General features: G+C 39.8%; 1 protein-coding gene across 4 annotated transcripts; it reads right to left on the reverse strand.

Annotated features, from left to right (window-relative positions):
- Positions 1 to 7,945: 7,945 nt before the first annotated feature.
- fgf13a (fibroblast growth factor 13a) lies at positions 7,946 to 101,407 on the reverse strand. Of its 4 annotated transcripts, none has more exons than XM_069170877.1 (7): positions 101,167 to 101,407; positions 99,172 to 99,334; positions 56,344 to 56,511; positions 30,198 to 30,308; positions 24,705 to 24,808; positions 14,094 to 14,292; positions 7,946 to 9,943 (listed from the first exon to the last, which is right to left on the reverse strand). In XM_069170877.1, exons 2-7 carry the CDS (start codon positions 99,218 to 99,220, stop codon positions 9,807 to 9,809), a joined length of 768 nt encoding a protein of 255 aa, XP_069026978.1. In that variant the 5' UTR covers positions 99,221 to 99,334; positions 101,167 to 101,407; the 3' UTR covers positions 7,946 to 9,806. The 4 variants fall into 4 exon arrangements, with proteins under 4 accessions (XP_069026978.1, XP_069026977.1, XP_069026980.1 ...); XM_069170876.1 differs by lacking the exon at positions 101,167 to 101,407 and adding an exon at positions 99,631 to 99,792; XM_069170879.1 differs by lacking the exons at positions 56,344 to 56,511; positions 101,167 to 101,407 and adding an exon at positions 99,631 to 99,792.
- Between the last annotated feature and the right edge of the window lie 10,809 nt (positions 101,408 to 112,216).

The following is a 112,216-nucleotide window of genomic DNA, read 5'->3' on the forward strand; positions in this document are numbered from 1 at the left end:
TTCTGATCCTGTTGTCCTATGTAAGACTCACAGCCATACAGACCAAAACTCAGTGTACCAAGAAATGTTTGTTATCTCCAAGTAAAAATCACAGTAAATACTGAAAATGTAGGGCACAAAATCTCATGAAATCACACACCACAGGAAGAAGCAGTAATGAAAAGAATAAAATGCTGCTGGTCTCATCTGTACTGCACCTCATGTTGTGATGGAACTTATTACTTACAATAAGCAGAGTTCATTGGGAACAAAGCCTAGTTGTTTATCTTTTTTTTTTTTTTTTTTTTTTTTTTACAAAATAACAGGTTTTATTTACTGAACTTAGCTACATTTCAGATTTCATTTCAGTGGAGAATATAGTGTATGTCTCATTTCTACAAAACACACTTCCACACACAATGTATTTCACCAGAAAATGACAACACTGATTGATTTTAAGGGGGTTCAAACAACCAATGTTTATGTAGGTGACCTCTAGTGGCTGTAGCAATTATGACAGGAGAAAAGTAGGAAGTGTCATGATGTAGTGTATAGAATAAAAAAGTTCGTGTAAGATCGAGGTCATGAGTGGTTGGATGAATCAAACAGTAGACTTTCATCCAGGAGACTGCTGTTTGTATCTTAAAACAGAAACAGAAGTCAACACTAACTTATTTTAACTTATGTATGTAATCTCACGTTCAATTGGTCAACTACATAATTAAGCTTATATCTGGTACATAACAAATTTATTTTAACCCAAACATAGCTGAGTAGTTTTGGTGGCTAAACCTAACCAAACTGAGATTCTTTCACAATGTTAACCCCGTGTTTGTTGTTACTATGACGACGAAGGTCCAACACACCTGTCTGCAGTATTCTCCAGTGGTCACATATATAATTTTGGTAAATGAGTTGGTAAACCGATTTTGTTGTTTCGGTATGGGAATGTGTTATAATATCACATAAGCGAGTTGCAATGTTAATTGGTTGCACAAAAAAGTTAATCTATCATCTCTGATAATAAACATCAGGCTTTGGTGTGGTGCCTATGTTTTAAGGAGGAGGTTTTTACCTGATAACATTTTCCACTGACATTTAATTAACCTTGAGGGAGAAATGCTTTTTCAATGTGCCAAAGATAGAAACTGTCTCCATACTTTAACCTCAGTAGACCTAAAGACAGAACAATAACAAGGAAATATTGTAATTTATTGTAATTTTGTTCATTTTGTGCAAAATATCTTCGGGCCTTTGCTGATCACATGTTTGTCACATGTAACAGTGGGAAGATCACAAAGATTACTCGTAAACTAGCGTTTCTCTAATGTCCTAATGTGGCTGGTCCCCTCTTTTATATGTTCCATTTCTGGTTTTGTCTTTTAACTTCTGGTTGCTGTTGCTGGTTAAGATATATTCAAGTCAAAAGTCTCTGCCCTGATCACTTTATACAGCCTACTAATAATTTATTGAAGCTAAAAACACACCTCCACATTATTGAGGAGTTCTGACATCACATCCACCAGAGGCAATCCATTAATTTACTTTTAACAACGAGCTGATCCAAGGCGATGCAGGAGCTGATGTTTGTCAGACTGTTGTAGAAAATGTCCCTCATTTTCTTTGAGTTCGGAGAGTACTTCACACTGTGCACTTTACTATAAAACTGGACAGATATTTACTGAAATGCAGGCGCAAGGTATACATACATATATATTGCAAGCAAAACATGTCAGCCTATACAATACAACCATACTTCCTGTAGACAGAAATTTAAGAAACAAAGTTCTGAGCTGTTGCTGATGTTGCTAAAATAAATACAGTCCAAAGTGTAGTACATATGGCAGTCATTTTCTGTTTGTGACAGACTTTTGTTGTCCTGTCTTATGCTGTATAGATGCTATCAAGGTATAATATTTTCAGCTTTTAAGAACAAGGGACTTAAATGTCACAATGTCAGATAGCCCCAGGTGTATCCACAGAGGTCATTTGTTGGATGAAACATGCAAGGCTTGATATTAAAGTTACTGCCACATCCCATGTGTATACCTCCACCTCCCCTCTCAAGTGAGAGCTTCCCCATAAAACAATAGCACTTTATCTGTTTTTTTTTTTTTAATCCCCTCGGCCACATATATTATTTGTTAGGGTGTGAATACATAACAAAAACTATAACAAGACAAGCCACGATACTAACAGAAAACATTAATTGTTTCCTCCTCGCATTATCCATAATTCTCATCCAAATCTGCCCTTCCATGTTATTAACTGGGGATTATTTATTAAAGTAATGCGTTGTTCCCTTTGTCTGGGTTATAATAATGTTAATCTGCCATTCCTGTCTGCAGCTGGAATTTTTCATTGCTCATTGGTTATCCTTTTTGGGCTTTTGTGATGCTGCATCAACCAATTATTTTTCTCCACTCAGTCTAATTACTCACTATTTATTCATGTAATCTTTGACATAATGATGGGTCTTGCTCAAAACTGACAGTGAGTATATGATCCCAGATAAAATATCCAGGAGGTCCAAATGTACCGCAGGCTTGTGAGAGATGAATAAATACGTCATTAAAGGATTTTACAAAAGTTGCTGAAACTGGACAAAGGGCTTTCATGTAATTTGTAATACCGCATGTTCTAAATCTGTTATGTAATGCTGATTAAAATACAGTGTTATGCTGTAACTAAAAGCTTCCATGATGAAGCAATTTCAGTGTCTAGCCAGACGCCCTTGAACGTGCAAATGGTTTGAAATAAAAATCTGCAGTTGCGATTTCCTCTCTTGAGAACTGATGCCTCAACGAAACAGGAATGCTCCAGCAATTTAAGTCTTTAGGTAAAAGTCAACCTCCCTACAGCATTGTTCTATAAATGCATAATAATTAATCTGCATAAAATATGACCTAATGCCACTCTGTCTCTCTGCAGCTGTGTTAGCCTTTAATCCACTGTCGACAAACATAGATAGATGGATAGATGGATGGATGAATGGATGGACGGACGGACGGACAGACAGACAGTGTAGGTGAGTAACTAGTTACATGTAAGGGAGTTCAGTCATTGAATTACAAAATAAATGTAATCAGTTACAGTTACTATGGCAAATATGTGATTAAGTTACAGTTTCCAGTCAAAATGTTGGCGATTACAAAGTGGTTACATCCACATTATTGCTGCTTTGCATCTTTTTGCCGTGCAGGAATCATTTCTGTCTATATCTAGACAGGCTCCTTGCATTTGGCAGTATGAGCTCAAATTTATAGCCCTGTTTGTGATCTTGTGTTTGAATTCGCACCACCTCTCACCTGCCAAACAAATCAATGGGCATCTCTCTCACCAACCACACCAAGGCAGTTGGACATGTCTGCAAATAAGATGAAGAAATATTTTTTGTCCAAAACTATCGATACTTCTATCATCGCTCATCATGGAGTGAACCTGAATGTCAACTTGATTTTAGTTACTTTTAATAAAAGTTTGACAGTAGTCAGTGTTCAGTACTGGTGTGAGGTTTACACTGGCTAGTTAAAACTTTTTTTAAGACTTGTTCAGCTTGATTACCCAGTTTAAAACGTTTGTTAGAAAAAATATCTAAAAGTAATAGATATAAAAGTTATATTAATTTGATGAACTAATTAGAATAGCTACATTTATTTGAATTCTTTACCTATCACACTTCAGTAGTAAATGGAAACACATTTCTAACGGGAGGAAAACACACAAGGGAACAGACTTTGACACAACACCTGTTGTTTTCTCAATAGAACAACAAGTCCACCACCTAGCAATAGCTTATCTAAACCACACTTAGAGGTTGCTGTAAATAACACAGGTCGAGCCACTACCTCTGATAAACAATCCGCATTACATTACATTACATTACATTTCATTTAGCTGACGCTTTTATCCAAAGCGACTTACAATAAAATCACATAAAATCAAACTACAGCCTAAGGAATAAGCAGGAGGCTCCACTCCAACTTTACTGTACCTCTAATGGTGGAAGCAGTGAAGTTTGATGCTATTTGTGGTGGATGTTATCACTGTGCATTCTGGGCAATGTGTCTTACCCATCTTTTCTGCCTGTCCCTGGTGCTCTGATGCACTGGTAGCACTGATAAGCAGAGGTGTGAGACACTTTCTGCTCAGGATAATCTGCTGAGAATGAAGCTGCTGCTTTCTCTGTGCCAAGTAGAGGGGAGGATGATGGAAGAGAGGTTGTTAGAGGGACAAATGGCAGCCAACTCTGTTTGGATTCCCTGCTCTCGGAGGGCAATGGGGTGTTGAGGAAGAGAGAGACCTTGTCCAGCTCATACAGGGTTAGCAGCAGTGCATTTCATTCAATTTAATCAGTTTCTTGACCTGACATTTTTTTCAGGTCGTTGACGATTGGGAGGATGTTTGTCAGCTCGTGTCTCTGCCTGCAACCACCTGATCGATTTATTGTTTGGATTTTGTTTTGTTTTTCACGTGTAAGCTCAGGCATGTGTGCCAGCTCTGTGCACCGCTTTTATACAGTAACTAAACTTAAGTGTCACTCATCTCTGCTGTTTCTTGCCCAGGAGGTCTTATGCATGACTTGGTTTCTGAGCACTAACTGACTGGTTTATTTATCTCGCTGTTTAAGCCTTTCCATCCAATTTCTTTTTCTTCTCTATGCATCCCCGCTCCAAGCTGGTTTAATCTTGGTTTGTGTCTGAGGTTTAGGGCCATATAGCTTAGCATAGTCTGTTAGCTTCAATTTCTCTCCTCAGTGTTTTTTTTTAGCACAGTCTATTTTCAGGGACTGGGACCTGTGAAAAATTTGAATAAAGCTTTAAATAGACCACTTATGGACAACACATAATTTCCATCTAACGCCTTCCATTTGCAAAAAACATGTCACTGCATGGAGTAAATGAATCCTAAACTGTCCACGGCAAACAGATGAATAAGGAGATTGAGAAAGAGCAGAGGAAGAGAAGTAAATGAGAGCAGCAGCTGCCCCTCGTGGGAGGTTCCTGCGCCAGCCAGTCGATTAAATTCAGTTGTCTTTGTAGTCTTCCAAAGGTTAAAAAAGCATCAATATTTCTGGGAGGCTGCACTTAACTCAGTTTCCTTGACATTAAATTGTGTGATAAATGCAAAGCAGCAAATCATCAGGCCTTGTTTCATAATTAGAGTAATTTCATGCATCAACTTCTTGACTGGCAGGTGGAAAATAGTTTTCTGTACAACACATCTCTTGTGACAACACAGAAAGAGAAGGAGGAATCTCCAGTGGGCGGAGGGAAACTTTAATCCTGATGGATTATTACAAAATATGATCAATATGTGAACCTGAAATGGATTTTTAGTTTCAGCTATGACTGGTAGCTCTAATGATTGATACATTCCCTCTGCACACTAAGAAAAGCAAAGCCATGAAGGTGTTGCAAATTGTTATTCATGACTCTAACAATGTTAGTAAAAATGTCTTAATGGTTTGTCAGTTGTAGCTTTATATTTTATTGCTGATATGTAAAATCTTCATGAATAATTTAGTAAACATTGTTTCAGTCAATAATAGCCAGCGGTATCAAAAGAAAAAATTAAGTTGTGACACTAAGCATTAAATTTTCCACACAAGGCAAATTATAGCAACATTCGATGTCATTTCTGTGCGGGTGCAGGATATTGCACTAAAAATTAAAACAAAGCAACTGCCCAATTGTGAAGGAGATGACAAAGACAGACAGAAGTAGAGACCGGGTGAGAGAGGAAGAGAAAAAAAGCCAGTCAGCCTGTGCTGGCAGTGATAAAGGGTAATGAGTTATAGCATTCACAGGTACACAGTGCTCACATATATCACAGCTCCGTCAGCTCACTCTGAATCGTGACAAAATATTTCATCCCGATCTCACTCAAAATCTCAAATCCTTTCACACTGGAGTAACGATGGCTTTGCTTTGCTTGTGTGTGCGTGTGAGTGTGTGTGCTATTCGGGTGTGTGTATATGTGCATTAGACGCAGCCAGGAATTGCACTTTTTTTTTTTCAAGGGGGGGCTTCATGAAGACTCATTAGTCCGACCAAGTGAAGAGCAGAATAAGTGATTGGTCAGTGAGCGAGAGAAAGGGATACCACAGAGGAAAAGGGGCTTCTCCTCACATCACCATTTCTGAACAAGGCTGGCAGCCTCCATTAATGAATTGGACTGCCCCATGCTGATGAATAGAGTCTAGAGATGGGCAGGAGGAAATGAAGGGAGTAGGGGGATGTCAAACTACATGAACGATTAAGAAGCTCATATCAGGCCCGTGTTACAGAGGCCTATTAGTCCTCTTGTCTCTGCTGGCGATGGGCGTAATGAGGTAGTCTCCAAAGACCAGATTGATTCCTACTCTAACACTCACACTCCAAGGATAAAGAGCAGGCTTACTGTACAGTTGCACAATAGGCTGTAATAACCAGTATAAGTCTCCTTTACTCTTGGACTATTGTACAATGACATGACTCAAACTTTTACCTTGTAAGTGTAAGGACTTTTTTAAGTTCATTTTACTAAGATCTGAGTTTTTTTTGCCTTTCGTGAAATTCAAATTCAGACATAATGTCCATCCGGTGTTTGTGTCAGTGCAGTTTAAATCTGATGTTTCTTTTTGTTTTCTTTCTCATGGTTCTTATTGGTGTCCAAAGGTTTAAATTTTAATTGCGCATTAGTGGGACTCGTGAGAGAAGATACAAATTTTGCAGGCTTTTGCTTTTTTGATGTCACTTTGTCAAACAAGCCTGAGCTACATAGTGCAAAAACTATTACTTACTTACTTTTATAGCACTACATTTTCACGTGTACTGTCCAAACATGCAATCCTGAAGTGTTTTATAATGCTGTAAGATAAACACTTTTACATACAGATAGAACTAATTTCACAAAATGTACTTTATTTAGAAATTCCTAAATCCAAGATGATTTTTTTTTTTTTAAAGAACAAAACCAATAAACTTGGCTTAATCTTCTTTTCTGAGCTCCATTTTCATCCAAGACCTATTAAAGACACATCACACTGCTGCACTGGGTGAAAAATGTCTTCATTATGAAACATATGGGCACTATATTTATTTAGAGACAGCTCGACAGACTAATATCATGAAATTGATTTAGTAAACCTTCAATATTCTTGCATTATCCATTGCACTATACTGCTCTCTCTCGCTACAACAGTCAGTTGAGGGTTTTTTTTCTTGTTTTTTACATCACATTTTGACACCCTTTCCCCCAGTGATTCCTGACATGCAGTGCGGGAGACAATCAGAGCAGAGTGATCATGGACATAACCCCTCATTAAAGAAAGTGCCTCCTTCCAAGTTGACAGAGAGGTGAAGGGAGAGGGCTGACCTTATTAACAAAGCTTGGTAGGTTAACATAGTGTCATGCCATCACTCAGATTATTCTTTCCTAGCTTGTGTTACCAATGACGGACCTGCCAGGTAATTACTGACAAAGTGCCACGTCCTCTCTGCACGTACTGTTATGAAAGCTGAAGGGTTCTAATTTTAATCATAAAGCAGAATTGTTTTTTTTTTCGTTCTTACTTAATCATGTAAGTACCTTGTAAGACCTTGTACAGCTTGCAGTTGCCTTCACTACGAAGGAACCTGAGGCTATTGTCTTGTGTTTTGGCTCAAACATGATTCCCGGAAGAAAAGATTTGAATCATTTTTTAACCAAAGCCGATATCGTCTAAATGACACATTGGTGGCCACAGATTGGAGGATGCCGGGAAAGAGTATGTTTTCAGGAGTTTCTCATGGGTGAAGGCATTTCAAGTTACAATGCAGCATCGATGAGTCCCAATTCAGCAATTGTTGCAGATCATGGCAGCTAAAATTTAAGTCAAACTAACAATCCTCCAGTGTTCTTTATAAATGCGATGGCTGTTCTGTTCGGTGGAGTAAAGAGGTAAGTGATTGGACAAAGAAGAAAGTTTGACACATTTTAAAAGTATATCTTAATATAAACATTTTATTCAGTGCATTTTTGTGTATACAACAAATAATAAACAACTGGAAGTTATCAGACAGCCACAATGTCTGCCTGTATATGTTGTTTTATCAGATTTAGCCTGGTAGTTTGGAACACATGATCCAACATGGGTTAATACACATAGCCTACATCATGCAGCTCTAGACCAGAATTTCCCTGCTTTCTCCCATGCAACAGATAGGTTCACCTAATACAAACCACCTCCAGAGGAAACCAAGAAAAGAAAGTCTCCCAGAAGCATGTACCAGAAAGAAGTTATGTAGCTGAAGGGAAGAGTACATAGCCCACAAAAAGGGTCCTTTGTGTACATATCTGTGTTTGTACATGCCCTGTGCAAGAAAGGGAAGATGTTCATTTTTGTATGTTTTTGTCATTTTTTTGTTTTCACTTTTACAAATATGACGTGTCCTATAAAATGTTAAGCCACCTAAAAGTCCACAGTATTCTTTTTTAAATATAGAAAATATTGTCACCACAATAAGTTACTCAAACACATAACAAGCATCCTGGGAAAGGGCTTTCACCATTTTCTTATGGTGAACTGTATCAGACAAGAGAAGTCGACAAAAAAGGATGGCTTGGGGGAGGTGGGGAGTCAAAGAATGACACAAGCACAGAGGGAGGAAACAGATCACGAGGACCAGAGCTAGAGACATTGTGACACAGCGGTAACAGAAGGGAATGGGGACACATAAGTCGTTTCATACCTCGGTCATCGAGCGTATAAGCAAAAAGCACGACATCAAGCACGCTGCCAACTTCAAAATGTTTTAAAATCACTTCCTTTGTCCATTGTTCTTTATTTTCCCACAAAATCTTTGCTTTCTTTCATCAAAAATGTACAATAAAAAAAAAATCCAGCTTTGCCTTAATATTGGCTTGGTTTTCAGCGGCTTAAAGGGACACTCTTTTGTTCTGTCTTTGGTTGGCTGGAAACCTTTTCAGTAATGAACAAAAATACAAATACTGAACAATGGCAAGGGAAGAGAACAAGAGGGGGGCAAAAACAAAACCAGTAATCAAATAAAAATCTCTCAGCTAATTCAGAAAATTAGCAAAAACCAAGGTGCAGCTGTGGCATCTCTGAAATGAAAAAAAAAAAAAAAAAACTGCAAGAGAGCCACATTGTCCCTTATATTTCAGGTCAGTTGAACATAGGCTTCATTTTCCCATGCTAGAGAGCTCAGTCTCTGAGCGTGTGCACTAGGATGCAGGAGAGCTACCATCTGGCTGGCCACAGTCCCAGTAGCACTAGACTGTGCCACACCAGGGAGTTTATAGGCTTTGTATTCACAGAAGCATGGATGAGAGAGATCAGGGCTTGTACTGTACCACTGCAGCTTCGTAGACCAGCACCGTTACTAGCTGCCCTGAACACCTGCATGTCTAACTTCCTGTCCCTTTCTGACATATGCACGAGTGCTTGGTGTCTGCATGACCTAAGAAAAGTTATTGTCCATAGGAAATTAAGTAAGAACAAAATAAGATAAAGATGAGCTAACTGGTATGCATTCATCATCAAAATAGAGTGACCAAGGTAATAAATAAATCTCAAGCCCAAAACAAAATATTTAATTTGTTTCTTTAAGTCGAGAATGATCTATGTGCTGTTTAGTTTCCTACTATCGATGCTGTTTTGGTGACGATTGACCAGGATGATACCTAACTGCTTTTTAATGATGGCGTCTGGGTGTTGATGTGTGGTTTGTTATAGTAGCTAGTCCTGAACCGCTGATCGGAGAAACAAGTCTGCTTGGATTCACGCTCTGCTAGAGGTAAGGTTTCGTGGTTCGGCCCCTGGCCTGGGTTTGGCTACCGGGCTACGTCGACTCATTCTGGCTCACGGCTTTGCCTCCGTTGAGGACAGCTGAGGCACTCCGACTCTTGGTGGGTGTGCCACTGCCAGAGCGGGAGAACTCTGTCAAGTCGTGAAGAGATGGCTCTCTGTACATTGCCACTGTGGAAACACAAGAGAAGTGCAAATCAGACAGAGTGAATTTTATAGATAGTAAACAGCCAATAACAGAAAACAAATAGCATGCAAAAGCTGTGAAGAGCATGAAGTTAAAGATTAAGGAATATTAGGGTTGTTCACAGTTATCATCAGGAAAGGCCAGTTGATACACATTTCAAAGTTTCATAAATACTTCTCAAAAGAATCCTCCACGAAGCTGCAGAGCACTCTAAAAAAATAAAACTACTAATGCCCACAAAGCAGGAGAAGGCTATAAGGAGATAGAAAGTTTTTTTTAGAAAGCCGCTTCCTCATGTCGTAATTATAAAAAAATACCAGTTAACAGGAGATCAAGTTAAAGTTCGAAAGACCAAGAAAACTTTCTAAGAGAACTGCTCGTTGGTTTGGGCCTCTAATCAACCAGTTTCAGTTATGGCTGGAATTAAAATATTCTCCATGTTTCAGCCTGCAAACGTTTTTTTATCCACATTGGAGCATCAGCAATATAACATTTACGAATTACCTTATTCATTTGTTCATTTAATAAACTTAATTGACAATGCGGCTGCCCTTCGCAGCCTAACCATAAGACTGCACATTATAATGACTGAATTGCTCCTCAAAGTGTGACAAGGTTGTTCGACTACTTTTTTGTTGCCATTTGCAGGTACACTCATGTTTTCTCAAGTGAGAAGATGATTTATTCGTTTGTAAGTTTAGTTTTTGTGTTTTTCTACAGAGTAAATGCAAGTTTATTTAACATTTTGTAAAATAATCTCATAAATCTCATGGACGACTGCTGATAGTGTAATTGTCCAAATAACTACTGTATAGTCCCCTGAAAACTGCTGAATCAAGACATCACAGTAGACTAACACGGTGCTGAAGAAAAAGAAAAAAAACATTCACAGCATTGGCATTATAAATTCAAGAGTTGCTAATGTTTTAGCTTTGCTGTGTATGCAGCATCGGCTCAATCTGCATCTCAGCAGACGCCTTTTCAGAAGAAATATCAGAAATCTGAGGTTCACAGTTTTTGGTTTCAGGATGTTGTCAACATCCTTCTGCCTAGAATGCTATTTGATGTTCACTCCTAAGGGAGTTGGTGGCTGAAACAGCAAACCCAGTCCTGCAGACACTTCACTTAGCCCAGCATTTTTTTGGTACAGCAGCAGTCCAGAGACAATCTTTGTGTACACACATCAATCATTGGCAGGATTTTGCTGGGAAACTGCTGATGATTGATACCGGTCTTGTTTGTGACAGTATTGTGTGAATATAATGGGAGGCAATTGACCTCAGGATTATAGCATCACCTCAAAACCATTGCTGCTTTTCATTTTTAAACATAAATCCCCGACAACTGACAATTTTTTCCATTTCCCCACACAAATCACCCTATGTTTCAGTGACAGACGCCACTTGGCAGATACTCTCCAGATAAAGGCAGATCTTTGTCTCTTCTATCAGGTCTTTCTGGGAGAATTTTAAGAGGATTTTCCAGTTTGGGTTTGAATGACGTGAGCTGAACTTGCTTCATCCAGAGAAAGACAGAATGAGCGGCTGTGGGCTGAGCCTCACAGACTGGAACCAGAGGAGTAGTGAGTAATGCCTGGAAGAGATGCCATCGCCAATGCAGAGACAGCTTCTTAATTGGTGCCCTGTAACACTGCTGCCTCTGAATCTTTATGAGCTGCTGGAACAAATTCTCCTCTATTTCTTTCTCTCTCTCTTTCCCATGCAAAGCTCTTTTTGAATCACGACATACATCCAGGATGTATGTTTGTTGGTGTTTTAAAGTAAAGTATGTGTTTGATATGTTTCTCTCTATTTGGATTTGCTACTGGACCTTAATATTATATTTCTCCTTTTACATGAAAAGCACAAAAAGCAGCTATGGGCTTTGCATTTTGGTATCTGTTAGAATTATCGCCTTATCCAGCCTATATATATCCTTGTAATTCACTTCTTCTCTTTCTCAGTATTTCTCTCAGCATGAAGTAAGGCAATCATTTTCTAGCTATTGCTCTTAAGTGTGTTTGAGACCCCTTGGATGGCCTGTCAAATGAAAGTGAAAACCTATTACAGTGATCCCAGAGGGCAGATATGGATTCCTAATAAGATGCTGGCTTGAGAAGCTCCAATCAAAGATGCAGGAAGGGGCAGCAATACTTTGGCAAATAGAGGCAATGACAAATGTAACTCCAAGCTGTAACATTTAGCAGGATTACTGAAGGAGACCCCTCATGTTTTACCAAGATTCTTGCACACAATTTGATAACATCAACATCTACATCTGCCTTTGGTGTAAAAAATGAAGAATCTGGCCAGGAATATTTAATCTTTTAAATAAAGCTTTGTCGCTTTATTTCCATCTCAAATTAAAAAGAAAGCATTTGAATGATCTATTCTGACCTTCTCTGTAGAGAAGCACTTTAATACAGCCTTAACACAACGTTGTATTATAATACAGTATACTGGACTGATAATTATAGACATATAGTATCATCATTTGAAGTAAGAATATTAAAACGCAATTATATTTTTATTTAAGTCATCAGCAGTAAAGGAACCAGTAAGAAGAATACATTCTCTGGCCTCTTTTTGATATTACTGTAAAACGAGGCGTCAAAATGTTGGAATCATCTTTTAATATAATTGCATTCCAGTACAACACCATGCCCCACTATGACCTCAATAATAAACACAGTTATTACTTTTCTGACAATGGCACCCCAAATTGAAAATTTCCAACCTCTTTAAAAATAAAATTCATGGCAGAGCTGTTGTAATAAATTGCACTAGATTATACAGGTGTGTTTGATAAAGTAGCCAGTGAGTGTTTGTCAGTATAATGGTTAGATTGAGTTTACTTAAGTAGAAGGCATGTTAATGTGCATGCTCAATAAAAGAAGTAGAAACTATATATAGAGCCAAATGACAGATCCAAACTCTACTCAACAATCAACTGCCCTCTTTTCCGTATTGTTTGAGTATTTTGCTGTGCAAGCCTTTCATTTCTTACTGAGACAAAAAAAAAGAAAAAAACCTGAGTGCTCTTTCTTTTGTCACACCGAAGAGAAAACAGACTCTCTCACTCGTCTCTGTTGAGAGGTAAATCTGTGTCTTGTTGAAGATGAAAGGACTGTGGCCTTTTCAGCAGACAACAGAACCATCTCTCCCCCTCCCTGTTTCCTCTGTTCCCCACAGCCCCACCACCACACACTCAGCCTGGATGGGTGGGGTTCCCCATGACTTTACTAATGGAAAAATAAAATCCTGGGTGCCACTGTTCAAAGCATTAAAGCATATTGTTCCTGCAGCTTTTAGTTACTGACAATGGCTTGACCTCATTCTGCATGTCTGCAGAGGAGTGTGACCAACTCAATGAAGCTACTGAATAGGCACATGCCAACGTCTCTGAGAATGCACAATGTCAGAGAGTCATGTAGAGAGGAGCTCATTTAGTCTTTAGTAAAATAATACTCACATTGGACCTTAAGTATAAAGAAAATTGGGAAATTTAATCAGTTGAGTGGTTCTCTGGTCTCTAATTGAGAAAAACAACGCCTTTGCCAACAAACACCTGAACAGTCAAGAGAAGTTGCTCAATCAATTCTGTAGTTACTTCCTCTCAGATGCTGAGCCTTGCACTGCTTTTGATCAGCCAATATGTTCTGTTAAAACTGCATGATTAATCATTAAACAGTTTGATAAGCCCACCATACAAACAAACACGCACACACACAAACACACACACACACACACACACACACACACACACACACACACACACACACACACACACACACACACACACACACACACACACACACACACACACACACACACACACACACACAATGTTGCCATTTCTGTCATTTTACATGTGAACAACTGAGAGCAACAGAATGAATGTCTTCCAGGAAAGACTGCACTGAAAATGTGCACCACTATTCCCATTTTCAAATGATATCACGTCAGTGCCCCTTGAATGACGTGTGACTGTTTCACACCTTTCAGTGCAGCCATTGAGAGCAGCTATGAACAAATGGGTGGATAACACATTACACAAACTAATTCGCGAACCAAACTATAACACAAACCTTCATACTCAACAGTAAATTGTGAAAGAGGATCTGAGCAGGCCTACCTTTTAGAGGTTTGGGAAGGAAGTGGGCTGCTGGCTTGTTCTTCTTGACATGATTCCCCTTCATGATTTCTCCTTCCTTGTTCAGACCGAGGTACCAGCCCCTGCCCGACTGTTGCTGCCGGTATATCATGGAGGAGTATGTTACATAGTAGTTCTCGAACACCGACTCCTTGAATTTGCACTCTGGTGTAAAGTGTTCCTGGGGAGACAAGATAAGCAGAAACGATGTATTGAAGTTGTTGGACAGTACTTCCGAAGTTCTCAAGAGTCTTTGACATACTGTTACGAACATTAGCAGCTGAAATGCAATAGTTTATTACTGGAGAGTGCAAATTAGTAACGGTACATTGCGCTGCACGTCCAACACTCACTCAGGCACAAAAAGAGTGGAGGAACTATCTCAAGGCTCAAGCCCCTGCTTTAAAATTTTGGTCTCTTGATAATCTAATTCTATTCATTCCATTTACCGTAGTGAATAATGTAGCACTTCATAGCATAGATAACAGTGATATGACAGATATAGAGGAGCATTAATAAAACATACAGGCAAAATGAGCAGTATATTCTCATTTGGTCCCAGCTCTTAATTATGTATGGGCAGCTCATTATCATTCAGAGTTTTGTCCTTTGCATTTTAGACTTTGTTGGACAAAATAATTTATTACTGCCAGTTGACTTTTATTTATTAAAGTAATGACCTTTTATACTGCAAAAATTATTAAAATGTTTTCACAGAGTGACTTTAATAGAATAATATGCAATCTGCGAGTACTTGCATAATGCATGCAAGGTGTTACTTCCTTTCCTCTTTTGCTAATGTACTGGTTGTGGAGAGACTCCTTAGAGACATGCAAAATTCATCTTCTGGACTCCATATTGTGCAAGAGTTCACTCGCCCTTTCTTTTTAGAATCCAGCCCTTCTATGGGATTTCACCATTAATGCCAGATCAGTGTGGCTGAGGTTTATTTCCCCTGTGGCAAGATTTTGTGTGTGGGGATGCATGGGTGTATATGTGTATATGTGTGTGTGTGTGTGTGTGTGTGTGTGTGTGTGTGTGTGTGTGTGTGTGTGTGTGTGTGTGTGTGTGTGTGTGTGTGTGTGTGTGTGTGTGTGCGTGCGTGCGTGCGTTTGTCTAATTTGTAGAGCTGCGTGGGCGGTGAACCAACAAAACAGAGTCGAATAAGTTAGAAGACAATTCCTCCTGAGAGAGACCGAGGGACAGCGTGTTAGACAAGTGCACGAGGAAACTAAAAACAAGTGCAGCTAGTCAGCAGTAAATTGTTCCTGCCTTAATTTTTTTCTTTTTAGGACACTTTCACATGAAAATGCATTTATTCAAACACTACCTTAATGCACAGTTAAACACAGTTCGAATAGCCGGTGAGTGAACGTATGGATGCTTCTTTCAGACCAAAGCAGGTCTGGCACGGCGCAGTCCTAATGCAATTAAAAAACATCACACTGGTGAGAGTGATGCCGTGTTCCCAGGGCCAAAGACCCACTGTGAGATCATGACAAACAACATGTCACTACCAGACGGGGAGTCATCTATAACAGCCTCTCTCAGCCTAAGTGTTTTTTTTTTTTTTAACACTTTAGCAGCGTCACTCTTTAAGTGCCGCAGTAACAGGACTTCAAAAGACAGACTGACGTTCATGTCTGATGATGAGGTGCTTTACTCTTCTGCTGAAGCTTCTGTATATAATGCAGCTGAAACATACAAAAGCTGTACAGTAACTGTAACTGTAATGGTTGTAAAACATTCACTTGTTGAACCTGTTAAAAGAGCCCTACCCCATAGTGCTTTGCCTTTTGTCACACCAGGCCTCAGAGCCCACTTGAGAAACAAAACCTACACCTACCTCCAGTAGCTGACAACCACACTCATTCAACATGCCCTTCTCACTGATCTAGCCTTAACAGACCACATCACTCTCTGACAAGCATAGATGAGGTGACAGGAAGCTTGTGACATATCACCTCAATAGGGTACATCCTGTTGGCTCAGCTCAAGTTTGAATAAATGCTAAGCCCATCAGGAGGGCTGGGGAGCCAGCTTGGAGCATACTGTGTTATGGTTCTTATTTTAGACGAGATAGTTTTTAACCCATAGAGACGACAAAGCTAAGAGATTGGTCATGTAAAATGATAACAGGCCCTCTTCTTTGTCTCAAAGCATCTGTGCATACAGACATACATTACTGTCATACTCATATCTCCATCCCTCTCACTCAGATGCTGCAACGAAACAGCGGTAATTCTACAGCAGAGACAATAACACGGTTCCTGAATGGCTTCACACTTTTGTTCAAAGCCAAGTTGGAACCTGGGAGTGGTGGGAGTCTTTACATACTGCATTTATTGATGTATTGCAAATGTTCCTTGTGAATATAGAGGCTGCAAACAGATTCACAGTCCATGCTTTGTTCTGTAAATTCAACATTAACAGGACAAAAGATGTCCATTCCTTCCTGTGTTGAAACCTGTTAGTCTACTGGGCAGTCAGCCTGTCCATTTAACACGATGATCAAGGCTGTTGTGACATCTGCTCACCTTTTTGCCAGGAAATATAGATAGTACTTCTACTTGTATGCAAGATACCTTATCTTAAACAACTATCAGACTGCCATCAAATCACATTTTTATAGGCGTAAACAATATTAATGGCTGTTTGGTCTTTCCTCTATTAAAACAAAAATATATATATTTTTACCACTACGTTCACGTCGTTTCAAACACCTTGCTTTTTTGTTTAATGCTAGAATATTGAGATGTTTAATGATCTTACAGCCTGGTGCTCCTAAGGGCATCAGTCAGGGCGTAAGATATTTAGTCCTATGTTAGATAAGGGATAAGATTAGGGTATAGGGCATTTTTAAAGGGGAATGCAAATCCTTAAGCCAAATGAAGTAGATGTCCATTACAAACCATTACACAAATACTTTTGTTATTTTACTTCTAGATCTTGGGGAGGATGTAACAACATTTTCCAGTCTGCTTCCTCCTCTTCTCTAAACTGTTAACAGCTCCAGAGTAGGACCAGTGCACGAAGACCCCGCGTTTTTGATCAGCGCATTCAGTTTGTTTGTATAACCAGCTCTGATGCTTATGCCCCACCAGATTTCAGCAATATTGCATTCACAACAACAAGAGTGGTAAAATATTTGCAGTGCCGGGCAGCACATGCAGTATTAAAGTACCTAAGCAGCCTCAAAAAATACAGGTGGCCTTGGCCCCTTTGGCAACTTAGCATGGACCTTTTAAGGTAGAGTTTTTTGTTATTCGTGTCCCTCAAGTTTTGCCATGATTAAAATCGAGGACCTGTGATCTGTAACTTGTTGATTAGTTGTAAATTAATGCACAGCAGTATTCCTCTTCTGTGTATTAGAAGGCTAATCTTGCCTTCAACAATTTAGTGTCAATCCTTTCACCTGACCATTGAAGGTATCTTAACTGTCTATCTTCTATCTCAATTTAGAGGTCAAATTTTGTTTCAAATTTTTTTTGTCTTCATTGCTTTCTCAATCCTTCTCACACATCATTTCTTGATTGTTCAAGTCCTCAGTGTATTCGGTCTGTCTTGCTACTGTATCTGACTCTCTTGTTAGGCCTGATTAGCAGCAGCCGTCTTAGAAAGACTGGGCAGCACCCATCTGAGTTATGCACGAGCTGCAGTTGGAAGCAAAACAACAGGCTGCTCTCAAGCCAGGAGTTCTGTTCTACCTCTCATAATGAGCTTATGTGGATTTGGCTGGTTATGCTTGTCCTGGAGAAGAATAAGAGTCTATTGATAAACGGATGCATTCAGATAGATACAGGCACAGTTGGAGCCAAGATGGAGGAGAGGCTGCTGGCTGTCAAGGCAGTATTGGAGTGGGTTTCTGACAACAGGCTCGCTCAGACTGACACAAGGAGGGGCCAGAATGGCTGGGGATCCCCATTTCTATTCTAACCGGGCTGTGATAGACAGAAACACTCAGATTCTTTTGAATGGGCTCCAGTAGCATCCTCTTCAGTCAATCTATTGTCCACTGAAACCAATCTCCCAGCAAAAAAACTCTCACATCACTTTAATCATGACTCCAGTGCCAGATGGAGCAAGGGGAAATCACTTTAGAAGTAAAGCAGGACACTATCTGCATAGAAATAATATCCGTCTTGTCATCTCCCTCCCCCCCCCCAAGTCTCTGTGGTGGTTTGGCTAAATGGACTTTTAATGATCCCATTACACTACTTGGGCTTTTCCTTGAAATATGCAACTATGACAAGTCCTTGTCCAAATGATACACAGCTGGCAACCTCATTTGCAAAAAGTCCAGGCAAGCAGTTTTGTAAAACAAAAAAACGTACAGAATTTGTAGTGTATGTCATGGTTTTAGGCACTGTGTCCCAATAGAACCAATTAGGCTTAAGGAAAGTGAGCTGCATAATTACCCCCATTGTATAAGTCTGTTAGCTGTTTCTTGCCCTCTGTAGCTATGAGAAAATGTGCTTAATTGTTATGTTGCTGGTGGCTCTGTACAGCATTCTCTGCATTTAACAGGAATGAAATGGGCAAAATTCAGTCCAGTCCGATATATATTTCCTTTCTAAAGCATCAGTGTCGGGGCGAGTTGTGTTTTCATTTAACTTTATAGACCTCTCTGTCCTAGCATGCTCTTTGAGCTGCGACCTGGTAGACAGAAGCAAGAAAGAGAGCAGGATGACAGAAAGCTTGAAAGCTTTACGGTCCTCTATTCATGTTTTATACCAGTTTCACTTTTTAACCTAAGACAGAGTCAACAGTGACATCTGTTTTTAACTCCTCCTGACAAATAATTACACTTATCAAACTGTATGGTTTGTTGGTATTTACTGGGGGGCTTTATATGTGTGTGTATAAGGGTACAGAGGCAGTAATTCCACTATGTAGATTTCATCAAATTTAAACAGATATCATTACTGTTACTGAACAGGACATCAGGGTTTAGCTTCAATGAGTCGCAGCTTTATAAGTAATTACAAGCGTCAAACTTTGCCTCAGAAATTTTTGCATCCTTTCCTCTCATCTCTCTTCTCTTGACAATTTCTGTAGCGTCAGGAATGCAAGTCTAATTTAGGCACAGTATGTTTACTGCAATGCAAATTAGCTTATTCAAATGTATGTAAAACATATTCACCATTAATAGTCACATTTCCATGAAACTTATAATTCAGATTATAAGCTGTTTAAAGGCTCAAACTGAATAAAAATGCTTCCTGTGAACACTTCATTCAGAATAAGCAGGCAATTTTAATCGTTTGTAAAGTGGCAGTTTAAACTTTTTCATGAACCGATCAAAAGAAAAATAGTAGGCTTCCATGTAAATAATTGAACTATTTACTTTCTGACTGCGTTCTTTTTGCACATGCCCTCCATCTTGATGTAAATGCAGATGGATGTTTCTCCCTCCACTACCAAAAATGGCACCTTCCAAGCTAGGAGTTTGTGATAAATAACTAAACATTACTGGATACCAGGCATGTGTTGTTATCAAGCTTTAGCTTAAGAGCAACACGGTAATGGCAACTAATGTGCTGAACAGGCAATAGATGTCCACTTTATTTTTTTCCCTGTTTTTTTTCCTCTAACGCTCGCCCTACTCTGTGTTTGATTGGCAAGTATTTATTGCCTTGGTCAATTCAAATCAAAGGCAGACTAGGGGTGCATCTTCCCAGAATGCAGGTGGGGGAAAAAGGCGATACAATACGTGATGTATTCAACACAGCTGTTCTGATTAAATGCATTGATGCATTTCAACATAAAACTATATTAGATCACATCCCATGTAAATATTTGACCTATGATCTTCAATCTGAATGAAAAAATTAGTGAATGTAACTGCAGCTACTGTGGCACCTTCCAACAATATCCATTCTTGCATCCAGAAATTTTTCATACACAAATTCATTCAAGTCTGTATTTTATCTCATGCTTATCTCAAAGAGAGACAGAGAACGGTCACATGTTTTACAACAAGGGGGAATCCCAGCTGAAGTTATGGTGGTGTTGCCCGAGCTCTTTACGATCTAACAACTGCCTATAGGAAGGAGACATTCAAAGACTGGTGACGTGTTGAGCGGACAGTGGTGAAGGATGTTTCCTTGCTATTTGTAATCGCTGTGAATGTAAAACACATTGACACACATGCACAAGCATACACTGCCCATGTGGACGACCTTTTGCACGCACACACAATTATACAATTCAACAGTGGTAAAACTGTAACATGAATGTTCCATTAGTAAAGCGGTCATGTCAAGAAAACACTATCAATTATGATGCACTCTCAAACAGTATTCTGTTGGCTTCAGGGGAGTAATTACAGCCCAGTAATGTTTTCCTGATCCAATCAGCAGGAGAGGAAATACATATAATGGATGTGATCTCCTCTGTAAAGATATTGGCCGTATTTTTTTCAAGCCAAGCCAAATCAACGCTGTGCACTGCCCCATGCGTATTCAGCTGCCATATCAAAATTGAAATGACACCAATTATGCCAATACAATCAAGGCTGAGCGCTGTTCTAATTTCTTTGCAGCGACATCGAGGCTTGCGAGACTCAAACAAACTAATGCTGTGGCTAGGCAGTGAAAACAAATCTTACTAAATCCGGCTTTTCAGTGCCCCAGTCTTTTCAATAGAGGGGAAGTGGATTTAAAAACATCTTTTCCCTTTAGCTAAAGATGAAGTACACCCATAGTGTACTCAGTTGTTTGGGAATAAATTGGAGAGTTTTAATCTAGTGGAAAAGACCCTTGCAAATACCAAACATAAATAAGCACACCCACACAGGGTACACATTCAATCCAGAAGCACATACACACACAGCACAAAGTAGTTAATGACACAGCTCAGTGGAGTGAAACCTTACAGCAGTGGTTATTTACCAAAGGCTTTGTGCTTGCTAAATAGCTGAAAAGGCATGGGTGTGAGCCAACTACATGTCTAACAGGAGGGTATCAAAACAGAAATACATCATGTACAAGGACAACGATATAAAGCCTTCTTCGATACCTGTCTGTCTGTAAGTTTATTTATGTTTATCCTACAAACATACAGCAAACAGCATGTAATTGTTATATTCTGAACAATAAAATGTGCTCTTTCACAACCTCTGCAAGGATTCAGTGATGTGATTAAAGCCATATTTTAAAGTTAGAATCTAAATGTAAACCTTGACTAGAAATGAGACGGAAATACTTGAAGTGAATTGGGATGAAGTGGATATAATGTACATCCACCTAGCAGCCATTTTTTCATCATTGGCATTCTGTTGTCTTCTAAAAAGCATTAATCAAATAACCTTTATTTTAATTTTAAACATTTCGCAAATTTAAAGCATATCCAGAAGGACTTATAAATGACTGAGAATGTTGTGCGTTTAATGCTTATACAGAATCTCATTCACGGAATACACGACCATTGTCAGGATCTAACTGGCACAAAATTTTAGGTAAAAGAGCCTGTAAACCTCAATGCAAGCCTGATAGATATCTTCACCCCGAGAGCCCTGAACTCTCCATTTTACACACTCACACAGCAGTCTAGACGAGACTCAACTGGAGCCTCGGTGACTCACACTAATTCAAATATGACCTGCCAGGAAATTAATAACACCACTTCAAAGGCACCTCATGAGATATGTGCACACCATTTAACTCAGGACGTAAAAACAGAACTCACATCTGAAAACATACCAAAAAATTTGAATGATTTTTTTTCTCCAAATCAAGAGTATTGAGTTGGCAAGATTATTTTAGATTATATTGACGACACTTTTTTCTTGATAAAGGTTGCTTGTGCAATTCTGATGCAAAACGTGCTTCACTACTGTTGTAAAAGTAGAAAGGCAGACATGGAAATAGAGAATAGTAAAGTAAAATATATACTAATTGGTTCTTCCTCTCCCACACATTGATGGGGAGAGATGAATATATTTTCACTGGTGCATTCTGCATCACCCACACATGTGCACTTTCTCACTCCTCATTTCTCTCACACTCTATTCTTTTCTTGGTTTATGTTTTCTGCTCTTAAACACACAGAACACCCAGTTATATAGAAATAAATGCACATACACTAAAAGCCTGAATGCTATCAAAGGTAATATGTTTGTAGGTAATTTGTGTCAGATGTAAATTGATCCTGCATGTAAATCCTATGAATCCTCTTTATTATGTTACATTCTCTCACCAGTCGCTCGTATATATTCATGCATGCTCTTACGCACACACATGTAGAGTAATGGGAAAAATCTATATCCTAGCAGCAGCGCTCCCTTCCCCACCGAGAATACGTCATCTGTTGTCTCTCCACTGTTGATTGGGATTCTCCCCCCAATGGTGACCTGTGATTGGCTGGTTTAATGTGGCTTGAAGGCAGCACTACCATTGCAGCAATTCCAGCAAGACAGCCTCCAATAGGAAGCCAGCTTCACATTCAGTTTAATTCCCTCTCTAATTTAGCTGAAATAGAAATCTCTAAAGCCCATCCCCCCAACTGCATTCTTCCAATTTAACACACCAACATGATGTACTCTATTCCACATGAGGGCTGGGATTTAAAGCAGCATGGATGGTATACTGTATGCAGGCAGCAATAGGCTTTTTGCAGCTTTTCTCTTCTCTATATGACAAAAATGTAACACATTTTTACATCACCAAGACACAAGAGAATAAAATCCAAATTCAGTTCTTAAAAAAAAATACGTCTGGTAGTGTTTGGTTTTAATGATTGTAGTCTAAATTGTGATTTTAGTTCTTTTTGAATAATGGTTCCCGTTTTTGTTCGTAAAATACACCCCCCGCAAGAAATTACATTATAAATACATATATATATATATATATATATATATATATATATATATATAGGTAAAGGTTTTGTTGTGACGCTCTGAATCACTAAACATGGGAATATTCTCTGTCTCATTTGTAGATAGAATGGGCCTTTGCTGTGGTCATAAAGGGACTCACAGTATAATAAGATATCATCTGCATAGCAGTGAAAAAAAGGCAAGCATCAAAATAAAGGACACATCCTTCGGACAGACCACAAGACAGAGTTGTACATGAAAATGCATCCTTAACAGCAGAAGCTGAAAAACTGGATAAGAATGATTCGCTCACAGATATCCAAACACAAAGTCACTTCATTTGTAATAGGAGTGTGAAACGTTATCCCAAGAATCCAGTAGTACCAACCTTGATTATTCCCCTGCGTCGCCGCATTCAGATTTTATTAAAGACTCAAAGCAGAATTGTTTCAGAAAAGTGCAACAGATGGTAGCAAGACAGAACCTTATGAAGAATATTCTGCTCATCTTGGGTAGTTTTTTCCCCCGTAAATCTTAGGCAGTGAAAGAGTGTTTAGAAATAGGACAATACTTGTACTACTGCTTCTGTCTGCTTGTAAAGCCTTTGCCAGAGTGATCCATCTTTATGAAATGAATCCTACAACTAGCTTCATATATTTAATTACTGACAGACTTCAAACTCAAATAATAAAGAATCCCTCACTGGGAGCTGAGGAATGGTGGTTAGCCATGACAAATAGGCGCGTAAATGTGTGTGTGTGGGAAGGGGTTGAATGAGTATGTTTTATTTCAATTATTCCAGTATATTCCCCTCAGGCATGTTTAGCTGGGATGACACCCATGGATATGTTGTCACACAATTGCTAGCGCTCATTAGAATGTAATTATTGTCAGAGCATACAACATCTGCAGAGGGCTGCACTGATTATGTTGTCATTCTTTTGGTCCTTCAGAACTATACATATTTCTGTGTATGTGAGAGTAAAATCACGGCTGAGAGAGATGCCAGCTCACTAGTTTTTTCTTCTTCCTGCATCACATTACTGCTTGAGTACATAATAGATCATTATTCAGCAGAAGCTGCAGATTAAAAAGTCACAGGATCATTAGGTTTATTTAGCTGTCTCAGAGCTCGTTGCTATCAATCAGGAGACCTTTACCAAACAGAACAATCTTTAGTAATTTGACTATAAAGACAGTCTGTCAACAGTGAATGTGTGTGTGGTTACACGCCCACTGGGTGAACATCCAACCAGCCTGTCAGTCTTCTCAGTGACGCCTGCCACACAATGCAGTGGTGGCATTTGGGAAGAAGACAAACAGGGTTGGGCCAGAAACTGAATTATTCACAACCTTGCACATTTAATCCAAGATGAGGAGCCAGCTGCCACAATCAGATATGTCACTGCTTAGCCTGCTTACACAATCCTTGAACTTTTCATTGACATAGAATTATATCAGAAAATGATGTTGTTCTTTCATCAGGCTTAGGATGATGTGTCTGAGTGGGCATGTTGAGAGTGATATTCCCATTTCCACAAATAATTGAAAAAAGAAAAACACTTTGAAACTTTAAGCAAAGTCAATGCTGGCCCTGTTAAAGTATCCTTCTTCTCTCTCACCTTCTTCGACCTGCTCACGTCATGTAAATCAGACCAAACGTTCTCTCTGTAGACAGATGGACTAAAAGGTCAGTCTCTCAGATAGATGCCAGGATGTTATCCGAGACACACATTCACACTATCACTCACACTTAATGTAAGTGAGATACTTACCGATGTGTACAGGTAGCCCTCACTGTTCATAGCCAGATAGAGTTTGGTCTGCACCCCCTGGATAGCCACCACTCGCAGCCCCACTGGAATAAGGTTGAACACGGCTAGAAAGAGACAGGATGACACAAACAAAGGATCAACAAAAAACACACTTTCATCTCTATTTATGCATCTATCCCATCTTTTTCACTAAATAAATAAAGCAATGAATTAAACGCAGAATGTCTGCAATATTATAAATTGTAGTGTAGTAAACTCTGCCTGGTTATTAACCATGGAGTATTCACCATCAAGGGCTTGAAATAGTTGTTATTCGTGTCCCCTATTTTTCTCTGGACAGAGGAATGACTTGTCAAAACCTAACCACAAATAGAGGCCCAACATAAGGTCACAGAGCCACTATCTCAAGAGGGTCTTTACAACAACAAAAAAAAGAGAAAAAAAAAAACAGTGCACAAAATTATAAAGATGACAGAAAACAAAGTATTGAAATAATAAAGCAACTCACATATTCTTTATTCATATACATAAGCGGAAATCATAGGCTGTTTAAAGTTAAACTTGTGTATTTTAACCACAATATATAAAATTGTAAAATGCAAATGCAGATGCAAGATATCTAGTGGCAAAATGTTTAATTGAATCACTGAGAAACCTTCAGATAAAATAACTTTTGTACCAAACAAAGCCCCTCTATGCTCATTGTTTTGGCTGTGTCGCTGCAGTGTTGTTTTGCTGCACCTATTTTCACACACAAAAACAAAGCGCTCGCACTTCTCTGTACAATACATGCATTAGACTTCATGCTAAAACACACACACACACACACACACATACAAAAATTTGTCTGTGTCCAGCGGGCTGAATGCTAGTTGTGAGCCTGAGAGAGCCAGCGGCAGCCCAGCTGGTCAGTGAGGTACAGTTCTACCTAATTAGTGTCAGCCTGTACTGTATGTCTGTGTGTGGGTTTATGTGTGTGTTTCATAATTTTCTGGCACTGATCCCACAGGCTGAACAGAGGGAAGCACGTGAACGTCCACCTGAGAGTCTGTGTGCATGCTTCTGTTCCCAAAAAAGGAAACTTCTCGCCTATTGTACTGACTATTGTTGGACATACTCCCAAACATTGATGCCGTCTCCACTGCTGTGGATTTTTGTATACCCTTTTGGTAATTACATCAATTACCAAATACAGTAAAACATGCCCACAAGAGAATCATAACATCCCTGTTAAGTTTCCCTCTTAAATGTAAAGATGGTACACATTGTACTGGATTTAGACACATGTGAGGAGAGAAATTAAACTTCTTCCATCCTTATATCAGTTAAGCTGTGAGTCAGTGAGTGTTCCCTTACTATAGATCCTCTTGTCAGCCACTTAGTAGATCCCTATCTACAGACTGCTTTGAGAGAAGTGCACTATAGAGGCTTTTTGACGGGCTATTTCATTTGCCCTCATCGCCTCAGAACTGCAGCCTTCCTTCTCTCCGGGCTTTCATTGTAAACAACAGCCAAAGGAATGTATAATATATTTACTTGTAGACAAACCTTGCCAGCATATTCTTGGTTCAGCGGAAAGGCATTTAAGTCCCAGAACTATTCGCTCTCTGGCTGGCTGTTCCTCCTTTCTCTTTGCCTCCTCTCTTTGATTCCATCTATCTCAGTCTTCATTTCTGTTTTGTTTTTTTTCGAATGCCATGTAAAAGAGCTTTCACAATATACAATCTTGTCTGTTCTCATGTTCCCAGTCATGTCTGAAATAATAAAATATATTATAAAGCAAACAATTAAACAAAAAACAGTAATGGTTTTGGAGATATGAAAAATCTCTTATATGGTGTATTTGCTAGCCCTTTAAAAATAACAGGAGCATTTTATGGTGACTTGGCTGATCACATAAATATGCAGTGCTTAAGTGTAGTCTCTAGTATATTACGCAATAGCAAGAGTTCTCAATTTTTTTCCCTCTCACTATTCTTTTCATTTATTCATTATATAATCAGACCTCCTGTTAATTTCTCTTGAAACTGACTTCTATTACTGATACCGATCCTTGCTTTGCATGGTGGATGGTCTTCCGTGCGCCCTAAATTCTCAGTGACATTCTCAGGTGTAGTACTGTTGAGTTACACTGTCAACTCACTGCAGCTCATACTAAAAGTTCCACCACCGCTGAAACACATAGTTAGTTACAGCCAAACAATATTGCAGCTATCAAAAGAAGTCTCCCGAGGGAAAGTCACAGCATTCGATCTTGAAGCTTTGAAAATGACAGATCGGGGTATCTTTTCTGGGAGAATATCTTTGGCGATGCCGGCTTTGAACACGTGAGGCTGCCAGTAGAATGTATATCTCAAATAGATAGTGCCTACTATTTAAAACCTCAGTATCTGCAGTATATTGTAAAATAATCTTGTGCATTTATTAAGCATGCCAAGTTTGTATTCAATGACTGTCATCCCTGGGCAGAGAAACTATGACTGAGTCATACCTGCTGCACTGAGGTGCACTAAGATCAACACAAACATAGGTTATAGTTAGTGTATCGAAGTAATTACTGAAATAGCTCACAGCAAATCCCCTCCAAATTTTCTCTACAAATGATTGAAAGGTCTGAAGCCACAGACACAGGAGACCAAGAGAAAGCAAGTTGTTGTTTTGACTAAAGACTACACCAGGAGAACTTTTTCTACTTTTAAAAACACTCGAACACTGCAGTGCGGAGGCGCAACAATTTCTTGCAAGAAATTCAGGTTACAGGTTACAGATGGCACTATCAGCAAACTTTCTGCACAGCCATTTTACAGATTGATCCATCTTGGTTTTACTGTAACTAGAGCTATAGGGGATGTGAGGACGTTTTTTTTCATAAGAAATCTCTCCTTACTGCTCTGGCAAACCAACACGATTTGCATTGCATTTGTATTCAAATAGAAATTAAACACATTTGGATCTGTGTACACACGCTTTGCATCTTTTATTCTTTGAATGTAGCATAGTTTAGATTTGATGTCCCTTTCTCTGCAACATCTTGCTACGTGAGCAGTTCTTGTCTTTATAATTGCACCCCACTCACTGTGCGTCACTCAACTGAGTTTTCTCCCTTGATACTCCCACCATGATGCACATATACACATCTGCACTCCACTTCATTTCAGAAGGATTACCAGCCAGAGCACTGATGGGAGATTTTCAAGAGGGGAAACTCAATTATTTCCTGTCTCCCTAGAAACACCTGAGCACACTGAAGAGGATGACAGGGCTGCCACCCACTTGCAGACCTTTCCTGGTGCACAGAGACTCATGGAATAAGAAGGGTGAAGAGGCCATGGGGACTGTTTTCATGATTGTCTCAGTTCCACCTACAAACAGCCGGGGATTCATAACCAGTTCAATGTGACAATAAAACCCGAGACTTCCCAATAATAGCTGCTCACATCTCTAACGTTTGTCCTAGTTACTCATTCTGGGATGAGCATGCCTGCTGTTAGAGCAGCCTGAATATGACGATAACGTATAGGAGCATAAAAATAAGCTGTTGTGATGAGGCACTTTTGTTATCTGACTTGTGTTGAGCTGCAGTGACTCTGCAGAGTGTAATTTAAAGAAAAATAAGCTGAATTAAGTAAATGCTCTAAAAACACAAAATGTGATTTGATAGCATAGTTTCACATCAGGTGGCTTTTTTTTTTTTTTTTTTTGCCTACTACTGTAGTCCACAGTATCTACAATCCTACTAACAATAAGGTGTTCCATTTTAACATTACATTTTGAGTCTATTTATGAAGACAAGGGCTGAAAGCACAACATCTAGGACAAGACTGAGAATGGACTGCATTTTGAACACTGAAGCAGTACCCTGCCTCTTTCAAAGAAAAGGATTTCGAGTTGCTTCAGAGTTCTCATTTTTTTTCTTTACCCAGTGGGTTTGTGATGCAACACAAGAAAATAGCTGATACTGTATAAAATAGGAGAGAAATCTCTAGGATTTCTGAGACTTGTATTTGTTATTTCTGACATTGTTTCCTATTCTTATAGAAATGTCACAAAAATATCAAACTTCTTCTTTAACATGGCCAAATGGCTAAAGTCACTCTTCTAAGCAAGCTGCAGTAGCAAAGATCAAATCCTCACCTTTATATATATGTTTGTGTGTGTACGCATTTGAGAAGGTCCTCTCCCACCATCACAAGACACCAGTAGCTCCAAGAGGACTGCGCTCTCCATCACCATGGAGACAAGCGCACCCAGCGCCTAACAACGCTATTTTTGGAGCAGTGCAAAGAGCTTGACTCTATCTCCTTTTCCTATTCAGCAGCACTCTTTAATTTTCTCCTCGAAAACTATTTTGGTGCCAATGCGGGCCAGTTGTTATGCAAGTAAATAGAAAAGGGAGACCATACAGACATGATGGGTTCGGTGGTCAGTGTGTGAAGTAATGTATGGTGTGTGTGTGTGTGTGTGTGTGTGTGTGTGTGTGTGTGTGTGTGTGTGTGTGTGTGTGTGCGTGCGTGCACATGTGCACATGTTTGTAAAAGATGTTGAGATGTCATTTCAATATGTTTGCTTCAACTTTGGCACTTGTATGTACTCTGTTGTATTTCACTTTGCTATTAATTTATTTAAGAGATTCCCCATAAATTAGGAGGTGTTGTTCTGCTTCAACATGCACAGAGCTTCTATTTATTCGTACGACACACACCATCACTACCAAGGGACTTAATGAATACGTAGGTACTAATTCAAAAGTGTTTACATCCGCTTAGTGATGGGATTACACACTCAGTATTACATCAAAGATGTTTCAGTATACCATGCAGAAATTATTCCTCAACCGTATTATTTTGGACTGAGGACAAAGTGATTTTCACTTTGGTCATTAACCACTGTACTGTTGTAATCTCTAAAAAACATGTAGTGCTCATTGCACTAATTATAAGGTGGTCCATTTCCGCTGTATTTTTACCCGACAAGTGTCTGTGCTGTTACTCTTCCATTGATCTCTGCTTTAATCTATTGGAAAACAAAGAGCTGGTGGGTGTTGTGGTAATGATAGGGATGCATCAATACATAGTATAAGAAGAAACTGGCTCTCACCAGAGAGGCAGTGTGTAGGAGAGTAAAAAGCCAGTCGTGATCTGTGTTCAGGCTGCTATAAAATTACTTTGATTAAATCAAATCAAACAGCTACTCAGTGCTGCACCACTTAAATGCACTGACATAGACTGACTTTTTGTTTTTCTTTGGACTATGAATCATTAAACCACTGGAGCAATAATAAAAACAAGCTTAACTGTTTATCTTAAACTGGTTCTAGGGGCACGGGTTTGATGTTGAAGTTGATATAATGTGGACACTGTTAGATAATATATAACTGGAACATGGAGCTGACGTTCACAAGGCAATAGGTTTCCCCTGACCAACAGTGCAGCAGGCCAGTGGATGTATAATTAAAAGAAGTCAGTGGAATCAAAATATTGGAGTGAAACTTACTGAAACCATTGTCCTCCTCCTTTGTTCCGTCAATGGTTCCATCTGCCTGCAGCTGCAGGTGGAAACCTTGTCGACTGTACAGCTTCGTCACAATCCCCTTCAGCTGGGGCTCTGTGGAAGCGGAGGGGAAAAAGAGACAGGAAACACAAGAGTGAAACAACAGACCCAAGACTGCAAGTTGATGTCATGAGTAGACTTCTAATGGGACATTGTAAAGCCTGAGTTGGACTGCTTGCCATCAATTTAGAAGTAACTGAAGCCACAAAAATCAATTTTAGTCAAAGGACAGTGAGGCTGAGTGGACCATAGGTCAGACAAAAAGGATTACAACAGCTAATTATGATGTGCTAAGACACTTGCCAGTCAAGCAAATACAATCCAAAAACATGTCAGAAGACATAAATTGACCTTTTTAGATTTCACCATGTTGTGAAATGAAAAAGAGACATTTTATTCCAATTTTGTGTTGCTAGATAAATCTAGAGATGAAATATGTCAACCCTCAGACAAGCTACAGTTTAAAACATAGTTTTACATGGCCTTCGTCATGGTGGTTGCCACTTAATAGAATGAAAATGGCAGGAAGTACAGTTTGATCAGTGCTGCTGCGTTCACAATTAATGAACACGGACAAACTGCTTCCGTCTTCTCTCTACAGTGGAGCAGAGGGGAGAAAAATGGTAACCCCTGTGGCATGACAACATATGAATAAGACCACAGATGGATAAGAGCAAATAGTATAAACATTTAAAAACGGCCCATGAATGCATGTGCTGGCTCACTGGTCTAAGATGGCTAAGGAAATGTTTTGCATGTCACCCCTCTTTTACTCTGGCTTGCTTACCGTCACTTTCTACGGGAATAACAAATTATATTTAAACAAAAATAAAAAATATCCTTTAAAAAGAACCTAAATAAATACTCATGGAATCTGACTTTAAATACACACAAAAATAATAGGGAATTTCATTTAAAAGGTAAAGAAGACTGATATGTAGGTGCAAATGAAATAAATATTGCAATGTACAGTGTATAGTCGTGAAGAAGGAGCAGAATATTGAGTGATGAAAATAATAGCTTTTGGAATTAAAAATTGGAAAGAGCTGGACTATTGTGTGTAACAATAATTAAAAAAAACAACTTCAAAGTCTAAAAGACAATAGTTTGAAGTGTTAGTGCTGGTTAGCTGATCTGTGTGACATCAATGTCTGATAAGAGCTAAGTGCTCTCTATTCTCTGGTTACTGTCCCAGGTGGTGTGTCCTTTACTGTGGTTAACCACACCTTTCATCTATCCTTTCATCTGACTTACCTTTCAGCCCTGCCTGTACTAGCCTTAAGGTTACTTTTGCAGCACAGAAAGTTTATTCAGCCTGTACACTGGGGATATTGTGATGGTTTTGTTGGTAAACTGTCATGATGCAGTTTAGACACCGAGACAAAAAATTTGTAGCCTGAAGATCGGTCAACATCAGAACTACAGCTGCACAAGCATCAGCATGTAATGTCAGCAAAACATGTACTCACAACATTACATGACAATACACCAAACAACATACACAGAAAATACAGTAATGTGCTCCCTAAAGTTGCCAGTTCTTTGTTGGATGAGGCACCAAGTCACACTCAGACAACGCCTTCTTGGCACTTATTGCTTCCTCCACAGGATAGAAATGGATATTGGAAGTGAGAAGGGAGCAAAAACTGTAGGATAGTTTTACTGTTACATAAGCACACGCCCTAACCTCCAGGTGCATCATATACATAGTTATAAAACAGCTTGAGAATGAATGAAGTGAAAGAACACAGAGCTAAATATTGTAAGGCTACGCAGCAATCATGCCCACGAACATCAAACTACTGACACTAAACTTGGGAATTTAGTGAGATGGGATCAGATTAGATCACTTTTGCACTGGATTTGTAAGGGAGTGGGTGCTTTAGGCACACTTTAGTCACTGAAATTGTCTGCCTGACACCACACCGGACTTTGGCTCATGTCTGAGGTTACGGTAACACACAATTCTTATTGACAGTGCACTTACAATATGACTTTTTTTTTTTTTTTCCTTTTTAAAAAAAAAATTAGGTACCTTTTATTTCATCTTATCTGCGAGTGTTTTTTTCAGCTGGATAAATTTCAGTTACAAAGAACTTGGCATTATTATGCGGGAAATATAATTTTGGAGCTAATTGTGAGATCTGCTTAAAAATTTAAATAAGAGTTAGGAGCTGCTTTTTATAAATCTGTGTGCCAGCCTGTGTCTGTTCTATTTGAGGCTGATTATGAAACTAAATTCTTATGTCCAGGACACCAAATACTAATAGTGGGTATTTTGCAATTTTGGAGAGTGATTACACATAAATCTTGCATCACTTTTGGTGAAGGGATTATCCAGTTCAATTTGAACATTGAGCCATGACTTGCGAGTCTTAAGTAATTCACTTAATAAGGCTGTTTGTCTATCTAGTCCAGTGTGGATTGAATAAGTAGACAGAGAAGGATTAAGCATCAATCTAATATATCCCTCAGCATAATCTGAGATGCCAAAGGTGACTTCTCTGAATAAACTTGAGAAGTTCCCGTCAACTTCTACAGAGTCATTCATCTTTCAGAGAAATTGAGCAGTTCTGACTAAATGCTGTCTTATTTAGATGCTTTTTGTATGTAAAGGCATCCTATAAGAACTATTATACTAAGAGAATAATAGCCTGATGACATCGCACAACAGACCTGGTCGTCTCCTCCGCCTCTTCTTGGAACCAAAGAGTTTGACCCGTGAGAAAACGTTCAGTCGACTGGGTTTTTCACAGCTTCCTTTGGTTTTACTGGGGCTGCTAACGCAGCGGCAGGCATTCGACTTCTCCCGCTCCCTCGCCTGCCTTTTCTGTCTTATGAGGGAGCTGGCAATCGCTGCCGCCATAGCCAGTTTGGCAGCACTCTGGAAAAAACTTCCAGAGAAGAGTGAATATAATCACCCCCTTTGAATCCAGAAAATGTGATTCTGAAGGGAATTGTCCAGGAGCAGCGGTGACAATCTGAGGCAACTACAACGATGCGTTAAATAAAGAATTTGCAAAGAGCACTTAATAGTAGAAAGGAATAGTCCCAGCAGTGCGGTAAAAAAAACAGTTAGATAACGTCCAAATGAATCATTTTGTCATGAATTTAGGCGTTATTTAGGAATTGTCCGTTGTATCTCCGAGAAAAAAGTGAAAATTAATACAAAATAAAAACCACACGTTCCACCAGAGCCTGCACAAAGACTTTCACCAAAGCACGTTGCATGTTCCTCCAACTGTATCATTTTCTCGGTATCACAACAAATACGCACAATCCCAGTTGCTGTAAGCGGTTTTGCATCATCCCACTAAACTACCTGACCGCACGCATGGTGATCGGGTAGGCAGACAGTCACGAAAGAAGCTCAATGCAGTGCCATAGGATTGAAACACCTGTTTGCGGGCGCCGGGAGAGTGTTTGCAATGCTCTTGATCTATTTTCCCTAATCTCTTACTGAAGCTGCTGCTGTCACAAAGAGACTTAAACCGCGTTTTAGAAATGCCACGCGGAGGATGAACACGAATCACAACGTAGATTTCAGTTGTTTGTCTCTCTTTTGTTTAAGCGAAGCAACGCGAGGTAAAAGCAAGAGGCGCCCCATTCTGGATCAGCATCCGAGCCCAGTTTGAACACAAACTCTGCTGTGCTGCTGAGAGCATCCCACCTACAACCTGGAGAATGAGCGGTGGGGAGGAGGGAGAGGACGGGGAGTCTAACTAGTGAGACACAAACCCAGTCAATGTGCACAGTTAGAAAACGAATATCTCCATACAAGCTGTCATATGGGATAATTCATATTAAGTATATCAAGAGAAAGGGACGTGGGGGCGGGTAGGTGCATGGCAAAAAGTCTGAATACCAAGGTTTTTGATATTTCATTTAACAGACTGGACAGAGTGTCCAACCTTAGACTAAATCTCATGGGTTAAAAACACAAATAAATACATGTTAATTAGGCAACAGTATTTACACATATTTAAGCTGTTAACTAATTTCATTGCCCACTTTAATGTGCAAATGACTGTGAGGAATAATATAGAGGGTTGTCACTGGAGACGTCAGCAGTGATGTTACTGCGTGATGAATAATAGAATAATAAAACAAGATCCAAACAGGCTGATGCCGGTGGATTTTACCCAGAGAGAGAATATGGAGAGAAATCTCCATATTATTATTATAACACATTTTAAGACAAAAATGAATAAAACCCCAGTTTTTCCACCTTTAATACGTCTGTCCCATTTCAACGTGTATGATTAGACGCTACGAAAAAAAACTGACATTATGAAAAGTTCACATTTTAAAAAGTGCTACTGCTATTTTAGCAGCTATAGACTCCAGACCAAAGGTTAAGATCTGACACCGTAATTTCCAAGCCTCACTGCCCGCCCCATCACTCCATCGCTTTTACTCAGACTGAGCACATTTATAGACTAACCAATGCTGCCATCTACAGTCCTCAACCAAAATTGTCGCAGATGTTAAATCTCCCCCCCTTCCCATAATTATAATAGACACGAGTAATACACCTGAGGATGATGCATTTTTTGCTAATTACACATGATGCGTCATTTAGTTAGGTCTGAGATCCAATACAGCTAATGTAGCAAATATCATAAGTACAGCAAATAGTGAAGAACAAAACTAAAATTTTTAATTAAAATACAACTCCCCTATACTTGTTCAAATTAAATACATTCAGAAATCAATCACACAATGGGTCAAAAGTCCAGAGCAAATCAATTAAGTTATATTTATAGTAAAGCCATTTTAACAAATAAAGCCATCTCCACTTCAGCACCATGGACAGCAACAAGACGATTAACTACTGCAGAGTACCAATAAATTAAACCACTACTGAGTGAAATAAAACATCACAACAGCCTATACTATAAATGCCCAAACCATTTTACTACAAGAGAAGCTTTGTCTCAATAAAACTGAAACATAATCTGAAACACAAACAAAACAAGTGCATCGTAAATTTAGAGACAATAACAAGAACAGCAGCCTACCTGAGACACATTTTCTTAAGGGGAAAGTCATGTTTTCTCTACAGCGAAGCCAAAGCAGTGATTTGGATACTTGCGGCAGTCCTCGGGTGGTGAAGTGAAGGCGAGTAGACTACATTCAGCAAAGTTCAAACCATTGTCAGACAACTGTAAGAGGCGTAGTGGAGGAGAAAGCATTGAGGCGTGGCCATCAACAGGAAGATCATTGTAGGACATTAGCGACATGCCATTATGACTTATGCTCATTAAACATTCATTTAGAGGTCTTGTTGATCCGGCAAACACGGGCGTGTGTTCAATGTATTGCTGAGCTAGGCGGTGGGGAGGGTGAAAGGGGTGGGGGGTGGGGGCAGATTGGAGAAAAGTGAGTGAAAATGCAGGCCGAGATTGTACTTCCGTCTTCGGACAGTGAAGACTTTGCTCTCATATTTCAAAAAATGATGTAAAATGATCCGATAATGCGTTGACTAAACCGGTTATACAGGCCTGTCCACTTTCGACTGAAAATTATCGATGAGCTATAAACTGAGACAACACGATGCATTAGACAGTGTTTTTTTTGTTGTTGTTGTTTAAAAAAAAAAAAAGAGAGTAAATTCTCTTTTCTTTGGCAGTTTTCTCACATCCTAAGATGTGATACTAAGATTGAGCCAATATAACGTGAAACTATTTTTCAGCATCACGTCGTAAATTACTGTTTATCGATGAAGTGTGGCCTCTTGGTTTGCCTATACATCTTAATTTTGAATGACAGGGTATTTTAAGTTTGGAGTATGGTGTAAGTCTCCTTAGACTTGATTAAAGATAGATCTTAAAGTGAAAGCTGATTATCTGATGAGATCCACAGACTAAAAACTCTGACACAGACTGAATATACCCTCAGTGAAATGTACATGTTTAAACACTAGAGGGAGCAAGTGGACTGGCTATGAAGAGCATTATACGCACCCTAAAGGGGAAAACATAAGTTAAGGTCAACATACAGTATTAGACAGGCAACTCTCAATGAATCAAATCTTGAATTAATGGTTTTATATAAATTGTTAGCACTGAATCTTTCTTTGCTGTTTCACATGCAGCATACAGTTTTATTTGCTTTAGAGCTGTAGCAGAGGTGTTATCATATCTAACTAAAATTACTGTTATTCACTATTCATAGAGTAGTCATTGCTCTTGGATGACACAATTACCACCCAGAGCTTTTTTTGTTGTTGTTTAGTTTACAGACCAACTTAAAATTAATAAACTAAAACTTCTGTATGGTTTTATACAAACAACATACACATAATTGTGTAGTAGTGTAAAATTACACCATCATATTCTGCTATATATTTGCAAATACCTAATCCCAACAGGGTGTCACACCAGATCAATAAGGTCAAGACAAGAGAACAGAGAAGAGAGAGAAAAAACAAATTTCATTAAGAGATTGATTGATAATGCGGGATTCGGACCAGTCAGCCGTGCAGAAAACAATTATATTTCTGCTCTTATAAAAGGTTAATTTATTTTAGTATTTTGTTGTTGTTGATGTTGTTCTTTTGTTTTTTAAGGTTTGAATCACTAGATCAATTCATGGATCAATGCCAATATATTGATTTTTCAAGGGATGTGGCTTAAATGACATGAAGCATACATTTCAGAAAAAAGTATTTGTTTTCCCATTTACTACCATTGATGCTTTCTATAGATAGCTCTCCATAATGCCCTAGAGGAGGTGACCTTTGCCAAATCAAACCTTTAATATCTCATATGCTAAGAAATTGTGATGGTCAAAGGTTGTCTCGAAGTTTAACTTCAGCGTTAAAGAATCACTATCTGAAAATAGATTGCACCATAAGATACAGTAGCAATTATATCTATGGGGACCTTTTTTACTGTGATTAAGAGTAGAGTGTTTCCAAAGACTTTCTGCCAAGATGATGATGATGATGAGTACAGCAAAAAACATCCAGCTATCTTGGCAGACGATGACTTAGTCGAGGGTGTTTCTGTGCATATTGAACCTTTACATAGCCTGATTTACACTGCAGCATACAGTATCTCTGCCTGGTACTATGTATTACCTTTAATTCTACTATGAGAGAACACAGACAGGCAGCTCGCTCCACTAATCCCAGGTTTTGCATCAGCTGTCCCACTACTGATAAAACCAGGCCATCACTCAAGCAGACAGTGTGGCCCTTCAGGAGGATAACTGGGTTTATCACTGACAGTTAGGAAGACAGAGAAAGGTGATGAGCGTCAGGCTGCATTGTACAATGGTGACACTAATCAAGCACACACGATGATACTGAAGAAACTACAAATGTGTAAAGACCTGATAATGTCTCTCTGCGGTAAGTGCTTTTCTTGGTAGCAGCTGAGCTATGACAGAAAAAAAAAAAAAAAAAAAAAAAAAAAAAACAGCATGCAATAACGGAACTGGTAACAATAGAATAAAATTATATAAACCTTTGTTTTAATCTATTTATGGCAGTGTTGTTTGAGTTCAGAAGTTTCAGAAGAAAATATAGCTCTTGTTCTCATTTTGTTTTTGGCCTTTTTGCGAGACAAAAGTGGACTATGGCTATATTTGACTCAATTGAAGTCCTGATAAGTCTCATAAAATATGCTGTCAGGAAATCAAATTAGCAGATTGGAGATAACGCACCCATCTTTGAGTTCTGTCCGAGTGCAAAACTTGTTCCTGTCTCAACAACAGATAAGAATAGCGAGTGACCTCTGTAAGCAACACCTATAGGCACAGTAAATAAGAAAAGCCAGTAAAACGCAAGGACACACACAAACACAGAAAATGCCTACACGTGCTGGTGTGTGTGTGTGTGTGTGTGTGTGTGTGTGTGTGTGTGTGTGTGTGTGTGTGTGTGTGTGTGTGTACGTACTTTGGTTGCTTGTGTGGCAATGTACCATGGGTACATTAATTACTGTAGTGCTCCAGAATGCCTGTCTACTGCGGCCTACCGGGGGCATCTTGACTGTGCTGTGCTCACACACATGCATACACACAGTGGGAGACTGAGAAAATAATTGGGAGTTGCTAAAAGCTAAGTTTTGACCGTATCCATCATAAGGCAACCATATAGTATGTGTAGTGCGTACGGTAAATTCTGCCTGTACCCCAGTGTTTGAACCTAACATTTACATGCTAATATACTAAAATGTTTGCATTGGTAGCCCAAGATTAGGTTAACATTTGATGCACTACATATTTCCAAATGTTGCGTTTAAAAGCCAGAAATGGAGAATAAAAAAAGTCTACTGCAGAAACTGCTGTCATAGAAAAGGCTCAGGCTTAGCATTTACTCTTCCTTAAATGTTCATACACAGTGTTACAAAACACTTTTCATACATGCCAAACTGTGTAAGGACTTCAAACATACTCACAGGGTCATTCTGCTGCTCTTCCATCTCTGGCCACTAGAGAGCAGAACATCAGAGACAAAGGGGAGATGTGTGGTGGCAAGGTTGAGCACTCTGTTAACCTTTGTATTATTAAATATAACAGAACAATTAAAGCTATCTGTTCTTATTAATAACCCAAGGCTATCATGATAACACCCAGGTTTTAATGAATTTTTAAGTTCAGAAATAAAATTGGGCTCCAAGGGCAAACGCTGAATAAATGGGCTGGTTAACCTTGCTCGTGGTGTTTAATAAAGGGCAGAGTTGCATGCAAGGGTTGTGCGACCGACTACATCGAGAAATTTGATGTCATACTAAATTATAATCTTCACATGTGATTTCAATGTGTAATAGCGGGATTTTTAACCTTTTGGTACAGAGTGAGGGGATAAAGTGAAACATTATCAGGGGAAAAAGGAATGATCTCCTCTGAGCTCAAAGGGTTGCTGCTCAAATCATTCAGCCCTTTGGCAACGTTCTGCTGGCTGTCTGCTCTTTGTGTGCGCGGGTACAGTAAATCCACTACAACAGCAGCTTGCAGCATGCTAGGCCACCAGTGCCATAGTGATACCACACGTTGCCATGGAGACTGCACATACGTAAGAAGGTGTGTGTGTGAAAGATAGAGATGAGAGAGAGAGTGTGCTGAGAATGGGGGTTGGGTATTACAGAACAAGAAACCATCAGTCACTCAAGGTGCCAGTAGAGGAGGGGGCTACACAGTCATGGCTGAATGGCAGACCCACGGCAAAGATTGTGTGATCTATCCCACTCCTTCAGAGCCACACGGCTGTGTTCATGAAAGCAAGGAGTCAGTAGACTGAAACTGGAGCACACGAGTCCCATTGTTTCTTCCGGTGGGTAATTCTGGATGAGCTCCATCACAGAGCAGAAGAATATGTCACAACCTTACAAGCTGGAACTCTTAGATTGGGATATTTTGGGTCCGATGACTATTTTTTGTCTTGTGTCTCAAGTTTGTTTTTAGTTGCAGTGAAAATAACATAAAACATAAGATCAATACTGCCTTTAATAAGACGATGTTTGAGCTGTGTGTCAATCAGCTCCTCATTAAACTGCCACCGTTTCTGTCTCACTTTAAAATGCTAAAATGAATTAGGAACAGACGGAATACCTGGCATTTGTCATCGAACCTCTCACCTTTTGTACAACGACTGTCTTCAAAGTCTTTATCTGCTGCTTAGCGCTGCCATATTTTCTCTCACACGGGGAGAGTGACTGCAGAGCTTTTTGTTACCCAAGTGAAAGGAATACAATTCTATTTCATACATCAATAAAAGCTAAATATGGCACTGAAACATAGAACTCAAGCAATTTCAGTAGCAGAGTGCCTGCCAGACACTTTGTGTCTGTTTGTTTGATATTGATACAAATAGATGAGGAGCTTCACTGCTGAATAATTTTCATCCATTTGATATTATATTTGCAATCTGGACATGCACAGCTAAATATGAATCATAAAGTGGAAGTAAGGTTATGATTATCTCAAATATGGAAGTTTCAATTAATCTTCATTCATGTTTACCTCAAACTGTTGTACAATGTATGATACAAATACTTTTTTTTTTTTTTTTTTTTTTTTTACAGAAATATTGAATTGGTAACCACTAACTTAAAGTTATAGCCTTAGACTTCTCCATAGCGTGCATTACATCGAACCCCTTGTTTAACAAGTTTGATTGAACCTGTTACTGCTAGTGAAATCTCTGTATTTCAGAGTATACGGAGCTTTTATATATTCTGGTGAGACATTCCCATGCTGGGCAGTTGAATGCATACTGGCCACACTCTATGGGTAGAGCATCCGCACCACAGATTTCTGCCAACTGAGTTGGCTAACATGCAGTTTAGCCCTAAAAATAATTCAATGGTACAGCTCTTAGACTTTCCAAATGTTATCGGAACACATGGTTATAATTCCAATAGAATGAGTCACAACGGACGCGATGGAGTAGACTATGGCCTATCCTATGACACAAGCATGTGTTGACAGGGGTTTTGAAATTACTGTCACTGGCTGATGGGGGAGATAAAAACTGTAAAAGTCAGTTAATTGTTTTATTAGTTGTAAAAAAAAAAAGAGCCATCAGTTCTCTTTTGTTTTAGCAATCAGCGATGTGAGAATCACATTAAGGGAGCTTAATACTGTAGGTTCATGAAAATGAAGTGATACACTTTGACCTGCAGAGTAGATTCTGCTTATAAAACACAACCCCAAAGATTATTATTAAAATGGATTTCACAGAGCTTTAATGTGTTTCCTCTTCAACTTATAGTAGAGAATAACAATTTACATGTTTGTGTTTGAGATGAGACAAAATTAATTGTCCCTTGCAGGGGCTTATACCAAACAACAAAAATCCCAAAGTCTAACAAAGTAAATACAAATGATTATATTTACACAACTTGAACTCTACAAGTTGCCACTTGTTATTTTGAATTATGCTAAATAATTTAGCTAATAAACATAATGTGGGCCTTTCACCTGCTATGGCGTCTATTCTCGTTGTTCCTTAAAATGTGTCTGTGCACACCTGTGTGAGTATGTGTATGCAAGTTTCTAGGCTGTAAGGACATGGCAAAATCTCAATCAGAGGCACCAAACCGTGTGTGAAATGGCCAGAGTTCAGACAGCAGCCTGCTCAGAATGACTAATACTCTAGCAGCAATGTGCTCTCATTACCCCAGCATGTACAAGCGTGTGAAACTAGAGGCTACACAGGCTCCCTATTTCTCTTGTCCTCTAACCGGATAATCCTTATTTCTCTCTAGACTTTAAAGATGGGGATGATTATTGTACTTTACTGAAAAGCTCCCAGTCACAGACCTTGAAAACCCTGGATCTGAACCATACTGATATAAATGCAGATTAAAAAAGTCTAGCATGTTATGTGTGGCCCTCAGGTGCCCTTAGCAGGAATATGAAAAATAAGCACTTTTATTTGCTACTTGCAAACAGTTATGAAAGTTGGAAATTGAATTGTTACACTAATATGTATACATGAGCACACAGTGTTTGTACAATGTGTGTGGCTGTGTCTGCATTGCATGACCATGCAGTTCTCAGGTCTCACATGGAATTATGGGTGGATCAAAACCAGTGCTGTAAGCCAGAGGGAGATCATGTGACTGACTGCTATGTAAAGCGACCTAGACAGTGTGAGTTTCTTCTTAGTTCTTCTTGTTTAGAGGTTCTAGTTCAAAGCAACACATAGGGTTACAATTATACAAATCTAGGCACATAAGCACAATTGCCTGGGTGTTCATGATACCTGTTTCTAGGTTACCTACTCCACACTGTCTCGAATACCACATTACTTTTCCTTTAACCAGTTAAGGCAGAACGAGTAGAAGATAAGCTCATATGGCACGATGTACCACACATTCACTTGTATATACAGATTATTCATCAATCATACATACATGCATAACAGATACACGCATGTACACACAGGCAGCCAGCCCACCAAATCTAATATGAGCCTCTAAATGCCCGTTATCAGAACAACATCCTGTGTCTGTCGTTGCCAGCATCACAACAGGAGGAGGGGGGAAGCAAATGCAGGAGAAGCTCCCTCGCCAAAATGGATGACTGACCAGTCACATGTGTGAATCATAGATGGTGAGTCAGTGGAAGCCCTTTGGCAATATCTATCATGGTGTGAATGCTTCAGAGAGACAGCGTTTAGGAGTTGAAAGACCACAAATAACAAAATCACTTTTATTCTCTTTCAACTAATTTGTCCTCCATTACTCTGAACACACCCAGGAAATGGGCTCTTGTCACAGTGAAGAGTGACATCTGGTAACAAAGAGAAATCAAGGAAGTGAGTTGCAGACTCTCTGAAAGTTTGTATTAATAACTCCATGCTAATTATACCCGTCAAGCAAGAGGAGTCTTAGTCCCAGAATACAGTTAAGTGAAGTGATGTTGTCCTACATATCCCCTCCAGTATGACACATCAAGGAAAGGGATGGAGTAAGATTAAAGGCTTCATCTCAGACAGCAGCTGGCTTAAACTGTCTCCTTACTGATGGAGACACAAAGGAAAGCTCTGAGACTGGCAAGAGAGCACAGGGTCAGGCTTGTATTCTTATAAGAGTTTCTAACTTAGGACACATCTTAGGTAATGGACACTTTCTCACAAGGATGATGAAAGTAAAACAATTGCTATTCCTGAAGCTAAAACTATAGTTATTACGGTGTTTTGATTTAGAAATAAAGATAAACATTTTTTTGTCTCTGTAATGTTCTCCTAATGGGAAGAAACACTGACTATTGTTAAGGTGTAACAAGTATTTATGATAGACACTGATCTTGGCCATTAAGTAGGTCTGTGTCCTCAGAATAACCCCATCACTGGCCTCAAGAGTAACTGTGGATATTAGGTTAACTGTGCAGTGCAGCGAACTGGATGTGAACATTAATGAAGCTCATTTTAGTCAGCCCACACACTCTGGGTTTCTCCTGCTGATGCATGTCCTCAAGGAAGGTGTTGGGGTGTTTCAGTTCCCTGGGAGGGAAGTATGATGCAGTGATGTCCCATGATACCCCACTGCGAATCAGAGAGACAGGGAAGATGCAAAGGATGCTTCTTCAGCTGTTCAGCTATTCAGTAATTGATGAATGGCTGTATATGAATTTTAAATCGATGGTGCTACACTTGACGCTAAAATGATTATGTATATTAACAAAAAAAATCTGAATGTGTGTAAGCATGCCATTGGATGATTTCCGGCTGGCATGGATTATTTCAGTGCACTGAAAAGCGTTCGGTGGAACAGATCGACTAAGCTGGAAATGACACGACAGGAGACATGAGTCAACTGATGGGAGTGGGTGGGTAAATAGGTCATGTTCCCTATCCGACACACAGTATCCCACTTTTCACTTTCATTCCCCATGCTTGTTAGTGAAGTAAGCAGACAGAGAAATCAATGGAAGTGTAATGACAATGGATGGTAGTGGACCTGTGTTTGGAGCATAACAGGTGAGAGAGGCTGTGTCAAGCTGATAGAGAACCCAACAGAGGTATAAAAAAAAAAGGTAGACCAGAAAGCAGCAGTAAAGCAGCAGTGGCTCTCTGTGGTGTGTAGCAGGCCAATAGTATGTAATCTAACACTGATGCAAAACAGCATTAGACTTGTAGAATCATAACGAAGCCTGCAGGCATAACATCCTGTTATCTAGTGTCTTGCCTACATTACATAGGTAGTAGTCTGAGTTTTTAGTCACCTTTTAACTGAAATAAAAGTACTAAATGAAACTCTTTGCTCCTTTGTCCTGGGTTTTGTGGTGAAATAGCAGATATCAACACATTTTTACAGACTGAAGGCCATTTAAATTATTGCCATATTATCATCTTTAATGTCAGAGTACACCCTTAAATTGCAACCTTCTACATCTGTGTCAAGAACCAAGAAACATGCTATCAAAGACAATTACGTAAACCAGCTGTGAAGGCAAAATCCTGATTTCTTGTGCTCTAATAAGGACTGCAACACCACTCTTGTTCAGCTACAATACACTGCCATCACATACAAGTGCCATTGTATGTGTAGTAATTGCAATTAACATTTTTAACTGTTTGCTTATGTGGTGCATTCAAGTGCGAATGAGACACTGTGGCACACTGAAATTTGAAAGCCAAGAGTCAGCAGCTTCATGAGCTGCAGTAAGTTGTTGGAAATCAAATCAAGTGTATAAACATCGCAAATATAGCACTAGAGAAAAAACATCTTCGAGCTACAAATGCTGTGCACAGCAAGAACAAAGATAAGCAACTGTGAACTGTGAAGAAATGTGTCTGCTTTTGTCGTGTGGCAATGCGCAGTATAATAATAAATTACAGTATAATTATATATTGGAGAAATGTGTTTTAAATACAAACATATGCTATTTTAATTCTGCATAGATTTTTTTTTTGATTTTTTTTTTTTTATAATAGCTGACCCATGTTTAAGAATTAGAAATTCAGAAATCGAACTATTCTTTAAAGCAGTGCAGCATCTTATATTTATTCTTCACTTTAATTTGGTCTGTAAAACAGTTAAATAGAAATGAACAGTGTGCAATAGTCATGCACTTTTCAATCCTGGTGTCTTTATGAACACATCAAAAAGGATGAAGAGGGATCCCAAAAATCCAAAGACAGCACAGCAGACTCCTTGCTGCAGAGTGTGTGTGTGTGTGTGTGTGTGTGTGTGTGTGTGTGTACATGTTGTACTGTGGACAAAGTCTTGTTGGAAACCTTCCGAGCGAGGACATTCCTACACTATGAAGACATTTGGGGTTATATGAGGTTAGACATTTAATTGTGATGGTTAGGGTTATGGTTATGTCTGAGGGAATGTATTATGCTAGTGAGCGTCCTCATGAGTATAAGTGTGTGTACATAAAACTTCTACAACTTCATGTGTCTTACCTGTAGAAAACTAAGTTCATGCTATTACTCACTACTTCATTATATTAGTTTATGGATTCTAAGGAGGTAGAAGTTGTATGTTAGGTGGTAGTTTAAATGGATATTATGAACTTAATCTGTTGGACTGTGTTCAAATTGCTTTTGCTTTCCAGTGTTGTATTAACAAGCCAATCTCAACAGGCTTTCGGGTAGATTTTTAACTACAAGAAATTCAGCAACTTCATAAAACCCCTTGCTATTTCTTGCCAACTTCAGCATAACGCGATGCAAATACCTGCACTGATTGCAGGCACAAAACAGACAGATTTTTACAGTGAAAGAGGATTTAGCACTGGGGAATACCGAGATGAATGAGATTTGGACTACTTATTTACTGAGAATTAATGAATTCCTTGTAGCACTGAGGAGGGAATAAGAGCAGTGTCTTTTTTTTCTTAGCTCCTCCCTCTTTTTGGCCGCTACAGCCAGCTTGACCCTTGTGACATGCAGTCAGTACGAGGTTATGCTTTAACATGATTGAATGATTTCAACTTAGCCCTTTGATTGAAGGATCAGTGCAAATGACTGGAGCCCATATCATACTGCTCAGGCTATGGTCCCCATGCAGCGCAGCGCAGCACAGCTGCTGCAGTATTTTGTGTCTGGTGCTCAGTCAGTTTGCAAAAGTACTTGCCACAAACATGCACTCATATTCAACAAGTAAGAACAAGTTTGTCTGAGCACTGCCGGAACATATTTGTCCCACAGAGTGCAGGGAAAAAAACACGTCTGAATCTCTAGGCATGACCTGTGATGCGCATCATCATCCAGGGTCAACATGTGTGTTTGCAACTGAGAAAATAACATGAGGAGATTAGGACATATTAACCAATGGTTTGGCAGTCAGGAGCACAGATTAGAGATGGGAGGCTGCGTGACACTGGCCTGTTGTGATAATGGTTTACGTCTGAATATCATTACTGCTGAAGGACTGCCTCACTGTCTGCCTAATTGCTACCCATTACATCATACTGAACATGCATCTGAGGCCTGTGACATCCTGCTCTCACACACGAGCACAGCGGAGCCCAGAGAAACATGCCTAATATCCATCATAACACTGAAGAGTCACTCATGTTATCCCAACACACAAGAAACACATAGTTACTGTTTTTTTTTGTTCACATTATATCACTGACCGATTATAAACCTTTTGAACTAATATCAACCTTTTGTCTTCTGGTTTTGTTGTTTCTTTCTCACTGTGTGTGAGAGAGTGAGTGATAGAGCACATGTGAGAGGAAAAAAGAGAGACAGCTGTCAATGTATGCTGGCAGAGGCTGATGAGATGTGCGATGTCTAATTATATCTCCAGCCAGTGGATTAGTGAACTAACACTAATGTTTGCCATAAGGCTGCAGGTCCCGGAAAATACTTGCACAAAGCTCAAAAATACACATCAGATAGTCAAGTGCAATCAGGTAATTCTTCTAATAGGAAAAGAACAGTTGTGTGTGTATTTTTAGTACTTAGACTTAAAGAGATAGTAGTGATATAATGTGTTTTTTTCAGAAATAATAGACCCTGACAGGTCAATGAGGCAACAGCAGAATACACTCAGGCCACAAAGTAGCTTTTGGGCGGACACTTCGCAGAGGAGGCTGTGGGGTTGTGTAAGGTAGACAATGCTTGTTTGACTGCACAGTAGTATAATTTTTACAGTCGGCCTTTATTTGGTGCGATTTTGTGCATATATGTGTTTACATGGTGAGCATGCATCATGCGGTGTCTCACCAGCACTTGACAGCTGAGGTTCAGCACAGCCGCACAGATGCAACACCTCTGTGTTGTTTATTCAATCCAGTGCACCGGCCTGTCCCGCTTGGTTGCTCGTATGTGTGCTGTAAAATTAGATTTCATTCCACGATAATGACATGCACGCCTCCGGTTCACGGCATACTGATGCGAGACACCCGACTGAGGGTGTGTGCACAGTAGGAACGATGAGGAAGGACGAGGCTGTATGACATCGGAGCACTACACTGCCTAAGCTTGTTGGAGGTAAAGGGCATGTCATACACGGCCAACATAGGGCCTCACATATATTGGACATATATTGAGTTACTTACATCAGGGCTCATTTGACAAACACCCACAGTAGGTAATGGAGAGGCACTGTACACCTTAATGAACAGAAAAACATGCTGTGGGGAGCTGATGAAGGGGAGAGGACTACCAACCAGAGAAGGAAGTGGCAGTGGCGGTGAATGAATGATCACTTCATTATTTAAATAACAGCCATTTACAATGACTTTGAAAAATATGTTTTAGAAGACTGCTCTATGTGTAAGTAGCCACTTAAGCCACTCAAATTCTTTCATTAAAGATTATCTTTTGCCTTTTAAATGTATCTTTTGTGACATAGGTTTTATTATAAAAAAAGAAGGAGTTTACGATAAATTAATGTGATGATACTTTGACAAACAAATTTTTTTGTGTGAAATATGGATATTAAATGAAGCAAACAATCAGAGATGAATTATAAGACTCTATGAGCATAAGTGCAGAATAACAAACAAGTAATAATGTAAACGACTAATATAGTACACCATCATAGTGATGTATATATAACTTGGCTGTTTTAGCTGTTTCTTTGCTGTAGCTGCTGTTGCAAAGTTGGGGAGGAGATTGCACAGCACACAGATCACTGAGTCGACAATAAATTGGCTAAGGCAACTGTGGAATACCCTGGACACTTTCCAGACATTTAACCACCATTGAAAAGGAAGTAAACAAACAATCTGTCTCTTGTGCAACACACATAAATACAACTGAGAAGGGGAGACAGAATGTCTGGCTATCACAGCACGTATTGATTAAATGTTCTCAAATGTTACCTTAACATCTTTTCTTTTGCATTTGGCCAAATCACTATACAGTGCACCCTCTGTATGTGGAGGACAGCACGACTCTTCCGGTCCTTAATCGGGGGTTTGTTTGGCTCCCTGGAATAGCCGAGCCGTCTCAGGGTCTGGCAGGCGATGTGATGGGAAAAATTGGGTTTTGTATGAATCCTAGCCAACACTAGCCTTGGCTGGCAGGCTGGCATATCACTTGGTGCCCCCTGAGATGAAACATGCAAGGCTTTTACATAACCCTCCAGCTCCGAAGATCACCCTCTAACTGTCTGTATGTGTCAGAACCAAACTGGCCTGTTGTTTTCCCAGCCTTCACTAATATGGTGCTTGGGCAATTCTGGTGTTGCCTGATCAGACATTAGAGGCCTAAGGGGCATTTAAGGTTCTAAACAGTCACAAGTGCAGTCTTTAGTGTTCTTCAGACAATCAATAGTGTCAGGGTGCCACAATTGATAATTCTTTATTAGTCTAATAGGTTCACTCGGTATTTCATAGATACTAACACTGGGATTCCAGTGTGATCAGAATGTCTATTGACATCCAGATTGGTATGCATTGTTTTTCTTAGACTTTGCCGACAATTATGCTTAATGGAACAGATTGTTCAACCAACAGGACTTAACTGACAGTAATTAATGGGTACAATAGAAAATAAATAAGGATTGAAACCTGTGACCACTCAGTTGTTATTCTGTATTCAGTTCATTGTCTGAACTGGAGAGTAGAGCCTGACATATATTGGACTTTTGAGGCTTATTGAGATAATAATATATCAACCCTTTTTAGCATACACATATAATGTGAAACTTTTTTTTTGAGGAGTACATAAATTTGGTTATTAAAGAATTGTAAATAAATTATGTACTAAGCGGGGCATTTCATGATTAAACATAACCATTAAACCTATAGGGCTCTTATATATTAACGAATGTCTGTTACATTCAAGTCAAGTTCACACAATCCTGATTAAGCCAATCAGATAAGCCTCTCTGTATTTCACCGTATACAGAGTTTTTTCATGTGGCGTTCCACACTGGCCAGTCAGATGCATACCGGACACACTCTATTGCCAAGCCAGCTAACTTCCATTTTAGCCCCATGCAAACTTGCATAAACTGTACAGCTCTTCTAGACTTTTCAAATGTTATTGGACCAAATGGATTTAACTTTAGTGAAATGAGTCATTTAATGGGGGTTGTGACACTCTAAAAAAGTTCTGCATTGCAAGTTCAAGGATTGTCTGCCGAACAAACGATGTAATAGTGACACTAAATCTAAATGACCTTAAACAAATCTTTTGCATTTCTGTTCTGCAGTTAGTATAGTTACTGACATTTAGGACAATACCTAAAGTGGGACAGTTCTCTTGGTTCTAATAAACTTTTAGCAGGATGTAAAATCATTTCTGAAACAAGCAGCTGAATGTCATTGAAATCAAATTCTGAAATATAGTTAAGTTTGTCCAGTCAATATGGGTTCAGCCTTTACGCCTAGGAATATCAAAGACTGTCTGAAAAAAGCATATAACACAACCAAGTTTTTCAGATGGCAACTACAGAAAAATAAAAAAAGAAGAGCGTCTGCTTTTTATCTTACAGTTTAGTGCATTCAGTACACCTAACTTTTGTATAAGCCTCAAGAGTAAACACAAAAGGAACGAGGAACACCGAGAGCAAGAGTGGGCAGTCGCTACCACTGAATATCTGTGTTATGACTTGGGGAGAGGAACAAGCTGTTGAAAAACTAGCGGTGGCATGCTGCAGTGTTGGCAGAAGACCAAATACAGTGTATGGTGTGCAGCCTGTTGACTTTGACTGCTATGGTGGGGTTGCGGTGGGGAAAAATGTGTAAATTAAAGCCAAACCTTTCAAGATTTCCATGTATGCATTTTTAATAAAGGTACAATGAATGCATTGTCCGCAGTAGTATTTTGCTCTCATGCATTATGTGGGTATAATTGTCATTCTCAGTAAATATCAGTAATATCAAAGCTTTACAAGGTGCAGTGGTTTCCAATTTCGTTTCTCAATCATTGAGGCACTGGGCCTGAAAGTAACATATAATTATCAAATTCTTCTACTAACAAAGAATGACCTTCAATGGGATGATCTTACTCCCAATCGAATTTAAGATGCATGAAAACAAAAAGAAATGTTGGTCATTCACTGCAATGTTTGTTTTGGCATAGTTGACCATAGACTCAAAGGTAACCCATGAATACTTTTAAACAACAACCATTTGGGAGCTTGTCAAATAAATTCTTAATGGTGTGATATTAACATGGACAAACAAAGGTCCAGTGGTCGGTTCATTCTTATGAGGTTTATTAAAACGAGCAATAAAAACAGGATGCAGCATTCTTCACTGTTTATATAATACATCTGCTAAACTTCTTCTGCCGAATAAGTGACACTAATTTGTGTATATCTATAATCGCCATCCTGGCACCTGTCGGGAGCCACTTTACTCGCCTCCCATTAATGTGGTGCTGACTCAGCAGTGCGACTCATTGCCCCAATTAAAAAGCTTAATGCTTGTTTACTCCAGGAAAAACTTGCACACCGCTTGTGTCACAGTTACTTTAACCTGACTACTCTACTGATTGTTCGTGTTTAGCTCAGATTTAAAGCCAGACTGTGTTACACAGGAAATTTACTGGAAAAAACAATACAGCAAGTCCATTAATGACAAAAGCTGGGATTTTAGTGTCAAGCTGGGTGAAGGTTTGTCATATCTAAGTCTGGCAGTGCAAGCGATAGGGACTAAAGCTGATAATGTGGACATGGAGGACACGCATGATGCATTTGACTTTGTGGAATATAAAACAGCATATCGTGTCCTGTAAATGCATCTTTTTATTCCCTGGTTTGCAATAATTATTTCTGAAGAAACATTGGGAAAATGTTTTTATTTAAGCATGCAATGTAATTATATTACATAATAGAGTCAAATTCACCAAATGGGGACTGTTGAAATAAAGCATAATGCATTCTGCTCCTTTCCAATGACCCTTCCAGTCTCTGCCATTTTCTGCATTGAAAATGGCAGTGTGCTTAGCTGACGAGCTATATGCTTTTGATGGGAAAGATGTGATAAGCATGCATGTGCTAAATTTATCAGAAGCATTGTGCAATTTAAGGCTAGTCTCTGGCAATTTGGATTCATTTATGAGAGATTTCCCTTCAAATATATGAGAAAGACAGTGCAGTTTCAGCCCAACCTTTCTCCTACAGTGGAAGGCATACTTAGAATATAAGTAGTATGACATGCTCCATTTACATGAACTGTACATGGTGGTAAAATCAATCATAACATTAATCGATAACAAACCATTTGACTGCATTTCTGAACAGAGTAGTCCCAATAATTTGCTTCTTTATTTCAGTCCATGTGGTTATTGCTAAGTTTACCATGAGGAGAGGAGCTGAGGTGTGGGAGGTGAATGAGAGAGAAGTGTTAATTAAATAGACTATGATAGAACGTAATAAGCCCGGCAACTTGACCCCGCTTCATTTCTGTCGGTCTCCAGAGGAGTTTCTTGTTAATGTTGTCATGCACACCCACTCCCGCTTGTTTGTTTATGCCTTTAGTTTAAGCCTCAGAGGAGCCACAAATCACTGAATCAGCATTTCTGCCTAAATCTGAGAAAGTAGGAACTTGAAAATATGTGCTTGTGTTTGTATGTATGACATTGACAGAGCCTGAGCAGTTAGCTTTCACATTTAGAAATGGTTACATTTCGATTTAAAAAGCTTAAAATTTACTACGTAACACTACTTCTTCATACATGTGGGAGAATTAAAGTACTAGTAGTACATATTGTCTCATTGTGGCATTCATTTTTCATCAGTTTAAAGACATTTAAGTTCATGCCTCGTGTAAATAGAAGATAGAACTAAGTAATATAATGCAAAATGCACACTTGTGTTCTTACAGATGTCAACAGTGGTCAGATAAGCACAGCAGAACTTACAGTGCTGATGTGACATTGACACTTTCCTGCTAGCCTGCGCTCTCCAGGCACCAAATCACATTATCATACACATGATTTATTCATGCACAGTCTATTTATGTATCGACTTAGACAAACAGAGTTGTTGCTTTTGTGCAGCAAGACAGACTGCAAAGGAAAGAAAGAAAATTAAACAAGCTGCCATTGCGGCATGAGTGCATCTTGTGGCTGCATGTTTTGTCTCTTGTTGCGGTAATGTGCAGGACTCTGTGAAACACCTCAACAGGATGCTCTGTAAAAGCAGAAACACCAGCCCCCTGAAATGTAATTGCACTGTATCAACTTTGTAGTGAATCCCTGCCATGCATTTTACAAATGGATGTGGGAAATGAATGGTGCTACTTCTCATTCTTCGTGCACTTCTGCTAACATTTTCTTGGCTGAGTGGGCAGCAAATGAATTATTTTGTCAATAAGGCTGAAACTGATTAGACAGCAGCCTGAATGTTGAGTAACACAGGTGCTGGACCTCATTCTGTTTAACACATCACATTACTGATTTCATTACGTTCTTTTAACCTTACAGTTTGTTAGATGCGTAATAAGTTAAGTGACTGCTATGAATAGCTCAAGTTCAAATATATGCAAGCTTTAGTGAAAAGAACAGACACCAAAGGCGGCCGAATGTGTTGGAAGTCAACCTAAACATGTATTATATCCTTGGTGTGAAAGGTCACCAATAATATAAAATATATTTGATCTGCAAAAAAAGGATAAAGCATACCAAAAAAAATGGTGTGATCATTTAAAGGAAATGTTTTTATTTGTTCTAGTCCTTATTGTCTGTCCATTACAGATTAACAAAGAAACACAAAGAGAAAATGTTCTGTTTTTGTCATTTTAAAGTGAAGAGAAGGGTTGCCCACTGAAAGTCATATAGTACAATCATGTTGGAGGAACCCTTCAACACGCACCCCAAGTCCATCAGCCCTTGAAGCAGGCCACCGGGAGTGCATCGCTTAGGTGCCAGTAGTGGGGGTCAGAGAGTTGTGCGGTTGGAAGCGAGGACCAAACTAGAATTGACCGGAAGGCCCGTCTTGCAGGAGCAACTGTTGGTCCCTGCAGACCACAGAACTACCAAGGGACGGGGCCCAGGCGGCAGACTTGTGCGCCTCAGGGGACCGGCCCCGGAGCTACGAGGAGGCCGACTGAGGGTGAACTGTGGATTTTCTGATTTCAAGATAGTCTATGAACAAAGGAATGAATATTGAATCTTTGTAGCGACCTGCTGAAGCCGTGTATTCCCTTCAGATAAACCTTCATATACATTTCTGAGATTGTATTTTGTCTGCCATCATTTCCATTAAAACTGCATTTAGAAGTGCTCTCCTAATGGCCAGTATGAAACGATTACAGCAAGCAAAACCTATTGAAATTTTTATAGGTGCCTAAATACGACTGGGTGAGACCTCGAGCCCAAGAGTGTCTGTGTGTGAGATGGTGGTGAGTTATTTCAGATTGTTTTGTAAAGTGGCCATTTGTGGGATTCAAATGTGACAGTCTGCGACATTCATTTATGCAATGGAGTCAATTTTCTAAGTAGCATTTTAAAACTCCTGTAATCTAAACCGAACCAATGTGAAGCAAAATTTCTCTTGAGTATGGCCAGAAAAATCTCCAGATCAGTGCAGAGGAAGTGAAATAGTGAACAAACTAATTCAAATGTGGGGCCACAAATCCACAACATGCCTAATTGAACTGGGAATACTCCCATTTCTTATTGAGTATATCTTGCACAAATATCACACATACTGCTCATGTCTGTGTTTACATCCCTATAAGGATAGTTGTCTGTCTGTGTACATATTGCATAGCTTGGAACTACAAACACAAAGTCTTGCAGTCATTTGAATTATGGATGGATATTTACACAGATCTGCCCCCCAGGCATCATCTTTTGTTTCTGTTGTGGAGAAACAGAGCAGAGCCAGACAGAGAAAAAGAAGGAGGGGAAAAGGGAGAGATTGACGAGAGAATCAAGAGAAAAAAAGAATCAAAAGGTAGGGACACAGACTGAGCCAAAGAGAGCAAGACGGAGCACAAACTGATTGACAGCAGGTAGCACACACAGGCCTGAGGAAGGAGGAAGAGTCCAAAGCTCTCTGCCTGAAGTGAACACGTGTTCTTATGCTCCCTGCAGCTCAGCAGAGATGAACTGATATGATTTGAACTTATCCTCTGGGGTGCTACACTCTAAATCCATGTGCTGTCAATGTGTTGTTCTGTCAAACACATCTCTGGGCATGTGGAACCAACATCTTGCTCTCCGTACCATCCACCTCAGTACAGTGCTGGAATATGCATTAGAAGAATTAGGCTGCAGATTACCGACTCTGTCAAAGCTTAATGCATCTCAGAGTTCATACATTACAGAGCTGTCAACAACAGCAGATCTACTCCAGTTTATCAATGGCACGAACATCAATAAAATCTTGCTGTCTTGTTTACCAAGTAGTATGATAGTTAATAAATTATTGTAATTTAACTATAGAATAGACAGCCAATCGCGGTTCCTCACTGAACAGTCTGTATCAAAATCCACTTTGACTTCTGTCTAACACATACAGTAGCTTCGTTTTCTCCAATAATCCATGAAAATCATTAATGAGAACAACACAAAGCTGTTGCGATCTTGTTGCCATGGTAACAGTGTGACATGGCTGACTTTTACTGTTCATATCTCTCAAAATGTAAAACTTACATCAAATGCCACTTTCCCAATGGTAAACAACCGTAAAACAAATATATCACTATATCACCAACTATTTCTGTTTTTTAATGTGCTATTTATTCCCCATAGCAAAAATATCCACAGACAATTTTATAGTGTAGGATGTGTGTCTCTGTTTGTCTGTATAGCCTACTCCGCACGCGGTGTAACACATTTTCCATCTGCATCATGCATCCACATTAATGACGTCCTCATGAACAGCTTACGTAAGAGCTGTAGTCTCCCCTCCTTCCTTTGTAAATTCAGTCACGTCCAACTGGAGCTGCAGACAAACTGAATAATACATCTGTACTTCTCTTGCCAGACATATGCTTGTATACCACTTCTTTATTGCTCTTTCTCACCCTCTCTCTCTTTTCTCACAAGGATAAGGACGTGCTTGAGTCCTTTAGCGGGTAAACAGAGAGCTATCAACAGGTTAACTGACATCTAAGTGCAGAAATACTGTACCAAACATGACCCCTTTTTCAAATACAGCAGGAGACAGACCAATACATTGCAGAAAACGTATCAGTAGTGAGAGAGTCAATCTCTTACCTATCAGGAAGTCTGTAAAGGAAGGCAATTTCTACAATCTTAGCACTCTATTGAGGGATAGATGATAAATGAGCTAGTCAAAGATTCTGAGTGCCAGACAGAGCGGGGTATTGTAGCATGCTTGGAGCACAGGGGGATTTTCTTTTATTTTACTACATGTCCTTAATTGAATGAGGGTTGTTAACATGTACAGTATGCAGTCTTATTCTCATGCTGGTGCTGCAAGCATTGAAGCCGAAAATAAAAACAGGTTAGGGTGCGGGGGGTGTAGAGGGAAAATAATGTTAGGCAGGGAGATAAGAAAGGAAGGAAGCATCGGGTAGGTAGTCTGCAACCACCACGACCCTCGAGCCTCAGGCAGAAGCATGGGCAGCTTAGGGTAGGTGACTCTTTCGTCATGATCTATGAAATATAATCTTCTGGAGAAAAAGATCAAAAAAAGTTTCACCTTTTTTTGTTATGAGGCCAGTTTAAGTGGAAGTACACACTGAAATTGCAGAGTCATTGACTTCATTAGGGCAGCAGCTGCCTCCATCTATAACCCCTTTTCTTTTTGCACTTTGTTTTGGTCTGTGCGTGCGCCTCAGGGTGGCAATGTCCGAGTTAATGGTTTGGGGTAAGGAGGGGTGGGCAGGAGCTGCAGATGCTATGCTCCTTAGTCCAACATAAGGGGTATGCAGGCAGACGCGCACACACAAACACAAACACAAACATACACTCGTACACTCAGAGAGGCGCCATCCTGCAGGTTTCCTGCAAGCAAACATCCCCTAAGCATTGAGTCGTATAGTATGTTCAAATACACACACATTCTCACTTGCATGAACGCGCACGGTCGCGCACAAACACACACATGCTAGAAAGGGGCAGAAGCACGCCAGATGCTCTCTAAAAATGGGACAGGAATGAAAGAGAACTTAGTTTGGAGGGGCGGCGAACTATCAGTTCACACAGAATATGAGAGAGAGGGGAAAACAAGACGAGAGTGGGCAGGGGAGATGAGGAGCATCAGCAAATCAAAACAAGAAGGGGGTGCGAACAAACCTTCGGGCTCTGCGCTCTCTTTGTGGACGGCTTGCTTCAGCGGGCAGCAGAAGATTTCGTGACACTTAGCACGAAAGGGGGACCCTTTACTCCTTATATCCGCAGAGTGGATGGAGTCCTGCCGTAACATAATGTACTCCTGGGTACCTGGGGCAGCGTCATCCTGGACTGCGGTGGTGCCATAACAAAATGAACTGGGGTTAGAAAGCTCACCACACAAACAAAAACAAAAGAAAACAACAACAACAGCAAAAACACTAGGCAGAAACACGGGCAAATAAAAATACATCAAACATTAGCAACAGCAATAGCTTTAAATAACTCTACTGTAGCACATAGTGACAGAGACAGCAGGAATAGAGAAGAGAGGAAGACCAAAGAGAATAAGAAATAAATAGACAGGCTCAGATCAAGAACACCAAGATCACAAAACAACTCAAATTAAAGATAACCACATAAACAACAGTGGGGCTCTGTTAAAAATACATCCTCGGTCACTGAAAAGGAAGAGTGTTAAAATAACACAAAGAAAAGATAAAAGGAAACAAGAACAGTTAGATGTTCAACATCAGTGTTATGGCAGGTTTTTAGCAGGCGCTGAACCAGGAGCCACTGCACTTGAATGAGGTGATTTTCGGGCTAGTAGGAGTAAAAAGTTGCGGGATTGCAAGGCAAGCGTGCGGTCTTCCACTGTAAGTTAGCATCACTGAAACCCCCCTTGTTCATTATATATCCACCCCATTTCCATATGAGTAGGCAAGCAGATGCAAAGGCATGCACAAGCCCCAGATCACACTGGTCATGCTTACTGTAATTGACGTTACGGAGAGCTTCTATAACATCACTCTGCATGTGTCTGTAGGAATTCTGGGAGCCTGTGAAAATCCCTGTGTTTCTGTTTCTGTCTGCATGTACTGGACCTATTGCATCTGTCCTATTCCGGGCACAGTCCCTGCTTGGCTTGGATCAATGACCTATTTTCTCTCTGTTTATGGATTAGCAAGCGAATCAACCCAAATAAATTGTATCTTCTTTTCCTAATGGATTTGAGTGCCATGCCTCTTTCTGACACATTTATTGCTTAATGAAAATGACTATAGAAAAGGATATTAATCAGTGGATTCTATCGAACCACCACAATGCTTAATCCCCCTTTCATTCATGCATGACATATTTTCTTTTTTTTAATTTTTGGTTCACCTAAACTGGCATCGTGTATAAAGTATAACTCGTGACTCATTATCCCTCACGTGCAGTTAGTTAATGATGTCCTGATATCAACCGTTGTCATGCTGTGATAATATCACAGTCTTACGGCACATAAACCTCGGCCAACCTCATTCAGAGAGCTGAAGCATGAATGGATTACAGTGCTGCCTCAGTTTCCTCTCCCAGAAGAAAACACTAAAACATTACAAACACTCACTCACCACACACTGACTTCCATGTGCTGTATTTTTACACAAAGTGTCTTCATCACAAAAAATATCTCAAGGAGCACACACACAAACACACACACGTGCAATTCGTTATTGTTCACATAAAATAAGCTTATTCAGCTGGTTTGCTGTGGAGCTCAGCTATGTGAATAAATGTTACAGTTACAGCTACTAATGTAGTTTTTGGATAATTTCATTTTATCAAAGTAGCTCTCAGAGGAAAAAAGGTTGGAGACCCCTAAGCTAGAGTCATAAATAACTATCTTAGTGACAAGTAAAACAAGGGGTCATATAACAGATAATATGACCCCCACTCAGGTCCTGATGACAGATCAAAACCTGAATGTTAGTATGAAAGCAAAAAAAAAAAAGGTCTACGATCCAGTAGGCTAGTCCTCCTTCATGCATTGCTCCTGTACTATATGTTTACCCCTTAAAAGACACACACACCAACAGGAGGCGGATTATCAGGTCTCCACACCGGATGCATTTAATCACCACATGCCTTTCCCCCTACAGGACTTATCAGTATCTCATGGCCTCTTTCAGGCTCCTGGATAACCTGCCACACTAACACCCTCCACACACACACCAGCAGAACGTCCATCACATACTATCCATCGCAATTCCTTGCCAAGAAAACCATAATAGTGGTAAAACTTTAATGGAGCTTTGGAATGACAGAGACAATGTCTAAGATTCCTTCCAGGAATATGACCCCATTCTCTGCTCCTGCGGCACAGAGGTGCTGCTACTGTATTTGATCAAGTGACATTCAGCTTAGCTAAGATACCGTGCTCCCTCAAACTCCACATACAAAAATTACGATTCCAAACCTTTCCATTAAACCATCCAGACTATTTCCGTGTTCCCTCGTTTCTTTTCTTCCCAAACCACCTAAACAAAGGATGAAGGGTTTGTTTCAGCACCACAAGCGTTAATCTACAGTGGAACACTTCCATGGGTTAATTAGAAAAGGGTCAAACTTCAAACTGCTTACTGGCATTAATACATTCTACAGTTGCTTTCTCTATATCATCCTCCCTATCCTGTCTGCTCCTGTTTGAATATTCCTCAGAGGTCAGAGCTCATGTCGAAAATGTGAGTGTGTGGGAAAGACTTGCGTGGGAAATGTTTAATCCCAGCCGGCATGTATTAATGAGCCAGCTAACTGTCGGCTCATCAGAGGTAATAAAAATGAGCGACAGTGGGGCTATGAGGACGACAACGTGTAGGAGGTAGGCACCATTTTTCTACAGCTTTCATCCTTGCCTCGGCCTTGATTTAGAGCGCATATTGGGACTGAAGGAGGCATGATGGATGTTACTGCAGGGCCTGAGACCTCACTCTCTATCAGACCAGCCACTCAGAGTGAGCTGTCACCCAGGTTCATGATAGTCAGTGATCTATAGGCGCCAGATTTGCCACACTGGACCTTCAACAGGCTGCGATAGATGTCCTTGTCCCTTTGACAGGAATACATCTCATAGTAAGGATAAATGGGTAAAAATAAGGGGGAGGAGGGGACAATATGTATCTTGCCTCGGTTAGTTGGTCATCTACTTAAGGCCCCATAAGAATGACAGCTCATAAGTGGGTTTTATGGCAACAGCCTGGCAGATGTGCTATCTGTGTGGGCAGTATTTACCGTATGTAGTATATAGTAAGTGAGGTGCAATGACTCTGCTGTGGTTATTGTATGGGACAGAGGAGCCGGCTTAATGTGACAAAGCATCATCAGTGACACCCGTACTCACAAACGCCACCTGCCTCGTTCAAATGGGGTTCAAGGACATGTGTAATCAACTGAAGCACTGTCAGGTCAAGAAAAATGAACCACACCATGAAGTGCAATTCACACAATTTACTTAAGTCATGGCTTATATCCATCAAGAGGGTGGAGCACATTCATCATGACTTGACGAATAGCGTACTCACTAAATTAGAACCAGATTTAAGCACAGAAACGGGTCTGGAGCCTGAGGTTTGTGTTTCAAAAATAGCCTGGCCTCAATGTGGTTTTTCCAAGGAGCAGAATCTAGCACATTGTCTTCTGGGATGCTTTCGGTTCAGTGTGGCTCCATCTCAAGAAAGAATAGTGTTATTTTGGTTGTAAGTCACCTTGCAGGCAGCAGAGAAAGTAAGCCGAGTTGAACTTGAGGTTTTCTTTGAAACGCAGAATGAGCTTGCATTTTTTGTCCTGCTCTTTCATCCCTGTGAGCTCATTATTTGTCACTCTCTATCTTTGTTTCTTTTTCCTTACTGTTCCTTGCTCTCTTTTGTTATAACCAGAAGGTTTATAGTGGGACATGATAGCTTGGGAGGGAGGGGATATTGTAGCTTTTTGTAATCAATGATGATATTGATTGCAAAACAAATAGAGCGATGACAATTAAAATAAATATAAAACTGCAAAGAAAAAAATCATCCGCCTTAATTTTTTATATTACTGTTTCTATGACTACACCTTAGTCAAGGTTTTAGTATTGTAACTACATTGTTATCTTTATTAATGACTATGACAATGTACAGTATAACATAGTGGCTCTAAAGTGTCATTAAATATAAAATAGCATGCATGTTTTCTGCATCTTTGGTAGTCTTTTAAAACTCATGTGAGAGTCTTATTCCATTACTATGAAGAGGGCATGACTCATAAAAGAGCATAGAAAAACAATTTTCACTAAAGTTGGCAATTACTCAAAATAATGCAACACAATACGGTCGCGGCTCCAGTCAATCTCTCTCGGTAAACGCAATTAATTTATGACAACACGCAGTATGTACAGAAGCTATGAATCTTCCCCAGAGGGCAGACGGCCATCTGATTCTATTTATACATCTAGAAATTGTGTGGAGTGGCTGCTGTCTACATCTCATCTCCCACCCAATGTGCGTGTTTTTTTTACCAGTCCAATTTTCAGCTGATCTTTGAGGCAAATGCAGATTAAATATAATGAGTGGGAAACTTGGGAACAGAGCCATGATTAGAGTCACTTCTTCTCTGACAGACTGTCCCAGACAGTACAGGATAAGCCCAATCATCAGATGGTTAGTCGGTTTGGTGTTTGCGTGTCTCTGTGCGATGTGCTTGCAGAAGAGGGGAATGAGCAGGTGGAGGAGAGCAAAAGTAACACCTTTACTTGCGTAACAGCAGGTCCGCAGGGATGAATCTCATGAAACGGTTGGTAAAGGCTCAATGATAGACACATGCAGCACTCATATGAAAAAGTATTGATCCGGCATCTACGAGTGGCCTTGCAAAGAGCCTATTTTGCCACATTCTGACAGCTTCCTTAGCCTCAGGGTTGTGAGCATGCACACGAGTCCCATTTATGAGTAAGAGATGTTTGTTCTATACCATCTGTTCATGATCCCGTGTGCGTGATAGTTGTGGGCGGGTCATGGATACGATACACAGTGTGTGGAATGTAACTGACAATATTTACTGCACCAAAAGAATACCTTTTTCCATAAAATAAAATTTGTGGGGCTACTGAATAAAGGAATTGGCTTCCAGTTTAATTTTTATTTTATGAAGGTACAGTGAGAGGATCACGCTCAGGTTTGAAACTGTAAGAGGGAGTCAATAACAGTGCATGATCACACGTAGTCCATTAAGCACTGAAATGGTGTTTTAATATCTAGTATCACATCTAAAAAAATTCTTCAGAGGGCTAAATTCTATCTATAAGAACTGAACAATGATGTGAAAATCTTTTGGCATGTGAGCTGTGAAAACGCTGCAGTATTCGACCATTTTATCACAAATTGCAGAGCAACCCTCCAAAGTTGTATCCTCGGAATAACAACTTGAGGCTTTAAGAGGTTAAAAAATTTAGGAAAACTAAAACAACTTTGCTGTTTTCTTTGTAATTATTGCACGAATAATTTTACAACCTCTCAGATTTATTTCAGGGCCCTAGTGAATTATCTAAGCAGGTTGGGAATCGCTGTGGAAGAGTACTATCAAAATCAGCCATGAGGCCTGATCATCTTTCAGACAAGTGAAATAAAATGATCGTCCAGAACAGTGTGACCCAAAAAAATAACAGAACAGTAAACTACCAGGTCAATAAAGAGACATACAACTTTTGAATGTTCAAATTCTTATCTTTAAAAATAGTATCACTTGTGACCTCAAATGTAAGAAAAGGCAGTTTTGATGCAGGATTTGTCTTAGTAAATACCTATACAGTAAAGCTGTTTATTAAGGATTATTATCAAATCTCCACCTGAATATTTTGCTTTCTGTTTTTTCTCAATTGTTTTCTCTATTTTGCTGAAGATTTGCAACATATTGGAAATGGCTCATCCTTTGCACTTCAAGTCTCCATTTACAAGCCTGACTACTGAACACAAATATAAAATCTACTCTTCTTTTAGCTTTTCATCTTCAAAACTATTTGTTGAACCCAATAGGTTTATAATGAAGGTTTAAATTCATGGCATTCATCAGCTGGTTTGAAAATATGCCAAGATGAGAAAAATCAATATGTGGAGTCTATTTGGGTCTAAACTCACTCAATCTCTCTGGCGTGCGCACGCACGCACGCACGCACGCACGCACACATGCACGCACACACACACACACACACACACACACACACACACACACACACACAACCTCTACACTGCCACTATTTATTTAGCCAACCTCTACACTGCCACTATTTATTTAGCCAATTTTTCAATATGCTGTTTTGGAACCTAATGGCAGAGTTACATTGGCATCCACACATTGAAAAAGTGCAGATGCATTTGTTACTCCACAGATGCATTTGTTCACTGTTGTATTTAAACTGAACTCTAACTATGAAATGAAGCCATTACGTTGCATTATGCCACTTCCTGCTACTGTTGTGGCCACCCAGGAGCACCTAGTGTGGCCAACTTAGCCGCTTTGAAACTTTTCAGTCCAATTTAGTGACATTGTTTTTCAATAAAGCTCAAAGCAACAAATTGAGCAAATTTTTTGGACCAAAATACTTTCCATTTGGAGTTGCCACGACTCCCCTGCGAGTGAGAGGCATATCCCTCTCTGCGTTTTCTGTGTTCATCGAGTGGCGGAGAGGCTATGTGATGTGTGACTGAATAATGAGAAAGATATTCCAACCTTCTCTCGGGGTGATTGTTTAAAATATATAGCCGGAATCAAATCACAGCCATTGTCTTTAAATCGTGTATGGTGATTTTGTCAGATAATGTCTGAATTTAATTGAAGTAGTCCAGAGCAGCAGCTTGGAAATGACTCCTGGTCATCTTAATCTCAGTCGCTATTTCATAGACAGCAGAAACAGACAAACACAAGACTGATTTGAAATGATAGACACCGCATTCTGTATGTGTTCAATTAAATTGATCTGCTGTTCTGCTAAATGGTTGATGCCCTGCCAATCGACAGAGATCACCACCTTTAATTGGTGCGAGGTCCAGATGGTGCCCACATTACCTCAGTGGCCCTTGGGGGAGGAGGGTATTAACATTCATGCACAATTGCACCCAACTTTATTTGGCACCCATGACATTATTTTTGGTGCCTTTGTGTGAGGACAGAGCTAAAAACATGCAGACACACTGGAACTTGTGAGCATAAAAACAATGAAAAAGCACAACTAATTCCTGGTATATTATGGAGTCCAACTTCTTTTCTGGGACACACTATGGTAAAATAATTTTTTCTATTTTATTTTTTTATTTTCAGTCAATGCATGGCTAATGCAGGAGAATTAAATGCCGATAAAGAACAACCAATGCACAAGATCAAGAGAGCACATAAATACATACAGACACACAAATGACCCTATAGATTATTCTCACGCACACAACCTCCATGGGTCATGGATTCAAACGTTTCATGGATATCGCATCAACAGACAAGGGATCAAACACACTCTCCTGCTAAGGCAGATTAATGGAAAGGATCCCTTTTATTGTAATTAACAGCTGACAAGAGCAAATAGAATTGTAAAGTATATACTACTGCCTACTGCCTTTGAGTTAGGAAAGACTGAAATATTGTGGGAGGAGGTTCAAGTGTAATAGGATCAACAAAGCCAGAGCAGTAAGTGACACCAAGTAGCTTATGATATATCATATGTCAAATCCGCTCCAAAGTCACATATGATTCATGTGGATTCTGTGGTCGCTGTCGAACGTTGCACGATACGGTTACAGGAATAGAAGGACGTGTTACTTGTCCATCACGCCACAATTTTCTGGTATTTGTTGAAAGCGTGTTTAATGAAATGCGGTTCAACTTCAGTCAGGGATTTTAATAGGAAACATCTGTATTCTTTTATGCATTAAATGATTAGCACCATGTCGACTTCCTCCTTCACAAAATTATCATGAACTACTGAACTAAAAGCACCAAACGCTGTTGGATTTGCAAAGATTTACTAAAGCACTGACAGTAAAAGTGAATACAAAAATGATCATAAAATCATCATAATGCATTTTTAAACACAGGTTGTGGTTGTTTTAATAAAAAAACTTTAAAAAAAAAAAATTCTTGGCCATACAGAGTGAAATATATGGATCAATTTTGGATAAAGTATTAGATTAAAAAGATGCTATGCTGGTATTATAGGTCTATTTTTTTTTTTAATCAAATTGGGCCCTCCCTTCTTAAAAAACACACTTAACCACATTCAGTACAAGTAAATAGGCTCACAATTGTGACCTTAGTCAACAAAGAGCACAGGAGGAGGAAAAATAAATGACACTGCAGTAGTGGATAAACCACTTAAAATTTTGCAAAAATCACAAATATGTCCTACATTGGTCCAGTGCTAATGGTGGGCTTAGATGCTCAACACCAAGAAGAAGAAAAAAAGACCCAGGAAATGTTTGCTGCCAACAGAATCCTGTCGTCTAGTGGGTTGCATAACAGTGTGATACCTGCAGCTCAGAGCAAGAGAGACGGGTCCATGCTGCTGGATCACGAACCCCAGCTTAACGGTCTGCAACATATCAGATATACCGTAAATCTTCTGTAGAATCCAATCAATCAGAGCTGACAAGAAACCAATCATTTGATAGTTTACAAGTTGCAGACAAGCATCAGTGTTTGACATCAAATATTGTTTAATCAATTGTTTTAACCCACTGAATGAGTATTTTATTCTTGTCAGAATAAATAGTACTATATAATGGGAATAGTATACTTCTGCCTTGAGGGGGGGAGAGGGGGGAGTCACTACATGTAGCAGTGACTCTCATAGCACTTACAGATGTTTTAGTGCCCAGGCCCATTCCACTTCCATCTACAGCTATGAGCTAATGTGGGTTCTGCTTCGTAACCTCGGTTCTGTCAGAAACTAAAAACTTAAATGATCTATTTCTACTACTTAAAAACATTTAACACCATCCGTCTCGTTACACCTTCTACTCCTGGATATCAGTATGATTTGACAAAGCACTAATGGGTTCAAATCAAACTTGGGTAAAGGATGATACAGGCACAGAAGATACAACAATTCCAAACATTAAAATGACTAAACTCAATGCAAAGTTTTGAGCAGTTATGAAATTGGATGTGAGCACCATGTAATAATATCACTGGTAAGCTTTCACAGGTTGTGACAAGCCTCTTCATTAATTACCTTCTCAAAAAAATGTCCTTGATGCAAGCCTCTCTGCCAAGAACACAGTCTCTGGCAGAGTAGATATGGAGGGCAGAATTTTCCTCTGCCCTCTGCCAACCAGATCAGATCCCAGATGGGCATCAAAACCACTCACACTGTAGTTTATTAATGCACATTTACAGCCTTTCCTGTTGTTCCAGGAAGGAAGGTAGCAGAGGGAGAGGGGGTGGAGGAGGAAAGTGGAGGAGTGAAGGCATGTGCACAGTTTTAAAGAACAGAAGTAAAAGGTGGAGTGGCGAAAAGGATGCTGACCTTAAAATGCCATTAGTATGAAGGCTCAGCACTGCAGAGATTTTACTGAACATTTGCAGCAAAGTCTTTCAATAAGGACCGATAAGTATTTTACAAAAAAACAGAAGCAAGGAAAGGTGGTTAGATTGCAAGTTGAGGCTGACAAGACACATAGCTATTGCCACCTATGTCACATTAGATCTGCTGCTGACTGTTCTGGTTCTTTCCCTTTGGATTTATTGAATTGACATTATTGTAATGCATGATTTTTTTTCTTTTTATTGATTGGAATTAGAATGATAAATATGGAATACTTAATCTAATAACGACATCCTCTTGATGAAATTTGAATATTTTACATATTTTAAAAACATCAATGTTTTTTTTTAAATTTTAAAACAAGAGTACTGAGCTTTCAAGTTCTCATAACTCTTTCTCTACACTTTGATGAATTATTAAATAGTTTGTAATTCACCAACACTGCAGAATTAAAAATCTTAAATAATGAGCCTAAGTCATTTTTCAGATGTTTGTAGTCTCCACTCAGCAGTTGAATATGAATAGTTGGATGACAGAAAATGTATGATTGTGAAATGGTTAATTGTATCCCTGCTGTGTTGTGACTGTGTTGCTATAATAGTTGCAGTAAACATTGTTTCACATAAATATGTTCTGTTAAAATGCTATGGTACATGTTCATGATTTGCAGTTATTTAAGGAAGTTTATTTACTCATAAATGCATGATTTATGGAAATGTATTCATAAATAAAAGAAATTCAGGTGTCAGTCAGGCACTTAGGCTAGGAGTTAGGTTGGAACCCATTATTTTTATTTGGGAGTTTGACATGATGTTCTGGGAATGTTTTAATTCCTGCATGTCTTCACTGAAGACTGAAGACTCCATACAAGGACACATGTTCCTGTCCAGTGCAGTTAAATCAGCTAAAAATTTCCATGAGAAGATGAGGGCACAGACGACAAACCCAAATAAAGATGACAACAAACTGTGAGAGGATTGAAAAATAACTCCTTACATTACTAGTGAAAAGATTAAAAATACAGTATCAGAAAATGTACACCAGCTAACCCATCTATATTAACAAGTGACGAACACACTGTAAATTCCAGTTGCCCCAAGAGTCCCAACTAGCTTGGCCTTGATGCACGATTACATAAAGGATTCAAATCAAGGCATTCAGAGAGAGGAGATTTAGGAACAGCTAACACCAACGCTATCTGAATCATCAAATATATGGGATTAACGTTTGATGGCTCAGTTTTCTGATGATGCATTTTGAGAGGGACAAGTTGTTTTGCGTGTGTCATGCTTTGTTAGGGGAACTAAAGCAGGAGAGTGTTGAGAAAGAAAAAAAAAAAAGACCAAATAACAGGCAAAGCAGGAGAAGACCAGATTCTGTCTTCGCATGTCAATTCTCTGATGAGCTGAGGTGGAACAAATAAGGTTATTCCAGAACAGTAGTCACTGCCTGAGACACGGGTCCTGCTTAACTTCACTGACAGGACACCTCAACCAATCAGACAAACTTGTTCTTGTCACTTTCTCATGTGCTCCATGCATACACAATGACTTTGTAATTTAATGGTTTTCGCATATTATTTTCACTACCCATATCAGTGTTTTGCAAAATTATTTTATGAACGAATAGGCTAATCCTTTATACTTTTTTTCCCACAATTTTACTGTATCATTAAAATTGACTTATTCCAAGGAAAGACAACCCAGAAATGCAGAAAAGGTAAATAAATTGATGCTGCACTTTGAAAGACTTGGCTTAAGTAGAACCTTGATTGTATATTAAATTTGTAGTAGTGGCTACACACATGTTAAATCTTACATAAACCTCTCTTCCTGTCTCATAGAAGAAACTGAAATACATTGGACCCATCATTTCATTATTGTAGCACACTATTTAGACTATGAATTGAAACACATTTTCCAAGTCTTGCCATGTGACAATGGACGGATCCTGTTCACTCGCAGCTGTTACCCAGCCCGAATATTTCCTTCTACATCAGCCAAGTCAACCCAGCTGTTGACCTATCATGTGCTCAACACTCTCTCCAAAATGCACACAACACATATCTGAATGTTCAACCAGAAGAAAGCCAGTTCACGAGGGCAGTGAATGGTGGGGGCTGGTGGCAGTCATTACTCAAAGTAAGGCCAAAATAGTTGCCCTCATACTGTGCAGTGCAGTCACCCAATGGGCGATTTGATGCTCAGCACCACCCCGGATGGGAATACATCAGAAGAAACAGAGAATAAAAGCCATTTCATCTACTGTGATGCTGCACTGCTACACGGAAAAATGTCACTCTTTTCTGTTTGTTTGCGGCAACACACTCTACTGTAGCTGGATCTCCACAGAAGCCTTGCCACCATTGTTGTGTGTGGCTTTGACTATCTAAGTAGATCTATAAAGTCCGACACAGATCCACTGTGTTCCTCTGTTCAACTGGTCTGTACTGAAATGTCAGTATTCTCCATCTAACGCTCGTGATTTTTTTTTTTTATGGCTTTTGTAAATATGAATTTTTTAGAGCCCAACAGAAGATGTCTATGGAAAAGGTGACAGTCTCGCTTTGTCATCCTGTCTAAATGCTACACAACCTCTGAAGACAGCCTGCGAGTAGCATGAAAACAACAACCTGTTCTGTGAGCTCTGTCAGTTTGAGGAAATCAAACCAGAGCTGTAGCACGTAACACCCGCGTCACAGCACGCCAGCAAGGAACACAATATTTGCCCTCCTGTTTATGGTGAGGTCATGGTCTTTGGTCATCTTGCTCTGCATGTTTCTTATAAGAGACTCGCATAAATGCACGTGTGTGTGCGCGTGGGTCTAATATGATTGTACAACAAATATCACAGTGCACGCTGCAGTTTGTGTAGGCGGGCTTATCTGGGGAGTCCATCTGGCCAAGGGACCTTGGGGCATCTGGAGACCATGCCTGCATTTGTGTGTATGTCCCTGTACTTGCACATGTATTGTTGTGAGGACCCATTTTAATTTTTACCTCTTTGGGAGGTGAGGATATTTTGGCTCATCCTCACTTTGGGACAGACCTTCAACGGGCTGTTTGAGACTTGGTTAGAATTACGTATAGGTTAATGTAAAGGCTGGGATGCAAAGTTCAATTGTGATGCCTAAGAGGCTAGGAACTGCTTTATGTCAACGAGGGTCCTGACCAAGAAAGAAGAAGTGCTTATTTCTTTCTCTGTGTGAGTAAGTGCACATATACTATTTGTGCATATAAAGCCGTAATCCAGGTTTATGAAGTCTGGATCTGTAGCTTGAAATCATCTGTGAGCATCCTGTTAAAACAGGGTTGTTTTTTTTTTAGCATAAAACTAAGCAGGTTGTATGATGAAAATATGCTGGCAGTTTAATTTTGACCAGAAAAAAAAAATACTTAACAGTAAATGCTTACAAACTGTGGAGTATTTTTAGTTTGTCTGCAGACATAAGTGTGCACATGCGTAAATTTTTTTGTCTTTCTATGTACAGTGTGTTTAATGCGTGTATGTGTTTAACCTGTCTTTCCCAGTGAGCCACCCATGAGACATGTAGACTGCACCGGTCTTATACCCAGTGGCAGTCTCCCAGATGTAACACTAATTCCCCACAGCAAACACTGTCCAAACACATGTCGACAAAAGCACCTACACCACCAACTTCAGGACATGAACCTCCCTTTTTTCTGCATTTCTGACTTGAGTAAATAGCTCTAGATTTTAACTGATCATATGCCCTCCTAGGATTAATTTGAAGCAACAACAAAATAATTAAACAGACCTCTTAGAGGGCAGGAAGAAAACAGGACCTGATGAATGCTGCAGCCTTCTATATACAAAAAAAAAGTCACCAGTTGCTTCAAAGCAGGCAGAACAATATCCCTCTCATTTATCAAAATACAGTGTCACAAATAAAGTATGTCTACAAAGATCTGCAGTTGCTTGCGGTTCTGGTTCCGCCTCCTTACCAGGCCGTTATTGTGAGTCTGGTTCTGTGTGTTGTTTGTGCATTCGGATAGGATAGGGTGGGCATTACTTGATGCTACAGAACCAGCATTTCACTACTACACAGAACCCATTACACAGTTGAGGGGCACGGCCCAGGGAGAGGAGACGAGGTGGGGACTGAAGGATTTAGCTCTACACCAAGACATGAATTATGCAGCCGGGCCATCCAGACATGTAGTTGTGTATCTTTTATAAATGCCTTACAGAGGAAAAGCAAGTTTAGCTAACATTTCCTCCCGCCACTCTGTGCCACACATCGAGGGAGAGAGAGTGACAGAGAGAGGAAAAAGAGAAAGGGAGGGAGGGTATTTCAACAGAAGCTTCTGGCACAGCCCGTGATAAAAACTGACATCTGAGAGCGATGCAGCAAAAAGAGTTCATTCCAGCCGTCTTATGTGGGCACTGCACTTGAAGGATTTAAAATATGATACATGGAGTAGAGTTCTCCCTCCCTCTCACTTTGATCCCAAGTGAGGGTTTTACAAGAATCGTACTCGGTCAGGAGCATAAATAGGGCAAGGGGCACCATCTGTGCAAATTTGGGATGGATGAGTGGGTCATCATGTTAAGCCCTGCAAATGGTGACCAATCAAAGTGCTTGCAAACAAGTGCTGTAAGTGACCACTCATTTTTATCAAGCAGTATACAAGACAATTCACATATAAGAGCTCCACAGAGGACCAGGAGGCTTCTGTGTGTGTGTGTGTGTGTGTGTGTGTGTGTGTGTGTGTGTGTGTGTGTGTGTGTGTGTGTGTGTGTGTGTGTGTGTGTGTGTGTGTGTGTGTGTGTGTGTGTGTGTACATCTATAAATCCATGTGTCATACTGACATGCAAGTAAGTGAAATAGAGAGAAAGAGAAAAAAAGAGCGAAACAGCACGTATGTGTGTGTTTAACACTGAGTCAAGCTCCAGGCTAGGTTTACTATCTGGTGTTTACAGAGAGGCTGATCAGAGGGATTACAATTACACAGAAACTGCTTAAGACAGCTGCTTTACTCAGCGTTATCAAACCACCCACGCTAGCCATACGCTGACATCCGACAACACACACACACAAGTGCTAAATGGAAATCTACACCCGTCCTGGTATTTTATGAGCACTTGTACGGGCAACAGGTGACTATCCAGGGTGCTGGTAGTTTTATCGACAACATTTCTCCTGGGATTACTGGCACCCAGACATTTCTAACTGCAGGCGAGTCAAACAGTGTCTGAAAATAGCATTATTTGTCAGTCTACATGAAGTGTTAAAGGTCATCTTGCCATGTTGGGGCACGGTGGTGCAGTGGTTAGCACTGTTGCCTCACAGCAAAAAGGTTCTGGGTTCGAATCCGGTCCTGGGCCTTTCTGTGAGGAGTTTGCATGTTCTCCCTGTGCTTGCGTGGGTTCTCTCCGGGTTCTCCGGCTTCCTCCCATCATCCAAAAACATGGACCTCAGGACTGTGCTGACAGGTCATCATTGTTAATGAGAATTGGTTCTCAATTGATATTACCTGGTTAAATAAAGGTCAAATAAATAAATGTTTCCGTTTCCTGTAACTCTTCAACTTTAGGTAATAATAGCAGTTTGATAAAGCAGTGTGACAAACATCAGTTATATAAAGCTGAATACTGTACACTTATGCAAGGGGGTAAGGGGACCCACGCTATAGAGTTTGATTTATGGTTCAGCATCTGTCTTGCAATTGCTGTGTTTATGTTCTTTCACTCACTGTAACAGAGAACCTCAATCAAGGTGAGCATATGTTTTGCAGTGGAAATAGCTCGGCTAGAGACAGGAGAATTTCCTTAATGGTGTCTTCCCTATCAAGGATATTTACCGGCATTGTACACTGGTAGGGGAAAACCGGAGCAGTTCATGCTGATTAGTATGGAAGCCAGGTGCGTACATGTCTTACCACTTAACCACTTAACTTACAACTTTATATCCAGCTAAAGTCAGCAAAAAATATAGACTGTTTATAAAATTAGACGAAGTCTCAGAGTCTTAGAAGAGAAGCCAATGCAGAAGTGCTTTAAAGTGCTCCAAAAAACATCTAGCTCCAATGAACTCCTGTTCAAAAAGCCTCAACTTCTGTCAAGACACACAAAGTAAATTAATTTTCTCCAGATGTAATTATGATGTTATTACGATTTTGGTAATAACATTAAAATTATTCCATCATTAATTAGATATTAGGTCTCAAAGAGAGTTATGTTTGAGGGCATGACTGGTCTGACTGACGTGCAGTCAGGTGTTCGGAATTGGTGGGCAGGCATAGTGTCCTCAGGTTCCCAGTAAGATTTCATCCCTCTTTTCTCCCCACCCCATCCAAATATGGTCACTTCTGGCTCCAAAAAACAAAGAAGGCGACAGCCAAAATGCCAGATTCAGGTCTTCCAAATGTCAGTTTACAAACCAATGGGTGACAACACAGTGGCCTACTATTTAGCTAAAACAAGCCATGAAAAAATAAGAATTCTATTGCACTTTGATTTCCAGTAACCATTTCATTTATTTAGGCTCTCGGCCCCTTTAACTGGCTGAGGTCTGGGTATCAACAAGCATTATCTCCAAAATACACCAATTCAGCCTAAAAACTATATTTTTAAAACAACACAAAGGCCGCCAAAATATTTTTTGATACCATGTGAGACCGAATGACAGCTACAGGGAGGGATAGTGTAAGGTGAAGCACCAGTTGTTGATGATCCCCGTGTGAAAATGGTGCTGTAATTGAACACCCTGCCACTCTTTTCCAGAACAGTCTACATGGGGCCTGGGGAGTATCTGGGGAGCCAGACTGAAACACTCCAGCTTCATTTTTTATGACTTCATTGATTTCATTTATGTATTTGCCCATTGATAGATTGCTGATGGATGAATGGATTGCTGAAATTAATCAAAATAAGTACCTAGCTCACATCTTCGTCCTCTTGCACGGGGAGATTATTGTGTTCTTCGCACATTAATGGGCCCACAGCTGTTTGTGTGTTTGTGTGTATTTGAACAGCCAACAGTGATGAGCAGACGCCACGGCCACAAAACACAAAACTGCTTCACAGTGTTGCAGATAATTGCCATGACAACATCCACAGCTTGAGAGAAGAAATGAGATGGAATGACCGGAGCAGAAACACTGCAAAATTTGCAATGTACATAAATCGATCAAATCAGGTGATTTTTCCCATGGAATACAGGTTATTAATAGTTTAATGAGCAACAATTGTACCACTTAAGCATTAATTGCAACACCGAAGCTATCCTCCTTCACCTGCCAATTAGTGTCAGAGTTGATTGTTTTCAAAATGCTGTCACACATCATTCAAAACAAGCAGTGGGGATTTAGTGGGCTTGTCAGGATGGGACTCATATGCTGTCAATGAGAGAAAAGGGTGTGTGCTCTTTGCTATACTGCTAACTTAAAGTTTACACTATTGTTCTGAGCAAAACAAATCATAGTCGTCACTTCTGCAAACACCCCTGAAGTAAAATACATGTTTGTCTACTGGCTCTCTGCAGTAGAAATACTTGTCAACTACTCTGTGGTATGTTAAATATTTGATGGCCACATTCTGTATGAGCAGCAAAAGGCTGTTTGCGGCAGGTAAAATGCATTTGTGCTTTGTTTTGGTTGCAACAGATTTGGAGCAGTGACAGCAGAAATTTGTATTAAGGCTATTCTTAAACATGTTGATCAGCATGTGTAAGCCTAGTGCTTCCTTATGTGCACTCACTGCCCAGTCTAAAAGCAAAAAACTTCACTATAAACTGATGGGGCTGATATCATGTATCTAGGCAGCCATTTGGTGGAGATAATGAGCTTGCTCGACAGTTTCATAGGTCAGTTTGTACTAACAGCACTGCCAAACAAATGCCACACTGCTGCACTGGACCAGTGGAAATGGCACTGAGTGAGAGAGAGAGAGAGAGAGAGAGAGAGAGAGAGAGAGATAGAGAGAGAGAGAGAGAGAGAGAGCGGGCAAAAGAGCAAGAGAGATTTTTGATACAGCATCCATTTCCTCATGTTATTATAGTAGTATTGCTACAGGGCCAGATGTCCTATTCAGCTGAGCTGAAGAGATACGAATAAACTCAATATCCTCCGTGCTTCGTAATATTATAGCATGCAAAAACATCAGGAGTGCAGTACTTGAAATCATGCAGCACAGCTCACAGCACGTCATTATCAGCAGCCACAGCTCTTGTTTTGAGCCACTGCCAGAATTTGACCTCATCCATGACACATTATGCAGATCAGTCAAAGTCATTATCAGCATTTTGAACTGTTTTTGTATTCAACAACTAAACAATAGAGGAAAGAAAAAAAGACCAGTTTCCTACCCAGATGTCTGCTGGCAATCTGGGAACAAAGTTCCAATAAATTGTATTGAGTAGAGGCTGTTGTCACTCTGTCGTTCCCTGCGTGGAGACTTTATATCACAGCCCTTATTACTGTCAGAGCTAGAAAACATGAACGTGCTTCCGCTGGCGACATTATGGAGGAGCTTACAACTGTACACATCATTCTCACTCTCACAACTGGTGTTTTCCCCACACTCTATCGGGTTTAAATCAGAATTAGCCTTTGTCCTTCATATGACCTAACCACAAACACTCCATTATGGCTTGAGGCCATAAAACCCAGAGGGACTTTAGTTCAGTACATAAAGCACCTTTGGTCCAGCGCAATTCCCTTAACTGAACTTTTCCATGTATCTCTGATTACCAGGGTACGTCAAAAAGCCATTAGGGTCAACTAGCCATTCCACACAGGGAGATTTTTGTGTACTTCTCATTCTGTATAGTTTGAACTGTTACTGTGGATTTTGCTAGAAAAACGTAGAGATGGAAAAAGGGATTTCTATGATGTAACATGTACAGTATAGCGGCGTAAGCTTTACAGCAAGGTTTAACAACGTAGGTCAGAAAAAATAATCAACAAAGTGAGCAGCAGTGACTTTTCATGACCTTTCCTCCTGCTGGCCTGCAGTTTCACAATCCTCAGGGGATTGTGGTTAAAGCAGCAAGACATGATGGAAGGTGTCTTTCAGGATATCTTCTGAGATGGAAGGTACAGACAGACTGACAGACAATATACAGACAGAAACAAAGACAAGACGACCTGGATAGGATCAGACTGACTGAAAAACACAAACCGGTTGATCTTTTGGAGGAAAAAAGTCTTTTAATTTCTGAAAAAAAAACACTCCAGAGCTATATAAATTCATTCTATATCAAATTCTGTTTTTAAGACCCTCCAAACAGATTTGAAAATGTCATATTTCTTACAAACAAATGAGCTTTGGCAATAAAAGAGGACTAAATATAGCATAGCAGGCTACGTGACCCCAGTGACCTAATTCCTTTTCTGCCAAGTCGTAGAACCCACATGTTTATCCCTCCACCTGTCACACATCGGCAACTCAGAGGTCACCCTGAAAAAAGGCACCGTAACCAGCAGATGAGACAAATACTTCAGGAGCAATCAGCACCACATCACTGCATCCATCATTATTCTCTTCATCTTTGGCATACCTTCAGACTACTCAGTGCCCTGCCCCCTGACCTGTGCCATAAACAGGTGTACGGACACTTTAAAGGAGAAAAACTGTGAACGCGGCTCTCCCAAAGATAAGAGCATGATGACAGCTTAGCAATCAATCAATGCTTTAAATGAATCTGGTTGTGCAGGGCAACAACTGACCACAACCTTGGGTTTGACAACTAAAATGGATGGAAGTCTGATGAGATTGCTGCAATTAGACATCTGACCTTGGGAAAGTGCTAATGTACTGAGGCAGGAAAAGACATAGTATACTGCATGTGGTGTTGAAGTTTAAAGTCATATGCAAATTGCAGTTTTATGCTGTAAAAAGTATTTTCTAATCAAAATATTAACTATATTTTCTTGCTTCTTTTCCATAGTCACTGTTTGCAGTGACTAAGTCCTTCTGTTAAGTCCCACTGGTCAACCACGGTGTGGTGTAGACTGCCAAGAGTCTCCTCTGACACATACGGACACACATTTGATCCATAAATGGTTTCCCATCTGCAAACAATTGCAGATGATAAGGTGCCTGGCCAAGCTTTAACAACTCTGCAGTGAATTTAACCTACACCAGAGTGGGTAAGAGTTTTCAATGCTGTGCCATCTGGGCCCCTAAAAATCATTTTCAGAATGATATTGGATTTCACTTTCTTTTAATCCCCCTATTCAGCTTCTGAACTGTGAATAGATAATAATTAAACATTCATAAACAATTATAACAAACTATAGTTTAGTTGTAGATATACATTCATAAATATAATAGGGACTATCAATTGAAGATATTAGACACCAGTACAGATACAGGTACAAAATATTGACAGATAGCTGCTGACTGCACACAGAGACCAACTCAGACAGGTATGTACCTAATATTAGTTTGAAAAGAGTGAAATAAGGTGAGCTAATGTAAGTATAGCCTGTATATGGGAAACACTGTATTGGCTCACTGACATGAGAAATGAGATTTAATTGTGTGTAAATATAGAAAAAGTAATGCATTTTAAAAGAAAATGTATCAATGTGGATGTAGCCTAGAGGGATTGAAGTTTGGTACAAAATAAGGAGGCATTTTATGGAACTTGATAGTATTGAAGGAATTAATACGGTTCTATAAAAGTATCTAAGTTTGGTAACATTCTCTAGCTATAAGCGCTGATCAACGTCTGTATTAACAACTGTAGCTGCCGGACACAAGCCCAGCGGCCCAAAGAGTTAGGGGTTGCTTGAAATAACTGTCAAGACTTCTTGTTGGAAAGCAAATCAAATGACTGCAGACAGTAACTCAAAACCACCACAAAGAAACACAAATGACGAGAAAAAGACACAAAACGGCCACAAAAGAACAAATGACGCAAAAACATGGCAATTCATACTCTACATATGCAGCATCACATATGTGGGTGACACAGAGAGAGCGCCGATCACCCATTTATGCATGCTGTGTGTTACCTACTTAGAATACATAGACTAGCCTATAGCCTACATTATGACCTAGATGTGAGAAAAGGGGGCAGCGAGGAGACTTAAACACTTTTCTCTGTCTGCTGTCTCAGTGGAAGTGTAGAGTCCTCCTTCTCCGACACACTTTGCCACTTAATGGGGCCCAGTAGGTATGTGTTTGTGTACATGTGTGTGAGGGAGAGGCACGTTAATCCCACCTCAGCTGCCACCAGCAACACGACTACCTCACCAGCCACACTGGGCTAGGTCAAAAAACATGCTCATTAAAGTCGACTCCCCAACACGTGAGCCAGTGATTTGGCAAAAGGAAGGGCTTCATAGCAAATTGCGTGCTGCATTCAGCCGTTTTATAAAATCGGCTGAGCCATGGAAATTTCGAGGTTGAAGAGGGTGAGAGCTGTCATACCATGTAAAGGCACAATCCTCTGGAATAACTTCTTTATAAAGTTGAAATGACCAGTATAAGCTTAAACAGACTGAGTAAATGGGCTAGTCTGAACTGGTCTAATCTAGGCCGGATTGTTCTGGGTCTATCTGTTGACTGTCCCCTGCTCAGCTCTGCCAGTCTGCACCCAGAGGGCCTGTTATTTTGGGAGCTCAGCTGAGAAGAGATGACAACATCATGGACTGCTTAAGCTGCTTACATTTCCTCAAGCACTCCCAGTGCACCCTGGGATCTACACTCTTGCGTTGCTACTGTCACTGTTGCATCGGGTGCATGTGAACAAGCATTGTGTGGCCCGTCCTTGCACAAAGCATTCGAATCTGCACAGTTACACACAGAAAAACATCACGTCACATCAAGCAGAGTGCGAAATGTGAGGATAAGTAAGTTGGTGCGTGAGGATGAGAAAATCCCAGAAGACAACAGAGATGGGGAGGACAGGGTCACATAGAGGTGAGATGAGAGAAGGATGAGTGGGTGTGTATGGGAGGGTGTGTGTGTGTGTGTGTGTGTGTGTGTGTGTGTGTGTGTGTGTGCGTGAGAGAAGGGGGGGTGTGTTCAGGTAATAAACACAGGTCTCTGTTGAATGCTGTAGAGGCTGTTTTCTATGGATACATAGCAGTTAGCAATAGAATCAAGATTTGTATATAATTAAAAAAGACTATCCAGTCACATGGCTTTTTGTGCTTCTCTTCATTCTCTGCATTAGGTTGACATTCAACTATTACTACTCTTTGATTTTAACTTTGATTTGTTGTGCTATTTCATTTGATAATTCGACCACGCTGGTAATAACTTCTTTTGACTGCAAAGTTCCTCAGCAAGAGTCCTGTAGCTGCTTTCGTTCACGTTTATTCATGTGAGAATTGTTTTGTTTTTTTCGTTCTGTTGAGGGAAAAATGCCAAAACATATTTTTAGACAAGAGAACGAATAGGACTGGCACATTCATGAAATTTTAGTTGACAATTAATTATCATACAAATAACTGCAATTAATGATTTGTCTTTTATGTTCATTTTATGCCACGATCATATAGTATAAAGCCTAATCATAGTTTGATAATATACGTACACCCTGGGAAAAACAAGAGCCATTAATGCCTGTGGTGTTCAGCTTTTCAACTAAATCCATGATATTAATGTCAGTAGATGCTTATCGAAATGCAGTTGGTCGATAATTAGAAGTTAAGCACCTCAAGATAAACAGTCAATAATGCTAATTCTCCACCCGTGCCATTAAACCACAGAGGGAGAAGAGGGCGCAACAAGATCACGTCTTCGGAAATAGTGATGGAAATAAGACATGTCTGTTAGTTTCATACAGCTGTTTGTGTACAGATGAATGAAAATAATTCTGACGATTATCCAAAATGATTTCAGTCATCTCAAATAATCGCGATTAGGTGATTATTCCAATAATTGTGACAGGCCTGGGAGTTAAGACTACCTAACCAAAGACTTGAATAATTAAGATTTGTTTTTATTTGTGTGGAAACTCCTTTGATAAATTTTGTGTAGCAGCTACTTTTGTTTTTGGCCAATCTGTTTCAATAGTTTCTACAACATTACATTACATTATTACATTTCATTTAGCTGACGCTTTTATCCAAAGCAACTTACAATAAGTGCATAGAAAACATGTGATATGCTTTGCAAGTGAAGGTAATAGGTTAACAGGGTTCAGGCTGTGAACTGTCACCACAGTCTTGCTTCATTATGTGAGCTGATATTTTAACAGCAGGCGTCATACCCGCATGCCTGGCACAGTCCTCGGCAGTTATTACCGCTCATCCTACCCTCACACAACCAGCCATGATGCAAACAGCACAGACAGGACACCGTAAAACCTCTGGCCCAGGATATTACGAGCTCATTGCCTGACAGAGTGACATAAAATTTGAAGATATGAAATGTAAATGTTGCTGAGGGAGGAAGAGGAGGAGTTACGTGGTGAGTCCAGAGAGTAAGCTGAAGTGGAAGTGATAGAAGGGAAAGTAGACAGGCAGAAAGATTTAAACCCTTTCTAAAAAAAAAAAAAAAGGGAAGACTAATGTGCTGCTAGAAGTAGTTTGGAGTGATGAGAAAGAAGTAAGTGGTGTGAGGAGAGGTGAGTACAAAAAGTTTAGACGTTCTGTTTTTTTTTAAGAGTTACAGAAGTAAGATTGTTTCTGTGGTATTAATCTAAAAATATCAGAACGGATGACATGAGTGATGAACCAGCAGGTGTCATTGGAATACCCTTATATAAGACATAACACCTAACTGCAGCAGCCACTCATTTGTCAAAGGCAAGTCTTGCTTTTGCTGCACTGTGAGAACGTATGTAACCTTCAATCACCCTCCTAATGCTTTAAGTCAGGATGTATATCCTTTTTTTTAACTTGCAAGATCAGTCATAGATTATCTGTGCAGACATTCATCAGCATTCAGACTGCTGCTGGCTCAGACAGCATCCTACAGCACAGCACGCTTCAAATTGGGAGAGACAGGCAGAAAGTGAGAGGAGAAAGCAAGAGAGGCTGAGAGAAACCCTCCAGCCATGAGAGTCACATGAAGTAACCTTGCAAGACCGCATGCATGGCCTCTGCCATGCAAACCCTGTACATACATACATACATACATTCATAAGCAGTCACACTGCCCGCACAGAAGGGTTATAAAGCTGTGCATACAGAGTGGGAACTCTGTTCACATGTGAACATTTCTGCCTTTTATCTTTTAGATTTTCTTTTTACCTGTCTTCTTTTGGTTTTCTGCCACACTGTTTTATTCGCTTTGTTTACACTTGAAAGCCCTAACAGAGAAAGTCACCTCTGTTTTGGTTCTTGCTCAAGGGTAGAATTTAGTGTGCAGTGACACAATATTTGAATATGTAATCTCATAATATCTGAAGTGATGATCATTTAAAATAATTGCAAACATATCCCGCTCTCCTGTTTTGACTGATTTCATTTATAGAAAACTGAGACGTGATGCTGTGCCTCCAGAGTAGAATGAGAATGAGCTTGTGTATATTATTCTGCATGTTAGCACACACTGCGACTTCATTCACGCTAGAATATTCATGCTACAAAACATGCATCAATCTGCATGCAAATTATACCCTCACAAACACATGTGCAGTATGCATGCGGACACCCACAGATTTTCCCTTATACAGTATGATTACAGACTCAGACATGCTCACACTAACACTTTGTTTTCCGTAATGTCTTCAGAATAAGCTAAAATTACCTGACTGCTCTCGCTCCATGTTGTGTATTAGATGACATGCAGGAGCACGGGGCCCCTCAACAGCCACACGGTGCCCAGACACAGCAGATGGGAAAGACATTAGGTCTGTTCTAGCTCTCATAACCCCTGCCTCTGAGGGTTTGCTTTTACAGAGCCTGCAGGTAAGGGTTCAAACACTGACCTTTCAAAGTAAAAGCTATGACTTCACTCTCCACTACTGTCAAAGTCAGAATTATATTTAACTCAACATATGTGGACAACAGGGGTACGATGCTGACTGGCTGAAAATCCCAAACTCTTTTCTGCAAGCCTTTCCACTCCTTGTCAGTTTTAACACCCCCATCTATTGAACATAATAATGGTAAGCGGTCAAGCTAACAAGGTATATTCTACAAACAAAATCTGACAGAAATGGCTTGTAACTGGTCATATTCAAGTATCCCTACTGACTCCTGGTAGACCTGAAAGGACCGGAATAGTTTCTCCTTTATTTTAAAACAGTGGCTGTGGTTGCTAAGAATAAACGTTTTAGGCTTGAAAATGTATGAAACAGTCTATTTAAACTATTCCTTCACCGTAATACATTTTTCCATTCTCTGTCTTTGTGTTCAAAATGTTATACAAAATTCTATATAAATTCACTGCTTTGGCGTCTCTTTATTGACCTCATCAAGCCTACCAATTTTGTAAAATATTGAGCAAGCAGTGAAGAAGTGGACCAGGCTGCATTACTATTATAAAAGGTTTTATTAATGTTTCATGGTGTTTAATCATTTTTACAGAGAAAACTACAACAATTTTAAAGGCACTTTTTAAGCTTGGAGAATGTGAGTGTTGAGAAGACAGATGAAAGATTTCGTAGTCACTTCCACTTTTTCTCACTTTGTAGCACAGCACAATTTCTCCTTAAACTCCAGTGCTTCTCATTTGAAAGAAACCTGGGTTGTCTATAACCTTCACTGGAAGCTTCAGAGCACCCACACAACTGCCTGTTAACAAGCCCCAACTGGCACCATTCAGCGTCGTGTACGTCAGCCTCGGCACTGCCTGTTAGAAAATCTGCCACCATGGGGTCATTTTCCTTCCATTTTTCTGCTTTCATCTCTCCTTCAAATAGGAGGCGGGATGCCGTGACACAACTACTCATTAGTAAGCAGCAGTGGGCAGGCGGAGATCGCTTTGCAAAGACAAACAACTTAATTAGTGGCACCACAGCTTTAATAAGTTCAGCTCAAAGTAGTTTGGAAAAGTGGGTGAGAAACATCACCAGTACTGTAATTATGTCCGGGCTGGATTTTGATTTAAAATTTAAAGGGGAGGCCCCAATTATTGTATTACTGAGGCTTTCACTATATTGTCGGTACGCTCCTGAATGCGATGTCAACAACTGTTTATATTCTATTGTTCCTGAGCTTTCAATAATGGGACATTCATCTCTACTGGGCATGTGCACTGACACAAGCATTGATTTGCTTTGCCTTGTGAGTGTGGAGGGCTTTGAACATGTATGTAATGATAATCCAAATCCATATTTTTTGCTGAGTTTTGTGTGTGTGTGTGTGTGTGTGTGTGTGTGTGTGTGTGTGTGTGTGTGTGTGTGTGTGTGTGTGTGTGTGTGTGTGTGTGTGCGCGCATGTTTTTTTGTGTACGCGTTCATGCTCCGACTGTAACGAGAGAAGTGGAATGTGCTTCCTGTACACTCCCAGCTTTTTATCTGTCTCAAAATGTGCTCTAAAGGAGAGCAAACAGAGATAATTGAATAAAACACACCTGCAACCCTACACACCTTTTCGCACACAAAAATATGTACACGTCCAACCAGGATTTTCAGCTTTATTCTGAGCAGGATGAGCAGAGCCGGAGAAGCATTCATCAAATCCAATACGATATATTAAACTTTTCTCATCATTCCGCTGTCTCTACACTGCAAATTGTAGATTGCTAGAGCGGATTCACGCAGGGCAAATTTGTACCTCTTCTCACATTTAATTTACGCAAGCAATCTGCTGGTATTAGTGCCTGATTATAAAGGTAGTAGCTAAAATACACAATCAGGAACTGGCACCGCCATCCAACATGAACTTGGCGTGCAGCAGGGTGAATGTGTTTGAGAGCGGCAAACTCTGAAAGAAAATTGTAAAGTTGTGATGTTGAAATTAATATTCAAAAACATTTAGAAAGGTCATGGTTAAGCTGCATTTGAGAAAAGAATATTTCTGCATTTATTGACCATAAAATTGTAGCAAAATACCCCTACGACGAGTGTGAGAACTCCATATGGTGGAAAAGTAATGCGATGGCATTAAGTTTAATGAAAAAAAAACTGCTGAGCCAGTTGCCTGTCGCAGCGATTAGCATGTTGGTTTGGATTCCAGCATGGGTCAGGTCACTTGCTTCAGCAGGGTTAGCGGTTATCGCAGAGTCAGCAGCTTGATTAACCCGCAGGGTAAAAGGAACACAGATACTTCCAAACGTGTGTGTGTGTGTGTGTGTGTGTGTGTGTGTGTGTGGGTGTGCGGACTGTACGGGTAGGTAGGTATTATTGTGATGCCATGGCCAAGACAGGATGGAGACCTAGAGCCAAAGACTAGAGACCGGTAGAGCAACTTGCAACGAAAGCAGCCATCTGTCCCTCTGAGCTTTGCAGCGTGGGGCACTGAGTCCTCACCCACCCACACAAACACACTCAAACCCAACACACACATACTAAACAAAATCACCCAACACGTTCAACTGATAGACGCTGCATTTGTAGAGCATGTTGTACACATAATAATTAAACACTTCCTGAGTCCCCAGAGATAGTCCCTGCACTGACTGTGAAGAAGAGTCCCGCTCAGACTCCATGAACAAAAGAATGAATGGATACAACTGAAAAAAGTCAAATCAGTATTTTGTTTGGATGATAACAACTTTTTACTTTCTGCTACTTAAGTAAAACATTCACTTTGTTGTTGCATTAAAGCCATTGTCATCTCTACTAAAAAACACGCTGTGCATTGGCAAGGAGATAGATAGATGATTGAATTGTGCATTACTAAAATGGAAAGATATCAGACTGCCAATAGTTATTTTGCTGTTCTTTCTTCTTTTTTAGATTAAACAACAAAGCCAAGAAAATACACAGTCAAGTTCAATGACCTGACAGACAAAAACATGATTTTTTTTTTTTTTTTTTTGGTCTTTTTTCTTTGTGTCTCACAGCTAAGGAGCCATGCAAGTGCTTTTTTTTTTTTTAATGGGTGGGATGACTGATTTTAGAGAAAGTGTGAGGACTGCGTCCACACAGTGTTAACAACACATTCTGTTCATCCTAGCAAGATTGCCCACAGGGTCCAAATACAGTTTATGAACAGACACACTAACATACACAATATATCCAATCCTTCCATAACAGAGAACATTGTGGCAGCAGCACAGACTAGAGGCAGTGATGTTTATTTTGGTGTTGTTTGAAGGGTTATTCATCTCAACACGTGGTATCGAGAACCATTCTGAAATATCAAACTTTTTTTTTTTGAAAAAGGATGTGGTTGTTTAAAGCAGTGACGTGATGATGGAAAGGAAAGATTTGTCTCTTCCTCTTGTTTGCATTGTGGCTCCAGAAAGTCTCAGGCCCCGAAAAGTTTCCTTTGGTTTTTCTGTCTTATTTGCAAGGGATTCTTTCCGCATCTAATTGACAACTATCTTGTGACCAACAACCAACTCTGTATTGCCATACAAAAGCAGGTACAAAGGGAATGGGGGTGATGGTCTACTGTTTGTCCCACTGTATAAAAGCTGACCTACGGAGGAGGGAAGGGCCCTTCTTTGCTGGACACCTCTCTTTGAGGGCGCATGTATGTGTTCCTTCTTGCAAGAATAAATGTCCGATGTGTTTGATTTTGAACCAAGCCTCTTGAGTAATTTTTCTAACACGTGAGCATAAAGGTGCAGCAATATAATTATGTGGAAATGCATGAGTGCATGTGAGTGTCAGATGTTCACATTTCCTAAATTATTCATGGTCCAGTGTGAATGTGAGCGTGAAACTGGATGTGGTTGAGATTACACCATGTTATTTTTTAGATTCATACACAAAGACTACTCTGCAGCAAAGCAAAGAGTCTGGCATCCCCTCCTCCTCTGTTTTATCTGTTCAGTCTGTCTGACAGACAGGAAGAAGGAGCAGAAGAGAGGTTTTGGGAGAAGAGAGAAAAGCAGTGTGCAGGAGGCTAGGCCCATAATAAACACTTATACTGTCTGTGTGAGCACCTGCATGTCTTGTGAGGACTGTTTCTTTTGTAGAGATTAAAATACTGAAGCTACCACTTAGTATTATTTTGTTATTGAATAATCTAACCAATGTTCTTCCAATTAGGGAATTTCCCAGATTGCAAGGAGACGTCTCAAAAAAGCTTATTTTGTCCAGCCAACAGAGCCAAAGTCAAATTTCCAGTCTTGAATAAACCATTGCTTCACATTATCTTCAAGCACTGCAGCATTCATGTACTTTGACACCAACAGTTGTAGGAGTTACCTGCAGATCCTGTATGAAATGTTAGAGTTCTCTGTGACTTCTTTTTACATCAGATAGCCTGCCCTGGGCTGACATTTTTTGAGCAGCCAGCCTTTAACAAACTGGCAGTCATTTCAAATCCACACCACTTGTAGCTGATTTTCATTACAGTGGAATGATTTATTTCAAATAATTTTAATTTTAATTTAAATTTTAATAATCATTTTTAAATTCCTTGCCAGACTCATAAGCGTCGACAATTTTTTTGTGAAGGCCTTAGAGAGCTCTTTACATCTTGGCATGATGGCACTTTAATAGCAAAGAGAGCTCCAAACTTTAGATGTCAGAAGTTTTAAGAAGAAAGTTTCCACCTGTCACTCTCAAAGGGGGTTTTGGTACGTAATCTGGAACCCCCGATTCTACTTTCGTGGATGTGACAGTGTGATAAATGTGTAAATGGTGTACTTACTTTAACCATGTGAATGCATTGTTTTTTTAATTGATTTAAAGTCTGAAAACAACAACAAAAATTATATTTTATCTGTCATTTGTTTACCTTTATTAATAGGCACTGTTTCAAACAGAATCAAATGTTTGCTTTTCCAAATATGTCAGGAGAGCCAACAATTTCCATGACTGCATACTTTCATCATCATATCTCTAAATATAGATCAATATATGAAAAGTACAGCACACATAAGACTATGACAATACAAGAAGAACAAAATCTAATCTGTGCTAGTACGCTATAAACAAACACCAGATGCTGTCCATTCTGATCTACAGAGTACAGCCAAACAGAAAAAGTCCTGCAAAATCCCATTATATCACTGGCAGACCAGACAGACAACACATAAAAACTGACACACACACACACACACACACACACACACACACACACACACACACACACACACACACACACACACACACACACACACACACACACACACACACTAACGTGCATATAGACATTCATACATGGACCATCATGTGAAAATGAGAGCCATCTCAGACTCAGTTTCAGGGTTTCATTATGTTTCCTTCTCTGTCAGACATGTTCTAAAGGCTGCTGTGATACAAAAGTCGTTGTGCTCCAAATAGCACAATAAAATATTAGAAAAAAGAGAGAATGTGTCTGTTCTGTAGCACAACTTGATTACACAGCACACCAAACACAGGGACACAACATAAAGGTCAAGAACACAAGGACTGGCTACACACCTACTGAGTATTAGGCAGTACTTAATTTAGAACTGGTGCACTCATTTACTCTTCTGAAATGACATACTGCAGGTCTGCTGCTAACTGGAAACTGGAATCAGAAATGACACTGCTATGAATATTATAGAAGATATTAGCCAAGGACTCACAGTAAGTGAAGGAATTGAAGCAATTTAATATTGTCCCTGTCCTAATTTTCCAGTGTAACCTTTAGCAAAGCTGAAGCATTTTGGCGTTATTGCGTGTAACCTTTTCATCTCGCCTACAGCACTGTTCATCTTTTTTATGGGAGCCAGTTCTGCTGTTATGGATTACTGTTAGATGACTGACTGCCATCTTTCTCTCCTCTCTCTCACTCCTTCTCACGCTCCCTCTTTTTGTCCCTTCACTTAACTCCCCTTCGCTTTATCTTTCTCTCTCTGTACTGCAGTGTAGGCAGAGACCTGTCTCCTCTAATTACACTGGAAATGATGTGATCATTCACTACAGAGAATCTCTGATGACATCTGACAAAACAAAATGAAAAAAAAGTTTGTCAGTTTGGAAACTGAATCACTCTGCGGTCAAGCTAAAGGTCTGCCAAGTACGAAACAGCATCAATGTATGTTTTTTCAAACATTCCTGTAATAATCAAGTATTTTTTTGATATTGCAGGAATTCCAAATACAGCTTTTAAAATGTTTCTACTCACTAATATTTTTTAATCCAAATAAATTCTTATTATCATAGATAGCAGAGCTAATTTATGAATGGTTATTTTTCAGACTTTGTGATAAGGCTGCAGCTTCGTTTGTCGATGTTTGGTGTTGCTTTGGCTATCATATTTGTCAAAATGTTAGCACAATGCAAATCAAACAGCTTCCCTGTCATTTGTTCCCATGTGTTGTTGAGATTTGACACCCTTCTCGGGTAAGTGATGGAAGAAGTAATTTAATTCAGAGCAACAGTGCAACATAAAATTATGCCATCAAAAGTAGAAGTTGAACATGTCAGCAAACTGTACTTAAAGGTCCCATATTTTACTCTTTTGTGGTGTTTTATTTGCAGTCTTGATATCTCAAGATGTTTTTTTGTGGTTTTAAGTAGCAAAATCCGTCTCAATATAATTTTACACCTCCCATCTGGAGCTCTACCAAGGAGAGGCTGTTTTGTGTCTGTTACATAAGGTGTATTGATATCAGTGACCCTCTTTTCTGATTGGCTGACTCTTTCCTGGGTGAAGAACAACCAGACCAACCACAGGGTTGCTTTAGTATTTTAGCTTGCTAGCTCCACAATGGGGTGACTGCTCGATGTTTTCTTCCACATAAAAGGTTGGACAGTGGACCGTGCTTTGAGAAGGCATGAGCATGAATTTGTGACATCACAAACTCAATGTGACATTTAGACTAAATGGCACAGTCGCTGAATACAGGCTGTGTCCATTTCTCCTTGGATGGAGCATTTTGACACATTCCCAGGATTTATATAGCATCTTGAGATGGTTTATATTCAAAAAAAGAAAAGGAAGTCTGAAATTCTACGATACGAGGCCTTTAAAATATCTCTTCATTCAGAAAATGTACCCTGTTATTGCTCTACTATGTTATAGAATTATTACTTCCCTGATGAATCAGCAGCATTTTACTGCTCTATTTGGTCGAGGCAATATAATCTATAAAGGAAATAGTACCTCTAGCCTCCAAATAAATGTAGAGGAGTAAAAAGTATAATATTCCTCTGAATTGTTTTGAATCACAAGGTTGCCTAATTATTCAAGTAAAAGTACCTTTTAATCAGTGCAGGGGATCATTTACTGTTGCCTTCCCACCCTTTATTTTCGACTCAACAGGGTCTCTCGCTCTGTCTCAGAGCATATGTTTGTGTGAGCATGTGTGACGGTGTTTAAGGCGCTGCGTTCACAACAGTGCATGTTAGGAAGGCACCTTGGTACCCACCACCCATGACTGAAGACTCCCATGCTTATTTGGGCTTTGTTGCCGTGGCAGCGTCTCATTATGTAAATGATGTCTCCCTGATGAGGAAGAGGCAGGCGCAGCCGTAATGCTCACTGCTCCAGACTGTGTAAAATTGGCTTCAGGCACCAGTGAAGGATCGTTGCTATATTTAGCAGTCATCTTAACAATGTCTTTCTTCTCCATTCTTTCTCACATCCTTGAAACAGAAGGCCCACTCACATTTAACACTTGCTTCATCTTTTTCACACAGTGAGTACTAAAATATGACTCCCTTTAAAACACACACGAAGTCTCACTCCCACATTTCAATTGTGAGTTTGACATTTACTACTTCAAGATTTCATGTACTGTGATTTTAACCATCCACTGTCTTATCTGAATTTCTTTTATCTTCTTCCCTCTGTTGAATATTTTGCTGAGAATGTATTACCCTTCCATCCTCTGTCCCCATCAATGCTGAATGAATGAGCTTTCTCTTAGGAGTGGTACTAATGGCTTTCTGCCATATATGATCGTTCATATTCAAGCTGAAGGGGAACCAATACTAAGAGCCTTGGACAATCCTTACATTAAACATGGCCCAAAGACGTGACTCTACACAGTAAATATCTCTGACTTTAAATTAAATGCAGTTATTTATTGTGTCCCTTTCTCATTGTCTTTATACTAGTCATAAAAGTTTTTCAGCTGTCTCTAAAGATGTCAGTAATTACATTCACCTTCATCAGGTGTATATATGTGTATATTCATTTCTATGCTGTAAATATGTCTATTTAAGTTTTATATGTCTATTTATGTCTCTGTTTTGTTTTTTTGGACACTGAGAGCGTAGCTACAACTGGAGTCAAATTCCTTGTATGTGTTAACATACCTGGCCAATATAATGATTCTGATTCTGATTCTGATCTGATCACAAATCCCCATCAGTCAAAACATAATTTCCTGCATCCCTATACCTCACTCTGGAGAGCGTGTCCATATCACCACTGTGCTGTAACAGCTATTTTGAGTGAGTGACCCAGACATCAATTCAGTCAATAGTATTATCCTCCAGAGTGCATTGCAGCTTGGTGAAGGTAAGGGAGTCAGTGACGGCCTTAATTAATGAGCAGCAACAGAAATTGCTTACTCTTCCTCGGTCTTCAAGCTCCATACAGCAACTCCATGTTCTTGTCCACACAAACTATGTCTCCTATAAAAATCACTTTTATATGCTTTGGAGAAAACATTGGTGCGGCAAAATGTTCATTTGAAGTGTTTTTTAGTTGGATATTTGTGCAAATGTTGCTTGGCAAAGGTGTGGTTAAGGAAAGGCTGAATTTAGGTACCTAAAACCACTTGATAAAGGCTAGAGAATGACTGTTGTCATGATTAAAATATTAAAAAAGCATGACCATCACACTACTCGTTTCATGAAGTATTAAATTGCACTTTATCACTGATTAGAAAAAAAATTAAATACACACATTTGTGGCTGAAATTTGAATTCCCAACCTAATTTCTGATGCAAATTAGTGGTACACATATATTTAAAGATGGGACTGCAATAAAAAAATCAGGTGTCTATAATTGTCAACTGCAGGTGTCCTGAAGGGCTAATAATGACTAAAAGCCACAACACATTATAAAAAAAGACAAGGTCAAATCTTAGTACACGTCAAAACAATGTATTAAACACTGGATGGCATTTAATTTGAAACGTATACAGGAAGTCGAAGCATTCAGGTGACCAATGTGTAGCATAATCGGTCCGTCATGCGGCATTCACCATTGCATTTTGTAAAGTCCCCCTTTGTGTTTGGCCAACGAGACTAAATTTAGACCGTTTCTCCTTTTATCTGCACCACAAACAAAATATACCAAAATTTAAATACAGTTTTCCGACAGCAGCAGACCTAGTGCACATTGTTAGAATAAATGCAAAACTTCTGTATGTTTAAACCTGAATCTGCTCTGCTCACTCCTCACTGTCAGTGTGGATATCATTAACTCAAACTGCTGGCTGCTGTTTTGTTTGTGCTGACACACACTTCTCTCACACTCAATTTTGTGCATTAAGGAACATTTTCCAGGAATTTTCCAAGAAGCACAGTGGGGCATTTTTGATATCTTGCATACCCAGAGCACCAGAGGTGACGAGAAACAGGCTTCATTTCCAGCCTCTAAAAATATCCCTTTATTTCCCCAATCTACCAGTGCATCAGGTCAGTTCAGGATTTCCTTTCTGCTTTCCACACTGATATTTCTTCTCATAGGCAGTGAGCACTGCTGAGGTGGAACACTGATGCAAGCTGAAGTGTGGCCCTGCCTGTAACTTGCGGGTGAAATCAGCTGCAGGATTGGAGGGGAGCAAGAAACGGGTAATCCTGTTAGCTATTCTCTGCACGTTTGCAAAGGAGATGGTGGTCTGCTGCTCTGGTGACTTCCTGGTGAATTCTCACTACAGAGACTATAGCCTTGTCCAGAATTAAGTAAATTACAATCACTAATCCGCAATCTTCTCAAACCTGAGGCAATCATTTGCCCTTACTATCAGCACCAAGGAGGCCTGCTGGCCAGTTAGACACTGTCTCCGAGGCCTGCGCTGTTCCAGCCTGTAGATCCTGTTTATTACCACTGGTCTAACCATATCTCCCCCCTTTCTTACCGTCCCTTAATCCCCTTTATAATTTTCACCAACTTTAATTAGTTCATGTCCAGAGCTACTATTAATCCTGAGCATGATTTATAATATAGAATCCATCTGGGCATAAAACCTTGGAACACTGCATGATTTTGAGACCTTGACAGAAATATTTCACTGGTGTTGCTCTGACCTGAAAATGGCCCCGTCTTCAATCTTTAACTAACAATAATTTTATGTGAGGCTGTTCCAGTCCCACTCGGCTCTGTGGTCTTGGATGATGATGACAACCCATGGCTTCTACAGTAACCTTGGGGTACTATAATTGCTTCTGTGACCTCTTTCTGCCCTCAAAACCTCCAATAGCTCACAACAGCATCACACGTAGTCTTTTGCAGTGGTATTTTTAACATTGTTGTGCATGAAGAACTGAAAAATTAACTGGCTAGATTTCTCCTCTATGTGTTAGCAATATGTTTTGTAAAAATATAGGATCCAGTCAAAAGCAAACATGCTGAAATGTTCATGATGTGCAGTTAGAACCACATATGCCTTTAAGAAATATCTACGAGAAGATTTCATGCCTTCAGTGGCAGCCCGTCCTCATACCGAAAATGACGGCGGAGGTTGATTATTGAGAGGTGTCAAAACAACCTTTGTTTATATTTATTGTGACCTCTAGTGGTCGTAATAATCTTGACAAGAGCAATGGAGAATGTCAGGTTGCATAGTATAAAGAGTGATAAAGTGATCGTAAGGAGGTAGGTTGGGGTGGTTGGATGGATCAAACATACGACATTCACCCAGGAGACTGCTGTTCATGTGAAACCAAAAGTAAACGTTGGCTTATTTTAACCCACATAATATATTTGAAGTTGCATCACGTATGTAGCTAATGTTTTTAATCTAACCCAAACCATGATATTTTCCTAAATCTATAGTTTTGGTGCATAAACCTAATCAAACCGTGACCACTTTACATTGTTAACCAAGTTTTAAATTATTGTCACCATGACAATGGAGGTCCAGTACGCTTTTTGTGAAAGAACCCACTTTGTCAATGAGGTGTGAGGACGTAGTGGTCCAATAGAGGGCGCCCTAAAATCTTCCACTAAAATGGGAGTCAGTGGAAATCGACCTGTTGCGACATTTCGGTATGTGGACGTCTTGTTAGTGGTGCCCTATGTTCAGTGATAAATAAAGAAGACATCTGCGGTATTCAGCTCCTGGAGAACTGCATGTGGCACATACTGTACACAATGTGAAAGTGATCTCAAGGTGGTGTGAAGGCTCACAGACAAATGAGTCAGTGCTGCGACATGCTAAGTTGAACAGATGAGTGCTTTCCTTCATCTTAGATGGGCTAACAGCATTTGATCTGTGGTGAGGCCATTAGCAGAGTTGAATTGTCACACGTCTCGTAAAGGTATTACGTGGGGAGGAATTGATTCCATCTTCCATTTGTCATTTTCTACAAACGGTGAATATAAAAAAAGAAACTAGACAATGCCATTAAAGTGTGCTCTCCTCAGAGCTGCGGTGGAGAAGAAACCAGATAAAGATACAGTTAAGGACCATTTTCTGCTGATGTCATCTTGGTCGTTTTAGCAGATAATAAGCCATTGGCAAAACTGTCATGTCCTCCACTTCCTCTCCAATTAAAACCCCGAGCCAACATGAAAATTGCTAACCTCAATTTGACTTACAGATATTAGCATTTACAGGAAGGGGTTAGTAGGACCCATTCAGCTGACGTCAACGTAAAGCCTTACGTGAAATAATTTCAAATATGCAGCAAGATGAGCCTTTCCAAAATATTTCACTGTTATGGCCTTGAGGAGAGACAATTTATTGTTATCAGCCAGTTTGACACACATAACCACAATTATGGGGGATTATCTTCCGATGGGATTAACAACTGTAGCATGGAGTGCTTTTCTGGGAGTAAAATTGCAATAATTCAAAATCCAGGTAGTAGATAATCCCATACCTCGGTATGGTCAGTTATTTTGATGAAATAATTCAGGTGTAGAAGTAAGATTATTATCATGAGCCATGTTCAACATCAGTGGAACACATGCAGGCAAATTTGACGCAGAACATAAGACAGAAAACCTTTTATCGCAGTCAGTGTTTGGCCTCAACAATGATCAGCTCAGTGAGTGGCTTAAAACTGAAAGTCCAACCAATTTACTAGAAAATATATTTTGCATTATTTTTTAAATTACGATTGATTTTTATCATTGTGTCAGTCACTAATGATTCATTCAAGAGAATTCATTTTGGGGGTGAATGAACTGAACTGAATTACTCTGTTCATTCTCAGTTCAGTTGAGCGCGAACATGCAGAGTTACACTCATACAATGAACTAGCTGGGAGTAGCACAAGATAATGGCTTAATGAATGGTCAAATTCCTCTCGTGGTTACACTTACAAAGCAACACATGATATCCTTGTTGTTTTAACAGACTCTCCCAACAAACATAAAATGTTGGGCTTGCCCCGATGACAAGAGAGTGAAGAGACTCCTCTCACTGTTAAGGAATGGTGTGTGTTTTTCCTGATTTATTCACTGAATGCACTACATAGTGAACTCGAATGGCTCAAACTCAGATCAGGCACATCAAGTTCAACAATAATGCTGAACGGTAGGTGAGTTAAAAAGACTTAAAGTCATTAAAAATTCAAGTTCATCTCCAATATTTAAGTGAGAAAACTTTGAAAATATCAAGAATTATGGACAGTTTGCTGTGTTTGTCAAACCAACAGCTCCATGCACCATGATTCAGTTCAGTGAGAGGGACTACCAGTTGTAGTTTCAGTGAAGCACTGAACAATTCAGTGAACTAATCTTTGTAATGGGGAAACTGAAAAGAACTTAATTGTCTGACAATTTCTTTCAAATCATGAGTTATGGCCTGGCCCTAATATGGATGCCAAAATAAAATGCTCTTGTTTGTCCCTCACAGCTAAAATATCACTAATACACACCAAGATGTGGTGGTTTTTGAGAAAACAATAACACATAATTGCATCTTCTATATCTTCTGACTAATCCAATGTTTGTCAAATAGCAGCAAAATTCAACATTTCAACATCCGTGGCCTTTTTCGTTTGTGAGGATTAAAACTCTTTAGTCCTTCTGAGTGACAATATTTAAGAGGGGAACCCAAATGACATGAACAATTTAATGTCTACCAGTAGAACAAATGCCACATCAAGAAATGACATTAGGAAAAAAGGAGGCCTGAGAGAAAATCAGTAAAAACTATGCAGGGATACTAGTGACACGTTTTCACTTGTTCCGTGGCCCGGCAAATTAACAACCAGAGGAGGCATGTTGCAATAGGAACTGTGGGAACAGCTTACAGAGCCATTCACCTCAGAAGACATGTCGCTCTGTGGATTACCAGCAGCTAGCTGACTAATGCACCAGCAGGTGTTTAGAGACTTTAGGGGCAGAACACTTCTGGCAGCGATGACTTAAGACTGCGTGATTCCATTCCAAAGTTGAAACATTAACAGGATGAAAAATGGGTTTTGCCGGGACATCTTGCAGATTAATTGATCAGTAAATGGCCACTTCAACTTTGGCACATCCAACTCCAACAATGTGGTTGGCATACTTAAAAGACAAAAAAAATAACTTCAGAATCCCAGAAAACACAATACACCAGGACCCAGAAGCCAATGCATCAATCACAGGGCACTCGCGGTTACTCAGAAACCCATGCTGACAGAGGAATTGAAGAGACAGACCCTGAGCATTCTCAAACAGCAATCAGCACACCAGTCAGCGATGGAGAGTGGCAGAACACTGATGCCACTCAGAGATCTGCAAGGCATTCGACTCCGCTCAGGAGTTGAGCCAGTTTCCTCCAGGCAGTGGAGCCGGATCTGCGTCAATACCAGAAAAGCATCTGACAGGAAACAACTCCACAACCCTGACACCACAAATATTTCTAGCAGAGCAGGTCCTCACTTACCCCAATGTTTACATTTAGAAAACTACTCTATATTGAAGCAAATAAAGTATCGACTGGCAATGTAATTGTCAAATTTTGTTTACTTCTTAAAGACAATTAGCTGTTTTGATTGACTTCAAGAGATAGACAATATTTTTTTTTGTTTCTGCTACCATTCCTATCAGTAAATTATTATATACTATGACAAGATTGTTCCTGGTTCCATGTCAAGATAGCAGTTGTAAAGTGGCAGTTCAAAAAATGTACCTTTCAGTTTGCCTAAGCTGAAATTTGTATAAGTATCTTCAGTTAGAAAATGATTTTAAGCTGACTAAGTCAAATACCAGAAAATCCTGTGAGCTTGTTCAAGATTTATTTGGGCTCATTTTTCAAACCCTGGGATTAGAATTTAAGGACCCCCACATGAAAAGCTCTTGCGTTACTGATTGAGCTCTCACACGCACCTAACCTTTCGATGTATGCTCCAAATATCTTTTCAACTTCCTGTGAGAGTTTAGGATAAAACCTGACTGTGCAGGTGGTGACTGTTATCTAATATTGTGTCTTAATGCCTTGACCACATGCCAGAGCCAGCCATTAGATTGAACGATCTTAATGACACTGTAGACAGTGTGTGGTTTTGCTGATGAGATTAGAGCAGGTGTCAGTGTTGTGGAGGACAGAGCTGCCTGCATTGTGATTAATGAAGCAACTCCAAACTCCTCTCTGGGTATTTATTGATTCAGCTCTATGGCTGGCTTTGCGCTGAATTAATCTGCCCGCAAATATGCAAGACTTATGCCTTCTGCCGCGCTCAGACCTGCAATTTTGAGGCAGACATTTCATTTAGCTGACGCTTTTATCCAAAGCGACTTACAACATACCGATAGTACACCATCGGGAGCAATTTAGGGTTCAGTGTCTTGCTCAAGGACACTTAGGCATGTGGACAGGAGGAGCGAACCACCAACCTTCCGATTAGTGTGCAACCCACTCTACCGACTGAGCCACGAGTCCACCGGCTGACACTCGCAGCCCAAGAGGTGTGTCTATCAATGAACTGCACTGAGATGAAATCTGGGAAGACTGACAAAAGTGCAGTCGAAGTTATCGCCTTACATAAATGTGTTTTTTTATGAATTGCCTGCAAGAAATCAGCAAAACAGCCATTAAAAGTGGTCATAAAACTCTACACGTTGGCTTTCTTAAGCTGGAAATGTAAAATAGGATGGACACTAATAGACAGGATTGTAATGTTGTCATGAGGCCAAGCAAGTCCTGTAGAAACATCTGCATAATTGATGCACAATGTATCATGGCAAGCCTGTTAATGCATGTAAACAGGAGTTATGTAGCTGAGGTTTCGGGGCTCTGGAAAAGTTATAAAAACTGAGAAAGTGTCCTTCTTTGACACGTCTCTTTGTCGGCACAATTTAGCTTCACAAGGACGGGGGGAAACTAACACAATATGATTCACTGATGTTGATACTGAAGCTCAGATACCCATCATCTCCCTCTACCCCACCATGTTTCCCTGTGTCTGTCTGTCTCTGCATGCTTTCTGTTCTCACATGTTCTGCTGCAGAATGATGGTCTATCTGAGTGAGCCACAAAAAGAAAGAACAGAGCTGTCAGAAAAATTCAAACTCACCAAGCTCAAGAAAATACCCAGAGACAAGAAGTGATTTTGTCACCGAGCTGCACAGTTTTAATGGCAGGTCCTTTTGATATGATTACTACTCGGACCTCCACTGAGAAAAATGTATTACTTCAATATCATTTTAGTTGGAGGTAGGTAACAACTGAGTAAGTTTCCTTTTATCCAAGGAATTTATATTCTAATCTTTTCCTTTTCTTGCCTCATCGCTACTTTATTAAATTTCTTTAACAAAAAAGAACCCTCAGCTCAGTTCAGTTGGGATTTACTGAATAACTGAATTATGGTGAATCAGCTGCAGTTTTACATATTCACAGAAACATATGAGCTACTTTAAAAAGCTGACACAATACTAGAATAACAATTATCATATATATTCGTGTAACTTAAGGCGCCTGCTGAGTGCAATAATGAGTGAGAGGTGTTTTTTTCAGGAGGAGCGGAAATGGGGGTATCACTTGTGTCCTGAAAAAGCAGGGCAGTCAGAAGCTGAAGGCCAACAGCTTGCAGGGGGGGGGGGGGAAACTGTGGAGATGGCAGGTGGTTCCGGCTTTAATGGACTGTTTCCCTGAAATAATTTGTGGGACAGGTGGTTGCCAACATTGGCAGGGTCAGTACTGATTTTCCCAATGCAATTCCCTGCTCTTGCGCCATTCAAGACTCTGATGGAGGGCAGCTGGCACCAAGTGACCCTCTCAGTCAAGCAGAGAGAGAACTGTTTTTTTTTCTCTTCCTAAATTTGGAAGGCAGCACAGCCACATCAGTCTTTGGCTTTTGACTGTGCATCTATAAAACTACAACGAGACTTGTTGACTGTTCTCGGTTCGAGTGAAGATGTTTTTATCCCATCCGAGAGTTTTGGAGGTGGAGCTGCCGTAGAGCTTAAAGAGTCAGCTATTCACACATGCCATTGATTTCCAGTGGGAGACGAGAGGGAAAGTTGCTGTGGAGGTTAATCTTGAAATCAATTCTTTTGAGCATATTTTTCTTACTGTATTGTCAGCAAAACATGGCGGGCTGGCACCTCTATCCTGTAGTTGGTGTTTTGTTTTAGCTTTATAAATTACTTGTATGTATGTATGAAAACCATTAAATACATACAAAGAAAAGAGATGCTATGTGTGGAATTTAGCACTTCAATCCTTTAACAGGGAAATCTAGAAAAGTTTCTGATCACAAGAGATGATCAGAAGATGTGATTGAGAAAGTCTGATAGAGGGGTTCCCGCATATGCATCATTATTGAATATATCTGCATAAACATATATAACTATATATAAAATTGAAACCTGTAATATAATGATAACCCCAAATTAAGATGCTAAAACAAATATAAAATTCAACTTTAATACCTGTAGCTGAACTGATATATCTTCATTTTTTCTTTTTATCAACGCTGTTCTAGTACGCCAACAAATTATTCAGAGGGGTTTGGTGCAGTGCTTCAATAAGATGCAAAAAAGTATAACATTTTTGATCATATGTGTCTCCACTGAGTGTGACTTTACAATTCAGCTCCCTCAGGATGGTAGCCAGTGATGACTTAAAATACTCTTATGTCAGTAGCTCATCATCAATTAATTACTATAATTAAATGTTAACAAAAAACTCAAAACAATTTTGCATGCATAGCTATGTTTAGAGGAGGTGCACCATCCCCACTGGATGAACCACTTACAGTAACACCAACAAGCCATGTCATCACTTGTAGTGGTGCTGCCAAAGTTAGCCAATTAGGTTTTGGGATTTTGGTGTAAGCACCTTAAACAGAGCCGAAAAATGTCAACATGGAGATCAAATTGTATCGCTATAGTGTAGTGTGTGTATAGGGTAGCTGCCACGGTGTAAATGCTGATTGTTATTATATGACACTCAGGAAAACCGTGTTTATGCATTTACCATAAACAGGCCTTTAGGATATAGTCATTAATCCTGTTTCCAATAAAGACCATGAAGACAATAGGATATAGTCGGGCTGTTGAGAGTAAAAAATTGTCAACTACAGCTCAGGAAATAAATTTACTGACACAATAAAACTGCTTTCCTGTCAACCACCATATGATTTATGATTTATTTCTCTATTTTTTGCCAATTGTTTAACAAAACGAGGACAAAGACAAAGGAGGTGTAATGCGTGTACCGGTGCGTAAAGTGTCGTGCACATTACCAGTGTAGATTGAACGGTTACAAAGATCAGTCCCGCCATGTTTCTCTGGCAACCTTGTCTCCGCTCTGTCTCCATAGCAATGCATAGGCAGTTTACTTCCTTTTTTCTCAGAGGTATGGGGGCCCTCGGTTTTTACGCCATAGGTCATAAACTCAGGCTACGACACCGAGGAGGCACCGCGCTTTCATGGTTGTACAGATGTGATGAGAATGTGCGGCTCCGTATGCGGAATCCGGTGCAAGCGAGAAACACAAAGGGACCTTTCAACAGGATAGTGAGACAATAAGATATCACCGTCATCATGTCTACGTTGTAATGATTACTTTTAATGTGTAAAAAAAAAAAAAAAAAACATTCCGTGACACTGTATCCTACAGGTCTGCAACAAAATGAGTTTTTTTGCTTTACCAATTTTTTTGTTTTTTTTGGCGATCACCAAGTCAATGCAAGTAAAGCATGTGATTTCAGACCAACACATCGTGCAGCACATAGGCCTACAGAAGCAAATGCTTTAGATCTCAAACAGCAATATCCACATGCACCGTGCTGGGAATGGTCCACCATCCAGTGGCTGCTACTGTTTTCAGGCTAACCTCAAAGGGGGATTTGAGCACCATGCAGGGAATGAATGGGTGCATGGTCGCGTTAAAACCTGTGATTTGGGGATAAAGCAGTCTGTGCAAGGCAAGGCTCTCTTCTTACCCTTGGAAGCATCCTTGTCTTCTTTAGGCTTCGCCACTTTTCCGCTCATAGATCCCAGTTTGGATGTGTAATTCCCGATTTAGATAAGAATCGAAATCCCCTTAATTGCTGACTGTCCTCAATGAAATCCTCACCAAAGGTTCCAGGTGCTGAGATAAGTGTTCTGTGAAGAGAGAAATATTCATCAAAATTGCATTTTCCTTTCATAACAGAAGAGCAGCGTTTGGTGTTACAGCAGGGCTATATAATGAGACAATGGACCGTGGGAGCTACTCGGGCTTCAATGTGCTGATCAGTTAGATATCAATGAAAACATCCAACTGTGGATGCTCTCTAAACACACTCACGCGCCACATGACAAAGAGCCCATATAGTTTCAATAAACACCAAGAACCAGCCTGTGAGCAGGTATATCTCTGCACAGCCTTTCCAGTGATGCAAAACCACGCTTTAACCTACCTTATCTCCTCCACGTTTTCTGCTACATCAATGCACATTGATGAAAGGAATCGTTGCCACCACGAATCCCCTTCTGTTGCATACAAAAAAATAAATCACGACCTACTCTACTGTGACAAAGGAGAGGAGCAAAAAGCTGCGAAATGGAGCGCAGTTTGTTCCCCCCCACCCCCCCAAGAGGTCTTCAGTCAAGAAAAATACAAGTCAAAACACTGAAGCGTCCTATCTGGCAAATCCGAGAAATGCCATCCAGTGTATCTTCTGCGACCAGATTTTCTTGTCTGAGGCTTTTCCTACTAACGAGCTCTGCTGCTCCTCTGAACGCTCGGCAAGCAGAATCAACAGGATACACAACGTGAGAGCGCTCCGCCCGTTACAGCGCCGATTCACACAGTGGACATTTGTTTGTTGACCTCAGTATCGCTGCTGGGATGAAAACGAGCTGCTCCATCCATGAATGCGGTCAGCGTGCGAGCTGGGTTGTCGATGCGGTGAACAATTAAAGCAGGAACTCGTGCTGCACGGCGCACACCATCTTGCTGTTGCTCTCATTCAGTTGCCTTTGCGGAGCAATACGTTATCCCATTCACATCCAGGCTGCGCATTTTCCCAATGTATGATAGTCTAAGGTGTTTGCGTTGACTTCATTAAATGCAGTTTGTGCAACTTGCAGACCCCGTAGGATAAAACATAAAAATTATAAACCGCAGGCTAATTATCTACTATTTTGGTTTTTAATATAGATTCATCAGACAGCTACAGTTTGCATAATGTCAATGGTTTCTATGGTACATATTGCATATGATACTACTGGTGTTATGTAAAACAAAGTTCAGGTTGGCGAGTGACAAGCCTCCAAAAAGTGCCTGTTTTTTAAGTTTTGTGGACACTTTGCAGCTGTTGGAAAGTTGTCTAATGACAGTTGTGGACAGCAGGGCTTAAAGAGCTGCCACCTTAAAAGAGTCTTTGTATAGAGCGTTTTTCTTTAAAAAATAAATAAATAAATAAAATAAAAGCAAAACAAATGGACAACATTGACATAATTGTGCAAAGATCAACTAATCTTCAAGATGCCGCAGCACAGTTAGCACAGGAATCTCTCTACAGCTGCTTCAAACAGTTTATACAAGTTTAATAAACAAATATTTCTCCCCAAAATTAGTGTCTTTACCTCCTGACAAAGGAGGTGAAATGAATGCCATTTGTGAGCTTTATAATTCAACATAAATGTGCTGGTTTCTCTGAATGATCCACAGAACTCACTGTAAACATTTATTTTTATTGGAAATGGTCTTCTCTCTTAAAAACCTTTGACTGTTGTAGAGCAACACAATTTTAAAGGAACTCTACAGCAAAGTTCTTAAGAAACACAACAAACAGTATCCTGCCATGAATAAGTCTGCACTGCGGCGGAATCCTACCCATCATAACAACTTGTCTTTCAGTGTTGCCACTGCAATTGAAATCTCTTTTGACTAATGATTAAAGCCAATCTGCACAGCATGTTGTTGTCCGCAAAGTATGCAGGGTCCTTACCTTTACAACCTGTAAAGACGAAACTAAAAGCTACACCTCATCCTTTGTTTGAACCATCCAGTTACAAATAGTGACTGAGCCACGTCGACAGCCAAAAATCCAAATTGTTTTCAGGCCTCTTAATCCGCTTTTAAGGACACTGTAATAATTATAGTTGTAAGTAGTATTTTTATCAGCTTATGTTCACAAGTCCGGGTCCAATCCAAGTCTGATTCTTGCAGGCTTTATGCACATCTCTTGGTTCTGCAGGTCTGTAGCACTCAGTGTCAGCAGAGGAAAAAGACCTGCGGGTTGAGGGTTACAAGATCTATATGGAGGCTATTTTTAGAAGAAACAGGACCCCCTTCCAACTTTCTTCACATGCTCAAATCTGCCTGACACTTTTAAGGCACACTGTGGTCTGTTTCAACAAGTGTAGTTCAGTTACTCTATAAGTATCAAGCAAACTGAACTCAAATGTAGCTAAATCATAAAGCCACCAGTTTGTTGGACCAGTGTCTAACACATTAGGAGTATCGGAACATCTGTAAAGTGGTAATGATTCCAGTATTTAACATCTTTTTATACTTTTGCATTGTGACTTTTTCTGCCTTGCTCCTTTTTGACCTGAATATTTAATTGGACAATCCTTGATGCTAACATTTCAACACTGTGGGATTAATAAAATCTAATCTAACAACTGAGTCCCTGTCCATGTGTCTTGTTGTTGTAATTAAATCACTATTTAAAGCTTATTTCAATTCCCATTTACTCCTCTCTGTACCATCTGTCCAGAGTGTTCGGATCATGTTTTGGGAAAAATGTATGGATTTATTGCTTTTTCTTAAATGATCAGATTTGACTGCTCATTAGTGTTCACTAGCAATGAGAATGTTATTATTTATGATAGCAGCTGACTGAGCATCAGATCAGAATGAATAAGACTGTGAATCGATTGGAGCTGACCGCTCAGTAGCTGAGGCGTCAGGGAGATTACACTGGGAGAGGGGGGAAGGGGGAGGGGGTCTCTGGCTGGTTGTCTTCACAAGAGATGCAGTCTCTCATCTAGTGTTATATGCACATACAAGTCCTAAACATGTTACAAGCAGTGAGCTTCATCTCAAGTAAAATTTTTATTAAATATATAAAAATGAATCTCTTCATCTTTATATTATAGCAGTGCCAAATATACGGTGAAGATGTGTTTTGTCAACGATGTAAATGTGTTGTATTGTTACAAATTTGAGTCCCATAGCTTCTCCTGTCACACAATGCAAAAGTGGGGTGATGTGCATGATACAACACGTATCACAACCCAGTGTATATACAGTTGAGGTGGCAAAATGTATTGCACCAACCGAGCAAAGCTCATGAAAAAGCAGTAATGGAAAGTGTAGTTGTGTTGTGGGGTCAGGATATGTTTTGAATTATGCATACACGCGCAAAAAGTGAAATGTTTGTAAAGTGATAAAAGTACTCAAAATGCTGGTGGCTTCTACCTCGTGGATTGCTGAAGTGACTAAGAGTTCTGACTCACCACGTGTTCATGTACTGTATGTTGGGATTGAGGTATAAAGAGTGAGGGTTAGAGAGAGTGTAACTGTCGGTGGGTTGTGTTCCCACTGCATCCCACTGCATTGACCTTTCCAGCAGGACATGACACTACAGTGCGACGTTCATCCCCGGCCTGTTTAAAGCAAAGCCCTGGAGCGTGTTTGGTGCGGCGCAAACAAACTCCTGACTCACATGCTGTCACCTCTAATGTCACTTCACAAGTTGTGTCCACCCATGACACGGAATAACCTTGAATCACCCCTTTTTGTCTGCTGATTGCAATGGTTCAGCCAGAAAATGGACCATCGCCCTCACCTCACTTTGCCCCACACTTGTGCACGCACACTCAGCAAACTGATCTGTTTTAGTCATTTAGATCTTTACAAGTAAAATCTAAATGAAGTAAAATTGCATAAATTAAGCATCCAAATATATTTGTATCAAGATTGGTTATTATGCAAAATGACCCTGTTATGCATTTATCATATACAAATATAAAAAATATAATGAATGTTTGGATTATTAGTGATCTACTGATTTTAATGCTATCAATGAATACCTAACAAATTACTGTTGCAGTATGTTATACTGATTATATTAATAATTGATCACACATCATTGCATATATTAATCTGAAAAATCATTAGTTCCAATAAAATGAATGTGGGAGAATTAAATTGCAATTATTTTTCTGAAAAGTTTTTTGAAGTAAAAGTATAAAGTATGAAGTCTATGCGCTCTTCAGTCAAGTAAAGTACATAGACCTCAGTGTTGAATCTAAGTTACTATCTATCTGTAGTTTTAGTTCTTGTTTTTGTCATGTAAAACCGACTACCATCGTAAATGTCAGGCTAATTTTGTTGTAGCTCTGAGATTGTAAACCATGAATTAATAATCACTTCTAATCAAGAGGCTCTTATCAGTGTGTGTTGATATACATTGCTAGAGCAGGTAGTAAAATGGTTTATTAATAATGAATCTTAATGGATCATTTATTTAGATATTATTATGTGAGGCATGTTACTGTGTAATACTTTACTGTAATACTACATCTACTCTGGGCTGCATATCCTTGTAAATTCCGTGATGTTTATTCAGTTTCTATTACACAAATCATTTTGAACATTAGGGTTTGTACTGGTTTAAATGGAAATGTTTTCGAATCAAATGAAAACAGACACATACACACGTATCATCTAGGACTACAGTATACTGCAGTATGCCAGTGCAGATTGTTCCGTAGAGGGATTTTACAGTGTGGGAGGATTGTATTTACTTTTGTGCTTCTAGGTGGGTTAATTGTTATTTCCGTGACTGTTATGTAAGCTAATAAGATGACGGAGACTTGGTATTCCAGGGACCAACAAACTACTCAAGGCAGCACAATGGCATTTGGTGAAGAGATTGCATGTTCTAGCTCTGTTTGCGTGGGTATCCTCCGGGTGCTGTGGCTTCTTCCAAATCATGCGAATACTGTTAAATCATTAGGTTTAAGCAGTTTTGAGGCTGTAAATGAAGAATGGCTTATTTTGAAGTTATTAATTACCGTACATTTTGGGTGCCAGTCAAACCCTTATTTGTGTCCGATCTGTGATAGGCTGATCATGGTCACAGCAAATTTGTCTTAATGCCAGATTACTGAGATTATGCTGCATGTGATTTAATATGGTGTAATGCAGTCATAACGTATGCTTACATACATAATGTTAGTATTCCAATGACCAAGGTCAAACAATACAATAAGTACAGACTACTAAACTATATATATGTCTTACTCGTAGTATTGTACTGTTCTGTGTACTTTGTCACATTTTGAGTCGCCATTTATGTCAGTTATGTTATAAGCTTTTGGGTGCTACAGCCAAATTACTTTTGCTGGAAATGTGTATTTATATCTGCAGCTCAAAATCAAGTTCCAACCGCATGGGACCGCCACACACCCCATCTGCATTCTGTGTTGACTTATAAATCAGTTGCGTGGGCAACACGACCAACAGTGAAGGAGCTGCTTGATTTGCGACTCGCCTGGACTAAAAAAAAAATCCCCCAAGGTTATATTTGTGGAGGATCCAGTAGGAGTGCTATGGGATCCGTCCCAAAGATCACTCCCTGGGACAAGCGGCGAGGTGTTGGAGGGAGATTAATGCTCCAATACCGTGCAGCTGGGTTAGTCATCTGCCTCGGATTGTAGGTGTTAGTCTGTTCATGCTCTGAGTGTGGCTGATAAGGTAATCAGGCTGATTCTGTTTACAGCGGTGCTGAGGACAGCAGATACAAGCTGGTATCAAGGAGGTCAAGCAGTGTTTGGAGAATTTTTGTGTTATGTCACATAAATGGGATTTATCACAAAATATCTTCTCACACTCAAAATGTGCCTAAAGTTACACAATCACTGTCTTACGACATTCTGTCTCATCAGAGAATCGCAGGTTGACTAATTATAGAATAACTGAGTAAATTTGGGGTTTATTCAGTTAATATAAGACATGGGAACCATGAGTAGAGATTTAATCTACTTGGAAAATTTGGGAAGTTTTTATTGTTGATCATGCAGTGTAATGCAGCAGAGGTCAGTGTCAATGGGTTTGGCATCAAGCAAAGCAACTGCGATATTCACATGTTGATCATGCATGAATATGATGAATAATAATGTAGCAGAGGAGCAAATGCAGGATAGTAAAAGCCAAGGGCTGAAAATGAAAATAAAAGCCATGTAAGACATAAAAGTGATGGATTTCATCAAACACTATTATAGGACTGCTGCACCTGGTCGTTTATCTCCAAGTCTCAAAGAGCTCAGGCACAATGACCTCAGTTTCAAAGGGCAGGATGGGGTCAGCAAGTTATTTCAAAACCAAAGAGGTCAGGGTCAAAAGGTAGGATACGATGTCGTATTTCTGTCACGTCTCCTTATAACACGACACATAATTGACTTGGGCGCTCCCTAGATTGAATTTTTATATCTCTCGTGTCACAGAGTCAGGGTATATTTCAGCTGCTGGACAGATGATCTACATATATTTGTTGCAGCTGACACACATGTCGTCTTCATCAAAGTGAATGTTTAGCACCTGAAGCATGTTTTGGTATCTAAAGAGCACAAAGGTAGCATTGATATTGTGAAAAATCCATTTCTACATCATTGGCTCTGTCCATTGTCCGTTCTTGCGAATTCATTTTTGACATTCATGAGGAAAATAGTGAGCTTTGCGGGTACTTTCTGACCAGGAGGGATGGGAGCTCCACTTTTCATTAACGGTGGCTGAGCATCCCTGAGCCGGCAGCGTCTTGTCAGCTCGGCTGCATCACGGCTCACAGAACCAGGAGTGGATTTGAGCTCTCATTTCTTAGGAACTCACAATAGTACTGTGTTTTTGGGTCACTAAGAGTAAGGTTGGCGAAGTACATATATTCCTCTAAACTTCTACTGGAGCTTATTTTTCTTATGTCAGCTGTATCTGTCTCACACTTGCACATGTAGTTAGTTTAAAACAGTTCCGATGTATGATCAGGCATCAATTATGGTAAATTAACAAAATATGACATTTCTGACATTTTGACTGTTTACATCTACTGCCTTTTTATAGATTTTACAGGCAGAATTTCACCTAAAAGGACTCCAACAGTCTATTTAAGAATATTGCAGTGTGACTGGTGTTGTAAGCCTGTAAATCCAAAAACTAACTCTCCCTCTTCATCGTAATAAAAAATACTTTATTGTTAAAATGTCAGTGTTTGGCTTGGTGAGTATGCATGTGGGCAAATGGGGGAATGGGTGTGAAACATCAGGCTTTAAAATTACAAGGACGACTGGACTAATTAACGAAGCGGAACTCTTTGAAATATCACATTAATGTCAATGACTTTAAGAGGGGGTGGAGGGATGGGTGTGTGTGCATGTGGGATGATGGTGGTGGTGGGGGTGGAGGGGTTGGGGTGTAGCGCTTTGAGGACCACTGTGCATCTTTGTACAGCTCCCTGTGGATATTAATGTGCAAGCTCACAAATGGCTGAAAATGGTTGGGACAAACACTGTTTTTCAGATAAACTGATCACTGCTGCTTCCTTTAAAATCCTAAACATAAATGTCCATCTCATGATTTTGGGAAATATGCATATGCCTGTTTGAGGAGAATAAAATAAGAAATTCCAAACCACTCTCAGTAATAAATACAAGGTGCAACCGGTAGACAGTTTAGTTTAGTTTAGTTTAGCTTTGCTTTGCTCAGCTTATCTTAGCTCGGTGCGCAATCCAGAAACACAGGAAAAGAGCGAGCCCGGCTAGCTTTGTTTCCACCTGAATTTGCCCAGATTAAAGAAGATATAAACATGAATTAGGGAATTTTATTGGTTGTAGACAAAGTCATTACCCTCTGGTTCCTGTCTTTATGTTAAGCAAAAATAGCACAACAACTGAAATTACCTTTTGCTGCTACCCGACATAGCCTGCTGTTATGAATCAAATAAGCTCTCTAAAACCTCTTGTTCAGGCTTCTGTTCCTGTACAGTGCTTTAACAGCAAATACTTTTCCCCGCACTGGCTCTGGGCTAATTATCCTAAATTAGCACAGAAGGGAAAAGGTGATCACAAACTAACCTAGTTAGACAGACTGCTTGCATGTCACCATAGGCTCATAGGCTGCATGCAGACAACTTCTGTTTGCTTGCATCTCAGTAAGCACTCACGTGAGAATATCAACATTTTCATGTTATGCCCTGAAGGAGCTCTGAGCTCATTTCATCCCGTCATAACACCTGGAAGGGAAAGCTGATCTAACTAAGCATAACCCCCCCAAGGTCTTCTCATGTCATTAACATTCAAATGTCACACTGTACAAAGTCAAAAACACTTACATTTTGTACATATAATATTTCACAGACATGTAGATGGTAGAAAACACAGAGCCCAATGAGTCGACCCAGTATCCCACCGCAGCATGTAATATACGCGTCAGTCCACCAGGGGACAGCTTGTCACAGCTTTGCTTGATCAGGTGTCAAAAACCACTTGGTTTAAAACCAAACATGGGGTTACGGTTAGACACTAAAACTAGTCTACTTGATCAGGAAAATATTTCTATTAAATTAAACTCTCAGTGTTTTCTTGTGGATTCAAACTCCAGGCTGTGTCTGAGTGTAAGTGTACTGTGATACCTTTTCAAGGATTTGTCCTTTGTCCTTTGTGCGTCTCTTTTCCCCGCCAAATCGAGGCTAACCATCACAATGACACACTTCCCCCTAGTGGACTGGTGGGTGCATTTCATGCTTCACACTTCTCACATTAAGCCGTGATTACTGCAGCAAGTATCTTGATTCGAAAAGCTTTTAGTGGGTTTTTCATCTATAAGCCATAATCTATGCTGAATTGATGCAACATCATTGATTTGTTTTCTAGTTTTTCATGTAAAAAAAAGTATTGCAAAAGTTTTGTTCATAAATTTGAAAGTAATGATAGGCTGCCTTTTTCATTTTTAGTAGTGGGTTTATTCGTTTGTTTATATTCAGATTGTGCCTTTGAATGTCACAAGATTCAATTATTACTGCATATTTGTCATTGAACAGATTTTCCTAAATCATGCTGCTTTTGTTTGAGCTCTGCAAACATTCTCGTTCACATCAACAGAAGAAGGTTTTACCAGAGGAAAACATAAGCCCTTTGCAAATGACAACGTGTCCCTGGTGAAAGACTGAGGTCTGGGCTGCCTGATCTCCCACACAGCCGAGGAGCTACTGCACAGTAACAATCAATAGCACTGAGCAAGCATGAGAGTTTTTATTATCTGCAAGGCCCTGACTCGATCCCCCGCTATAGTGACTAATCTAATCGGAGCTGACACAGACTCCCCAGCTGTGTGGTGCTGCCAAAGAAAGAGAGGAGACAGAGATGTCAGGAAGATCTTCATAAATCAATAGCAGTCACAGACAATTTTACTTCCTTCTATCCATTCATGCATCCACACCGTCCATCGAAAACGGTCTACTTAGCCTGCCTCAAAAGTCATCACCTCAGCTCTAACAGCTCAAAACACTGTTTCTATGTTCCACTGCAGAAGCTAGTAAGCAGAGTCAATGGTTTGCCTCCACTTTGCTATTAGACTAGGCTGAGAGACTATGTGGAAAGTGTGCCACTGGGGTTATCAAGCCCACAGACTCTCCACAAGGCTCAGCAACAGACTTAGATTTAGAAATATTACTCAGCAAGGGCCACGCAGGGTGCGCATGCAATAATGTTGTGGATTAAAGTTGGTATGAAAACATTCACTCCGTAAAACTGTGATGAAAGTCTGTTATTCCAGGCAGTGAAAGTCTGCAATAATATTGTGAGTGATCATACTCCTCCTGGGTGGAGAAGATTGAGAAGCTCTTGTATTGAGCAGACAGTGTTAATTACTCAAGTATGAATTATTCAGCATCTGAACGATTCAGTGAAATATAAATGCCTCCAGTCACTAGTTGCCAACACTCGAGAAGACTTTAGACTCCCTGTGGGGGGATTGCAGAGCCAGTGATGGGTTGCATTTTATATGCCGGACGGACCACAAAATGACACTAGAGTTAATTCCTCAGATGGCACGCTGAATCAGCACATTTGACCACTGACTGCATCATCGTCTGGAGTATTGATTGACCATACTGAGTGATTATGAGAGGGGATAACGGCAAGAGGTGAAAGTTTGAAAAACCTGTAGTTACTTTTGAAAAGTGTACTTACGCAGGGCTAACTGGAAATACATTTGTATATGCTTATTCACAAAAACTAGGACAGTATAGACTTTACATAAGCCATATTTGTTCAATAGAAAGTATTCATAGAACAAACAGAGGATGGCAAAACTCGGCTCACAATAATCGTGTCTTGTTGGTTCTTATATCAGGGGCCTGTCCGAGAAAGCGGGTTTAACAAATTAAAACTAACCTCTGAATTTATTAACCTTGAGACAGGAAACTCAGAGTTTTTGGTTCCAATGAAGCTGATTATGGTATCACCTCTATTCAGTTTGTTCCCAGTGTCACTCCCTCCACCCACTAGAGGTCTCCTGCCTGCCACGCCCATGTCACCTGCTTACAATCTAGCCCACCTTCAGCCACTCTGCAATCAACCACTCAGTCTATCTTACCCCAGACTGCTTCTACTAGTTGCTGGATCTATGCTTATGTCAATATTTTTGTCTTCCTTGGACCCTGCCAGAGGGGTGTACTACGAAGCGAGATTAATATGTTAATAGGGTTAGGGTATGTTGAGACTAAAGCCAGGGTTGTCAGCATCACGAAGGTGGCTCTCTTTTAAGATGGCTAGATCACCATGGTAACTCATGCTGCAAACTTAACCTGAGGCCTGTACTACGAAGCAGGATTTGCAGTTATCAAGGTAACTTCAGGTTAAACTCCGGGTTTTCAGTACTACGAAGCTGGTTCACTTCTTACCAGGATACATCACCATGGTAACTGATGCTGCAGCGCTAACCAACCCCGGAGCAGGTTATGTTCAAGATTTCAGACCAAAACGTACAAAATTATCGTCCACTGACCAATCAATTCTCTCTGAAAATGTTCATCACCAATCGGAGAAGGTCTAGTGGAGCTCGGTGCTCAGTGAGACAGTCCTCCAGGTGGGGGGGGCATGGTGTTCAGAGACCGACAAACCTCTGTGTCTTTCCCCGGTGATTTATATACGAGGTATAGATTCATTTCATTGTGCTTTTTTACTGATATCATCCAACAACAGGGACTGATTGATGCACTAAAGCATTTCACTCGCACTTATAAGATCTGACAGTAAACCTACCTCTCGTTTTGAATTATGATTTTATATTTATTTCTTATTTGCTCCTCAGTCCAAATGATACGACTAAAACGTTCATACACGTCATGAGAATACATATAATAATACATTAATTTAATGAAATATCCACTTTATGGTAAGGTGATATAATAGAGGAAGTCTTTCAACTTCGGTGACACATTCGCGGCGATTTTTTTTTTTTGCACATCCTTCCGTCATTTAGCAGCTGCAACTGTGCTGCTTTCAGTGTGGATTTTGTGTTTAACTTCAATATAGTAAATTATAGTTTGCTCCTCATTTTTAAAATATGTGGCTCTGCTGTCGGTACACTTGTCCATGGTTGTGATTGGTCAGATGCTGCAAACTCCTCCTCTTTTATGTGAATGCGCTCAGAGCCAAAGCAGAAAGCCTGAGTTAACAGAGAAAGCTGATAACCACCGTCGTAGTACCGATTATCTCTGACCACGAGTTTCCGCTTTGTTGAGCCAGCTCAGGCAAAGAAAGCCTGGGTATTTTGAACTTGCTTCATACCTCAGGACTCTGGACTCTGGCGTTGTGTTCGCATGACGTTTGTTAATTCAACTAATTCCTTGTAAACACATTTTTCCATTTGCTTCAATCCGCCTCCGTGTCCTGCGTTTGGGCCCTTTCTGTTGTTGAACTGTTACATAAGTATGATCAGTCTGAGTGGAGCGCATGCTGGATGAATGAAAAAAAAAAAAAGGCATCATTAATGAAGTTGTGATACTATAATCACTATAGCAACAGGTAACCAAAGAGAAGAGCCTCCATTTTAATCCAGTGGAGTTAAAAATATGAATGTGTGACTATGCCGCGGAGGCAGCAGTGAAAGAGCCAGGGTCAAAAAGACAACACCACACATTGTGGTTAACACTTTTATACTCTACACTCATTCATTATTTAGCACAGTTAGATTTCCATATCTGTCCTATGCAGCCTTTCTTCAGCGAGTCCTTCTAAAAAGTATTTTCAGCTGCACCAAAATCAGCACCACTCAGAAATATTATATTTTAAGAATTGTGATCATGAGTAATGACTGTAGCTACACTGGTCCAACAAATAATGACCACACCTAATACTGATGTCTTTTGATGATTTTTATTGGCGTCCTCTCTTTCTGTTTTGTCGCCGAAGACGCCTCGTACACCATAGACACCTTATCACCTCGGACACCGTGAAAACTACAAATAAAACATGACGTTTAGACGTCCATTTGTAAGCTCTTTTTGGAGTCTCTCAAGCAAATGTCCATTGCTAAACAGGCATGTTAGTACATCAGTAATGTCGTAAAACTACAAACTACAATCAACACATTGTCAGTGTAAATGAAGGTCAACAACAATATACACAATATATATGAACAAATGAAAGACAATTTACCTCGTGCACCTATTGGACCACGTGCAGAATTAGCTTAGCTTGGGGTCGTTTACACTTCTCTGCCTCTGTTCCAGGAAATGACCCACAATGCCACGGTTTCATTTGTTTCAGTCTTGCCTATTTAACATGTTATTTATTGTCCTTATAATGACTGCACGAACAAAGAATACTTGTGAATTCATAACTGAACACCCTTCTTACTTCAACATGTCTTTTAGACAGTTACAGTGAGGAACACAGGTTTTGTTGTTGTGTGTCGTTGTTGTTTTACAATGATTACAGTAAAATGTTTTAGTTTCAGACCGACAAACTGGTAGTTGTCTTTATGTCAAC

This window comes from Embiotoca jacksoni, unplaced genomic scaffold, assembly GCF_022577435.1.
Source record: "Embiotoca jacksoni isolate LCO1_2020_lvr unplaced genomic scaffold, fEmbJac1.0.p SCAF_5, whole genome shotgun sequence".
In the NCBI taxonomy this organism is placed as follows: Eukaryota; Metazoa; Chordata; class Actinopteri; family Embiotocidae; genus Embiotoca; species Embiotoca jacksoni.

Excerpts from the sequence above, each read along its gene's own strand:
- fgf13a (XM_069170877.1), bottom strand. The coding sequence starts at position 99,220 with ATGAGCGGAAAAGTGGCGAAGCCTAAAGAAGACAAGGATGCTTCCAAG. Across the intron at positions 56,512-99,171 it reads AGACAAGGATGCTTCCAAGG|TCCAGGATGACGCTGCCCCA; the intron begins GTAAGAAGAGAG and ends GCACCACCGCAG. Across the intron at positions 9,944-14,093 it reads CCTTCCCAAACCTCTAAAAG|TGGCAATGTACAGAGAGCCA; the intron begins GTAGGCCTGCTC and ends GTGTTTCCACAG.